Source organism: Panthera tigris, chromosome F2 (assembly GCF_018350195.1).
Source record: "Panthera tigris isolate Pti1 chromosome F2, P.tigris_Pti1_mat1.1, whole genome shotgun sequence".
Lineage (NCBI taxonomy): Eukaryota > Metazoa > Chordata > Mammalia > Carnivora > Felidae > Panthera > Panthera tigris.
In genome coordinates, this window is record NC_056676.1 from 74,169,137 (window position 1) to 74,310,911 (window position 141,775).

Consider the following 141,775-nt stretch of genomic DNA (forward strand, 5'->3'; position numbering starts at 1 on the left):
CTATCATGAGGATGGGTTGACACGGTAAACTGTAACTCAGATAACTCAAATACCCATAAAGGCCTCCTTGCCCTTTGGAAGGAGGATAAGAGCTCTGAAAAATGCAGCCCAGATTCAGGCACTTCCCTGCTGGAAATCCCCCGGGGGCTCCTGGCGCCCACTTAGAGCTGAGATCAAGCTCCCTCGCGGGCCCTGCAGGGAATGTGGGGTCTGCGGTCTCGCCACCCTCACCCCGGGTCGTCCACACTGGCCGCCCCAGCTCCTTGAATGCACCGACCTGGCCACCCTTTCGGGGACTTGTCCTTGATTTCCTTTCTGTGCCGGGCACGTGTCCCCAGCGGCGTGGACCGCCGGGCACCTGTCGCCCTTTAGATCCTAGCTCAGGTGCCATCTCTTCAGACAGGCCTGACTTGCCCGCACGGTGTGAACGGTTCCCCGCTTACCCCGGCCGCTGTCACCATACCTTGTTTTTTTCCTTCGTCCCCTTTGTCACACTCCTCCTCCCGGGCACCCAGGCCACCACACCTCCCCACTTCCTTGCCGCGAGGTGTGGCCACGGGACCGTGCCCTTGGCAATGGCACCTGGGCAGGAGTGCTGTGCTCTGTTTCCAGCGCTGGTGTATGAAACTCTTCTGCACGGGCCTCCATGCGCCCCTCCCCCCCGTCCCTGGCTGTGGGGCCGGCAAGTCCCAGCAGATGGGAGGCGTGTCACACGATACTGAAGCCTGCACCCCAAACCAGGGAAGACCGGATAACCCCCCACACTAATCCCTCTGCGCGCGAGACACGAGTTTCTATCGCGGGAGGTGCTGAGGTTTGGGGGTCGTTGGCCGACGCGGACATTCTTATTTTGTGTTTTATTTATTCGCTTTTTAATTTTACTTGTATTTACCTGTTCACTGCCCATCTCGCTAAAAGGTCCCCTCCGTGCGGCAGAGCCGAGCTGTCTTGTCCCTGCTGCTGCCTCAGCTCCAACCACGGTCTCTGACACACCGCAGGTGCATGACCCAAGCTTGTTGGGCAAAAGAACAGATGAGCGAATGAGTGAATACAATCGGCCTGACTCCCCAAAGCCCACCCCAAGTTTTTAGCAAATTCCCGGCGACTCGGGCTCAAGGGCTCAGAGTTACTGGCAAGTCACTGTCCTTGCTGCTGGGTCAGGAAGTCTGAGAGCCTTCATTCCATCTTCTTAGCATCGCGACACGTCCCCCGTGGAGCCCCTTCCCTTTCTGTGTGCACACGAACGAGCGCGCACAGGCACACGCCGGCCCAGGCCCTGGGTGGGCCCGGGGTACTTGACTGAGGCGCGTGGGAGGCAGAGGACGGGGACGTGACCCCGCAGCAATGCCTACAGCTTGCAAAGGAAGTCAGCGACCCGGTTGAAATTTCTAGGGCCTCCCCGTCGACTCCTTCACCAAAGTCTCCCCACTCCCGTCTTTCACTTCCATTTCCGGCCACACGTTGTTCTAAACGCACGTTTGTTTCCCGGTTTCTTTTCCCCCCTTCCTCCTCTTCTCTCCCTCCTTGTGGCGGATGGCGCTTTTTTCCATGGTTGACGAGCTCTCCCATTGTGCCTGCTCTTCTGTTATGTGACCTGACCACCTTCCCTTCCACCGGAGCCGTCCGTCTCCGCCTCCCGACCGTGGGCAGTCCCGTCCCCCAGACAGGGCAAGGAGGGAGGGGTCCTTATCTCTGAGACCAGGTCAGTCTGGTCCGAGACCAGCTTCTGCCCGGCCCACCGGGACACTGGCTTTTGGACCCCTGCGCTTCGTGCAAGAAGTCCTCTTCCCTTCGTGGAGAAGCCCAGACCGCACGGAATGGCCGTGATGGATGACGCTCTGGTCAGCGGCCCCAGCTGAGGCCACATCGGCCACCAAACTGGCAGGCACAGATGGCTTTCGACGTTTCCAGCTACCTCACGGGGAGACAGTCGTGCCACTGGGTCGTCCCAGACACCGTGGAGCAGACACAAGCCAGCCTTCCCTGTGCTCCGTGCCAATCCCCGGCAGAATTTCTGGGCGTCATAAAATTGGGGCTTTCCTTTACCAGAGAGCTCTGCCCTCCAGTCCTCCGGCAACTGGGACAGCTCTGCCCTCTGCTCCCTCTGCGGCAAAAAAAGATTCCCCTCCTTTTCTTAAGCCCGGCACAGGCCGTTTCTTTTGTTGGTTTCCTTTGCCCTCCGGGTCCCCGATTCCACCCCCGAGTGGCTCGTTAAGGTATTTTCCTAAACGGAACTTCTCTTTGAGAGGTGTTCTGATGCCAGCGATTAAGAGAGCAAAGTGTTTTATCTCTGCCAAGGGCTCTGGTGCTTGGCACTTAGGTCTGCTCAATTAACGTTCGTTTCCAATTCTGTGTTCCTTTTTGAACTCCCGGGGAGCTGGAAGGTGAATAAAAGGCTGGGGTAACGGGGTCGCTCTCGGATTCCAGGAACACGCATTTGGCTCACGCTGGCCTCGGCATCTGATCCGGCCACAAAAGAGCCCTTATCGGGAAGTTTCACAGAGACAATTAATACGGAGAGTCAGGTGCGATGGTGTCTGAGGAATTGAGAGGACTCACGTGTGGAGCCACCAGATGCAACGCAGGAAGGCTAGTCCGATGTGCGTTTCAGATACATAAGGATTTTCTTTTTTTTTCCACGTAAGTATGTTCCCTGCATATCTGGGGATACTTCCCCTTAAAATATGACATGTCGTCTGGCTGAAATGAAAGTTCAACGGGACTTCCTGGTTTTTTTTAATTGACTAATCCTGGCAAACTCTACTCCTGAGGCTCTTGGAGGCATCGTGGAGCTTTGCAACACAGACAGCATCTCTCCCTGGGCTGGGGGATGAGGGAGGAGGGGCTGACACCGGCGGGGGTGGGGGGCGAGGGGCTGAGGCTGCTCCCTGGGGCTCGCACCCTGTCAGGGACTGTCTCGCTGGGGCTGGGACCAGGGAAGGGATGAGGCCACCTCAAAGACGCTGCCCGAAGCAGAGGGAGGAACCCCATAGCTCCCTCCCTCCTCCTGCTCTCTCTCCCCCCCAGCCAGGGCCTCCCACCCGTGGGCCAGTGGGCCTGGAAAATGTAGTTTGCGAGAGCCAGTCCTCTGGGACAGAGTAGACGAGGGTAAAGTGTCCGCACTATACATTTCACCATACTTACCAAAAATATATTCAAGGGACGCCTGGGTGGCTCAGCCGGTTAAGTGTCCGACCCTCGATTTCGGCTCAGGTCATGATCTCACTGTTTTGTGGGTTCGAGCCCCACCTCAGGCTCTGCACTGACAGCCTGGAGCCCGATTGGGATTCTCTCTCTCTCCCTCTCTCTCTGCCCTTCCCCTGCTCTCTCTCTCTCTCTGTCTCTCAAAAAGAAATAAATAAACCTATATATATTCGACCTCTTCAACCGTTTCTTGATCCCTCGCAATGTTTGTGGAACTGTGTTAAGCAATTCAGAGGCATCATGTCATCCAATCCTTAACCAAACTGTGGGGAAGGCACGATTCTTGTCCACGTTTTGCAGATGAGGACATTGAACCTCCGAGAGATTAAGAAATATGCCCAAATGCCGCACAGGAAGTATGTGTCAGGGTCAGGTCTTTGCTACATCAGCAGGAGGTGCTCCGGCCCTCTGGGCAGGTAGGGAGAAGGGCGGAGGTCAGAGAACCAGGGGCGACATCGGTTCATCCAGACCACTGGGTCCGGAAGGGGTGCCAGGTTGATCTACACCCACATGCTTTTGCTGATGCCTGTTACCTGAAATGCCTTCTCATTCTTGCTCTTCCTAAAGGCATCACATCTTTCCTTCCGATACCCCCCACACACATGTTGGCAGCCACGCGTGGTAGAAAGCAGCAGAACATAAGAGTTAAGAGCTGGAACCCTGTAACCAGACGGCCGATTCAGATCCTGGCTCTGGCATTTATTAGCTCTGTGACTTAGGGCAAGTTCCTGAAACTCTCTTATCCATCTTACCCTTCATTTATAAAACGGGGCGGAGGATGATGAAGATGATGGTGGTGCTGCTGCTGATGATGGTGATGTCTACAGTACGGTTGTGTGGATTGTTCACTGCTCCAGACCGCTTCTATATGTAACGGGCCAGGAGCAGCCCTGCCTGCCCATGGATGTGAAGGGCCAGTGAGTTCGTCCACGTGAAGCCCTGGTTCAGTGCCTGGCCCACACTCTGCACCCGAGAAATGCAAGCTGTTATTATATACATCACAGAACCAGCCCAAAGCAGGGCAGTGTGCTAAGTGCTCAGGGTACAAAGTTACAAGTCTCTGTGTACCGAGCGACGGGGAGGTGAGAGGGGCAGGGAACCACACCATTTCACCAAGTTGTCCTGAGCGCTGATCAAGGTACTGTCATTAGCCCAGCGGGGACAGGAGACAGCAGGGACCGGGACTGAGGAGGAGTGGGTCTTACGGAGAACACAGGAAAGGCGTGTGAGGGGAAAAAGCAAGTGGGGATGACGGTGAGATGAGGGGGGGATAGGAGGGCATGGGGCAGAGGGAAAGAGAGAAGAAGGGGCAATTCGAGACACAAAAGGCTGGAGAGGTTGGCAAGAGGCCAATACCCTGGGTCTCACTGGCAACTCGGGCTGCCTTCCCTGGCAGGAAAGATCTTCAGGAGGTCACTGGTACAGAACTGACGTCAGAGCTATCACAGTGGCAGGGGCGGGGGGTGGAGGGAACGCACTGCAGAGGACCGACCTCCTTAGAGGGAACCCTGTCTTAGTCCAGAGACGAGATCCCCTTTGTTACCCCCAGGTAACAAAGACTTCCTGAGCACCCAGACCTATGGGGCTCCTTCTCCGGGGTCAGTTTTGCATTTGAACAGAGACCTTCCAAGCCTAGACAGCAATGCCGTCGGTGGTGGAGCCTTGGATAAGTCACCGCACCTTCCTAAACACGGAGCTGGTGGCCTCAGCTCCCAGCTCTAGGCGAGAGCTGTGAACAGCAGAGAGGACCGTGGGCACTGACGCTGGAGGAGGAAGGCAGAATCGGGCAAATACCACAGTATTTCTGGGCACACCTGAACCTTAGCACGAAGTGGCCTCTGTTCTAGGCTGATCCTCCTCCCCTCCAGGCTCATCCCTCCACCTGACCTCTCCAACACTCTGTGGACCTGAGTCTTTGGCCTTGGGAGGGTCCATCCCTCCATCCCACCCGAGGCCACAGGCTCGGAGTCTCGGAGAGGATCACTGCGGGAAAAGCCTTTGGGGATCAGGTCATCCAAGCTTCTTATGTTATAGATGAGAAAAATGGGGTCGGAGAAGGGCCAGGGGGTCCTGTGGTTCTCCACCGAGTCGGGAATGGTGGGGAGCCTGCTCTCTGACCTTCAGACCGAGGCCCCTTTCCTTCCCATTCTGCCTCAACATTTCCGTTCACCCGGCTGTCCATCCAACCAGCATTTTTTTTTTTTTTTTTTGAGAGAGTGTGCACGAGCCAGGCAGGGGCAGAGAGAAAGGGGGACAGAGGATCTGAAGCGGGCTCTGTGTCGACAGCAGTAAGCCCGATGTGGGGCTCGAACTCGGGAAACGCAAGATCATGACCAGAGCCGGAGTCCGACGCTCCACGGACTGAGCCACCCAGGTGCACCCCATCCCGCATTTTTTAAAGCGATGCCTTTTCCTCACTCGGCCCACACGATCGAGCACCGGCTCACTGCCAGGCACCGCACTGGGCACGAGAGCTCACACGTGTCTGATTGAGAGCTCCCTGGGGAGCGAGGTAGACAGAGAGGCAAAGAAAGAATTCTGGTAGGATAAGCGTGGTGGCGGTCCTGGGGCTCTAGAAGCCTGATGAGGCATAGGATGGGGAGTGCGAGGAGGGAAGGGTCGATTCATCCTCCAGCCAAGGCCGAGAGGGCAGCAGCTGACTGACTTCCCAGGGGCCCAGAAGCCTGCTCCCTACCAGTCTGGCCAGCAGCACAAAAGCAGGAGAGGAGGCAATCCGTGTGGCCGGGCCAAGGAACCCAGAAAAGCCAGAGGTTGATGGGAGGGGCGGGGGGCTGGGACTAGGTTTCCCAGGGGGTCCAGCCCGTGGAAGAATGTGACCAGAGGCATCACCTGGCCAGCCCCCTGACCTCTGGCCATGGGCCCAGCGATGCAGACACTGGCCCCTGGGTTCTCTCCGAAGCAGGACAGTCAAGGAATCAGCTTCTGATCTTTCCACTGCTGCTAAGACCCCAGAGACTTGGGGCAAACGTTTTATTCACTCTGAGCCCTGGTTTCCACATCCATAAAAAGGGGTTCTTCTTCACATGTATTTACCCTCTTATAGGTAGAGAGACGCCTAGGTCGTTTCTACCTATTGGCTCTTGTGAATAGTGCCGCTGGGAACATTCACGTCCATGTGTTGGAATGCCTATTTTCGGTTATTGGGGGGCACATCCCTACGAGTAGGATTACTGGGTCATACGGTGATTCCGTGTAACTTTTTGGGAAGCCACCAAGCCGTGTGGCACAGCGGGCGTACCATTTTGCATTCACACCAGCGGGGGCACCCGGAGTCTGATTTCTCCACGTCCTTGCCAGCGCGTGTCGCACTCTGACTTTTTGGTTCACGGCCATCCTGCCGGGTGTGCAGTCAGAATCTCATCAGAGTGACGCCTAACGATGTTGAGCACGTTTTCACGAGGGCCTTGTCCGTTTGTGTATCTTCTTTGGAGAAATATCCGTTCAAATCCTTTGACCGTTTTTAGACGGATAATTGGGTTGCTTGCCTTTTTGTTGTTGAGTTGTGGGAATTCTTTATATATTCTGGAAATTATCAGGTAGGCGATTTGGAAATAATTTCTCCCAGTCTGTAGGTTTTTAAAATGAATTTATTTTAATACTAGTTAGAAATAATTTTTTTAAAAAGTGTCATGTGGGGCGCCTGGGTGGCTCAGTCGGTTAAGCGTCCGACTTCGGCTCAGGTCATGATCTCACGGTCCGTGAGTTTGAGCCCCGTGTTGGGCTCTGTGCTGACAGCTCGGAGCCTGGAGCCTGCTTCGGATTCTGTGTCTCCCTCTCTCTCTGACCCTCCCCCATTCATGCTCTGTCTCTCTCTGTCTCAAAAATAAACATTAAAAAAAAATTAAAAAAAAATTAAAAATAAAAAAATAAAAAAGTGTCACGTATAGATAGATTTAGTATCACCCCATCTGCCCTTCTCCTTCCCTCCTCCTTTTTTCCTCCTTCTATTTCTTCCTTCCTCCTCCTCCTCCTCCTTCTTCTCTTTCTTTCTTTCTTTCTTTCTTTCTTTTCTTTTGGACATTAACTATATTCTAGAAACTCTGCTAAGAAGTTTTCACACATTTCAATGTGGAAATTAATGGTTGCAAAATAACAAGCCAGTAAAACGTAAAAATAGATCATCCTCTGTGATGGCAACTCTGTTAAAATACACCTGCAAGGATGAGGGAGGGAGAGGAAGAACAAGTTACTGGGTTCTTTCTTTCTTTCTTGTTCCCTTCCTGCCTTCATTTCTTTCTTTCTTCCCCCTCCCCCTCCCTCCTCCTTCTCCTCCTCCTTCTCTTCCCCTTCCCCTTCTTCTTCTTCTTCTTCTTCTTCTTCTTCTTCTTCTTCTCTCCCTCCCCCCCTACCCCAACCTCCACAGAGAAAGAGAAATGACTTTATATTTCAGTAAGAGATTCCATTCATAACTTTCAGGAGTTTTCAACTCCTTGGGGATGCCTGGGTGGCTCACAGAGGAGCACTGCAAACCGTCCCTTTGTGGAATAACGGAGCCGGGCATCCTCAGGGTGATCCGTGTCTCGCACCCACTCGGGGGACCCTGAGGCCTGGGAGTGCCTAGAAGCCTGGCCGAGTCTTGGCCGTGACAAAGCCTGAGCAATGGAAACTCGGGCCTTACCATTACCCATCCGTTCCATTCAAACCTCTCCGATCCCTCACACGCGCATCGTGCTCCCGGACCAGGCTTTCCGCTCACTTCTGGGAATGCAGGATGGTCTCGGTCACGAGGGGCTCAGTGTCCAACTGGGGAGACGCCCCCCCCCCAGCCCTTCCCCCAGCCCTGCCAGCAGCGGGACGGTGTGCAGAGCTGGGGAGTGCAGAGCTCCCCATCCTGAGTCCCGGCCCTGTCTGTCTCTGACTCACTGCTGTCCTGTCTCAGCCATCAGCTCGGGTCTGCTCCCCTGTTCCTGGCCGGGTGCTGCTGAACGAGAGCAAGGGTGTGGGGCACTTTGTAAAGTGCGCATGTGACGTAAATATGCGTCCAACCGCCACACCAAGTGTTCTTCTGGAGGGGGCACTTTGGGCTTCCCCGCTTGCTCTGGGCTGCACCCTTCAGTGCCCTCTGTTTTCCTGAGAATAAAGCCCAATCCCCCCCCCCAAATTCGCAAGAGACCTGGACCCCGCTGCTCTGACCCCCGTCTCTCGTTCCTGCCTCCCTGCCTCGGTGTCACGGAGCATCTGCCGCTTCGTGATTGTGCCACACCCTGTCTCGCCTCTGGGCCTTTGCACGTGCTCGTCCCTCTGCCTGGCATGCTCTCCCAGCGTTGCTTGGGTGACCATCCTTACCCCTCACGGCTCAGCCTCTTCCTCCAGGAAGTCTCCCTTGATCTCCCTAGACACGCTCAGGCCCTGTGCTCCACGGAACCCTGACTTCCTGTAGCCACGTGTCACGGTGTCTTCCCATGGCTGGTTTGACCACCTCCACTGGAAACACAAGACGGTTACATCAGGACAGCAAAGGGATGACCGCCCGCCCACGGCTGTCATGGTGATTTACACTCAACGAACGTGGACGAATGAATCAATATGGTCCGTACCCCCAGGCTGTCCTGGGGCCTCTGTATCCGCGGCCCAGACCCACGGTCATCAGCCCCAAGGAGGCTGCAGCCTACACATGGGTGTGTGTGTGTTTTCTCATGTGCTTTTCAACTGCTTGCTGTCTGGCTCCCAACCAAACCCAGTGTTGACAGGAATCCTGCCGAAGGCGGGTCCGTTGCGCCCTCTGGTGGCCACCATTGCTAGGTGGCCGGGCCAGCACTCCTGGCGGGTCAGAAGGGGAGCCTTTGGACAGCTTGGGCTTTCCCAGGGCAGGACCCGCTCTACCACCTGGGACCAGCCCCTGGGGGCTCATCACCAAAGTGCTTCAGTCTAGAACAAAGCTGACAGTCCCCTGGTCCCATACTCTTGTGGGGAACGGAGGTGTTTAATTCTCAGCCAGGACTCGTGAGCTCAGTACCTTGCTTTTAAAGTCCTGGGTGCACCCCTTCCTTGCTGGCAAGTTTCCTCACCTCCCGGAGACTGTCTCCTCATTAAATTCTCCTCTCCTGGGGGGATTGTGCTTCTTGGCAGAATTGCCGCAGGATTCAATGAAATTCATGTAGGCAAAGCACTTAGCCCATGTTGACAGGGTGCAGAAGGGAACCATGGTCATTATTAAGAATCTCCCACCTCTCCTGGTGTTGCCGCTGTCTGGTTACCTGCCTGTCCCCACTGGACGGAGGTCTTCGGGTGGCAGAGACCTCATCTTGCCCCAGCCCCAGCCCCCAGTGGCCCTAGGTGAGTACTTATCAAACGAAATGCACAAAAACCTAAAGTGTGTTAGTTGCCCCCACAATCCCACGAGGCAGACAAGTCTGGAATCCTCATTGCCACATCACAAAGAAGCTCCACGTCTGGATCCGGGTCTTGGACCCTTGGGGCCTGTGGGGGTCTATGATCCAACCAAGCCTTCTTCTTGGGGGACCTCCGGGGGGGGAGGGGAGAGACCTTCCAGCAATCTACAGATCTACACCACACAGAGCTCCCTGTTCCGGTTAAAGTTTCAGGAAAGCCAGTTCAAATGTTATAAAACACGGAGGGGAAGGAGTTCTCGGAAGTCATGGGTACCCACAGGAAGGCGCCCTGGACATCTGCGGCTCTGCAGACACCCTCGGGGCGTCCAGGCCTCCGAGGCGATAGTTTTCTCAATAGGTACGCACCCCTTCTGGAAGCCTTGAGAAAAGATGTTCTGGGCCGACAGCCATCGCAACCCCTGGCTTCGGTCTTCCGCACTCCAGGAAGTGTGCCAGCCACACACGGGGAGTGCCCTGGCCCCGCGAAGAGGCAGGCTCGCTGCCCTGACGTGTGAGGCATGCCTGAGGGTCCTGAGGACCCTGCTACCCTCCCAGACTATGGTCACTTTCCTCTCGCTCCCAGCAGCAGCGTCTGGGGTGAGCGCTGCGTCCCTATGGGTCCACGTGGATGTTTCTGGACTTCACCCTCCCCCCCCCCATTGTCCCCAAACTTTTTTTTTTCTGCACCTGCCCTGCGGTTACCAGCACTGTCCCTTTTCCTGGCACCTGCCACCTTGCTGCCTACTTTCCTTCATTCCTGGCGGACTTTACAGTAAGTGTGTTTCTGCCCAGTTTGTGCCCTTATCCCGCAGACCCTAGTGTCCCTGTTTACACACAGCACCTGCCCTCCTGGGCCCTGGACGTCTGCTCTCTCCCGACTTCCCCTTTCCGCCTTCCGGCCCGCCATCACTAGACCTGCTCCATCTCAAAGGCCTTTCCGACAGCTCGTGCCACATTTCTCCCTGAAGTCATCTTGTTCCCGGCCTTGGGGACACCTCACAGCCTCGGGGAGCCGTGGCCTCTCTGCTCGTTCTAGCTCCCTTGTCCTGTTCCTCCCGAGACCGTCCCCACTCACCTCCTGTGGTTTCTCATCCAGACCCACAGCCTCCCTGGTCTATAACCTGGCAAGGTCCAAGTCTCCGTGTCCAAGCGGCAGGGGTCTCGGGGCCGCAGTCCCACCGTGGCGCGGTGAGGCCTGAGCTAACAGAGAGACTGATCCGGGAACCTGGTGCTACTCGTACTCTGTGGTCAGGCTGAATCGGAGGACGTGGCTTAGAACCGCAGCAAAAACTCCAGCTGTCTTTTGCCCATCTCCTCCCCAGACGCGGCCTCCTGCCGGTGGCCAGTCTGGAGTGAGCCCCGTGGAGGCCCGGAGATGGGGAGACATCGGGGGAGGGCGCACTTCCCAGAGCCGAGCAGGACGGTGGCTTCCTGAGCTGCCTTGCGGTTTTTACCTCATCATGCCCCACCCCCCCACCCCGCCCATGACCTGCTCTAAACCTCATCACCTCCCAAAGGCCCCCCTCCAAGCAGCATCACCCTGGGGGTCAGGACTTCAACACAAGAATGTAGGGGACACCACCCGGTCCATAGCAGTGGGTTGGGGTTGAGTACGGCCAGGGTCTGAATTATTCCGTGTGCTTACGGGACGTCAGGTGGGGCAGGCGGCCAGCGTCTCTGAGAAGCAGGTTACCTGGGATTCAGCCATCCTGTGAGGACCCAATGTTTCAGCTGAGGACGATCAGAAGGGCTTCACCTTGTTCTATGGGGCTCCAGGGCTTGGGCAGGTCTGGGAGGGGGAGCGCTTAGAGGGAGGGGAGCGACAGGGGCACGTGAATCTGTCAGCATCGTCCCACAGATGGAGATCGTGAAGTGGGGTGACAGAACCCGGGCCCCGGGGATGCCTCTACTTGGCAGGTGTTGTTGCATCGGTGAACGAAGCAGAAGCAGAAACAGAGGCGGGTCCTTCCCAGCAGGTGCAGAGGGACCCTTGAATCACTGGGGGACATTTCCTCACCGGGCCCCTGCAGCAAAGGTGCCCTGGACCTCCCATGACCTGGACGTCACTTGGTTCTGAATACACAGAACATTTCCTTTTGTGACACGACCTGTAGTAAATCCTGGTGTAAGTAAAGCAGCTGCCTGAGGCATGGTGAGGACAGCTGAGGGGGTCCCCCGTGGGCCGGGCACCAGAGGAAGCGGGGACACCCTCCACCTTGCTGGGTGACGCTGTGTCTCACAGGACAGGCACACTTCCTAGGCACTTCCTCACGGACACGGGGGCAAAATGACTTTTGAGGCAGACTTGTCTCCCCAAACACCGCGGGACATCGACAGTAACGAAAAAAGGAAGAATTTTAAAAAGGGAGTGGCAGGTGTGGAAAACGTGATTGTTGAGGTGGGGTTCATCTCTTCTCAATCAGTGCATGTATTTCAAAGTCCTCATGTTTTAGGGGCGCCTGGGTGGCTCGGTCGGTGAAGCGTCCGACTTCGGCTCAGGTCATGATCTCGCGGTCCGTGGGTTCGAGCCCCGCGTCGGGCTCTGTGCTGACAGCTCAGAGCCTGGAGCCTGTTTCAGATTCTGTGTCTCCCTCTTTCTCTGACCCTCCCCTGTTCATGCTCTCTGTCTCAAAAATAAATAAATGTTAAAAAAAAAAATTAAAAAAAAAAAAGTCCTCATGTTTTAAAATCAGAAGCAGGTAGAATGTTTCTTCCCAGGAACTTCTTTTTGGTTCCAGGAGCTCTTTGCTGAGCAGCCGAGCGTGTGATTGGGGCCGCGTGAGGGGTGTGTCTGGGGGACCTTCCCAGGGTTCCCAACACCCAATCCTGGAAGACCTACATTTGTGGGATTTGTGGGGGGTGCACAGCACTGGGCCTGGAGGGCTCTGGCTCTTGTCCTCTGTGTCTGGGCAGGTGCCAGAGGGTCCTGAAGAAACGTTTTCAGGTCCTCAGGGCTCCCCGTGGAGGGTCCTAGCTAATTCCTACCCCTTCCTAGGCTTTGCCCGTGGGCCTGGGACTGGGTGGATGAGCACCCACCCGGCTGAGCGTGTCGCCGCCTGGTGGCCCCTTTCCCACATTGCAGCTATAATGGGAGCTCGCCCAGGCGGGAACTTGGGGGAGGCCGGGTCTCAGTGGAGGGAGTGGTCCGCATGTTAACAATACCTGAGAGGGGGGCCCTGATGGGGTGAAGGTAGCCAAGTGATGGGAACAAGGAAAGGGAATGTTAAGAGTTGAAGAAACCACTTGGAAAGAAAGCAGCACAAAAGCCCCCGGCAGGGGCAGGGCAGGAGAGGGGGCAGAAGAAATCGGACTGGGTGCCCCAGGGGGCCTCACGGTTTTGCTGGCATCTCCTTCTCTCCTCACGACTTTAAGTTTTTTTTTTTTAACGTTTATTTATTTTTGAGACAGAGAGAGACAGAGCATGAACGGGGGAGGGGCAGAGAGAGAAGGAGACAACAGAATCGGAAACAGGCTCCAGGCTCTGAGCGGTCGGCACAGAGCCCGACGCGGGGCTCAAACTCATGGACCGCGAGATCACGACCTGAGCCGAAGTCGGACGCTTAACCGACCCAGCCACCCAGGAGCCCCGTCTCCTCACGACTTTAATAACAGCTGACATCTACAGGAGGCTCCCTGGGCACTAGATTCTCTTCTTAGCCTGTGGTGTGCATTCACTCATTTAATTCTCAAGCGTGTTTCTAGGGTAGGTACCCCCTCACCCAGACTTTATCCACAAGGAGGTCGGGCACAGAGAGGTTCAGGGACATGCTCAAACTCGCACAGCTAAGTAGGAACACAGGCAGCCCGACTCCAGGACACCTGTGTTCCTCTCTGTCCCCTCCTGCCTCTGAGGGCTGCTTTCCGAAGTTCACCACAAACTTCCCAAAGAACTTTGGGAAGACGTCCCTAGCGTCCCAGCCTGGGAGACGTCCCCTGGGGAGGCAGCAGAGTGACAGGGAGCCCCGGACCTTCAGAGGGAACGCTTGCTTTGAACCCCACCCCTGCCCTCGTCTGGCTTTAACTCTGCACCTGTTTGCAAACATGGAAACCCGGGAACCACGCACCAGCTCCGCAGGACCGCTTTGAGAAGTCAAGTTCATGCCCAGCAGGCCGTTGTGAGAGCCGACACGAATTGGGGACTCTCACCATTTACACAAATTTTACATTATAGAACCCCACGACTGGATTTCTGGACTATTCACAAAGTCAGAGACTTGTGCCGACTTTGGATCAAACTTGGGATTCATCCACGGATGTACCCGTTTATTGGGAAGAGATGAACCCTACCTCGCCCACCCCGGGCCCCGGCCAAGGCTAGCTCATTCAGCGACTGCCTGAAGCGGCCGACGCAGATCTCCTCGGGCGGGCCTCCTGAGTGATTTTTATTCTTGACCTCACACCCCTCCTGACGGCTGGCATGGTCAGGTCCATTTGGCGGATGGGGCAGCGGAGGGTAAGAGAGGTGAGGTGGTTCGCCATAGTCACACAGCCGTGAGAGTCGCGGTGGCATTTGAGAGGCCAACGCTCTGCTTCCTGAACCTCTGGGCACTTGGTAGGGACGGACGCAGAGCCAGGAGACCCTCAGCTGGTGAGCCACTGAGCAGAACCCCTGACCGGAAGCTGTGGGGTGAGGGGCAACATGAAGGCATGCCCCGCCCCCGCCCAGAAACACCACACACACACCCAAACGATAAAATAATTTTTTTTTTTTTGATTCACTTTGATTTGGATCATTGGAAATGTCCAACAATAAATAAAACAGAGCAAAGGCTGAGGAAGGCGGACTCTGGCTAACTTCATTCCAAATGCATCCAGATTAGCGCTCGGCTACAAAACAAACACGAGGCGAGAGGGAAAAGAAAGCAAATTTTACAACAACGACGAGGAACCAAACGAGACCGCAAGGAGCGGAAAGCGCTCGGGAACCTTTGGCTTGGACGTGAGTTCAGCGACGTGCTGACGCGGCTGGGGAGGGCGCTCGCCTCCCGGGGTGGGGGGTGGGGCGAGGTGGCAGGTCAGAGCTGGCGTCGGGGTCACGGCCATCCGCAGGTGGACACAAATGGGAGTTCTGCCCAATGAGGGCGGCTGAGCCAGGGGGTCAAGTTCAACACCAGTGCAGGTCTCTGACGGGCTGAGAGGGAAAGTGGGGGGTGGGGGGGTGGGCTGGACGCTTGTGGGAAGCACATTGCCGCTCGTCTAATGAGCAAGGAAGCTGCTAGTGCCCGGATGCCAGCATACTGTGAATGCCACCTTGGGGGGGGGGTCTCTGCCCCTCCTGCCACAGCACCTTCTCCTCTCTGTGCCCCAGAGGCGGAGGTTCTTCAGGACGAGAAAGTGGAAAGCTGACTCCGTCTCCCAGACCACATGGCCTGTGGGAATGTCTGCTTCCAACCAGATGTCCGTGATGGACACAGTGATAACCCCGAGCTCTGGGGGGCAGTGGGGGGGTGGCGCAGGGGCAGCTGCTGGCTCCTGATGGCACGTGGCCAGCGGCCGGCCATCTGTCGCTGGACAGCGGCCACTCGGGGCTTGTCCTTCCCTGGAGGAAGCATTTCTGGTGCTCCCCATGTGGGGGACGGTGAGCTCTTTTCCGTTTCCCGTTTTTGCGTTCGGGCTGCCTTGACAGGAACACTTAAAGCAGAGGTCACGGCTCCAAATACTCTCTGTGACTCTACTCCACTCTTGACCCAGAGGCCCAGCCCTTCTTGCCCCCAGCACTTACAAGAATCACCTTCCCCACCTTCTTGTCTGGCTTCCCTATTTTAAGTCCTGTTTTCTTGTATCTGGCTTCTCCCACTGAGCACAGCCCGTGGGGTTTGCCCGACAACACCCGCTGAAGCCAGAGTCTCAAAAGGCATGGGTTTAAGAACTTTCTTTTCTGCTCGATGGCTCTGGGGGCCAGACGCTACAAACCTGCCCTGCTTTGTGCCCTGACGGGGGGAGGGGGTAAGGGCAGGGGCTCCAGGGGGGCCTGTGGAAGCAGGTGCTGGTTTTGCAGGAGGTGACTCCAGCTCAAGAAAATCAGCGTCCTGGCTCACTGGGGGTTGGAAAGAGTGCCGAGATCTCCCTTCCTCCTCAGCCCCGATCTTTCTGGCTTTAGGCTCAGCACTGATGACTGCGGGCGGGGACACCTCTGCTCCATGCCTGGGGCCCGGGGCTGGCCTCCCAGGAGCCCTGTGCCTGGAGACCTGGCAGAGCCCTGGGCTGGGAGTCCAACAGTGAGCGGGGTGGACACTTGAGAGCCTCCTCTGGCTGGGGGTTTCTCGTTATCCCGCCCACAGCATGCTCAATGCTCTGTGGGAAACAGTCTTGCCCAATTCTCAGCCATCCTTACCCCGGGTAGAGACGCTAACTGGCTTAAGCCAATCGGCGCATTCGATCCCAGTCCCAGTGATTGGAGCGTATTGGGTTTAGACCCCTTCACCAAGCCAATGAACACAAACGTGTGCTGGGGCACTGGGAGGAGCAAGGTTTCTCCCCCACTGGGGGGAAGGAGGCAAAGGCAGACACCAGGGCTTGCCAGGGCCACCATGGGCAGCCTGGGGACGAGCCAGGTGGGGAGAAGGCAGAGGCCCACCCCCCCCATCACAGTTCTCTGAGATGCTGGATGGAACACAGCTGGGAAAGCCCACCTCAGGATGTTTTAAACAGAGAGCCGACGATTTCCTGGTTTTGCTCAAAATGGTTGACTCGTGCCATCACGATTGTTGGTTCACTTTTGCAAGTCGCTTCCCTTCCCCGGGTCCTGCTTTTCTGATCTGTTAAATGGGAAGGCAGGCGGGCTTGAACGGGCCTAGCGGGAGGGCGAGACGGCCAGGACCGGGCAGCCGGGCCGGACAGCCTGCGCCTCCTCCCCACGGGGACCTGTTCTGACTCAGCAACGCCCAGGAGCCGACTGCGCGCCCTGAACCTGTCACCCCTGTATGGACCCAGGAAGAGCTCGGGAGTCCACCCTGCTCCCTGTCTCAGTGGCCACGGTTCTCAAGGGCTGTCCCTGGGCTCAATTGGCCAATCGACAGATGCATGCTCTAGTCTCTGAGCGTGGACGATCAAGATGTTGACCTCACAGTGACTGATGAGCCTTCACCGGTCACGAGAGTCTCATGCTTTGGAGGACTTTAAAACGGGCACACGTCGTTTGTGTGTTGGTTTGTTTTTTGTGTGTGTTTTTTTTTTTTTTATACATCACATTCTGCATTCTGAATTTCTGAGAATGTAACAAAGGCTAAAGAATCTCTCCCCGTGACGATGCTCATATGCACAGGCTTCGGGGGCAGACTAATGCGGCATGCCATCTGGGGACCCCTGGGAACTGCCCAACACCACCTGCGGCCCCGGAGCTGACAACATGCCTCCCTCCCTGTTTGTAGAGGGAGAGGCTGCAGCCGGGAGAACGGGGCTTGCCAGAGAGCCGAGAGAGCGCAGGAGACAGGCCCCGTGGCTTCCCAGACTGGCATGCCTCACGCTCCCCCAGGAAGCTGTCACGCCTCCTCAAGGTGGCATGGCCTGTTAGCAAATGCTCTCAACAGGAAAAACGGTTTTTCTGATTAAGGGTCAGTAACTAGAGCCAACAATCACTGTCCTTCTATACGTGTGACCCCACTCCCCACCCGGCCCCAAGGGAGTCCCGCTGGGTTTTGGAGATTCTTAGCCCGAGACCGAATCCAATCCACAATGACGAGGAAGGAAGGCGGGGCCGAAGGGAAGGAGGTACGGAGCACCCCACAAAGCTGCCCACCTGAAACCCTGGGATCTGCCCACCGGCAAGCCCCCAAGCCCTAGATGCACCCCACCCCGAGTCTGAAGCTCCCCAAGAACCTAGATTCAAGCTCCCCCACTCCCCGGCTGCCAGGCGAAGCAAGAACAAGCTCAATTAAACCGTCAGGACCAGCCACAGAGCCACAAAGTGCACACGACGTCAGCGGAGTTAAAAGAATAAATCAATAAATAATCAGGAAGGCTGAAGAGGAAAGATCAGAGCAGCCCGGGAGGGAGAGAATGAGGTATGTCTTCTCCCGCTCTGAAACTCATGTTCCTGGGATGGCCCTGCAGCCCTCAGGACACCGTGCAGGTGGCCAGCAGGGACGTGGCCCAGAACGTGGGTTTCCTGGGGAAAGTGCCGGCTGGTGGAGGTTATACGCGTGGCCTTGGAAGGTCATGGGCGCCACATCCAGCGGTCTGTGAATGTAAGCAAGAATGATGTTCCACGGCTGACGCGCCTCTGGACAGCACTGCCCGTCATCCTAGCTCTGCTCCAACTCAGGCGCTGCCTCAGGAAACTAGAAAAGATGCCCCGAGCCACAGGGCAAGGGGGCGGCATTGCTGGGGGTCCCCTCTCCCGAGTCAAGGCTTTTGCCTTGTTTCGGCCAATGCGCGTATTTCTCCCCAGACACAAAGGCACGCGGAAGTGGTCAGATCTGCTCTCAGCCACGGTTACAGCCACAAAGATCCATCGCTCAAGGGACATCGGCTTGGGAAGAAGACATCTGCCGGGGCCTGAAACACTCTGCCACGTGTCTGTGAAGACCTTCGGGGCGGGGAGCCTCTCCGGCCACCATAAATGAGCTTTGGGACGACAGCGGGGTGGTGGGGGGCGGGGGGTTGTCGAGCCAAGTGAGGGAGGGGCCGGGCATCGTGCAAAGAAAGGCGCGATCTTGCCCCTAGTGTCCACATGGTCCAACACGGCTCTGTCCTGAGGTCTTCCCTGGGTCCCCGGGCAGAGGAAAAGTCTCTGCCCATCCGTCCCGGAAAACTGTCCTTTCCTTTAGAACACAGAGTCCCAAGTATCTGCCCCCTCCCCAGAAGCCAAAGGGACCTCGGTGTTTGGAGACTGGACCCTCCCCCGCATCTCCCCACCTCCCTCCAGCTCCAGGACAGCAGTGAGGGGCCCTCTCCATCTAAGACCAGTCCTGAGACTTCCTTCGCAGACCCGGCGGGGCTCGGGGACCTTGCTGAGCAGACGCTGCCCAATGTTGGCTCGCGGGAGACCGCGAGGGGCACCTGAACGCCCCCACCCCCGAGGCTGGCCCTCAAAGCTCCCAGGACAGAACGGCCCCAGCGAGAGGCTGGGGCTGGACACAGAGAGGCGTGCCTCAGTTCTCCTTTGCAGCGTCATCTCCCCTTGAATATCCGGATTTTATTGATGGACGCCAAGGTGGCCGTCACGTTGGACTCAAAGTCTCCATCGTGCACCCCGGTCTTGCGAAAAGCCCCCGCCGATGGGTTGTTCTCCCAGTAGTGATGCCAGTTCCCCTTGCTGTCTGCCCCGAAGCCGTACAAGTCTACCTGCGGGGGCAAAGCAAAGGTCAGAACCAGACGGCAGGGCCACAGGTAGAACCTCTAAGAAGAGGAGCCTGCAGGCATCCCCTGAGTCTGTAGGCAATGCTTCCCCAGACTCCTAGAAACCCTTCTCCGTAGAACCCGTCCGGTTCCTTACTGGAACTCCCAGGGGCTCAGGGAAGCAAAAGCGAGTTCCGTAAAAGTCAAGTGTAACGCCAGAAGGCACGACGGGAGGCCAGCGCGTGGGTGGCCCCGAGGGTGCCGGCGCAGGACAGCCTCTTCTCAGAGGGAGGCTCCTGGGACTGGGCAGGGGGAGTGGAGTTGCCAGCAGGGCTCCCAGCTCTGCCTCGTGGAGCCAGAGAGCGCCAAACCGCTATTCTGAGCCTCGCGTCCCTCATCCGGAAAATGGGCCAAGAAGAATGACCGCGTTGAGGCAGGTGGTAGGTGCTGAACTCTTTCTTCCCTGAGGCTAATATCCATGCGGTTCAGGAGCCCTCACTGGCCAGTGGCCAGGGGGGCCTTTCCCACACGTGACCAGCGTTTACTGAGCACTCACTCTGTGCCAAGCACTGCGATAAATACATCAGAGTTCATCACCGGGGCCACCTGGGTGGGTGCTGGGGAAATCAGGGACTCAGGAGTCAGGTCTCAGACCTTGGAGCCTGTGACTTACCACAAGCACCAGTGAGGACGGGGGCTAACGTCAGGGCTCCCGTAGCACAGAGGACAGCAGGGCCAAGGACGCAAGGGATCTGAGATGGGAGGTGACACTTGAATTGGGTCTCGGGGGAGGCGTTGAAGATGTCCAGGAAGGAACATGCCCTCCAGGGAGAGGAAATGCTATCTGGGCTGCGGCAGCGGGGAGGGCAGATTCGGGGGGTGGGGCCCCACCGGGGGCAGGAGACACCTCGGTGGCCAGCTGGCCAGCACAGCTTTCTTGTGAAGGCCAGCAGGGCCACAGCGGCCCCGGGGCAGGAGGGAAGAGAAGGGAGTAGCATTTCTGAGGCAGCCAGGTGGAGGTGAGGATGAGAGGTGGCTTCTGGGAGAGACAGCCCAGGCTTCTGGCGACAGTGCGGGTGCACGGGGAGGGTGGTGACAGAACAGCCCCTCCCCCCTCCCTGGATGTCCCCCAGGATCCAGGTGGGGCAGGGGCGGGGATGGCTGCATGTGACCTCTGATTGCCCCGCCTGACGCAGGGCCAGGGAGGAAGAAGGGTGTAGGTGTTGTGGCCCCCCTGCTCCTCTCCCCGGGGTGGCAGTGAGCACCCCAAATCAGCATGGCTTGGCGGACGGTCAGGCAGACCCACGAAGGAAAACACAACGCGCACTTGGCAAGATCACTGGTTCTCAGTGTCGGTGAAGAGCGGAAGCCCTGGGTGCCTGGTTTCCACCTTCAGAAATTCTGGCGAACACGGGCCCGGGGTGGTCCGGGTGCTGGGATTTAGCTCTGGGGACGATCCTAAGAGCGGCCGGGATCGAGACCCCAGCTCTCCCCCGTTACGACCTGCTCCGTTATTCTGCCCCCAGATCCGAGCCTCCACCCGCCAGCTGTGACTCGGCCTCCGGAGCCTGCACAGAGCGAGCCGGCACCCTTGCCCCTGCCGACGTTCTCGGGAACGCCCAGAGCGTAGAGATAAGGAACCGGAGCTTCTGGGAGGAGAGCTACGTCGGGGCCCGGGTGAGGCCGGGGGGTCAGCCTGACTGCAGATGCACCCCCGGGCGCTCAGAGAAACGCGGAATGAGGGGCTCCCCCCCGGGGGGGGGGCGGCCTGGCAGGCACGGGGGGCGGGTGTACCTCATCGCAGATGTGCAGTGAGAAGATGACGGACAGAATGCCGGTGGACGGGTATCGCCCGTGGCCCTGCAGCCAGTTGTCAAAGACGTATTTGATGAAGGCCGGATGGTATATCAGGATCTGCGGGGAGACGACAGGGCCCCCCGTGAGCGCCTGCGGGATGCCCCACACGGTCGTGGCCCTGGGGGACAGGGCAGCGAACAGAGCCGGCAGCCCTGCCCTCGTGGGCCTTCCCTCCGAGTGGGAAGGACCGGCGGTGGCCTAACCGTGGAGGCAGACAGTGCTAGATAGAACACAGCTATGGAGCCGCGGAGAGAAATGAAGCAGAAAGGCAATAAAGTACGGGGGTGGGGGTGGGGAGAAGGCTGGCTGAGAAAAGGACTTCCGGCAACATTCACATCGGGCCAGGGAGGTTCCAGGGAACAGCGTGTGGTGGGGACAGGGACGCCTCTGTCACAGGGCAGGAAAACACAGGCGCTGAGCCGCCCACCCGTCGAATGATCTCTGTGCCACGACATGGCCCCACGCGCTAGCTTTCCCTCTCCTCGTGTTATAGATGAGGAAACCGCGCTCAGAGGGCCTAGGTGATGTGCCCGGTGTCACACAGCCAGGGTGGCCAAGCTGGGAGGTGCCTGGTATCAGACCTGCCCTTGACTCCACCCCCACGGCTGCTTCGAGGACAGCGAAGGGGGCGTCTCAGGCGGTAGAGGGAATGCATGTCCAGGAAGCCTAAGGCCAGCCCCCACGAATGGACTGGAACAGAGGACCGTGCAGGTCTCTGGTCATCACTCAGCCAGGCCTCAAGGGACTGCCATCTCTGGGAGGCTTTCCCATGTACCCACTGGGCCCACATAGGGCTCCCCCCGTTCCCTGGGTGACGCACCCATGCAAATGGCAGGTGCTGGAGGCCCGGGGCCAGCCATACCACAAACTGGCTGTGTGTTCCTGAGCAAGTTACTCGACCTCTCTGATCTTGACCTCACCATCTGAAGAGGACAGCATATGCAAAGGACCAGTGGGGTGGACACTTCACTTCTTCCATCCTTCCGCCCTTTGCCCAAGTCTCGGCCAACCCCCATACCAGGGGCCCCCGGGGGACGACGGAGCTATGGAGGCAGGAGGGGAGGTCTGGCTTTCAGAAGCTCACGCCATACAGCGCTGGGTCTCAAAGAGCAGCCAGCATCAGCATCCCTGGAGGGCTGGTAAAAGCCCGGATGGCTGCCCCCTCCCCTCCTCTTAGAGTGTCTCATTCAGCAGGTCTGGGGTGGGTCTGAGTCTCTGCATCTGTGACAGGATCCCAGTGACGCCGCTGGTCCGGGACCCCCACTCGGGGACACTTTCCCGGTGTTTGTGGAGCAGGGGAGCTGAGTGGGGGCTACGGCCTCCGCGGGCACGGGGGGCCCAAGGGCTCTCTGCGGCCAGGCGCCGGCAGAGGGGGGAGGTGGTGCTTTCCAGCCTGTACAGCTCCTTCGAAAGGAGCCTGAGCTCAGAGGACAAGGGGCCGAGTTCGACTCACCTTATTCTTTTTCACTTTGATCTTCGCGGGGACAGGGACGTAGGTGCTGCAAGGGGAGAAAGAGCGGTTAATGCGGGGGCGGGGGGGGGGGCAGGCTGCCTGCACGCAGCTCTGGCTGGGGGACACTGGAGAGGGAGGGAGGGATGCGGCCTCCCTGCCACAGCCCCGTCGCCCTGCAGCAGTGGCCCTCTGTAGACACCAGAGGGCGCTCGTGGCTAATTCAGGAACTTTCTTTCAAACCGCCGCCTTTCCCCCAGAAAGGTGGGGGGAGGGGGGCGACTTTCTCCAAGTCCCCACACCACGGAGCGCGGCAGAGGCCAGAGCGCACGTTGCCACTGCTAGGGCGCTGGCCGATGAGCTCCACGAACGCCCCCTTTCCATCTGCAAGGTTACGTGTGCCCCAAGGTGAAGGTGTAAACGCCCGGCCACCCGGCCTCACGTTCCATCTAAGGGGGACAGGGTGGGAGGGCAGCCGAGCCCAGGCCTGGCCCACTCGCTCCTCCCCTGCTTGAGCCCGCCTCCCTCAGGGCCCTCCTGGGAGGGCGGCCCCTGGCATCCTGCACCCCAATCCGTCAGGCTTGCTGGCTGGTCCTCAGACAAGGAGGCTTCTGGCCGTGAGGACAGTGAAGCCACTTCCTTTCAGGAAGAGGGAGGGAGCTAGGAACCCGAGCCTGGCTCTCAAGCTAGGAAGGCATGCTCAGGGCGGGCCTCTGAGCCCTCTTGGGGGGGGGAGGGGGAGGGGGGCAAAGGGGAGGGGAGGGAGGGGAGGGAGGGGAGGGGCCTCTCCACCCCAGCCCCCAGGGGACTCACTGAGAGATGGTGCCCGTGGTGGTGGCACTGACCACCCACTCCAGGTCGGTGGTCTTGAAGGGGACCAGGACCATGCTGACGTTCTCCCCCAGCTCCCTGAAGCTCTCGGGGTACACCAGATGGTGCGTGGTCTTGCTCCCGACGTCGGCCTCAAAGCCCGCTGTGGGGGCCTTGTTCATCCTGGGGGACAAGGGACAGAAGGTCGCGCGTCGCATCCCACGGGCACGGGTCAGCCTTAGCTCCACAAGCCTGTGATGTCACCTCTGGTGCCTCACCCTCCGTGGCTGGGCCCCAGCTTCCTGAGCTGGAAAAGGGACTCAAGTCGTTAAGACGCAGCGCAAAAGCTTGCGTTGTTCGTTTTCTCTCCGTTTCTTTTACGACCTCACGCGAGCCTGACCATCGTCTCTGCTGATGACCTAGGAAGCACAGGGCACCACCCTGGCCCCTCAAGGCACCTCGTTAACACCTTAATGGTAATGCCAACCAGGCCTGGGAGGCGTCCTGAGGCCCTATTTTCCGGTGGAAGAAACCCGAGGGCAAAGAATTTGTCTCAGGACACACAGCTTCCGGGTGGCAGGCTCCAAGTCAGGTTTGTCTGACCCGCTCCCCCTCACCACGAATATTCCTGCTGCACGCCGGGCACACTGAGGCTCCCAGAAGCCAGGCGAGGGGTCTAAGGGCATAAACGCGGAGACCACGGAAACGGGAGACTGTTCTAGAAGGCCCCTGGGGAGCAGCAGCCCCCTGCTGCCTGTCCTCGCGCTGAGGCGCTCGTGACCCCGGGGGCCGAGCGCACAGTGTGGTGGAGATTATGACAAGAAACCCAGGATACGGGTCTTCCTGGAGGATCTGTTTTTACTCGGTGACGGGGAAACGAATTTACATTAAAGACATGCGGTTTTACTACGGCCTCGACTGCAAAACGGGACTGAGTTTTCAAGATTAAACGGGAGTCTTCAAATGAATCTTGCCCTCTCGCCAGGCGTCTCCGTGCCAAGCTCCCGGCCCCGCTGGCTTCCTCCCGCGAGTCGTTTCCCATCTGGGTCCAGAGAGGCGCTGCTCGTCCGCTTCCCTCCCACGATGCACGGCTGGGGAAACTGAGGCCCTCGGGGGGCGGGGGGGGGCCTGGGGTCCGCGGGGGAGCCCGGCCATGCCAGGACTGGGGTGTCTCGACCTCCTGACCCTGGGCCGAGGCGCCTCTAGCAGCTAAGGGGACGGGCGCTCACCTCAGCACGAAGTCGTGGCCGTCTATCTGAGGCCCGTACCAGGACTCCCTCAGGTTCCCGGAGTTGCCCACCACGGCACAGCGCCGGCAGCCCCCCGACTTCTTCTCCAGCAGGGGGTCCACGTTCCCAGGCACCACCTGGAACAGCTCCTTGATGGTATCGTTCAGGTTATTGGGTTGCTTCTCCCGCTGGAGCCTCTGCGGGCCGAGGACGGAAGGAGACAGGTCAGCCCAGCTGTGCTGCCTCTGGCCGCTGCTCAGCCAGCCGGCTGCTGGGCCCCCAGCGCCCCACGTGTGCTCGCTGGGCCCCGAGCCCCTCCCCGCTGTGCTCACTGGGCCCCAAGCTGCCCTCTGTGCTCACTGGGCCCCGAGCTCCCCCCTGTGCTCACTGGGCCCCTAGCTCCCCCCTGTGCTCACTGGGCCCAGAGCTCCCCCGCTGTGCTCACTGGGCCCCAAGCCCCTCCCCGTTGTGCTCACTGGGCCCCAAGCTGCCCCCTGTGCTCACTGGGCCCCTACCTCCCCCCTGTGCTCACTGGGCCCCGAGCTCCTCCCTGTGCTTACTGGGCCCAGAGCTCCCCCGCTGTGCTCACTGGGCCCCAAGCTGCCCCCTGTGCTCACTGGGCCCCAAGCCCCTCCCCGCTGTGCTCACTGGGCCCCAAGCCCCTCCCCGCTGTGCTCACTGGGCCCCAAACCCCTCCCCGCTGTGCTCACTGGGCCCGGAGCCCCTTCCCTCTGTGCTCACTGGGCCCCTAGCTCCCCCCTGTGCTCACTGGGTCCCTCCCTGGCACCTTCCTTTTTGCTGGGCACCTGGAGACTGAGGAGGCTCAGACAGCTCTCTCCGGAAGCCCAGGAACCCCTCAGGGAGGTGGGAAAGATCATTCACTCATATTCCGCAAATGTTTATTGAGCACCTACTGTGTGCGAGCTACTCTGCCAGCCACTGAGGCATCGAGACCCGGTAATATGAGAAAGCCACACGAGAGAAAGGTCAGGTGACCCTCCGTGCCCACCACCCCCGCCTCTGCTCCCTTCCTCCTCCTGACCACCCCCCACCCCCCACCCCCCAGGGACCCCTGGGCTCCAGCAAGACGGAGAAACTAGCCCTTTGCTGGATTCGTCAAGGCCTCCGATGTCTGCCTGGCAAATCGCTTTCACCCTTTAAGACCAAGCTCGAGACTTCTGACTTCCTCACTCCTGGTAGAACCTGGAGACATTTCCTAAGGAGCATCCCATCGAACTCTGTCACCATGTTGCTGTGTATATATCACAGCACACTGGAACGTAGGTGAGAAGGATGTTCTGGGGCCCGGCCTGGTGGAACCACATGTCCCAAATCCAAGCCAGGATTTGAACCCAGGCTTTTAAATTTTTTTTTTTAATGTTTATTTATTTTTGAGACAGAGAGAGACAGAGCATGAATGGGGGAGGGTCAGAGAGAGGGAGACACAGAATCTGAAACGGGCTCCAGGCTCTGAGCTGTCAGCACAGAGCCCGATGCAGGGCTCGAACTCATGGACCGTGAGATCATGACCTGAGCCGAAGTCGGACGCTTAACCGACTGAGCCACCCAGGCGCCCCTGAACCCAGGCTTTTAGAAACCGAACGTAAAGTCTCTCCCAACACGGTCCCTGTCTCAGACCCTTGGAACCTAGACCTCGGGAAAGCCCAGCCCCTGGGCTTGGGGGAGGTGGCTGCGGGGTGAGTCCCACCAGCCTCTCCCGGCTCCAGGCCCGGGGCAGTGACTGGGAAAGAAAGGAGAGGTTAGAGATTGCTTTGGCCGTTGTCCAGGACATTAGTGACGGGGCACATAGGGAGACCCAGAGGCACGCAGGCCCCCACCGCCCTGTGACGGAAGGAATCAGATCTCCAAAGGAGAGGCCCATCGGTAAGCCCGGATGGCTCCTTTAGTTAAAACCCCCAGCCCGTCCTCCGCACCTGCCATGGGCGATAAGACCGGGACCGCTCAGCACACACACCCCCTAGGAGGGTTATAATACATAAAACACAGAGAAAGAAAATAGCAACCGTTGGTGAGGATATGGAGAAACTGGAACCCACATACGCCTTTGGTGGGGAATGCAAAATGGGGTGGCCACCGCGCATAACAAACACAGAACTACCACGTAAGTCGGCAATCCCATCCCAACGCACGTCCTCAAAAGAACAGAGAGCAGGGTCACGAACAGACACCCTGCTGTTCGCAGCAGCATGATTCACAGCGGCTGTAAAGCGGACGCAAGCCGAATGTCCACTGACAGGTGAACGGATAGGGCAGGTGTGGAACATCACTCGGGTCATAAAAAAGAAGGAAATTTTGATAGACGCTACAGCATGGGGGGGCCTTGGAAACCCATGCTTGGTGAAGTAAGCCGGACACAAGAAGACAAATACTGAGGGGTCAGATCCATAGCGACAGAAGGCAGAATGGTGGTTGCCCAGGGCCGGGGGAGGAAGAAGAGGAGTTAGGGTTTAACAGATGCAGGGTTTGGGGGACACGGTGAAAAAATGCTGGCTATAGGTGGTGGTGAGGGTTACACAACAGTGGGAATGTGCTTAAAGCCACTGAATTGTACGCTTACCTTATGGTTAAGGTAGTAAATACTGTTAGGTACATTTTAACACAGAAAAACAGAATAATCTCCAGGTTAAACACCTGCTTCTGATAAGATCTCCCGGGAAGCTCCCGAATCAAGGAGCCCGACTCAGTAGGGCTGGGCTGGGCCCAAGAACCTGCATTTCCAACCGCTCCCGGGCAATGCTGGGACAGGCAGAGGGCCCCAGCCAAGCTCTCCTTCAGGAGCCTCCATAAACGGCCCCACCCAGGAAGGGCCCCTTTGCGCCCAAGCACTGCGAAGACACGCTCAGGACCAGTGTCCTCACATTGTGTCATTACCTCGGGGGAGTCTGACACAGTCTGTGGGATTCAGGGGTGACGTGGCATTCTTCAATCCAGCGCTCAGCAGTATTTACTGAGCACCTAGTATATCACCTGTGTGCGTGCTTTGCCTCGGAGGCCCCGGGGCTTGAAGCCGGCAGGGGACGTGACTCGGGAGCATAGCACAGTATCCTCTTGAGCCCGGCTATTACTGACTTACTCATCATTCATGACTCATTGCAGGAAAAAAAAAAAAAAGTAAGTTCATTTTAAAAGGAACTCTCACATCCCCACCACAAAGGGACAGCAAGGATTACTTGGCAGGAAAAGAAGGAGAAGAAGGAGAAGGAGGAGGAGGAGGAGGAGGAGGAGGAGGAGGAGGAGGAGGAGAAGAAGAAGAAGAAGAAGAAGAAGAAGAAGAAGAAGAAGAAGAAGAAGAAGAAAGTAATTGCAGAAAACAATGAAAACAAAATAACGTTATTTCATTTTGGCTCATCGGTTGCTTGCCCGGGCAAGATGCCCACCCTCCGTTAGAAGGAAAGCCGGCAGGTGTTGAGGTGTAGAAGGAAACATCGGGTCAGGCTCAAGTCCTCTCGACTGCAGACCCAGCGAGAGAATGACAGCGGACTCTTCCTCGATCTGAGATGCGCGATTCTGGAACCCTCGCGTCTGACGCCCTCGCATCACCTAGCATCACGCCGCTGGCCACGCACAGGCGGCACATGGCCCCATGTCAGCAATTCGGGGTCCGCTGCAGGGCTTTCCTGGCAGCGCTGGAGACCCCGAGGCCCCGAGAGGGGAAGGGGCCAGGCCCTTGGGCGCGTCAGCTGCACAGCCGGGAAGAACTTGGGGGAGGAAAGCCGGGCTGTGTTTCTGCAGGTTAGAATCCGAAATCACCCACCCGCCAGCTGGGTCAGTCGGGGCAGGGCACTCAGTGCTGCGTCCCTGCCCCTGTCCTCCTTGGGAAGGAACAGTCTGTCGCGTTTCCCTGCCTTTTGTAGGTAACAGGAAGGGCGCTGCCAGGTGCTGACTTGTGCATCGGAGAGAATGTTGCATTCAAAGTTCACCCTCCCCTTCTCGCTCGTCCTGAGGAGTTTCCCAGTATCCTTGTCTGCATCCAGTCCGTGCTCCGGAGGCACCTGCCAACTGTGGACGGGGAACCTCGAGAACGCGTGCGACTCAGGGCGGGGCCGGGAAGCAGAGGCCAAGTCCGGGATGCCTCTGCGAGGGGCGGGCGCTGTCCGCAGCGAGGGAGGGCCCGGCACGCCGTCTCCACTGCGGGACCCACCTCGGCGGGCTGGGACAGGGAGGCGCACATCCTGGGCACACTCACGCTCGGAGTGCAGTCTGGGAGAGCCTCCCTCACTGCACATGCCCTTGCACGTGATCCCACGGGGATCTTGGGGGCGTGAACCACAGCACAGACAGCCCAGCCTGGAGGCGTGATGTCTGGCCTTCTGTGCCCCCTGTCGCAAGCCCCCGTGTGTGCTGCAAAGAGGTACCCTCTCCTCCCATCCCTCCTTCCTTCTCCGTCCAGTGAACCCTGCTCCTCCTTCCTGGTCCAGCCTGCCGGGCGGCACCTGGGAGGCCTCCCACAATCCCCCACGATATTGGTCCTGGCCCTTATGCATGTGCTGGGAACCTCGGGTCCCATCATGTGCTCGAGGCCGTGTGGCGTGGGCAGGTTAGAGCAGGGACTTTTGCCGGACTTTGAAAGCCCATCATAGGTGGGGGCATGCATTGGTTTTTTGTTTTTTTCTTAAGTTTGTGTATTTATTTATTTATTTATTTATTTATTTATTTATTTATTTATTCAGAGGGAGAGGCAGAGAGAGAGCAAGCGAGACAAAGAATCCCAAGCAGGTTCTGCACCTGACGCAGAGCCTGAACTCTTGAACTGCAAGATCGCGACCTGAACCGCGAAACCAAGAGTCAGAAAGCTTAACCGACCGAGCCACCCAGGCGCCCCCCACACATTCTGTGTCTCCTCTTACACGCCGGGCCCTGCGCTGAGAACTTCATAGGCGTTTTCTCATTTATTTCCCATAACCGTCCTACGAGAAAGGTGATACGAGGCACCCATTTTACAGATGAGAAAACTGAGGTGCGGTGAGGTGGAGTGGGTTCCCCAGGGCCCCCCAAGATATGAGTACCCGGGCCTGGCTCCAGGGTTTAGGCACTAGAATGTGATCCCCCTGTGCCCCTCACCAGTGAGGTGAGCCTCACCAGTGAGAAACGGAGGTAAGATGACCTCCCGGGCTGTGGTGAAGTCGGGGGGGCTGGAGGGCAGTGCCTGGAAAGCTTGGCCACAGTGGCGCTGGGCATTGGATGGGGCCTGCGATTATCAAGTGCACTGAGCACAATGATCGGGGCAGAAAAGACGTCTCCTGTGGTTGGGGCAGGACCCCGGGCCCCACGGAGCGGGAGGGCCCAACTCCCTGTGGCCCGTCTCAGGAGTGGAAATGTGGCCGGGACACGGGGTGCCTGGGGCAGAGGCGGGAGGAGAAGGTCACCGGGCGGGCAGATGGGGGGCGGGCACCAAGCCCGAGGGGGACCCTGTGCGATTGCCCCGGTCTTCCTGCTCCCGTCGGGGCTACATCTGCCTTGTGTTTTTCACCTGCCGGGAGGCCCCTGAGGCCCACGGGGACCCTGAAGCTCAGAGACACAGGACCCCACATTTCTGGCCTCAGAGTCCCCCCGGCTCCGCTGGTCGGCCCCGGGCCCCGACATCACATCCTCCGCACTTTCCCAAAACCCCGGGGAAGGAGGGACGAAGGGTCTGTGGGCCCGGCTCCCCCACTGGTGGCTGAGTGGCCTCGCCTGGCTGGGTGCTCCCTGGGTACGGACCGAGCTGGAACTCCAGCCGTCGGCTCCACGCCGGGCTCCGAGGGGTCTGGGACGCGGCGAGTGTGGGAGTCACACGGTGTGAGCCACCTTCCGCTGGCTCCCTGCCAGCCGAGCGCCCCGCAGCTGGGCTCACGACATTTTAAAGGCGGGGGCTCTGTGGTTGGAGCCCTGGGTCTGGATCCACAGGGACGTTTTGCCCCGGCTGTCTGGGGGCCCACAAGCCCAGCCCTGACGCGTCTTGGAATCCCTAAGCTGCTTTTGATTGCAAATATTCCGGGCCTCCACCCACAGAACAGGGGTGCCTGTCAGACGTGGTGTCCCGCTTCTTCGCGCCAGACATGTGGCCCGCATCCTGGCAAGGAACCCGGAAGCTCTAACGCCCGGCTCGTTGCTATCGATTTCTGTTCACCGGGGCTCCCTCTTCCCAGGGCCCATCTCTTCCAAGTGGCCACCAGGGGCTGAGCTGCAGAAAAAGAAGGGCTGTAGATAAGAGCTGGGGGTGGGGACGTGGGAGGACAATTTGATAAAATGCTAACAGTCTCAAAAAAATGTTCAGCCTTGATAAGCGCTGGGGGTGGGGGGGGGGACGGAAAGCAAATTCATTACTACTTGCCCATTCAGCCATCAAAAAAAAAATAAATAAATAAATAGAAATGTTAGCAGCTAGGGGCGCCTGGGTGGCTCAGTCGGTTGGGCGTCCGACTCCGGCTCAGGTCATGATCTCACGGTCCGTGAGTTCGAGCCCCGCGTCGGGCTCTGTGCTGACAGCTCGGAGCCTGGAGCCTGCTTCGGATTCTGTGTCTCCCTCTCTCTCTGACCCTCTCCCATTCATGCTCTGTCTCTCTCTGTCTCAAAAATAAATAAACGTTAAAAAAAATTTTTTTAAAAGAAATGTTAGCAGCTGATGTTTGCCGTGTCGTAGAGAACGGGGCAAGGCGGCCGGCATAACCTCAGTCTGAGACTCGGCAAGATGAAGAGGTTCACTCAAAAGCACTCTTGGTAAGACCTAGGACGTCAGGAGCAAAACCCAGGGACCGTGATGCTACGCCCTGATTTCTAAGTCTAGAAGGCACAGAGCATGTTCTGTGAAGATACCTAGGGTATAGCGAGAAACTGATGTGCTTTTCTTACACCTTTTTGTACATTCTGGGCTCGGCCCAGCCTGCGAATTTTAGAAACTGCCCTCCCGGAGGGCGTTAGGGAAGGAGGTCGATGAATACCGTCCTGGCTGTCCACTCTAGAAGTTCCCCGCCAGGGTCATCTGGTAACATCCGGAGACATTTTGGTTCTCACAGCTGGGGGACGGGTGAGGCCGGCATTTAGTGGATAGAGACCAGGGATACTTGTGGCAAACGTCTTACGATGTGCACGACAGTCCCAGAAACAAAGAGGTATCCAGGCCCAAGTGTCACGAGTGTGAGGGCGAAACCCTGCCTGGCCAAGCTTTGGTCCACTGCCTCCTTTAGCAGACTCTGGAATCTTCGAGGGGGTGTAGACCCTGCCTGCTCTGTTCTGTCACCTCCCCGGAACGCACCCGAGGACCTGCACACTGACGTGATCAACACAGCTCAGTGAGTGAACCAAGGCTCGGCCCAGGCATTCCGATTCACTTCTTCTGAGTCATTTCAGCCTCTTCGCAGCTGTCCAAATGGACCACAAGCTCCCGGAGTGCAAGAGGTGCTTAAAGAGGGGCGCCTGGGTGGCTCAGTCGGTTGAGCATCTGATTTTGGCTCAGGTCATGATCTCACAGCTTGTGAGCTCGAGCCCCATGTCGGGCTTTATGCTGTCAGCACAGACCCTGCTTCGGATCCTCTGTCTCCCTCTCTCTCTGCTTCTCCCCTGCCCCATGCGCTCTCTCCCAAAAATAGACAAAAAACGAAAAAAAAAAAAAAAAGAAAGAAGAAAGAAAAAAAAAGAGTTGCTGAAAGGGAAAGTTGGCTTCTTACAGGAAGCCCCCCCTGGTTTTCTCAGCCTTCACTCAACTCCACTTTGTAACATGATACATGAAGGCCTTCATGAGCTAAGGTCAATGGCCTCGTGGCTCACACCCCACCCCCCCATCGCATTCGGATTTTAGCCAGGACGCTCTACGCCTCCAGCAACCACACCAGTCTTTCTCACGCCTCTAGGCCGATGCACCAAGCGGTCCCTCTGCCTGGAGAGCCCTTCCTCCATTCCCCACCCGGACAACCTCTCTGAATCTTTTATGATGAGCGTGGCCACGGTCTCCTCCGACAGCCCCAGACCCAGGGTGGGGTTTGACGCCCCTCCTCTGCACCTGCGCATCTCCTGCGTTCCCTCCCAAGTACCGCTCTACCGCCCTGGCGTGCGGCTGTCCGTCTCCTCCCTCGCCACCCCTGCAACCCAAGAAAGGGAAGACTTTTCCATCTCCATATGCTGGCGCTTGGCATACAGGAAGTGCCCAAGGAATCTCCAAGGGAGGAATTATTTCTTACTCCCTTTCAATCCACTTTGGGGCTCAACACCCGGAATAACCTTTCAGACCACTAGACCGGATCGCGGACGCCCCTGGCTAAGATCCACGGAGGCTCCCTGGTGCACACAGAACAAACCCGACGCCTCACCGTGGTGCCACCCACCTCTAGGCCAGCACACCCAGCGGGCGCCACCCCAGGGCCCCTGTGCTCGCTGCCGCCGTGACTCCGGCACGTTCTCCAGACCCTTCCGTGGCCGGCGCCTCCTCTACCTCTGGGGCTTAGCTCAAGTCCTGCCTCCTCAGAGACCTCCCCCGACAGCCCCATGACGGAGCCCCCTGGCCCCTGGCTTCTCTCACAAACCTCCTCTGGTCTTCCTCAGGGCACTTCCCCCTGAGCTTGGCTTCTCCGTTTCGGATCTGTCTCTCTCGGCCAGAACAGAGTTCCAGGAGAGTAGGGACCGTGTCTCTTTTTTGCATCTCGATATCTAGCGGGAGGAGCGGTGGCCCTGCACAAACGTTATGACCACGTCCCAACTCCCGAACTTGAGAAGGGGCCCTTGTGGAAAAGGGTCATGAACGAGCATCCTGGATTTAGAGGCCCTGAACCGAGTAACAGGTGGCCTTAGAGAGAAAGGCAGAGAGAGAGAGACCAGAGACCCAGAGAGACCCAGAGGGGAGGGTCGCGTGAAGACGGCGGCTGAGCCTGGCGTGATGTGTCTGCTGTTTTAAACCACCCAGTTGGGGGCAGTCGTCTACGCAGACACAGGAAGCGAACGCAGAACGCTCTGCTCTGATCTACGCGTCGCGGGTCCCCGACCAATAGTTGTTGGGTGAATGAATGAGAGCCTGGCGGGGGCCCCCCAGGGCCCAGCCCCCGCCCAGTCCGGACCCACACCCAGTCCCCGGCTCTCACCAGCCACCAGCTGTAGGTGTCCTCCTCCAGGAGCGCGTTCTGGGCCGTGAGCAGCGGCTGCATGGACCGGTTGAACCTCTCGTCGAACCAGGACGAGACCCTCTGCTGCCCGACGCAGCGGGCGCACGTGCAGGGCCTGTGCGCGTACTTCATGAACTTCTTGAAGTTCTCGGACAGCTCGACGACCATCTGCTTGGGGAACCAGGTGGTGGCCACCGTGGTGTGGGAGTAGTTCAGGAAGAAGGAGGTGAGGAAGATGAAGAGGACGAGGAGGGTAAGCACTTTGAGAGTCCTTTTCCTCACGGTCACCATTTCTGCTCTGTCCGGAAGGACGCCTCCCAGGGACGGGCTGGAGGAAATCACGCCCGGGAGCGGAGAGACACGGAAGAAAATTCCCAGAGACGGAGGCTCGATCACAAGGCAAGGCGGGGACTCCCAGGGGCACCGCGGCTGACTTCGCTCCCGCGGGCCAGTGGCCACCCCAGTGTGCCGGACATCACCCTGTGACGGCCGGCGGCTAAGGGACCACTCGGGGTGAGGTTGATTCCCCTTGCATATAATCTGTCTTTCCAGGAGATAAGCAGGCGGCTTGGTCAGCAGTCCTTAAACAGCCAATAGTGTCTCTCGAAGCTTTAATCAAACTTAATAATATGATTTCCGTTCCCATCCAAAGGGGTTGAGGGGCAATTAATCTTTGCGACAGATGCAGGGACTCTCGGAGGGGGTGGGGTGGTGAGGACCTCAAAGGAAGGGTCACGGTGCAGGAGAGAGGGAAGCTGTCTTTGCCACCGTCCTCCGGAAGGGATGATGTGTGCTGATACTTAATTACAACCCGGTTTTTCCCACGCTGTCACCATTAAGCAGCCTGCTTGACGAAGGCACTGAGGGCCGTCTGTCACCTGCACGGAAAAGGAGGAAGAAAACAGGGTGAAATCTCATTAGCTTGTTTTAAAAACCCATCTCTCTCTCCTCACCTCCTCCAGGATGAGCTCCGTGATCTCCCACTCTGTTGTCAAGCCAACGAGATGGGAGGCTACGGACGATTTACTCCCCGTCTTGAGCCTCGGGGTGTGCCTGTGGTTAACGGGATGTTGGCGTCTATTCTGCCAGGTTGCTAAGGGACACAGAAGTTGCCCCCCGCCCCATCTCTCCTGCAGCCAGAGCCTTGTACATGTAAGCGTTCAACCGAAGTTTGTGAAATGAGTCAACGATGCATGAACAGCGCCAGGCACCCAGAGACTGCTACGTACGTGCTCCTTTCTCGCTCCTTCACTCTCCTTTGGATTCTGAATTCAACAACAATTCTATGCTTCCCCGCACCCCGGCATGCACCCTCTGCCGGTCAGCCTCAGCCCTGTGAAGCAGGCTTCCGATGGCCCAGGTTCAAGTTCTCGTTTACCAGCCCTGTGGTCTTGGGAAGTCCGTCAGTCTTCCCGGCCCTCAGTTTCCTCTTCTGTGAAATGGGAAAACAACACCTCCACTCAGAAGTGGTTAGAAAGGTAACGTAAAATGCGACACGCTGAGCTTCTGGGTTCTGTCAGGTGATCGTTCAGCTCTCCTTTTCCTCTTTCCACGCATGACTGAATGAGGATTCGTGGATGATCCACCAAAACCCGGACACGATGGTCGATCATTCCTGCGTACCTATCTCGTCCAAGAGTCCCCAAAGTGTACTGCCAGACAAACAGGGGTTCCCCGTTTTGTCCTCAGAATAAACAGGCTCAAAGAGACCACATGGCCCTCCCCACATCATGGGGAAAAGAGGAAGCAGGTCCTGAATCCAAATCCACACCCCTCTGATTCCACACGCGGGGAGGGGAGTTCCAGGATCAAGGACTCTGCTCGGGAAGCGATATACTATCTGGCAACTGGTCTTCGGCTGGAAGGGTGCACCGAAAGGGGGAGCAGATCTCATCAAAGGAAGCCAACAGGGACTCCTCGGATATGCACAGCACAAGTCCCCGGACGTCCCTGACCTTATGGCGGTCACACCTCTTCACGTGAGCATACTGACTCTGGTCTTTGCTTAGAATGTGTCCCCTGCCCCAGCCCCAATCTCCGTTGGGTCAATTTGTCCCCATCCTCAATGTGTAGATGCCACAGGTACATTTTTTTTCTAGGAAAGTAACGGTTGGAGGGCTATTGATTACTATAGAAAAAAGGGGGGGGGCAAAAATCAGATTAAATCCATAGCGCATTCCTGGAGACATCCAGGGCTCCAATGTGCTACCGCCCTCTACGACCTTCCTGCTCTTCAGCCCAGCGGGCAAGGGGACATCTTGATTTGCCCAGTGTACCACTTCTCACTGTTCAAAACAGCCCCACTTGTCCTGGTGACCTATGGGTGTCCAGAGTTGTCCCTTCTGGCCATCCCCCCCCCCCCCGCCGGTTCTTCCAGGAAGAAGCAGCTCTGTCACTTGAGTTAGATTAACCTGCTTACCGTCAAGGGCGGGCTCGGATTTAACTTGGCTGGCAGGGGATTCCCGGCCCTCTCGGTCCAGGGATGGATGGGTATGTGTGCTAAGTCCTCCAGTCAGACTGAAACCCCCTGACTTGTAGGAGGCGAAGAAACATGATCTTGCTCTGGCTGTTTGATTTTTGGACATAAAAGTCAAGGTCGTGCTGGCCGGTTTAATGGCTCAAGTGGACGAAGCGAGGGCTGAGCAGGACCGGGGCAAGTGGTGCTGAACCTGGTCCAGCCTTACCTGCAGTCCACCCTCCGCCTTAACATCTGCGTGACATGAGACAGGTAACAAAGCCCCTTTATTTTGTAAAGCAGATTGCTTCTAACTTGAAGCAGTGCGACTGATCCACAGGTCAGAGCTGTCCCTGCCTTTGGGCTCCTGCCCAGGCTGACCCCACTGTGCGGAAAGACCATCCCGCCCTGCTTGACTCCTACTCATTCTTCGGGGAGCAGCTGGTGCTGACTCCTGGAAGAAGGCCTGCCTCCTCCTGGCAGGAGCAGACTCCTCTCTGGCTTCCACAGCATCTGGCTCCACTCCGGGTGTACTGTTTACTCATCTGTCTCCTCCCTGGGCCGGGAGCTCCACGAGGACGGGAACTCAGTCTCACTCACTGATGGGTCCCTGTCACCTGGCACACACACACGGCACAAAAGGAACGCCAAAGCAGATGCCGGGAAAGACAAGGGCCAACCATCCAGAGGGGAGAGCTGGGCAGAAAAGCACAGATGGAGAATCAGAAGACGCTGATTCTCAACCAGGCTGTACCGCCCGTTTGCTGTGTGGCCGTGGACAAGTCACCTGCCCTCTCTGAACCGTTTCTTCAACTGGAAAATGGGGCTGGTATCACAGATTCTTTCCACTTTGCTGGGCTGTCACCCAGTCAAGGCTTGTCCGGTCATCTGATCCACGCACTGCATATTTTCTAGGGCTCTGCGATGCTCCAGGCTCTGGGATAGGTGGTTGGGACACATCAAGAAAGAGTCTAAGGTGGGAGGTTCCCAGGCAGATGCAAGGCCCTGGTGCCTTTGGGAGAAAGGAGGCTGGTCCACCTGGATCGATGTGGAGGAGAGGAACAGGCATGTGTGAGGGTGGGGTGGGGAGCACGGGGCTGTGGAAGCCACTAGAAAGGCTAAGTTTGCTCAGAGTGACATGGGGACCCGCCGACACCAAGGGCAGAAACAAAGTCACTCAAATAGAGGACTGTTGGCCCGCACAGATCAAATCAAGTTCTGAATGAGCCGTCAGGGTCCCTACAAGGGCATGGCTCCATGGGACAGATATTCATGCTCTGAGCTGATGCTGGGCTGGAGTGAGGGGGGGAACAGAGGGCAAGGCTGGGCTGCAGAAGCAGGGGAACCACAACACCCTCCTCCCGTCCGCTCAGCACATCCCGGTAGCCGCATCTCCGAGGCCAGAGCGCTCGCCCAGATCCCATCCCAGCAGAGACCTTCTGTGCCAGCATCAGTGAGTGCTTTCCAAAGCCCTCGCGTGCACGGCAATGGAAAAGCGAGAACACCCTTCCACCCCTTCCCCGGCCCCGGGGAAGAAACAAGGAAAGCGTGACTGCCCTGTACTCCAGTAAGTGATGCAGCCTGTGACACATGGGCGAAAGCCAGCCCTGCTCCCGGGAGCGGAACCCGGACCAAGATGCCACGGGCCTGAGACCTCTGCGCGCGTGTGGCGAGGGAGGCCGGCCACACCTCCCCCGGGGACACGGCCCCCTGGCCCGCCTGCAGAGTGACGGGCACCTCTCAGCCACGTGCTGGAGGACAATCCCGCTCCCTTTAGTCGCACTTGGCAGATACCACGTCTCTTCCGAATTGGACCGCGGCATCCCTGTGCCTCGCCAGCCTATCGGTGCTGTTTCCCAACAGTGTTCGCTCACGTCGCATCTCTGCGTGACATTTTGGCCATCCTCGCGATATTTCAACCTTTTTCACTATTAGATTTGTTAAGATGGCCCGTGATCAGTGATTACGGCGGGCTGAAAGCTCAAATGATGGTTAGCACTTTTTAACAGAAAAGGATTTCTACGTTAAGGTATGCACCTTGATTTTTTAAGGCACAATGCTACTGCACACATAACAGACTCCCCCAGTGGAAGTATAACTTCTGTACGCACCAGAAAACTCATTTGACTCACTTTGTTACAATATCCGCTGGATCGCGCTGAACTGAACTCTCGAGATCCCCACGGTATGCCTGTACTGGAGGAGGCACGGAGAACGTGTTTGTGACAGTCTAAAGGGGTCACTGGCACAATGGTGACACACGTTAGCACCTTTTCAAGGATCAGGAAAGTCACGATTTCCCTCAAGAGGGTGCTGAGCAAGGATAAACCTCTCTGGCAACAGGGAGAGGCTGGCGATGACCAGCCACTGACAGATGAGCTGTTTTAAATACTTGGAAAGCCTGGTGAATGAACCGCACGGGTTTCTGTTCCGTTCACGCCTGCCGCGGTGCACAGATCCCCCAAGGCTGGGATGCCCCCGGCTCTCCGCAAAGCCCCCGCAGGAGAGTTGCCATTGAAATGACCAAGGGGGGCGAGTCGATGGGTGGGTACATCAGCACGTCGCGTGAAGAAGCGCAGTGCTGCCCTCCGTGTGGACCCCCCTCCGTGTGGATCCCCACACAACCGGGCCAAATGGATAATCATGCTTATTTTCCTGACATGGGAAACTGAGGCTCAGAGAAGGCAAGCGAGTCGTCTAAGGTCACACAGAGAGATGGTGGCAGAGCCAGCACTCCGCCCCCGCCTTCTGCTGCCCCTTCTAGATCTTTCTCTACAGCCACAGCTACTCCTCTATTTCATCAACACCTGCTCTCATCTTCGTTACTCCCTTTCTTGTCATTTCTTTGGGCTTGAAATCTGTTGTCTTTCCAATTTCTTAAGACACATACTACCTTGCCATGCCCTCTCCCTCTGCATCTACTGTCTTTGAATTAGGTATTGCATTCATTTCAGTTATTGTACTTTTCAGTTCTAGAATTTCCATCTGAGCCAAACTTTTATGGGTTCTTGTTTTCTTCAGGTGAGATCCCCCCTCTTGTCTATCGTCCTGCAATTATTCACCACAGTTATTTTAAAGACCATCATGTCTGTCCCTTGTGACATTTGGAGAACATGTGGGTCTACTGCTATTGTCTATTTTCTCTCTTTATTTCTCTTCCATCATTTGGTTCTGTCTCCCGGCATGCCTGGTAACTGTGCATACCGTACGTGCCAAAAGCACAGAGGCCCTGGAACAGGCTGTCCTTATTCGGAGAGGAACGTGAGCAGGGACTTTGTTCCAGTTGGTGACTGGGATGAGTGGGGCCACGCTCTAGTTTTCACAGTGACTGGTCATTTCTGGTTTGCCCTCACTCAGAGGCCCTTCTCAAAGGATAGCGGGGATGTCTACCGAGGCCCCTCCTCCTTGCCTGCTCTCACCTCCGATTTCTGTCTCCCCTGCACTGTGAGGTTATCAAAAGCAGGGTCCAGCCTTTTAACCTCTCGGCTGCTGTTTTCGGCTTGGTTTCTCGGGGTCTGGTCCCGTGCAACTAAAATACTGGTAAATGCCTTGGAAGGAATAAAAGGTGCAGGACAATCCCTCTTTTCTCTCTGGTTCCTTCTGCTCTAGGTTCTTGGTCACTTAGGGTTGGGCTGACCTGGTGGTCCCGAGTTCCATTTTTAATTTAATTAGTTTTACCCCCAGCCTTGTGAGACGGCCCAACACGGAGCTGTTTGTCTCTGCTTGTCTCTGCAGCCTCCTACGAGCCAGCACGTCCCTCAGGCAGGAAGGCCGCAGGATGTAAGACTCAAGCCCTTCTTGTCCCTTCTCTCTCGATCTTCCTCTTTCAAGTCCCGGCTGCCTCAGCTGCTCTCTTAACACCTTCAAAGAGCTGGATTTCTTTTTTTTTTATTTTTTAAAAATGTTCATTTATATTTGGCGGGGGGGGGGGGGGGCACAGAATCCGAAGCAGGCTCCAGGCTCCGAGCTGTCAGCTCAGAACCCGATGCGGGGCTCAAACTCACGAGCTGTGAGATCACGACCTGAGCCGAAGTCGGACGCTTAACCGACTGAGCCACTCAGGTGCCCCTCAAAGAGCTGGACTTCTGTCTCATCCGGCTTTGATAGTCCTCGGTGGGAGAAATGGTCTACAAGCTTCCTCCACGTGGAGGCCACAGTCTTTCCTCTGCTTCTCTGATGCCTGGGGCCTGGCACAGCTTCCTGGGTGCATCAGGTGCTTGGCAAACCTGGAGGAGGGGGTGGGGCCCAAAGACGCCCCAGGGGTGCCACACAGATTGCACCGCCTCCTACCAGCGGGGTGGGCAGATGGACAGGTGGAGGGCCACGGCTGCCCCTCTCGTCTGCCACCCCCTTCCCCAGCTCCGTCTGCTTTCACTTGGCCTCCGCACACACAGCAGCTTCAGGATGCACCGCGAGGGGGACTTCCCAGCTCAACCCATCCCGAGAGCATGACGAGCGGCTACGGGGACTTAGTGCCCACGAGGCTTTGGGTCATTGGAAACTGGCTCCCACTAACGTCCTGGCCTTTGGGGGTCCCGGCGGCTTCGCCTGGGGGCCCAGGGTGGCATGAAACAGGAACGAGCTGGTGAAGGGTCCCATCACTTCTAGCAAAGAAGATCCCTTCTCCCCTGAACCGCTACCCAGCCCCGGCCTGTTCACTGGACTCTCGGAATCCACCTCGTCTGGTTCTGTGAGGCACCTGCTAGTGAGTCACGGTCAACAGCTGTCGGAAGAACGACACAGACGGACCCGGGTTCGAATCCCGATTCCTTCCATTCCTGCTCGTGTGCTCTTGAGATTTCCTCCTATTCCTGGTCGTGTGCTCATGGGAAAGGCACTTCATTGCTCTGATACTGATTTCTGGACCCAGGAAGCGGGACTAATAGTGCCCACACAGGAGGGCTATGATAGATTTAAAAGGACACGCACAGAAGCGACCAGCCGGTCTCGCACAGAGGCGGTGCATGATAAACATCAATTCTCTGCCCTCCCTAAGGTTCAGGCCTTCATTTATTAAAAAAAAAAAAAAATCCGACAGAACCCCTGGCTTGCCCTCCTGGCAGGCTTATTTAAAAGAACAAATGAAATCGGGCATGAACAACCCCGGGGGCATCATGAAAATGATGCTTCCAGCTTGCTGCATTCGTGACGCCCATTCCTTAAAGGGCTGCTCCCTATTCTACTGGCCACGACCCCCGAGGACCTGCAGGGAAGGGGTCCCAAAGCCACGAAGGGGCTAGCAGCCGGCAAAGTATATGGAGTCCACACAGCCCCAATTCTCTGTGCAAAGGTTAATCTGTAGAGCATCAACCTTGTCCACACGTGAGGGCATCCTGCTGTTTGCACGGCCCGCTAGGCTGGGTCCAGTCCACTGGAGTGAGGACTCTTTCCTCCCTCCTCAGTGTCGCCCCCAGGGCCTGAAAGTTTGGGAACCACATTTCCCAGCTTCCCCTGCCTGTAGGGTTCGGGATGCGGTTGAGATTCGGGCCAGTAGTAGTTGGACGGGCAAAAGGGAGGCAGGACCATCCTCCTTCCCACAGGGATGGGTGCTGCTTTGCGGTCTGAACCTTGGGCCCAGAACCACCTGCCTCCCTCACTTCCGGCCTGCAGATTTTGCCTGACTTCCTGTAGTTTCCTGGCCTCTGGACCTCGGCCCGGAGGAGTAGGGCCAAAATACCCAAGGACTGTGCTCCTGTCACCTTTCCAACAACTTTGTAAGCACCAGATCCCGCGAATCCAACCCGCCTGCTTAAAACTTCTGTCTGTCTTCCCCTATAGCGTGGGGATAAGCATGGAACCTACCTCTCAGGGCTGGACCGAGAAAAACAGGAGTCAATGCAGGTCAATGGCTTAGAGCGGCACCCAAGCACATCCCGAGTGCTCTCTGGACTTTAGGGTTTATTCCTTCAGTGGGTTCCGTTTTCTTGCACGGACTACACCCCACTTACATCTCTGCCCCACTTCTTCTGACAGAGGTAGAGGCTGAGCTCGCAGAGGGGAAATGACTCGTCCAATGACACAGGGCAATGGCACCAGCGCTCAGAGGAGAGCCAGGCCCCAGATTCCCAGACGTGCCTGGTTCCGGAGACAGAAGTGCTCTGTTCATGCAGCTGCGCTGGCGAAAGGAGCTCGGAAGGCGTTGCGGGCTGAGCCCAAGCAGGGAAAGAGCCAGCAGAGGCCCAGGTGGTCCGGCTGCTGCAACCAGGGGCGAGGCCCTGCAGGAAAATCCGAACCTGAGCCCCTGGGATGGTGACCCCAGGGACATTACGTGGGCTGCCTGAGCTTCCAATCTGCCGTCTGTAAATGGGGGTTAAAATCCAGCCCTGCCTCTGAGGTGGTTTAACAGGAAGGAGGCGTTCTCTCTGCCGGACCCTATTCTAAGCAGGACAGCAGGTCAAACTGCCCGAGCCCACGACACTCCTGCTGCCGGGATGGGGTATCATCTCCATCTTTCCGAGGTGGGAACAGAGGCTCGCAGCAGTCAGGTCACCTGCCCCAGACCGTCCACTGGCGGGTGGTGAAGGGGCAGGCAGAGCCCGGCGGGTGGCGCCCAGGGGTCTGCCCTGCCCTGAGCCTGGTGCGGGGGGTGCAGGAGAGGGTGAGAGGCCCCGCCGGGCAGGGGTGAGAGAGAGACCTCCCTGCTTGTTTGGTTCTCGCCCTGGGGGGCTCGCTCCAGCTCCTCTCCACCCACTCTGAGTCACCCACAAAGCTGGCAGCTGTATCCCCACAGCCCGGCCGGGCCTGGATTGGCCCCAAGCCTCTCCCCTCCCCTGGGGCAGGAAGGACCGACCAGCCAAGCTACAACCATTCCCTGCACAAACTATCAGCCGGGAGGAACCGGGCCACGACGAGCGGAGGCCTGAGTGGTGGCCCCGGGCACGCAGAGGCAGATGGGGGTCATGACAGGCTCCCCGACACGCAGGGTAGGGTGTGGCTATTTCTCTCTTTGCGGAGTAAAAACCAGGCCCGATGAACCCGGCCAGCAACTGTGCTCACCTTGAGGCCTCTCTCCCCCCTCTGGGCTTCCCAGAGGACAGAGGACAACGGAGACGGCCCCCCCACTCTGGGGCAGGAGCCCTGCAGTCCGGCAGTGACACTGAGTCACCTCAGGACTTCAGGCGAGTCCACATCCTTGGGCTTCAGTGCCTCGTCTGTACGACGGGACAATGATGCAGCCCCTGCACACCCCAGACTCAGTGAAGAGAGAGAAAAAAATAACGCACACGAGGTTAGCGTGGACAGCCACTTCCCAAAGGGACGGGTCGCCCCCACGTTATGAAAACGTTACCCAGAACGCTGAATATGTACCAGGGATCAGAATCGGTGCTAAGGGTTTAAGGACATAGAAAGCGTCCAGAATGATCCTGACCCTCGGTAAATGCCAGTCCTTACCAACATTAACATCAGGGAGATTTCACCCCGCCCTGGTGTCATCACACGTTTGAGAAACCAAACAAGCATGCCTTGTGGGGGGAGGGGTGGGGTTCAGATGGAGGGAGCGCCCTATGCGGAGCGAACGCCTCACTCCGATTTGCACCCCGCCACCTGCCGTGCAGATCCCGTCTCCCCCTAGGATTCTCTCATGCAACAATGACTGGGCACAGGCCATGTGGCCGCAGCTCTGTGACGTGCCGGTCAAACCAACGGTTCGGGAAAGCCAATGACCTTCATCCTCGCCCTCCTGGAACTTAACATTACAGAGTGGGGCGGAGGCTGCCATTACCAAGGAATCACCCAGGGAACTGTGAAAAGGGGTGGTGGTTCAACTCTGTGCGTCCGCTCAGCTAGGCCATGGCGCCCAGTTGCTCGGTCAAAACACGAGCCTCGGCGTCGCTGGGAGGGCGGTTTAGAGACGTGGCCACCATCTATCATCAATTTGACTTTAAATAAAGAAGATCAGCCTCCAAAATGTGGTGGGCCTCATCTAATCAGTTGAAGGCCTTCAGTGCAAAAACGGAGGCTTCCCGGAGAAGGAATTTTGTCTCAAAGCTGTGCCAGGGAGAGGCGCCTGGGTGGCTCAGTCAGTTGAGCATGCGGCTCTTGAGTTTTGGCTCAGGTCACGATCCCAGGGTCGTGGGACTGAGCCCTGCATAGGAGCTCAGCGCAGAGCGTGCTTGAGACTCTCTCTCTCTCTCCCTCTGCCCTTCTCCCCCACTCTTGCTCTAGACAAACAGACACACAAACAAATAAAGGAAGCCTGAGGCTTCCATGACAGATGGGTAACTAGGTAGAGAAGACAAGAGCCTCCGGACTGGGGAAGCTGCAGGTGCGAAAGGTGTCTCGGGGAGAGCAGCTGAGTCTGAAGGAACTGAAAGACAGAAGGCCACGCAGAACAGAAACCCAGAGAGCAAGATGCAAAACGGAGCTGGAGGGCGGGCGTGGGCCGGGCCCAAGGGCTGGGGTGACATCCCGGGAGTCGCAGGAAGCCCCTGCAGGGTGTGACACAGTGAGGCTTCCAGACCAGGCTCAGGGAGGTCAAGGCTTGCCTACGTCCTGCTGCAAGGAGGCCAAATCGGGGCTGACAGAACGGCCATCCCCTCTTGGCCCTGCAGGCCAGGGAGCACAGAACGTGTGCACCCGGGCCTTCTGGGGGTTCAGGCGCAGAGCTGGGCATCCGGGCTTTCCCTCCAGATGTTTCTTCCACCTTCCCCACGTGCTTTGCGCCCGGGGGGCGGGCCTTAGGGTCCGCATCTATGGGCTCCCACTCGGGCTGGCTTCCTGTGGGTTTGGCCCACGGGAACGAACACAGGCAGGAGACTGGAGGGACAGGGGGCAGAGATTCGGGGCTCCGGCCCCTCCGTGCGTCCACCAGCTCTGTCTTGGGATCTCGGCAACATCTCCGTCCTTAACCTCTCACCCCCTCAGCCCTAGAGCTGGAAACTCCCCACTGTTTCCATCCCTGGGGACAGCACCGCCCTGCGGTCCCTCTACCCCAGACCACATCCTTATTTAAATAACCCTTCCCTCAAGCCGCCCTCTGTGGCCCACGTGTAGTGCACTGCATCCTGCTGGCAGGAGCAGCCCCCCACCCCCACCCCGGCCGGTCCTGTACCAACAGCCCCAGGAGGTGCCCCACGGGCGGCCCTGCCCCCCACTTCTAGAAACAGCCCTGGCAACCTCAGAGGATTCGCGTGAAGGGCTGGTTGGGGCCAGCTGGATGCCCAGAGCCTTGGCAACCCTCCTACCTTGGGTAGCTGATCTTTCTGGAACCTTCCCAACCCCGTTCCCACTGCTGCCCAGGAACTCACCCATTGGGAGGTCTTCCGTGGAGATGGCCTATGGCCAGGACAGAGCCAGAGCCCCCTGGGCTCCCCTCAGTCTGCAGGCTCCCCACATTCCAGGTCCCACTAGGGGGCGCTCTAACACACCCAGGGCCCCAGCCGGCTCCCCAGCACTGCCTCCTCCAGGAAAATGCGGCTGCTGCAGGCCAGCCACAGGGCCAGGCCCCTCCAGCCCCAGACTGTTCTAGGTGGTGACTGCAGCTTGCCCCCCGCCCATTCCGGAGCCCTTCGCCACCGGTTCACCTGCCTCTCCCATCCGCCGGCCCCCCGACTTGTGTCACACCCCAACATCAAGGTCTCGGAGAGAATCCTCATTGTTTTGCCGTGGCCCCCGGGGGTGTCTCCTCCGTATCTCGGGATTGGCTTGGCTGCCTCCCCATCTTATCCACGCACAGTCGGCCCGGCCCGCAGCGTCGATATCTGACACGTTTTCCTGCTGGACCCCTGGCAATGTGCCCAGCGGCTCTCTGGGGGCAGGTACCCTCCACTCCGCTTTGCAGGGGTGGGGGTAGTTAGGCTCTGAGATGCTAAGCTTTCCCAAGGCTGCACGGCTTCTTAGGGAAGCCAGGGTGTGAGAGAGGCAGTTCCAGGCCCTTTGGGGAAGGTACGACTATCAATACCATTTTACAGACGGGACAGCTGAGGCCCTCGGCCTTAAGATACTGTCTCAAGGTCACAGGGCTAGGAAGGGCGGGGCTGACGCCCGAGGCCTCTCTTCTCTTCAGTGCTGCTCTGCCCAGCCTCTCACGGGGCCTCTTACCTGTGGGGACACCTGTACTTTACTGCCCACACCAGGGGGCCTGTCTCTCTTCACCTCCAGACGGTGAGGCCAGACTGGGATCCCGCACGTGGCAGTTCATACGTGTAACTCTCTGCTCCGCACACCCAAGGGCCCCGGTGACTCAGAAGTGCTGGGCTGATGACAACCAGAGAAGGAAGGGAGGCTCCATGGAGGAGGTGACCGTGGAGACCGAGGAGGGTGGAGAGGGTGGGGTCCCAAAAAAGTGCACGGCGGCGGGAGCGGCGGCGGTGGTGATGATGGGGGCATCTCACGCAGTTACGGAAATCAGGGTGCCCTTCTGAGTGGCTGTGGTGGGCAGGCGGGGTGGGGGAGGAAGTCTTTTGGAATGTGGTCTTGAGATAAAGGCATTGGGAGCCACTGATGGTTGGTGAGCAGCACACAGCAGTGATGCGACTGGCATACGGAAACGAGACTGGATGGGGTGCACACGGCGTCCCCTGGAGACTGAAGACGAGCCCTGTCTCTATCTTGGTGGCTTCGGAAGCTCATCTCCTTTGGGGCCTGAGTCTCCCCGCTCCTTCCCGCGCTGACTCGACGGTTCGCCCGGGTCCCCCACACCCAGGCGGTGCTGACAGGTCGAGAGAGCCCCCTTCTTGCGGTTGGAAATCCTCCTCTCCTTACCCTGGTACCTCTTGCCTGCTCCTTCGCTGGGGGTGGGGGCGGCTGGAGGGGAAAACACAGATTCCTTGGAGCACAAACAGTGGTTCAGAATGGGACGTTTGGAGACGTGCCCATGAGAAACACGATTAAGCGGGATTAGGGTCAGACGAGAAGGAGTGGATATATTTTCATATTTTCAGCCGCACAAAAGGAATGCAAATCCGCAAATCTTCTTATGTGTGTAGACTGAGCCGTGCTCAATTCAGAGTCTGAAGACAGCCACACAACTGCAGCCACATGCAACGTGCAGAGCATGTAACACGGTTGGGGCTGCACGCCGAGGCTCACGCCTGCCCCCAGAAAGAAAGAGATCTCCCCGATCTAGGTGGTGCAGAAGTCCCGACAAAGGAAAGACTATTCGGGACTCTGAGACCCCCGCCCCGGCCCCGCCTCGGAGGTCTGTCGCTGGTTCTAAAGGGCTCCTGGGTACCTGACAGGTGGAGTCCTGGCGGGTTTGGCGGGAAGGTTTAGACAGCTGATAGGTAGGTAGCTTGAAGAGATAACGTTCCTCCCAGGCTCCGACTTCCAAGAAGAGATTTGTTTAACTCTTACTGTGCAGGGGCATCGCGAAGGCTCCTGAAGGAGTTGAGGTGACGATCTCCAGTGACATCCAGAATGGGGATTCAGACTACAGGATAAACCCAGCGGCCAGTATGGCGAGAGGAGCCCAGCACCCACTGGGGTTCGGAGATGGGCAGGAGCCCTAGGCAAGCACGAGCCAGACGCCTCATCCTGCGGCACCTATGGGCCACACGGGCGCACACAGGCCAGGGGACCTACTCGGGGCCACTCGCGTGGCCAACAGTGGGTGGAGCCAGAGACCTCAGGTCTAGATGCTTTGGGAAGCAGCTCCAAAGCCTGATTAGCCGTGCGACCTCGGACAAGCCACTTGGCCACGCTCAGCCATACCCTGCCCTCGTGCGCAGAACCAAAACAGCAACAGCACATGCCTCACGGCTTCTCAGGGAGCGGCACGGGACGGTGAGGGGACGGCGGCCCCCACGGGGGCCGTTAGCCCATGTGATCGCTGCTCTGTATTGACCCTCTAGAGAGCAGTCACCAACTTGGTGCCAAGGACAGCTCGACAAGCTGGTCTCAGAGTTCTTTTCCTGTTAACTCACTGAATCCGTTCAGATGTCCATTTTGCGGATGAGAAAACGGAGGACCAGGGAGGTTAAGCCGCTTGGCCCAGAGTCGTACATTTCAGAAACGTGAAGCCCAAAGGCGACCCAAGCAAGCACAGCCACAAACCCGGAGCTTTTCGAGCTACGTATCTGCCCTTCAGGTGACAGAGCCCATCACCTCCCCTGAGCGTGCGTCCACACAGGCGGGGGGACTGTCTCCACTCCACCCTACTCCCCCTGACCCCCCACAAGGTGCACACAGCTGCCACTCACCCTCTATCCGTGGAGGAGGCAGGCAGGGCAGGAGAGAGGGGACGAGCGAGCCTCGCTGACCCACAGGACAGAGAACGCCCTTGCGGCCGGGGTGCCAAGTGGGCATTCGACCCTGGGAGTCCCCCGCCCACCCCCCATCTGTGTCTCTGCGGAGTCCTGGGGGCGGGAGACTGCACGGCTCGTCCCCGGCTGCCCGTCAAAGGGCTTCCCACTCAGGGAACACAGCACCTTTGCCAGCACTTTCTTGTTCTGCCCAATTTGCTTTCAAACAGGTGTCCTTTCATCTCTTCCAGGGCAGCGGTGAGAGACGGGACTTTGAAAGGGCGGGCGGCCATCCCGGGGTCTCAGAGAGACCAAGGCTGGACAGGGGGGGCCCCGGCACGATTCTGGGCGTAGCGGAACATACACAGCACAGGGCAGGAATGGCGACCCAAGTGCCAGCCCTCAGACTCTGCCAGCTGGGCGACCTCGGGAAGCCTTCCTTGCCTTGGTGTGTCTGGAGAGGGGCTGTCCCACAGGCTTCCGTTCATACTTGTCTTTGGCCTTCTGGGGTCCTGACCCTTTACACCTTCTCCTTCCCAGTCCCAGTGAGTGACCAACACCATCCTTTACTGGGGAAGACACTCCCGGGTGGATTTTGCATCTGTGTGTGTGTGTGTGTGTGTGTGTGTGTGTTGTGGACCACAGCTTCATAGCAAACATTTCTATGATCCATAGAGAAAAGGAATAACCATCGAAAACCTGGAAAGAGGAGCTATCAGGGTGGGTTTGCGTCCTCTTTGCTGTGTATTGGCATGTTATGGTTTCAAACCCACCTCCTTATGATTTCAGCAAAGCTCTTTTGACCTCAGGGTGGGTTGCCTTCCACCGAGAGAGCCGTGTCAGGACGCTGTCATTCACATCTGCTGGCCGTAAGCACGCGGGAGCTCACGCAGTGCCCAAGTTGCTGGGGGCTTGGCGATAAAAACATAATGGAGCAGCGGCTATGACATGATGGGCATTTAAACTTCAAATACCAAAGGGACGCCTGGGTGGCTCAGTCGGTCAAGCATCCGACTTCGGCTCAGGTCATGATCTCGCGGTTCATGAATTCGAGCCCCGAGTCAGGCTCTGTGCTGACAGCTCGGAGCCCGGAGCCTGCTTCGGATTCCGTGTCTCCCTCTCTCTCTGCCCCTCCCCGGCTCGCGCTCTGTCTCTCTGTCTCTTAAAAATAAACATTAAAAAAAAAGAAGTATTAAACGTTAAATATCAAGAATTGCGAGGACTCACTGAGTGTTTGGCCCGGGCGAGGCTCCTCTTTGCTGACCTAAGGAACTCTCCGGAAATCTTGAGACACTTGCTCCTGCCTTGGCCGGGCCATTCCCAGTTGGCAGTGGCATTAACCCGGCAGCCGTCTCAGGAGGAGAAGGGACATCTGTTTCTGCCTTGGTGAGGCTTCTCCTCGTGGGCAGGGGTGTGAGCCACAGAGCTGTCCCTGGGCCACTACGGAGCAGCCCCTGGACCAGCCGTCCCTGGACCTTCGGAGGAGCCCACCTCGCCTGTCAACACCGGTGCCCTCACCGCGAGCTACGTGCCCCGGCATCGAGGGACCCAAGCCGACAGCTGGTGTTTGGAAGGCCTGACTCCACAGACAACCAGCTCCTAGCAAGGTGCACCTCAACTGAATTTGGACTCTATTCCTCCTGTCGCCCCTGTGCCTGGAACAACAGTGTAATTCATCACTGGTTTGGAGTATGTTATTTCTTTAATGGCTTATTAAGAGACATCATCCTCTATCCTACTGGCTTGTGAAATATTACTATTATAAATTATAACTCCCTCAGTGAAGCTGTGTTAAATTATTGGCAGAGACAGTCTCAGTCTCTGAGCAGAACTTGCCTCGAATACAATATTCTTGCTAATGCAGATAATAAGCACATGGTCTTTAGGTTCAACTTCTATTTACGAGGCTCTCACAACGTGCCCGGCTGCTAATCTTCTCCCTCTTTTCCAGATAGGTAGCCAGGCCTGGCGAGATAAGGGACTTCTGGTCAGCTTTGGCCTGGACCCGGCCCCAAGAACCTTCACTCCCTCCTGTTTTGGGAGCTCAGCCTCTGTGAGCATTGACTGAGCTATCATCCTGCCCCCAAATTCAGAAGGGGAAACTCTGAGCCCGGGCTCTGGGCAGAAGAGGTGTGAGATCTCTCCCATTCATAACAGGCCCTCGTCCACACCCAGGAGCCTCGCGGCGCCTGCCGCGATCCAAGCAACGGTAACAGGCTAGCTGCTCAGTTAACGGGCGGCGATAAAAAGCAAACCCCGGACCGAACATGCTCTCCTGCTCCCCCGTGCCCCTCGACGCCTGTGAGATCCTCCTAGAACTGGTCCTTGCCTACTTTCCGACCCCACTCTCCACGCCTTCCCTTTGCCCACTGTGCTCCCCAGCCCCGTGCCCCCTTGCAAGATGACAAGCCCAGGACCCGTGCACCGCCTGTGCGCCCTGCCCGGATGCTCCTCCCACAGACAGGACCCACCCACCACTTAACTCAGGATGCTGGGTCCCATGTCAGCTCGTCAGAGAGACTCTCTCTGAACCTTCTGCACGCCTGAATCACACCGTCTACCACCCTCTGCACCTGGCCCCCCTCTGTTTTCCAACGTTACATGCTTATGGATAGCTGAAAAGGTTCTCCATGCAATTAGGGTCCTTGAGCTCAGACTCCGTTTTGTTCCCCGTCATGTTCCTACAACGGCGATCTTACATCATCTTGAACAATCACCTGAAAGGTAGGTATTATCCCATTTTACAGATGATAAAACTGAGGCTGAAAGACACTGAACAATTGCAATTTGCACACTCTCACAGTTAGTAGGTGTTAGACCTCGGGATCAAATCCAGACTTTTTCTGTGCCAACCTATTGTCAAGAGACAGTCCTCCAAGGGTCTCGTGCATTCCCACACGTCTTACTGGGTGGGCTCAGAATGCAAAGCCCTGACCAGTCCTTTATCTGGATTGTTTTTCAGGGTTATGTTTGCAGCAGCCAATTGCACGACCTGAGGTAGTCTGGGACCAAAAGAGGGCTTGCTTACCGTTTGCTACAAAATCCTGAACTTTATAATCAGTAAAATGCCCTTGTTAAGTGCCTCGTTGCCCACGAGCAACTTTCTGGCCACTTCCCTTCCCCCCAAATTCACGTGAGACAAGGATGTGTTGGAAGGAAGGAACCAAAAGAAAATTCATTTGACTGAAGAAGGCTAAGCCAATGAATTCGGCGCAGGCATTGTGGAAAACAGATAACACTGACAGGCGAAAGTTGCTCAAATGTTTACATCTTTGTGACCTTCAGAGTCAGCTCAGCCATGAAGTGTCTGGAGTTCGACCGAACGAGGAAAGTGGTCAGGCTGAGCCCGAATGGTCACTGAGAGCACAGACCGTGTCTCATTTACTTCTGTATCTCTGGCACTGTACCCGTATGGGGGCCTGTTTCACGGGCAGATGGACAGAGGGATGACGCCGAACGATAACAGCCTTGCTGGTCGACTCCCACACTGACTGCTCGTCGGGGAGGAAGCAGGAAGGGCTGGGCTCTCTTACATACAGGAGTTTTTATTTTTATTTTTAAGTTTATTCAATTATCTAGAGGGAGAGAGAGCGAGCGAGCGTGGGGGAGGCGCAGAGAGGGAAAGGGAGAGGGAAAATCCCAAGCAGGCTCCGGACTGTCAACATACAGCACAAGGTGGGACTCGATCCCACAAACTGTAAGACCATGATCTGAGCTGAAATCGAGAGTCAGATGCTTAACCGACTGAGCCACCCAGGCGCCCCCACACGGGGGCTTGTTAAGCGTTCCTTCTGGGAAACTTTCAAGGAGTTCACAGGCCAGTAACCAGGCAGAACTGCTGTCTGATTATTCTTTTTCCAGCTGAATGAGCTTCAGTTAATGGAACACTTTAATAAGTCCTTCTGGGTCCCAGGGAAAGAGAGACGTTCCTCTGCTCCTAGAAATGAATTTCTGGTTCCACGGCCACAGGCCCCACACCAGAGAGAGGCGAGGACTGCTTGAGGCTCTTATCTGAATGCCCGAGGCAGGATCACCGAGGTCGTGCCCCCTACACTGGGCATCCCTCTGCTGAGAGTTCCAGGCTCACAAAATCAAAAGGGAGCTGCTGGAAGGCTCTGTCCCGATGCCTGACTGCCGCCTGCCTCGGAGGCAAAGGCTTGTGGCATTTCAGGATCACAGAGGAACGGAGGGAGGACCCTACCTCTCTGCTTCCTTTTCCAGGTAGGGAAAGCAAGGCTCAGGGACGTGACTTGTCCGAGGCTGTATAGGCGTCTGTGGTGGCAGCAAGACTTGAACTCGTGGTCCCTAACTCTCCAAACATGTCCCTTCCAGCACACCCCGCCCGTGAGCTGCTTCAGCAGGTGCCAGACAGGTGTCAATACCAACCAAGACAGAGGAAGAAGGGACCTCCAGGCGGGACGGGACGCTGCCCAAGATCACAGCCTGCTGATGGCCGTGCCGGGCCACAGGTGTGTCTGCTTCTGCCCCACCCCGCCCCCCCATACCGAATATGAAGCTACTTCAAATGTCAACCAAGAATGAACTGTACAAAATGGGTTAAGGAATCAGATGAGTCGTTTCCTATTAGATATACACTTTTCTTCTGCTCCACTCAATTCTGTTTGATTTCTTTTCTTTTTCTTGTCTTTTTCCTTCTCTCTTTTTTTTTTTTTGCTACATAGCCATGACCCCCTACCTCACCCCTGCAGACACTTGGAGGTGACAGATGGAGGAAACAACAGAGACTAGTAGCTGTGTTGGTGGGAGAGTGGGGAGGCAAACACACAGAGGGTCGAAGAGTGCTCTGCTACAACAGTCACATTCCCTGCCCCAGGGCCTTTGCACCTGCCACCCTTCCTGCCCCGCCTAGAAAATTCTTAGCCTGGAATCCACACAGCCTGCTCTCTGGCTGCATTCATGGTTCTGCCCACATGCCCTCCTTGGAGGGGCCTTCCCTGATCCCCCTAAAGTCACATCGCTGTCAGTGCTCCCTTCCTCAGCTACATTTCCCTTTGCAGACTCAGTCACAAAATGACACTTCACTGTACACGGTATTCCTTCTCTATTTGTCTCTCTTCCCCCACTAGGGGGGGCAGGGACCTCACCTGTGTCCTTTACTGCTGTGTCCCCCATACTGAGAACAGCGGTGGGCCCTCAATATGTGTGGGCCGCACACAGGATGCAAAGTGCTCAGAGCTCAGCGAGCAGAGGTCCCTTTGGGTTTGTGTAGAGTGGGAGGTGGTGGGGGAGGGGGAGTTCTGGGTCATTTCTGGGCCTCAGTGTCCTCATATGGAAAATGGGATGGTGACAGTGACATCCTCAAGGCAGGGTGGCCCACGGATGGCCCAGGGCAAGTTTCCCCCTCCGTCCTGAGCTCTGTTGGCCCCGGACCGAGCAGACCAGTCACCTTCGGGGACGGGAGGCAGAGCTCCGCCTACAGACTTCCTCTGGCTTTTGCAAAAACAATAAAGCCAAAAATACTACAAAACCGCACTCTACATCTGTGCAGGCACCGAGAGCTGTGGCGAGCAAGTGTGCATCCTGCCTCTTGGGGTCCTCTGTGGCGAGGCAGGATGTGGGGCTCACAGGATGGGAGGGGCACCCGGCCCTACCACGGGGCCCACGGGTCTGGTTCCCAGAGAGCCCGCGGCCTCAGAGTGACTTCCATGGAATACTGGGATGTCAGACGGAGGGGGGCTCATTCCCCCCGGGAGTGTGTGTGACTCTGGATTTGTCCCAACCAGGGTACCCATGGAGGGTGGGGCTGTTTTCATCAAGTATCACCCCTTTCTCAGTCAGTCCCCTGCCCTGATGGGCTTTTCCTTGTCAACTCAGGAGCATAAGCGGCTGCATGAGCGTCATCAAAGACTCATTGCCGCTCTGGCCAGAAAACACAAGGACCCCACTGTACGGATGGACAAATTGAGGCCCAGTGAAGGTAAAGGACTTGGCAAAGTCCACCCAGTGCAACGTGGCGGAACCAGACCTAGAACCAGCTTTCCGGACTTCTGGACGAGGACGTTAGTGAGGTCGTGGTTTCCGGATTTTATTTAAACTAGAATCTTACCCGGGCGGAAACTAGCTACTGAAACAGATTTTCCAGTTGAGGGGTGGGCAGGGCCCAGCCCGGACGCTGGGGCCTCCCCACCACCCCGAAGACGGCTTGAAAACCAACATCACACCCACCTCTACCCCTACTCTAGAGTTTTCTCTGAGGACTTAGGAGACCAAATCAGGCGGTTCATCTGCGGTCACGTTACTAAGTGGGGCTTGTTCATTCTCAAAGATTTTTCAGAAGCAGGTTCTAGGAAACCTTCTGAAAACAAGAGAGTGGGCCTCAAGGATGAGGAAACGGAGACGGGCACTCTTGGTGACAGGAGAGGGGGGGAGCGTGAGAAGTAGCAGGACCGGGAAACGGAGATGGTCAGAATCACACTGAGGGTGCAGAAAAGGCTGGCGGAGGTTAGCCCTTGGCAAGACACCTGCTTGGGTGTGGGATGAGGGCACTGGGGGCCTGGGCTGGTGTCAGCCCTGTGCTGGACCCCTCCTCCGCCACCTGTCCTGCCCTCCCTCCCACCGCGAAGTCAAGGATCGTACTTTCTGAATCACAAAGATACCTCCACGGTCAAAATGGTCTATAGGTACAGTCTGCACATGAAATGTAAGACATGCTTTATGACGGGGCACAGAATGCATTTCTCATGCTGCACGCGTTGGTGACTTGGGGCATTTAAACGTAGCAAAAAGGGGAAGCCCTTGGCTAAGCAGAACTTTCCAGGGATTCGATGAGCGTCCGGTTCCCTGAACACTGCCCCACCGCGCGGGATTAGAAAGGATCCCCTTCAAAATATCCTGTATGTCTGGAGGGCCTACTGTGCTCGGTAGGAGGCACCGGGAGAGTTACGACACTTAACCGGGTCACAGGTCTCCCACCCTTGGCTGCCGGGGGACAACCATTTCAACGCAGTTTAAGACAGAGAAAGCAAGCAATTAACAGCACAGGCTCTGGAGTCACAGAGAGCTGGGCTCAAGTTCCAGCCACTCACCAGCTGTGCGATCTCGGGGGGAGTGCCTCAACCTCTCTGAGCCTCGGCTTCTTCATCTGAAAAACAGAAAAAAAAAAAGTACTCAGACTTACCGCAGGGAGAAGGCGGGAAGATCTCTCCAGACTGTGCCAGCAACAAGCTAAGCTCACACACCCAGAGTAAATAGGAAGTGCTATTCTGATGGCAGAGCCCTGTCAGGCCCACTGGTGGCAAAAGAGAAGAGTCACCAGCAGAGCGCGGGGTCAGAGCCAGGAGCACTGAGTGGGGAGGCTCTGTGCTTCAACATGTAAACGAAAGCTGTGTACTGTGCGATCTCTGAGGCCACTTCCTGCCCTAGATCGGAGACCAGGGGCCGGGGTGTGCCTAATTTGGAGATGTCCTGTGCACCCGGCAGGGTCAGCCACTCCACACACCCTGTGCAACCTCACGGTTGCACGCACAGTCCCCGAGGCAGCTCCGGCCTCCCGTCGGACCTGGGAGGAAACTGAGGCTCAGACACGCGGAGTGGCTTGGTGGGGCCACAGGAGCGGGGAGGGGCGGCGCAGGGCTGGAAGCTATTGTTCCCCCATGACGGGAAGAGAGAGGCCCGTGCAGGTAGCACCTGCAGCCGGGCTGGTGGCAAGTCCCGGCTCACGTGGGGGGCCGGGGGAGGAGGGTCTGACTCTGGAATGTTCTAACTGGCAGGAATCAGACAGCTGGGCATTTTGTAAAGGGAGAGGTTACTTGAATCTGAGACTCAGGAAGTATTATTGTTGTTTGGGCTTTTTTTCCTAAGTGCTGGGGGGCGGGGGGAGGGAGGCTCCCCAAACAGTAATAAGGACAGATGAAAATCCCGCCCCAGCTCTCCCCATGGTATTAATAATAAGCCCTCAGCTTGCAGTAGCTTCAGCCACTCGCTATCGCGGCTCTCGTCACCTGTGAGGCATGCAAAATGCTTTCCCTCTGGGAGTGGGGATGAAGAGAACTTTCTATAGCATTCCAATTTTAGTACGTGTGCCTGCCAAGGCAAGCAAGAAAAGAACTTTCGGCATAGTCAAGACCACCTGGGCTTGTTTCTCTCCCTCTCACCCGAACGCACCTGCGCCCGTGGATCTGAGCTCACTGACCTCTGCAGGTCAACAATGGATGACCCAGAGGCCCATGGATGTTGATATTACAGAGCGGCCGCTCCAGCCAGTGGGAGTCAGTGCCCAGGATGGGCTGGCCTGCCTCTGTCTGACTCTCCATGGAAACAACATGAAAGGAGAAATTTTTAGAAAGTATACAATAGTTTAATTCGAAGTAATTACTTTCCAGAATAAGCAGCGTGTGTTGTTTGCACCCTTTTTCCTGCCACAGGTCGGGGAGCATTGGGCGGGGGGACATAGTCGTGCATAACTAACACTGGATGAGCTTCAAGGCCATCAGGGCAGCGGCTAGCTGTGTATCTTTCAGTGAGTCACTTTTCCACCATGCCTCAGTTTCCTGATCTGTAAAGTAGGGAGAATGACAGCATCTAGCTCCCGGCTTGCTTAAAAGATTAAGAAGGCCAACATATATGAAGTGTTTAAACTATGCCTGGCATATAGCAAGTCCTCTCTATGGGAAAAGCTGCCATCATCATAATCACCATCACCACCACCACCACCATCACCATCGCCATCATCACCACCATCAATATCATCTCCATCATCATCGTCATATCTTCATCATCACCTTCACCATCACCATCATCATATCTTCATCACCATCATATCAACAGCAGTGGCATCACCATTATATCTTTATTATTATATCATTACCATCATCATACCATCATTACCACCATCACCTCCATCAACATCACCATCACCATCTCCATCACCATCAACATCACCATCATCACCACCACCATCTCCATCAACATCATCACCACTATCACCTCCATCAACATCACCATCACCATCTCCATCAACATCATCATCACCATCACCATCACCATCATTACCACCATCACCTCCATCAACATCACCATCACCATCTCCATCAACATCATCATCAACATCAACATCATCACCATCAACATCATCATCACCATCACCATCACCATCTCCATCAACATCACCATCTCCATCAACATCATCATCATCAACAACATCACCATCAACATCATCATCACCATCACCATCTCCATCACCATCAACATCACCATCATCACCACCACCATCTCCATCAACATCATCACCACTATCACCTCCATCACCATCATCATCTCCATCAACATCATCATCAACATCAACATCATCACCATCAACATCATCATCACCATCACCACCTCCATCAACATCATCATCAACATCAACATCATCATCACCATCAACATCACCATCTCCATCAACATCACCATGTCCATCAACATCATCATCATCAACAACATCACCATCAACATCATCATCACCATCATCATCTCCATCAACATCATCATCAACATCAACATCATCACCATCAACATCATCATCACCATCACCACCTCCATCAACATCATCATCACCATCAACATCACCATCTCCATCAACATCATCATCACCATCATCACCACCATCACCTTCATCAACATCATCACCACTATCACCTCCATCAACATCACCATCACCATCTCCATCTCCATCAACATCATCATCATCATCAACATCATCACCATCAACATCAACATCTCCATCAACATCATCATCACCATCAACATCATCATCACCATCATCACCACCATCACCTCCAACAACATCATCACCACTATCACCTCCATCAACGTCATCATCACCATCTCCATCAACAACATCATCACCGTCTCCATCAACATCATCACCATCAGCATCATCATCGCCAACACTATCACCATCATCATCATCACTGCTCTCATCTCCATCACCATTCACCGTCACCATCTACTCTGGGCCAGATGTGACACATCTTATGGGAAGTGTCATTGATCCCGTTTCCCAGATGAGGAAATTGAGCCTGCGGGAGTCAACACGCACAGACTTATTCATTGTGCCAATAATTAATTAGCAGTGAGCTGGGAGGAGGCACATGGCACCATCTGCCCCAACACTGCTGAGCTGAGCTGAGCCACATCAAGCAGAGAACTTGGAAAGGCAGGCTGTCCCCATGTCCTTTGATGATTTTCTCCTTAGCTGGTGGATCCCCCTGCTAAACACATAGCCTCAGACACATCCCTCCCTAAGCAAGGCCACATATGTATTAGGCATAAGAGACGAACACAGAGTTTGGAGTGTTGTCACTGAATCCCAAGAGGAGACTCTGAGCCTGGTGGTTCTATGAATGGCTACTCAAGACAAATACCCAAACTCAAACGAGACCCAGAAACTTCCCTGGACACAAAGCCGTGCGAGTGAGTTCTTCTGATGCCCATCCACATCCAGCCCTGTTGTGCAGGGTCATTATGGTGCTTTCTTGGTGGGGGACAGTATCTGTGGCAGGGGGCTTGGAGAATTACTGCCGCTTGGGAGTTTACAACAGCATCTTTGTAAAAAGAATCTCTCAGAGTCAATTCCGGTTCTGAACATTGCCCAATTACCTTAGTGTAGGCACCAAAGGCCACAAGAAAATGAAAATCTACTGAGATTTTGCTGGCGAGAACTTGGGCCATTTTCTTATTTTTTGTTTGTTTGTTTAAATTCCAGTAGAGTTAGCATACAGCGTTGTGTTGGTTCCAGGCATACAATACAGCGATTCAACAGTCCCATATATTACCCAGCATGGCATTATCTACAGTAGCTAAGTTATGGAGGCAGCCTTAATATCCATCAACAGATGAACGGGTAAAGAAGACATGGTGTATCTATGCAATGGAATACTATTCGGCCATAAAAAAGGAGTGAAGTCTTGCCATTTGCGAAACATCCGTCTTGATGTGGTAGATCCCGGTTGGCATAAGACAAGGACGTGCCTCAAGCCACAGCAGGTGAGCAACACCCAGGGTTCCCCCAAACCTGGGGGGCTCCCATTAACTGCTTCCTGCTTCACCGCAGGATGACAAAAAATGTCTTCTCTGAGCACCTAGTTTGTGCCAGGGAATTGGGACAGGTGACAAGGACATAAAGAAGAATGGAATGAGGAGTCATCATGGCAGAGAAATGCCCCATCAGTACAGTTCGGGCCAAGCGAAAACCAAGCACGAATAGCAACCCGGCTCCTATTCAGCGCTTCCTTGTGAAGCCCTACCCGCCCCCTCACCCCCCACCCCTGCCAACGGGGCTGTTATTTGGAGACAAGGCCTATAGGGAGGTAATTAAGGGGAGAGGCGGTCATACGATTGGGGCCCTAGTGCCACAGACCAGCATCCTTGTAAGAAAAAGAAGAGACTAGGGGCGCCTGGGTGGCTCCGTCGGTTAAGCGTCCGACTTCGGCTCAGGTCATGATCTCGCGGTCCGTGAGTTCGAGCCCCATGTCGGGATCTGTGCTGACAGCTTAGAGACTGGAGCCTGTTTCAGATTCTGTGTCTCCCTTCCTCTCTGACCCTCCCCCGTTCATGCTCTGTCTCTCCCTGTCTCAAAAATGAATAAACGTTAAAAAATTAAAAAAAAAAAGAAAGAAAGAAAAAGAAGAGACCCTGAAATGCACTCACAGTGCACACGTAAAGAAAGACCAGCAAGGACACAGCAGAAAGATGGCCGTCTACAAGCTGGGAAGAGAAGTCTCACGAGACACCACCTTTGACGGCAACTCGATCTTGGACTTCTAGACCAAGTGAGAAAGAGAAAATAAGTTTTCGTTGTTTACGACACCCAGCTGTAGAACTCTGTTATGGCAGCCCCAGGAGACTCACGCAGGGCTGTAATTGTCATGCTCATCTTACAGATGAGGAAGCTGGGGCATGAGGAGGAGAAGTACCTTCCGGAAGGCCACCCAGCTACTAAACGGTAGAGCCAGGGGTCAGACCTACGCGTCTGGCTGCAGAGCCCAGCAGTTTATGGCCAACTGCGTTACACAAATATGTATTTCCTGCCTCCTTGGTCCCTACTTTCACTGTGAGAAGACTATACCTCCCCCCTGCTTTGATGTTCGGTTTGGTCAGCTCTCTTGCTTTGGCCACTGGGATGTCAACAGATAGGAAGTGTGCCATCTCTTGGCAGAAGGCTTAAGTTTGATTATGCGGGGGCACCTGGGTGGCACAGTTGGTTGAGCGTCGGTGTTGAAAGTCACTGAGATTTAGGGATTGTTTGTTATGCAGCAAAGCTGACACATGTAGGGCTCGGTCTGCAATTATTCTATCTGCAACCAACCAACATCCAATGTGTAAGAATGGAGTAGGAGCTCAGGAGATCCGACTTCCAGCACAGGCTCTGCCATTCGCCAGCTCTTTGGCATTCACTTCCCTGCGCCTCGGTTTCCTCAGTGGCAAAATGGGGATAATAATAGTACCTACATCCTGAGGTTGACGCAAAGAGTCTGCGAGAGAGGATATCAAGTCCTCATCGTAGTGCCTGACCTAGGAAGGGCTCACTATGGCTGTCAAGTAGGATGCGTGTGATGTGTTAAAGCTAAAGAAACACGGCTGGGTTCAGATCAAGTGCACCTCTTTCAGTGTATCCTTATGGCTAGCGCCCCCTTGGCCAGCCAGCGTGGAGGTCTACGTTCTACCAGAGGACGCCCAGAGCCCGGTCCTCCTCAGGGAGGCAGCAGGAGGTTGGATAAGGAAGGAGCAGGGAGGCCCTTGGGTCTTGTGAAGGGGAAGCTGGGCTCTCTCCCAGGCCCAGAGTTGTTGGTGAAGCATGGGTTGGAAAGAAGGGTAGAAAGGTACCTTGAAGGGCTGGCTCCTTTTCTCTCACTCCAGTCCCACGTCACAGATGAGAAACTAAGGCCCAGAAAGGGGAGTGTCTTCCCCAAGGTCATACAGCTGGTTTGCATCAGAACTTGGACCAGAACCTTGGTCTCCTGAGAGCAGCTCAGGCATCATTCCACCGCCTCCTGCTCATTTAGGAAGAAATGAGACTCATTCCTCATGCCGGCTTGGAAGGCAAATGTCAAGTGTCTCTATCCTCGTGGGTGGATTTACCAAAACTCAACACTGATTCAACAAGCTTTCCTTTGAGTCACTTCAAAACACCCCCTTCTCTTTCTGGGAAAGTCAGTCCTGTTCACAGATCCCGGATCCTGGAACAGGTGGTGAGGCTGTCAGCTGTGAATACATGGCAGGCCATACAACAGGAGTCGGTGGTTGCTAGAGTTGTTCTTTTGAGGGTCCCTGTTCATTGGTCTGTGTTCCCCCAAGCCTCGCAATAGGCAATAGACAACTGCCTGTCAAGAGCATGGGACCGGCCGCTCTATGTTAGAGAAGACACAGACTGTGCTGGGCAGGGAGGGCTTCAGGGAGGAGGCAGCCCTGGCCTCGGATCTAGAGAGATGGGAAGAATGTGACAAGGCACAAGAGGAAAGGAATTCCAGAGTCCTGTAGGGTCAAGTTTTGAAAGGGAGCAAGGAGAACAAAGGTTTCACGTTTTTGCTTTTGTTTTTGTTTTTGTTTTTGTTTTGCGGGGGGCGGGGGGCGGGGGGGAGGGGGGGAGGGCAGAGCTGACAATGAGTAAGAGTAGAAGAGTCCGTAATTGGAATTTTCAGGGAGGACAACTCAAGTGAGCTTCCGTTGATTCGTCTGAAAAATGGGGAAACTGAGGCCTACGGCACAGGCTCCTGGAGGGTAGCAAATGATGGAACACACGTGGAGTATCTCAGCGTAGTCACACAGGTGGCACCCCCAACAGAGCAGCTCCTGTTGAGAGACAGTCCCTCATGGTCTCTTGTGCATCTATGTCTCTTAGAAGCAGAATTACTGGCAGCTTCTGTTCTGGGCTAGCTTTTCAAGGATGTGTAGGGAATGGAAGGTGGGGGGGGGTGTCTGTCTGGAGCAGTATCATCATGTCCCCCCCCCCCCAGGGGAAAAGTTGGGGAGGTTTGCTCGCAGCCCGTTCTAAAAGATCATGGTTCCTCATCCGCGAAGCAAAGCCAGGGGAAATGAGGCCAACATGAAGCTCAGGCTGCGGGCTGTGCTGTGAGTAACAAAGTCCTTTGTCTCTGATCCAGGAAACTCATGTCTTCCGCCGGCATCTGGCATCCAGCTAAGGTCTTAGCTAGCAAGCAGAGTAACGCCTCCGGATCTCCTCAGTTCTTTACAGGCACTGGCCACACGTGGCTACATCTCCTTAAAACTAAATGAAATGTAAAATTTAGCTCCTCAGTTGTATTAGCCAAATATCCAGGATGCAACGGCCCCATGTGGTGGGTGGCTACTGGACTGGACAGTACAGATCTGGACCATTTCCATCGCCGGGAAAGTTCACTTGGCAGGCCCTGGTCTAGTAGCTGAGAGCACAGGGTTTGGGGTTCAATCCCTGATTCTACTACTTACTGGCCAGGAGCATTTGAGCAAGTTACTTCACCTCGTTGGGCCCCTCTTCCTCATCTGTAAGGCCAGAGAAACAGGGCTGAGTTCACGGATTCTCGCAAGGATTTCACAAGATAACCCGTACAAAGTATACGCAGCCTGGGCCTACGGTGAGGGCTCCCTAACCAAGAGCTAACGTTTTCAGGTAGTGAGCGAATGCCAGTTCCCCCCCCTCACACCACAGTTGAGGGTGGTGGCAGGCAACATGAGGGAGGCGACGGAATAGGTGGGAAGGTGGCAAAACCCAGAGGGGCCTGGGAAGCCAGGCCAAGGCCTTGCCTTACGCCAAAGGCGAGTGGGAGCCTTAGAAGATTGTAGACAGACGGATGCCTCTTCTGCCCCAACCCAAGCTCACGGAGGCAGCACAGAGAGAAGAGAGATCACAGGCTCTGGCCCAGAAGAGGGAGGTGACATTCTGCACCGCTAGCTGCAAGGCCTCGGGCCAGATGTTTTACCTCAAGAGCCAGGGCTTAGGCCGTGCAGACACCGGCATCATAAGACCCACGTCGCAGGGTTATCGAGAGAGTTAAGTGAGACGAGCCGTGCAAAGCTCCCGGTTTCTGGCACACAGTAGGGACACGAGGAAAAGAAAATCTTCTTCTCTGGGCTGGCCTAGAGGACAAGCAGGAAACCTGAGTGGCACCGAGGGGCAGGAGCTGGTAACCAAGAGATGCTGGGCTTTCCTTAGGTTGCAGATTACTCCCAGTGACCTCCGGAGTCCCTTCAGCCGGAAAGGCAGGTTTCAGGTTTTCATTTCTCAGCCAGGGTCGGGCTACTTGGACGGCTCTGTGTCCCCATAGAGCAGATGGTCTTGGCACCAGCCTGAATGGCCATTCCCCCCTCAGCTGCTGTGACCGTTGGCTCAGGGGGATCAGCCCGGTTGGACGGGAGCTGCCCTCCCTGGGAGGCGACCACACCCTGGTCCCCTTCCCCCCGGGCAGCCCCCCGACAATGACGGAGGTGCCCGGGGTTACAGGATGCTGGCATCCTTTGGCTCAGTGTGGAACCAACCCTATTGTGGGCGTGCTTTGTGCTCAGGGGTCCCATGGAGTCGGCTAAGGGTTGACTACAGCTGGAGGCCCAGCCCTTCTCAGCTTCTCTCCCCCACCCTGCTCTGTCCTGTCCCCCTCACCGCCCCCCCTTCTCCTGGAGCACCTCCTGGGTAATCCACACACACAGCCGAACGCCTGCCTCAGGCTCTGCTGGGAGGGAACTGAGATCCCTGCATAAAGCTGGCCTGAGCCACAACCGTCAGTAAGAGGAAGCTGCACGAGTGAAACGTTTTCAAGTTCAGAGAACTCTGCAAGAGCGAGGGATCTCTTCGGCAACCACCCGGTCCAAACCCTTGGCTTCATAATGAGCAACCAGACGCCCTCGGTCATTTAGCGAAGACTCATCGGGGCCCAGAATGTGCCAGGCTCTGTTCCGGATCACATCAAACAGCAGGCCACAGCGAACACCACCAGGGCCCCCAGGCCAACGCCACCTTTCACGCCGGATTATTTCGACAAGTGCCAGCTCCACCTCCCACACGGCTTCTCTGGGCTTTCATGTGAAGGCGCCCATCAGACACGAGGCCGATAAATATTTCATTGTCCTTCCGTCTCATCCCACATCAAATGAAACGCGGCTGCGGGAGGCGTGGGGGAAGATCTGCTCAACTCGGAGACGAGTTGAGGCAAGAGGGTGGGTTTTCGAAGGGGCTCGCTGCTCTCTGAAGCGGGTTCTGCCGCTTGCCTGCCAGCCAGCCTGAAACCAGTACTGAAAGCCTCGGGAGCCTCAGTCTCTTCGTCCGGAAAATGGGCACGTCGGTAGCCATGACACAGAGGAGTGAAGGCGGCTCGCAGACTCGGCACGCTGGGCACGGGTATCTGGTCTCATCACCACCGACAGTGTGTGTGCTTGGGCTGGGGTGGGGGGGCGGTTCTCCTCTGCCCAGGGTGGGGGGCGGGATGGAGCAGGAGTCGGAGGGGGCCAGCCCCCAGTTCTTTCTTCCGAAGTCCTCACACTGTGCAATTCTCCGTAACAGCCACTGACTCTTCCACTAGGAATCTAAGTGATCGGTCACAGCGGACAGAGGGCAGAGGAGCGAAACCCTCGCCACTCTCCCTCTTTGAGTCTCCAGCGTTCTTACCCAGTGCCCGAATTAAATCCCTTCGATGTACTTGCACATTTTGGCAGTACATACTCATCTCAGGGGTTTTGAAAAGAGCAGCAAACACCTTCTGAAAGTTCTCATCAAGCCGAGGCCCGCGAAGGATGGAGAGGCAAGGTTATCCGGGTTTGGGGCTTTCATTAGCGGTGTAAGGGGAGGGAGACGTGCAGGGAACCTCTAAGTCCCTGGGGAAATAGTGAAAAAGAATATAATGGAAACACAGAAGGGCGACTGTGAACACCTACTAGGTACCTAGCAGGTAACGTTTACCAACGACTCACATGTGCACAGTTTCAAACGCTTTATGTGGATTAAGCCATTTCATCTTCCAAACAACCTAGTATTAGGGGCCTCGTGTCACTTCCTCTTTGGGCAGGCACAGAGAGGTGAAGTCACTCGTCCAAGGTCACATGGCCAGTAGATGGCAATGTCAGTACCTGAATCCAGATTGCCAGGCTCCGGGGCTGGCGCTGATGGTGACACAGGACTTGAAAGTCATCTCCCTTCCCCTGGGCTACAGACCACAGACCTTGTTACATGTAATCACGCCTTTTTTTTTTTTTTAGCTTTAAAAAAATGTTTATTTATTTTGAGAGAGAGGGAGATGGAGCGTGAGTAGGGGAGGGGCAGAGAGAGAGAGAGAGAGAGAGAGAATCCCAAACAGGCTCTGGACCATCAGCACAGAGCCCAAGGCAGAGCTCAGTCTCACGAACCGTGAGATCATGACCCGAGCCGAAATCAAGAGACTGACGCTTAACCGACTGAGCCACCGGGGCACCCCGATCACTTGTATTCTTAAGGAGCATCCGTCAAGGTGCAGCAAAGGGTCTCTCTGTGAGCACACTTGGAGACTCAAACCCAAGCGTCCTGTCCTCAGGGTGCCCTGAGGCCACCCAAGCCAAGGGTGGGCAGGGGAGGGAAGCTGGGAGGGAAGGAGGAGGAAAGCCACTGGACGCCGCAAATCCGGACAAGCAAATGCATCTCTCCACTGGCCCTTTGCAGAACCTGCTGGGGCTTTTGAGTTTTTAATTAAAATTTTTGACAGGCAAGCTGTCTCCTGCAGGCAGCGCTGACTAGAAGAACCCCTGCAAGAAAGAATCCGAAGACAAGTCTAGAGCAGTCTCCTCTGGCGTGGCGTAAAACCCACGTGTGATTCCTTAACATCAGGCTGACAACTCAGTCCGTAGGAGGGTCCAGATCTGGGGGGGAGGAGAGGGAGCAAAGGGGACTCGTCGCTTCCGGGGAAGTTGGGGACCCTCGCTTGGTGTCCCATTGGGGCTACCCAGGACTAACTGGCTGAATGGACAGGAGTGTCCCCTGAGAACACACTTGAAAGTCAAGGTCGGTGGTGAGAACAAAGGTCAGAGAGGAGGGCACAGGGCACACAGGGCACAGGAAACCCCTCGAGAGCCATCCTCCACTCTGGCCCACCCTGCTCGCGTCTCGATGCCTCTGGCCTTGACCCCGCCCTGTGCCTCGTCTATAGCGGGGGCCTCCCTCCCTTCCCCCGGGGACTTGTGATGTCCAACGTGCAGATTCGGGCCAGGACGTCCAGGATGCCTTGTCTTGAACCAACTGCCAGAATGAATCACTCATGGGGCATTTTGCTCTTACCACTTGTGAGTACTTTTTTCTTCTTCTAGTTTTCCCCCTTCACTTAACCTTGAAGCGGGGAAGTTCTCTGTTCCGCATAAATTTCCGTATTTACACAAAGGAAAAGATGGAGCATATTAGAAATGGAAACTTCCGTAAGGCAGCAGTTGGTGAACTACAGCCTGGCCCTCTATTCGTGTAAATAAAGTTTTATCGGGACACAGTCGTGCACGTCTATTTCCATATTGCGTGTGATGGCTCTTGTGCTACAATGACAGGTAAGGAGCAGTGACCGAACAGCTATGGCTCTCAAAGCCTAGAGTATTTACTGCCTGGCCCTTGAAAGAAAAAGCTGTCTATGGGATTAAATGCCCTGAACAACAGAGAAAAATAAAGGCAAACCAGGAAACATATTTGTGGCACCTGGCTGATCGTAATATATAAAGAGCTCTTACAAACTAAGAACACACACACACACACAGACATACACACGCCTATTTTTTAAAGTGGGGAAAGGACGAGAAAGGCACAACAGCTCAGGAGAAATGCAAGTGACCTGTCAGCTACAAAGAGTAGCGAGCTCTAGTGCACGAACAATCAAAGTGATACAAATAACAGAGAGATGTCATTTCTTATGGTATTGGAATCGCAGGACTCAAGAACAAACAACACGCCTGACCAAGCCCTAGTTCATTCGTCGTGTGACCCCCTCCTGCTCCCGGGCAACAGGGAATGTGTGTGTTTCGTTGTGGTTTCGGGGGTCACCGACTAGCTCAGGGCGCCCCCCAGAGCCACATCCGCCGGCCCTCTATTGTGACCCCCGCAGGGCGCACAGGGCGGACGTGTGCTGTGGAAGAGAAGCGAATGGCCAGGGGTCAAGAAAGGAGGGACCACCTGTGGCTGCCCTTCTTCCTTCTAACAGCTGCCCAGTCTCCTTCTAGGGGGGGTCCCTGCCTTCCCCCCTGTGCCGGCTCCGTGGGACCGGAACCACACTGCCTTCTCACGGCAGGAGTGGAGGGATCCCGGGAGCCTCCTCAGACTCCTGGATTCTCAGGCAGTGAGATTCTGTCCTGCGGCAGGGACCTCTGAGCAAATGAATGAGGCTGGAAGGAATGGCGGGGGGCGGGGGGCCGTGTGGTCCTGCGATCTCAGGGCACAGGTGGACACACAGGGTCCAGACATGACACGGGTCTGTCTTGCTAAGACCCTCAAGGTCCGCCGGGTTCCTGGCCTTGCCAGTTCGGGGCTGTGGGCCTTGTCTTCAGTCCAAGCCCTACTCACACTTCACAGACCAGAGGATCCACCCCGCTTCCTCGATGTCTTTGGGGTGAGCCTTCTCCCCAGCCCTACTGTGTTTTCTCCATTTTCTGGACCTCTCTGTTCTCCTGCCCAGGCCTCAGTAGAAAGCTGTGCCTCAGAGGGTGGTGAGGAGCTTACCTTCCTGTGAGATGCCAGCCAGCTGGATCCTCCCTCCAGAGACCTCCCCTTGTTCCTGACCGTCCATGGGCCACCTCTTTCTGCTTCTTACACGTTCTCCCCTGATCTCTCTGTTCCAGTCCTGCCAACTCATATCTGCTCTTGAAGTCCCTAAGTTCATTCCTGCCTCAGGGCCTTTGCACCTGCCGGATGCTCTGACTCCTCCCTAGCATTCCCACCCCAGCTCAAAAGGAATTTGAGGCCGAAAATAACTTACGTTTCTCTAGCATTTTCTTTGGCAATCGGGATCCATCGGCTGGACTACACTCTCACAATAAATCGCTCTGGGACGTCAGCAGGGCAACAATTATTAAAATGGCCAGCCAGTGTCACAGTCGGGACACGGTGAGCTAGAACTGGCTCATTACTCTCATAACTGCAAGCCCAGCTTCATTCTCCTAGGCCATGGGGCTGGCCGCAGAGGAGAATAAACACCTCCCACTCCGTCCGAAACTTCACATCTGAGGATGCCAGTTCAGGGAAAGGACATGTCCTTCGATCAGACTCCAGGCACTTGGTTGGAGAGACGCTTCAGGAGAGACCAGAGATGTTCTCTGCACTCTCGGGGTTGAGTCCATTAGCTCAGCAAGCCTACAAACTACCCACAAACTGCCCTCCGCTCGGGGCAGCGGTGGTACCTTACCGTTACTGCTCACTGGCGGGCCAGCCGCTGACCACTGACTGGCCCCCGCTCAGAACGTGCCCCGTGCCAAGCTCCGGCCCAAGTTTTTTTTGCCAACTCCGTTCCAGGATCGTCCGCACAGTGGCTGGACAGGCCCCTGCAGGCTCAGAAGGCCCAGACCTACTCCAGACTCTGCCATCACAAAGCTGTGTGACTTAGAGAAAGTCCCCTTGCTTCTCTGGGCTTCAATGCCTGCCCAGGGGAAAGGGTGGTGGGCATCAGTGTGGTGGGCAACATGCCAGCACTAAGCTGCAAAGGACCGTGCTTTACGTCCCTCGGGGTCACCACTCGAGGGGACCTTTGGCAAGTTCCCGAATTCTGAGCCTCAGTTTCCCAATCTGTCAAAGCTTGTGTTAAATCACAGGGCATGGAAAGTGCTGCCTCCTGGCATGTTTTGTCTGTGCCTTACAGCAATCGACAAGACGTTGAATGAGCTGTCACTTATTTTTTAAGTTTACTTATTTATTGTGGGGGCGGGAAGGAGCAGGGAGAGTGGGAGAGAGAGAATCCCAAGCAGGCTCCGCACAGCCAGCACAGAGCCCGACACGGGGCTCAAGCCCACATCCCATACAGGGAGATCACGACCTGAGCTGAAGTCGATTCGGACGCTCGACAAACTAAGCCACTCGGGTGCCCCTGAATTAGGTGTAACTTTAAAACAAAATTTTTTAATGTTTATTTTTGAGAGAGAGAGAGAGAGAGAGACAGAGAGAGAGACAGAGCGCAAGCAGGGGAGGAGCAGAGACAGAGGGAGATACAGAATCCGAAGCAGGCTCCAGGCTCTGAGCTGTCGGCACAGAGCCGGACGCGGGGCTCGAACGCACAAACCGCGAGATCATGACCCGAGCCAAAGTCGGACGCTCAACCAACTGAGCCACCCAGGCGCCCCTCGCTATAACTTTTAAAAATCAGAAAACTGTCCCTAAAAATCTGGACCTCTGGCTTCCTCGGCAAGAGGACAAAAGATCCAGGATGCTGGCACTCCCGTTTCCCCGGGGCTAAGCAGTGGCCATCTCCTTTGGTCAGAACCTGGTCAGTGTGCCAGTTTGCCACAGACCCCACTACTCCCTACCGCTTACCCGGGCCTCTTTATCCGTCGGTATTATCCACGTGGCCCCTGTGCACCTGGGAGACCGTGCCCCCCGGGACCGGAGGTTCCAAAGGCCTCCTCGGCTCCTGCTTTCCATGACTTTCCTGATATTCACACGCCACCAGATGCCGCCCCACCAGCCCCCCGGGGAAGCGAGTGGAGGACTGCCAGCTTGAGGCTGGGTCCTCCGGGGCTGCCTCTCGCGGCCCTGTGAAGGGAGAGGCCCTTGCCTTTGCCGGGACTCCGGTCCCCCGGTCAGTGGAAAGATGATAGTCCTTGAAATGCACCGGGCAGCCTTCGGGCCACGCAGAGCTCCCGCCACGGCCTCTATAATTACCTGCAGTGTGTAATAAAGCCCCATTGGGAAACCTTAGGAAGGAAGGCTTTTTCCCGGGTAATTTTCTGATCATAGAATTTCAGGGTCGGAAGGGACTTTAAAACGGCATCTAGACCAACCCGTCATTACTGTCTTGCTGTTTGCCCGGCACTGTCGGGAGCTGAAAATATGACAGCAGCCCCACCCTGGAGTCCTGTCAAGCGGCGGAGGCCAGTCGCGTCAACAGGTAATGACAACGCAGGGTCACCAGGACTCTGATACCCAACAGCTACCAGGTACCCGGCTGTACGAGGTGCTAAACACCGCGTGCGAATAATATCTCCGACTTCTCAAAAAAAAAAAAAAAAAAAAAACTCTCCCAGGAGGTGCTGTTCGTAACACTTGGTTTGCAAGGCAGGACTCCGAGGCTCAGAGAGGCTAAGGCCCTCGGTGCAGGTTGCACAGCCTGTGTAATGTTAGCACAGACCTTGATCCCAGCGGGGTGAGAGCCCCGAACTGGGTTTGTAAACATGATCTCATCCTGCTTTTCTGGAAGCGTGAGGGGCAGAGAGAGGGGGAGGCCGGAGACCAGAGCCTGCGGAAGGGGCAAGTGTCTATCTTTACTTTGAAGGACAGGCAGAAGAGAGAGTGATCCTGGGGGCCGTGGGGTTGGTGAGGGGCCGGGTCGAGGGCAAGGCAGGGGCAGAAGTCAGGGTCCCCGCTAGCGATCCAAGAAATGCAAACGCAGACAGGACGAGGCAGCACTCGATGCCTCTGAGCCTGGCAAAAAATTAGCAGGCGCTGTGATGCCGAGCATCTCTGGTGCGTGCAGACACAGAGCCTCATGCCCAGTGGAGGGGAGGGTGGGTGGGTCGGCCATTCTAGGGACCACCCACAGTCCTGGGGCAAGTCTCACATAGGCGCGCTCTCTGCCCCAGGAATTGCACTCCAGGGTGGGATTAGAGAGCTAGCCAAAGTATGGAGGAAACCATTAAGCACATTCCAGAATGTTCTCACATGTGTCACAGGGAGAAAACTTCTGGCTCATAGAAAAAACAAAAATGAGGAAACTGTTTTTTTGTGATAACGTCAAGGTGTCAGGAGTCAGGAAACACACGGGACGATGACAGAAACAGCTCGTCGGGCGACCTGGGGCGTGTCCGGGATTGGAGGCCGGGCACATATTTAAGATTCCAAGAAGTGCGGGCGCCTGGGTGGCTCAGTCGGTTCAGCACCCAACTTCTGTCCAGGTTATGACCTCACGGTTCAGGAGTGTGAGCCCCGCGTCGGGCTCCGTGCTGACGGTTCGGAGCCCGGAGCCTGCTTCGGATTCTCTCTCTCTCTCAAAAATAAATACACATTGAAAAAACAGAATCCAGTAAATGAATGTGGTCAAGTATGGTTGCTTCGGGACCTCTGAGAAGGTCTTTATACTCTCCCCCACTCACCGTTGACTCATTCAGTACCTGGGTACTGAGCACCTGCTGCGTGCCACGTAATGTAACGTTCCCTGCGGTGGGACCACAGCAGGGAAGGCTTGTGCACGAAGCAGCTTAGATCCCAGGTGCTCCGGAGAATCAGCAAAGAAGGAAAGGCATTGTGGGTCAGAAGTGCAGAGGCCGGTGGCGAGGACGGAAGACAGGGGCCCCGCAAGGAGCACGCACCATGGGGGTGGGTGTGCTGGGCACGTTCTATGCTGGGCTCCGCCTTGCTGGGGGCAAACCTATTCCAGCATCACAGAACCTTCTGTGCACAGACACTTCTGCCTTCCGAGTGCTGCTAGTCATTCCAGCTTTAAGGAACTTAACCTGGATCATCACAGCTCCTAGAGCCTCTTCGAGAAAAGGGGTTGAGCCTGGCCCACCGGGTACCTTCCCCGGCAGTAGGAAGCGCATGGGTTCTGAACCCCCTTCCGGGGCAACGCGAGCCCCCTGCAGAGGCGGCTGTGTTCCCGTTAGCTCTGCCAGACGTCAGCCTTCTGTCTGTGACAAAAGGCCATTCGTGTGGGGCATCAGAGGCCCCAAAAGCGTTCTTGCTTCCACTCTGTAATTCCCCTCCAGGAAATGGCTTGATGTGCACAAGTCTGTGCCCAAGAGGCTTATCCCCGTGTTATTTTTTTTTAAAAAAATGTTAATGCTTATTCATTTTTGAGAGACAGAGAGAGACAGAGCATGAGCGGCGAAGGGGCAGAGAGAGAGAGAGACACAGAATCCGAAGCAGGCTCCAGGCTCCGAGTTGTCGGCACAGAGCCCGACGCGGGGCTCGAACTTACGAACCGTGAGATCGTGACCTGAGCCGAAGTCGGATGCTTAACGGACTGAGCCACCCAGGCGCCCCACCAGGTTATTTTTAATAGCAAAATGCCAGAGAGTGCCAATGTGCTCCACATTAAAGAAACTATTAAGGGCAACCTCATATGTTCAAATACCCATCATATGATGGAAAAGTCTGCATCATTAATAACGTTCAAGAAGAATTCAAAATAACACAGGAAAACATCTGCCATGCTGTTAAATTGGAAAAAATAAACAAACAAAAGAAAGGGTATCAGAATCAGAATTATAGTCTCAACAATACAGGAGCCAAAAATACAGGGAAAGGAAATACAATGCTAACGTAGGTACTTTCTGGAAAGAGGGCTCCATGAGTTATCTGCCCCCTTCCCTACCCTCGGGGCCATTACATTTTTCCCTATTTTCAGGATTTTCTTCCGTAGTCATGGCTACTTTAATAAGAGTACCAAAAACAAAACAAAACAAAATAAAACAAACCCTAAAAAATAATGGCACCTTTAAAACCTTCTCTAGCAGCCCAATGCTGGGCTGGAGTCTCCCCAGAACCTTGACCTAGAGCTCTCCCAAGGGCTCGATTTAACAAGAAAGCCTCCCAGGGATTTGGGATTTCATTTCCAGAGGCTTAGGCCCAAAGCGAAGAAGGAAAACTAGGAAGCAATAAAGAACGCCGGCAAGGGACAGAAGGTAATGGGCGTGTGACAATGCAGACCCAGCAAAATATTTTAAAATTAAAAAAGAATAAAAATAACACAAATGGCTCCCGGGAATGAGGGCACGGGGAGACTGTCCCCGACTCCCACGCTCCCCAGGGCTCCGTTCAGCCTCACACCGCCCAGCTGAAAAGCCTGTGGATTAGCGGCACTAATCACTCAGTGCTCATCACTGAGGCATGCAGACAGGTCCCTCCTGGAGTCTGAAAGCTCTGACACAGGCTCACTGTGGCTGGATCTCCTTATACCCTCCCTGTGGGAATGTATCACATCACGTACGGTATGTCATAGCCGAAGGTCTGGCTCAGAGAGGTCGTCCCACTTGCATGAGGCCACACAGCTGGTCGGGGGACAGAGCAGTAAATGGGACTCACGCCTTCCGACCTGAAGCGTTCTACCCCACAGCACAGCTGACCCCGGATCCAAGCACCGGCATCCACAAGCCTGGGTTCAAGTCCTCGCCAGGAAGGCATTCAATGGCCACGCACCTTGCTGGGCGGCCCCTGCTAGGAAACCAGGCTTCGTGTGCGAACCGGAGGTCCCCGGGTTCCAGCGTGGACACTGCTGGGAAATGAGCGTTACAGCAAAGAGACCAAGAGACCAGGAGGACGGCACTCAGGAGAGCTGGCTCTGCTTCGAGACTTGGCAGAATGTTTCCACGCTGCTTTCTGGCCAAATAGAACCGGTTTCTGGCCAACTGTGCTCAGTGCCCGTCTGATTCCAAACAGATGGGTCTGTGCTGTGCCCCCCCTGCTCCATGGTCTCTCCCCCTCCCGTCTTCCCCCCTTCTCCCCCCGATTCTGGGGCCTTCTGCTTCCGGCCAGACTAAAGGGGGGCTGCACAGAGCGGGAGGATGGTGGGGCACAGCCCTTCCTTGGTTCCTCCTAACACCACAGAGGAGGAGCCTGGAATCTAGCCCTGCGTTAGCCAAAAGACTAACAGAGCCCGTCCCCCAGGCACGCCTCTGTCATAGCACGCGTCGGGTCACAACAACCCATACCTGTGCAAGACTGTTTCTCCCCACACACCAAGAGGCAGCAAGGCCTGGTGGGTGAGCGCGTGGAGACAGGGCCAAGTCGCCGGAATCTGAATCTGACTCTGGCAAATCTTTGCCGGGACCCCTGGGCAAGGATCTCAGCATCTCTGTGCCCTTTCCCTCCTCTAAAGCAGGGATGGGGATGCTGAAACTGACATCTGCCTCCAAGCCACATCTGGAGGGGCCAAGAGTTCGCGCAGAGCACTTAGAAGAGACGGACCATCGACCGATATCCGCACGGCCAGACCCCCTCCCTGCTCCGTGTCAAATGCACAGTCTACTCTCGGGGGATTCCCGGGACCTCCCGAAGGCCTGCGGTGGGGCCAGCGCTGTCCCCAGGTAAGGCATCGCTGACCACTCAAAAAAATACCTCTCTTGAATGAGAGTTGAACACGTTTTATTCATCCCAATTTTTCAGATGCAAATCTGAAGCACAGAGAGCTTAAGAACTTGTCCAAGGTCGCCCAGCCTGGAAGTGGCACAGCCGGGACGCAAACCCCGGGCCTGGGCTCCTGAGCTGACAGCTCTGTCCAGCCCTGGAGTCCCCTGGACACCAGACACCCCCACCAGTGCTGTTCACTCTGCCATCATTCATTCCCCAGCCAGCACCCAGGGTCCGGGTTCCTGTAGATTGTTCTAGAAGACTTGGTTGATGAAGACGTTAAGCCTCCCCACATCCAGAGCCAGCAAATCCCTGTGGAGGTCTCATTAAAGGGTCTGTCTAAGCATATAGTTGGCTTCAACCAGCTAATGTCTTCCTTTCTATTTTATTTACTTTTAATTTTTTTAACATTGATTTATTACTCAGACACAGAGAGAGACAGAGCATGAGCAGGGGAGGGGCAGAGAGAGGGGGAGACACAGAATCCGAAGCGGGTTCCAGGCTCCGAGCCGTCAGCACAGAGCCCGACGCGGGGCTCGAACCCACGAACCGCGAGATCACAGCCTGAGCCGGGGTCAGACTCTCAGCCGACTGAGCCACCCGGGCGCCCCTAATGTCTTTCTTTTTACCCAGACATCCGTCTCCAGAGAAAAAGGCATCCACTGAGGGGCCAGGAGCCTAATCGCTGTGGATTCCTGATATATAATTCCACGTCAGAGAGAAACGGAGAGAATACTGGGACTTCCGGGCACAGAGAAACCACTGTAAAAGCCTGCGATGACAGGGCAAGAACAAAAAAGGGAGCTGCCGTGGCGTCCGGGGTGGAAACAGCCCGGCGTGGTTTCCTGGACTTGCAGCACTGCCCAGGATGAGGTCAGAGGTCAGAGGTCAGAGTGGTTACTCACAGGCGGTCGTGGGCTGAAGTTTGGCAGCTGAATGCCGTGGGCAGGCTGTGCCGCAGTTCCCCGGTGCGGACGGGCTGAAGAAGCTTCGGGAATAAGTGAGGAAGCGGAGACAGGAGGCCACATCTCCCGGGAACAGAGGCGCGGTGATGGGGTCGGGGGGGCGGGGACACTGGGACACATCACCACGCTCAGTTCTCAGAGCACCTCGGCCAACGTGGGCCATGCAGCCCCCGGTGCAAGATGAGAACACAAAAGGTCAGAGAGGCCAGCTGACTTGCCCAAGCCCACCTGAGTACTGATTCTTGAACCCAGATCCGGCTGATCCCAGGCCCGGGACACGCATCCTGGCCAACTCAGGTGTGTGTTTGCACTGTCAGCCCCAGGAGAAGAGGGCGGCTTCTTAGCAAAGGATGCGGTGAGAGGTTGTTTTACTCTAGGGGGAGGGAGGCACCTTGGCTCTGTTGACTTACAGGTCAAAAGCCAAAGAAGGGGTTTGGACTTGTGCATAAAGCACCGGATTAGAAATCGAATCACCCAGCTTTAAATCTTGCCTCTACTACAAATGCTGTGTGATCGTGGGCAGATCGCTTCAGTTCTCTGTGCAGTGGTGTCGGAGGCTGGAGAGGCAGCTTGTTTGATCCATGTGGTTCCCTCTGCCCCTGGATGATGGGAGCTCGGGCAAGTTACTTTTCCGTGACTCGGTCTGCCCCGAATAAAATCCTCATTTTATTGATACTACCCAGGGCATAGGCTGGTATGACGATTAAATGAGATAGTGTGGCGGGGGGGCACATGAGGCTCTGCCTCAGTGTACGTGGGGACTCAAGGCCCACGCAGAGCCCGGGACAACCGCGGTGCAGGAAGGAAACAGCTCGCCCGCTGGTGGGTCTCACAGCTCAGTGCCTCCTTTCCAGGGACTAACAGCACATAGGAAGCTCTACCTGCCCGAACCCCCATCTCAGCTCTGCGGATAGGTCAATCCAGGGGGGCCCTGGTCAAGGCTGGACAGACCTGTGGGTTTGCCCACTGGCTTCCAGAAGAAAGGCATTCCCAGATGTCAGGGTCAAGAGGGCTGAGTAGAATCCTCCTAAGGCGACCTCCAGAGGACTGTGCCCATCCCCACCCGGAGCTCAATAAAATCATTCCAGAAATGGTGCCCCTGGAGGAGGGGATTTAGTTGAGTGCCCGGGGCGGGGGGGGGGTGGGGAGGGGGCGGCTTAGACGCCTGGAAGGAAGGCACGGGCCTAGCCCAGAGGACTAGACTCAGTACCTGTGACACAGTCATCCCCTTGCTCACCGACCCACTCGCGTATCCCAGCTGCCTGCCCTGTGCCAAGCACCGTGCTGGTCACTGAGGGTGCAAAGCTCCGTTCAACCCAACGTGCATTCCCAAAGAGCCCAGATCCAGCGGTGAGGGTGGGGGGGGGGACACAAAAATCCGCATACGGTGCATCATACAGGCTAATCCAGCTGTTTCCCTCTACAGCCTAGATGGAGTCGAGACCGAGGGTCAGTAAACCACAATCCCCGGGTCAAGCCTGGCTTCTGTTTTTGTAAATGAAGTCTTACTGGAACACAAGGATACCCCCCTTCACCTTACGCATTGCCTGTGGCTGCTTTTGCTCTGCGATGGCAGAATCTGAACAGTCACACCAGAGACCATCTGGCCCACAAAGCCGAAAATATTTACTATCTGGCCCTTTAAAGATCAAATCTGCTGCCCCTGCAAGCGTGGGGCTGCATGAATCCTTCTGGCGCATTAGCCCCTCAGTCCACCATGATAAGAGGACGGTGTGCCACTGGGAACAGAGGGGCAGGGGCCAGCACTAAAGCAGATGGGGCACCAGTGAGTTTTCCAGGGATGGCAGGAGCTGGGCAGATACACTTGCTGGGTGAAGAAATGGCAGGGGGCGGTGGGGGGCTCTTGGCAGAGGAACAGCTCACGTGAGGACACATGGACCCTGCAGGTGCTGAGCTGGACGTACATACGGGGCAGGTGGAGGGGGCAACAGGTGTTCGGGAACCAGGCACCAAAGCCTCTGGGGCAGACCCTGAGCAGCCAGTCCCCATCCTGACGGACCAGAGCAGGCAGTGAAGGACTTCCCGGCTCTCCAGCCGCAGGGCAGGCAACACACATGGAGTGCAGGCCACCCTTTCAGACGTGGACCCCGTCCTGCCCCGTAGAATTTAGCATCTCGCAGGGGAATCCGACAGCCAAATGCCAGGCAGCACGGGCTGAGGGCCCGGGAGGGGTCCGGGGAGAACGCGAGCGGGGTTCTGAAGCAGCTCCATTTGAAGACAGGATGAGAAGGGTCCCAGGGGACCCTAGCGGGTCCAATGTTAGGGGGTCGATGGTGGTGCTCCTCAACAGAGGCAGGAGGTCATGAAATTCAGGACCACTTGGCAGGCAAACAACTGAAAGACCCAGCTGATGGGAAGACCAACGGGCAGGCAGATTAACTTGCGTCTGAAGTTGGGGGACAGGAGGCTAGAGGCCCGCGTGGGATGTCACGGGCGCCCAGAGGAGGGGTCCGGGCCCCGAGATGGGTACAGGAGTGGTTTCCCAGAGGAGGCAAGGTTGTGATCTGAATAGCTTAGGGAATTAGCCATAGGAGGTCACTGCGGTCCATTGAGAAGCACGGTGTCACAGTTGGAGATGTTGGTCACCCGAAGGCCAGGGAGGCCACTACGACGGGCCTTCCCGCTTCCTCCCTGACCATCTGCCAGCCCCTCACTCGCTCTGCAGGGGCTCCCCAGGGTGTCTGCCACTCAGATTCCCCAGGTATGCTCCTGCCCCCTTAGGGTTTGACGATGGCTGTTCCCCCATGGGGACACATGGTGTCCCATGGTGCCACATGGACAAGGCTCTCCCCTCCTCCAAGCCTCTGGAGCGTGGCCAGCCCCAGCCACCCTCTACCGGCAGTGTTCTGATGACTCCCTCTGAGCACTTCTCACCGTCCTGCAAACATGAGACTCCATTTCCCAACTTTGGAGTTTTATCAGAAGTCCCCTCCGCCACAAGGGATTGCTTGTTGACGGAGGCATTCCCAGCTCTCTGAAGCCCACCTGGCACGGGGAAGCATTCGGCGGATACTTGTTAATTGAATTAATGAATGAGCCAGAGTGGGGAGCAGCAATCTGCACAGAAGCAGGTGGAAAAGGCTTCAGGGCGAAACCTCCCTGATGCCTTCACACAGGTGCAATGCAATGGGGACAGAATCCAAGCCAACCTTTTATCTTGTCACTTTTTTGAACCTACGCACATATTTCCAAAGGCTAATGGGATGCATATGCCTTTGTAAGGCTCACACCGTGAACTTCCAGAGAAAAGTATTTTGGGACAAGGCTCCCAGCATGCGAGGCGCCCCCGACCGAGCACGGTGCTATCCATCAGGTACAGGCGGGGGGTTCAGGAAATCCCTGGGCCGGGAACTTCAGGCTCTTGCTTTGATTTCTGTCTTGCCCAGTGGCCAGATGTTTTCAATTGGGCGGCCAAATGAAGACGGTTGCATCACCAGCAAACAGACGAAGAGAAAAGGAGGTGTACAGTCAGAAGTCGTCACCGAGCCCTCACTCTGGTCTCCAGGCAAGCAAAGCAGAGGGGAGCAGCAGTCTGGCGGCCTTAGGGCTGCACAGCTGACCTCTCATCTGGGTCCTGCCCTTACGGTTCTGCTCCGTGGGGCGCTCCCTGTGCACAACCATGGCTGTGCCCAAAGGGTCCCTCACCCCAGTAAGGGGACAGAAATACCGCCTTAAGAAATGGCTGTGTTTAAAATTCTGATTCTTAGAAATGATGTGAAATGCGTGACTTTGGGGGCGCTCGGGTGGCTTGGTCAGTTAAGTGTCGGACTTCGGCTCAGGTCACGATCTCACACTTTGTGAGTTCGAGCCCCGTATCACGCTCTGTGCTGACAGCTCAGGGCCTGGAACCGGCTTCGGATTCTGTGTCTTCCTCTCTCTCTGCCCCTCCCCCACTTGGGCTCTGTCTCTCTCTCTCAAAAATAAATCAACACTAAAGAAAAATTTGAAGCGTGTGACTTTTGTTGTAGTATCTTTAAAAATACTTTATTGGCTTCAGTATGTATATGATACGTGTTATATATAGTATACACACAAATGTATGCATGTTCATGTACAGTATATACATATATACACACATATAGCATGTATATGTATACGTGCACCAAGTTATATAGCACACGAAGCGTTTACTATGTGCCTGGCACTGCTTAATTTCCATATCAATCCTATGAAATGGGTCCTATTGTCCCATTTTATAGAGGATGGAAGTGAGGCACAGAAAAGTCAATTATCTTCTCTAAAGTCACTCAGCTGGTTCCAAGTGGACCTGGGATGTGAGAGCCCCCGTCCCATGGCAGCCTGCTTGAAAAGCTATACTCTTAACCTCTGCACCCACACTTCTCATATTATGTTCCCGGGACTGCTGGGGGTCACCAAGGCCCTTCCAGGGAGTTCATGATGCCAAACCATTTTCATAATAATATTAAGATGTCATTTCCTTTTCCCTCTCTCACAAAGGTACAGGGGAGTTTCCCAGAGGTGAGTGACAGGGATTTTACCGCAGATCAAATGCAGAAGCAGAGAGGAGAACCCAGCTGCTTTCGTTTAAGACACTGAAGAGATTTGTAAACCATACCAGTCTTCTCACTACTTTTCTGTTTTGGAAAGTAGTTGTTTTTCATATTTGTGCCACCATGCGATTAATTTATTATTGTTATTTTTATTTTCTCTATGTATTTTTCTTTCTTAGAGAGAGAGAGAGAGAGAGAGAGAGAGAGAGAGAGAGAGAGATGGAGCGCAAGCAGGGGAGGGGCAGAGAGAGAGGTAGCCAGAATCCGAAGCAGGCTCCAGGCTCTGAGCTGTCAGCACAGAGCCTGACGCGGGGCCCAAACTCATGTACCATGAGATCATGACCTGAGCTGAAGTCGGATGCTTCACCCACAGAGCGACCCAGGTGCCCCTACTATTGTTATTTTTAAATGAAGGAATACATATGAAAAGCACAGCTCAATTTTAATAACCAACCTGGAACATATTAACAGACATCGGCCATGTTGGGACGCCTGGGTGGCTCAATCGGTTAAGTGTCCGACTCTTGATCTTGGCTCAGGTCTCGATCTCATGGTTCACGGAATCGAGCCCCGCATGGGGCTTCCGTGCTGCCAGCTCAGGGCCTGCTTGGGATTCTCTCCCTCTCTCTCTGCCCCTCCCCTGCTTGTGCGCTCTCTCAAAATAAATAAATAAAGACTTAAAAAAAAACAAACAGATATAAGCCACGTAAACAAATGCTCTTTGGGACCATCAGTAGTGTTTAAGGAGTCCTTAATGAAAAGGAGTCTGAACACAGGCAGTTTATGAACCATGCCACGCTGCCCCACGCCAGCATCCCGCAGGGTCCTGGGGAGGCTGCACTTGGCAGTTGGGACAGGCCGACCCTTCCTACCCGTGAAGGACTGTCCGTGCAGGATGTAGAGCACCCCGGGCCCCTACGTGCAAAATTCCCGAAGGCTCCCCAGATGCTGTGACAGCCAATATGCCTCTTCCTGCTGTGGGTGGGTTCCCGTGCGTTCTTTGTCTTTCTTGACTATTTTTATTTCAGAGGGATGACTTTGGAGCCAGAGCTCTCTGGATTCCCAGGGGATTCTGGAATTCCGCCCCCCCCCCCCCCCCCCCCCCCGGTTTCCACAGTATGTGGGCATTCTGTGCCCCTCCCAGGCCAATGGCACTCTGAGCTTCAAGACCTGTGGAACCTTCAAACCCCGGAGTTCCACAAATGTCCTGAAGCCCACGGTGCCCAGAAACCAGAGCAAAGGGTTTGCAGATGTCGCAGGCGCCCAGAATGTCAGGATCTCTGTTTGTGCAGCAGAAATACATTTCTCCCTGTGAATTACCGACACCCCAGTTTTACAGATGAACCAGGCACCTCACAAGCTCCAGTCCCACCTGCACATGGCCCAGAGTGCCCTCCCTTCCCCCATCATGGGGCACACTGCTCCCAAGAAAGGAGGGGCCGCAGGACCCCCTCTCTCTCCTACCAGAAGCAGGTTTCTCTGTCTGGACTTCCTGTCTCCTCATTTGCATCTCCTCCCCTCCCCCCTTCCTCCGGGACCTGGAAGCAGAGCCCAGCTGAAAGGAGACTCCCTTGCCAACCCCAGACCCCATTCTACTTGCCTCCAGGCCCTGGTTTTCCCTAGCCCCAGCAGGGATGGGCTTTCAGCTCTTGTCCCCCAGTCTGCCTTCCTCTCTTTGTTCCAAAACAAAGTCACAGCTGGTAACAGGTGGCAAAAACATTTTCAGGATCTTTGTCCTGGGAACTTATCTGAAGAGCATAGTTCAAATGAAGGAAAATGCTAAAAGCATAAAGATGCTCACCGAAATATTATTTATAACCATGATGATGATAATGATATATTACATATATTATATATATATATATATACACACACATATATACATATATTATATGCATGTATTCTACAGAAATATGCAGTAACAGAAATGCTTGGGGCACCTGGGTGGCTTCCTCGGTGAAACGTCCGAATCTTGATTTCGGCGCAGGTCATGATCTCACGGTTCTTGAGATCAGCACGGAGCCTGCTTGGGATTCTGCCCCCCTCTGCCTCTCCCCCACTTGCACTCAGGTGCGCGCTCTCTCTAAATATAGATAAATAAACATTAAAACAAAAGAAATGGTTAAGCCATACCGTACTACCACTTGATGAAACACTACACAACCACACAATGCGCCAATTGTTCGTGTCAACTCCAGAAGCGCCCCCTGAGAGACCCCCAACCCCATCCAATTACTGACGACGCAACAGGGAAGGACAGGGCCCCTGCCCTCGAGGAGGTTCCAGTTAAGTGACTGCACCTCTGCTGTGCTTTGGAAGTGCAGAGATTCCATTCTATTCACCCAACAGAATGAACGCGTCCATCCCTCCTGCCCCAAAGCCTCCCCTTCCTTCTCTTTTCCTGATGGCCAATCTCCCAACACAGAGGACATTTTCAGTGCCCGTGAGGAAGTGCCTACGTGAAGACTGCTGAGCAACACGGTGGCACAGCCCTGGGACTTACACGGTCCGCAAGACGGTGCCTGCCAAATAGATTTCGGACGGGCTGGCTTTGGTCCCTTCCCACGTCCTTCTTCTTCCTCCCCATTACGCAGATCAGAAAGTACACTTGGCTATTGCGGCAGGTGTGTTTGCTTAACTTAACCTGAGGCATGTACATCTATAATCAGCAGCTCTTCGGGCTGGCACACAGGCTGAGCTGTAGGCAGCACGGAGATAGCGGCTAATCCCAAAGTTAAAGGACCACTGAGCCCCCAGATGTGGGATCCCTCACTTCCAGGACTCCAAAAGCTGGAAGCAGAAGTCACAAGAAGTGTGGAGGGCTGGTTGATCCCCGGGGGGTATTGAAGAAGAGAGAAATAATCCCCAAGGGCACCCAAGCCTGTGAGTAGCCCAGAGGGTGGTCACCTAGCTGTACCACATGTTTTGCAAACCGGCAGCGCCCGGCACAAGTGGTCACCTGTGCCTGCCTTCACGTATCCATTCTCGGCCCTGCAGACACAGAGACGTGCCCGGCACGGGTGGGTTTTCAGTTAAGTCCCCGTGAAGAGCGAATCACAGTCCTGTTTCCCAAGGAGCTGCCAATCTAACGGGGAAAACACGCACAGGCCATGCATGGCAGGCAGTGTGGTCAAGACACATACAGGGGTATTCCTGGGGACCCAGGGGGAGGATGTGGGACAGGCTAGGGGGAAGGATTTCCAGAAGGGGTGACCCTTGAGTTCTGAAGAGGGAGGATTTAAACAAGAAGGTACAAAGAGGGGGCGCCTGGGTGGCTCCGTCAATCAAGCATCCCACTTCGGCTCAGGTCACGATCTCACAGTCTGTGAGTTTGAGCCCCGCGTCAGGCTCTCTATGCTGCCAGTTCAGAGCCTGGAGCCTGCTTCGGATTCTGTTATCTCCCTCTCTCCCTCTCTCTCTCTCTCTGCCCCTCGCCCATTCACACTCTGTCTCTGTCTCGCAAAAAAAAAAAAAAAATGAATAAACGTTAAAAAAAATTTTTAAAAAAAGAAGGTACAAAGAGAAGGAAGGGTGTTCTAGGTGGAGAGATGTGCATATGCAAACCGAGAGTTCCAAGTCCTGGAGGCTGCATGGAGAGTGAATTTATTTAGGATAAACATAGAATATATCTGTGTCTGCATACGTGTATCTATAGCCATAGCCCCATCTGTGTCTACTATCTGTAGTTCAAGTACCTGACAACTGGCTTTTTCGATTGTGATGGCACCTGTTGTTAAGCTTTGATTGCCTAAACGCTTTAAAGACATCTGTCTCAAAGAAATGCAAGGCCAGCTACAAAACCTAAACAAGAGGCCGCCCCACCCATCAAGTTCCGCTTTTAGAAAGCACATTGGTGCCTATGTAACTGAAGGCTCGAGCGACCCCACTTTTCCCCTCCCGTGCCCTAATTCCTGCTTCTACGTTTTAAACTCATCAATACGGGCGCCTGGGTGGCTCAGTCGGTTAAGTGTCCCACCTCGGCTCAGGTCACGACCTCATGATCCGTGAGTTCGAGCCCCGTGTCGGGCTCTGTGCTGACAGCTCAGAGCCTGGAGCCCGTTTCAGATTCTGTGTCTCCCTCTCTCTCTGCCCCTCCCCTGTTCATGCTCTGTCTTTCTCTGTCTCAAAAATAAATAAAATTAAAATAAATAAATAAATAAATAAATAAATAAATAAACTCATCAATAAAGAGGAAAGCTGCACAAACGTAGCGCCCCACCCTCAACCGCAATAAAGGCAGAACTCCTTCTCTGTCCCTCTCTCTCCTGGTGACCTTGCCGTGTGGCCCCAGGCAGTGCTGTGTACCCTCAAGCATTGGTAAATAATAAACCCTATTGTTTCCCAAGGTTTCCCCATAGTTGCTGCTGAGAGGTATTTGCAACCCTAACCCTAACGAGGGCCGCCCCGCCACAACACTGACTCTGGTCAGGGGCAATGTCCCTGGGGGCTCACTAGGAGCAGCAGGGCCCAGGGGAGCGCCCCAGGCAGTCTGAAGGCTGAGAATGACACAGAAGGGTACTTGACACACAGCACCGGCAGTTAGGACCGCTGTGTGTCCAGAAGGGTCCTAAGCGTTTTTACATATATTAACGTATTTAATGCTCACACAGCACCCTATGAGGCTCGCATCACTGACATCTTCTGCGTCCATTCTGCAGATGAGGAAATGCAGATCAAGACAGGTTAAGTGGCCTGCCCAACACGGTACAAGTTAAGTGTGACTTAGACTTAGACTATCTGTCTTAACAGTCTACACTCGTGGGCGCCTGGGTGGCTCGGCAGGCCGAGCGTCCGACTTGGGCTCAGGTCATGATGTCAGGGTTCGTGAGTTCGAGCCCCGCGTCGGGCTCTGTGCGGACAGCTCGGAGCCGGGAGCCTGCTTCGGATTCTGTGTCCGCCTCTCTCTCTGCCCCTCCCCTGCTTGTACTCTGTCTCTCTCAAAAATAAATCAACATTGAAAAAAAAAACCATTCTAATACTCTGAATAGTATTCTTAAAATTACTCTGTGGTTCACAGAAGGTGGGGTGGGGCAGTGATAAGGCCAGGGTCCCAGGTGGGGCCTGGGTCATGGTGAGCTGTGTCCTGCTGTGGAATGTGGACTCTGTCCCAGGGCCATTAGGGACGTGGACACTGAAAAGAGGGAGGACATGACTGAATGCCCTTTAGGAACAAAGGTTATTGGTAAATGCCCAACTGTTTACCATCCGGGCACGAGTGGAATAAACATCAGTCATTTGAGGCCAACTCAATCTGGGGGCTTGGCTTCCAGAATCACATAGAAAACTTCCACGCATCTGGTGGCCCCCCTTCTTGTGGCACGAGTACTATCAAGGCCACGGGGCCTGGCCGCAGTGGTTACCCCAGAACGTCCACCCTCCCGTGGAAGAAATTCTGCTACAGCCTCACGGCTCACCCGCGGCCCCCCGCTCTGGCTCAGCTATGAATAACCACAGACGTGAGGGGTCAGCACTGGTCACGGGCCAGGCACCGCGCCCCGCTTTGTGCACACCCTCTTACCCCGATAGGCAGGTGGGTGCTCCACTGTCTTCCTTACAAACGGGCATCCAGGTCACAGAGCCGGAGACAGACAGACGGAGGAGGCGCCAGGCCCAGTCCACCCTGAGATCTATTCCAGTGAACCCTCAGAGCTTTCGTATCCCTGTGGGGTCCACCTCGCCTGCCGGGCGGGACCAGCCGCATCTTCTCAAGGGAACGACAAGGCTCAGCAGGTTAAGGGCCCGCGGCTGGCAGGTGCGGGGTCACAGCGAGCTTGGGGTGAGGCTTGTGGCTTGTTGCTTCCCCCCTTCCAGCCTGGCCGTCGACCAGAACTGGATCTTTGAGCACCCAGGGAGGCCCCTGCGCTGCTGCAACTGCCCCGGTCTCAGCTGTGGGTGCCTGACCTTTCTAGAAGATACTAATGATGCCTGCAAAGTGCGCCTCCCTCAACAACTGTAAGGAGTGTGCGCTCCCAGGGCCAGAGGGTGTGTGGGTCCCCCGCTCCGTTTTACAAACGAGGTAACAGGTGCAGGGAGACACTGGTTCCAAGGGCACCAGGACCAGTGAGGGATCTATGGGGGCTGCGGGAAGATACGCCGTGCAAGGTGCTGGGAACAAGTGCGAGCAGAGGGAGAGCGCAGAAGCCTGCCCTGTAAGCGGCGTGAGAGCAGAAACCAGGTCTCAGCTCCTTACCGCTGCGTCTCCAGTGTCGGGCACTCAGAAACTACCTGCGAATGAGCCTGTCCAGGAAGGGCGGGGGGTGGTGGGGGGGAAGCTGAGAGGGAGTTTCAAGCACTGTTAACACGCAGTTAACGTCTACTCTCGTTTTCTCTGTGTTCCACCTCCGCACCTGCAATCAAGCCCTGTGATGTGTCTGTCGCCAAAGCTCCTTGTGTGGATCAATCCACAACCCACGAGTTCTGGGACCGTACTTTGGCCCCTTCTCCTAACCTTGGCCACTCGGCCTGTCTCTGATGCGCTGCTATAAAGGAATCAGGCAGCGAGGATCATGGATGGACGGGCACCACAGCAAGCGGACTGGGCTCCAGAGGCCGACCACGTGGCTTGAAAGCCCAGCTCCCGCACCTGCTGACAGCTGTGCATCCGCGGTTAAGTTACCTAGCCACTCTGTGCCTCGGTCTGGTCCCTTCTCTGGTGAAACAGAGCAGGGAGCCCCCAGGGTGGCTGTGGGGGGTTAAATGTGTCAATGCACAGGGCTCTTAGGAGAGCACGTGACCCGCAGTCAGACCTTCTGGCAAACAGTCTGTCAGCACTTATACTCGCGAAGTTCAGGTGATTCCTTAGAAAACAGTCCTGGAAGTGGGATCATAAGGTAGACAGATCCCTTGTAGACGGCAGGGAAATTGCCTTTGAAAGTCTAAGAAGAGAAAGGTCTGCAGCCCTAACGGATTAGCCCAAGAACAGGCGCTTGGGGGACCTAAGGAGCCAGCCTTTCTGCCGAGCTCTGTTCAGCCTCCTGCTGTAAGGCACCCCCTGTGCTCCGGGTACCCCGGGAGAGAGAGCGCTCTCACCCACGCCGCAGGAGGTCCTGGCCCCGGGAAGCTTAAGCCCCAGCCCCCGGCAGCACCCCACTTAGCTGGGGCTTGTCTTTCACTTGAAACTCATAATTCGTATCGTTATTTCTCAAAGAGAACTCCCAAATTCTTTTAGCTTCAGGCCTCCCCACACTCGGAACTGAAAGTGCGCACACTCTTGACTTGTTCATTTGTCTGCTTCTCCCATGAAAGTATTAATATCTCAAGGGACAGAGCTCTTGTCTTCCCCTTTTGTCCTCCTTCCCCACCCGTCACCCCGGCTGGGTGCTTGGCATAGTGCCAGGGACCCAGAGCTTCTGCTGCATGAATGAATGAATGAATGAATGCATGCATGCATGAACGAACGAACGCATGGATGAGAAGGAAGGAAAAACACAGCCTGAACCGAAACCTCTCTGCTAATTCTACTCACTCCGCTAGGACGCCCTCCTTAAAATCGTCGGGTACAAGGTGCTGGCCAGTCTTCAGATGCTCAAAGCCGGGGCCCCCGGGTCTCCTCTCTTCCAGGGGAACAGCCCCTGTTCCCCAACCCTTGTTCTTCTCTTAAAGGTTATCAGCAATAGAAATTCCATCTGGGTCTCACTGCTGTCCGTATCTCTGACCACCAACACTGCCTCTTATCTAGTGAGGCTGCCTTCGCCTCCAGTCCGCCTCTGGGCCCGCTGATAACATTTATGTTTTTGGAGGAAATGCTTGAGTCCTGAGGGATAATGCCCACTTACATGGCTCTTCGAGCCTGAAAAGATATACTGGAGCAAACGGGCCTGGCTTTCCAGAGCGAATGCCAGGGAGGAGTCCCCGTGGGTCCTCTGATCGGGGGCCTCCTCACCTTCACTGTTGTGCTCTCCTCTGGGCGGTGTCACTGGGTTCCACCGACAGCTCCTCCTGGACCAGCATCCTACACCCGTCCCCACCTGTCCCCCGGCCCTGCCGCCCGCATGGTTAGGTGCCTGCTTACTGCCAGTCCCTTCCTCTTCCCCACTCTCTGCCAGGACGTGAGCTCCCTTTGTCTGCCCAGGACAGTGCCCGGCACATAGAAAGAGCTCAGGAATCGTCGTTAACTCACACGCTATTCACAATAGCATTCGTCAAATTCACAACCTACCATCGTCCTGCTGGGAGCTAGGGATACAAAAGCCTCTGAGCTTAAGCAACTGGGCCAGGAATACCCCCACTGCAAGACAGGAAATGCCCTCTCCCCCGGAGACGCCGGCTTCCGCCTTCACACCCTCAACCTGATCAAGGTCTTTGCAAGCCCAGGAGAGCAGCCACACAACACCCCTCCCCCCACGAAAACGCTCGTGCGCACATACACACAGTCCCCCACGGCTGCACGCTCCTGCGCCCCATGTGCATCTCTGCACACCCTGTTGTGTGTTTCGCGACTCCATCAGGGACGCCGCCTGTAAACATTTCCTGGGGAGTGAAGGAAGTGACCACCACCGTGCTGTCGCCTTCCTGCTGCTCTGGGTGTCAGCGGTCTTGGATCCACGGGGACGAACACTTGCCCCGCCTTTGGCTCGGCTTTTCATCCGAGGCAGCGGGGTCTCCCCAGGCCATCTGGTCCAGTGCCAACAGGCAAACAGGCACCCGCTGTAAACTTGCCACATTTAGCAGCCGTGTCGCTTTGCGTAAGTTAATTCTCCTTTCTCGTTTCCTCATCCGTACTTGGGCCACTGGGCTGTTATGAGCGGTCACGGTAAGGGAAGAGTTTGGAACAGGGCCTGATCCATAGCTTAATAAATGGGATGGTCTGTGGTATTGGCACTGGGCCTGGGTGACTGTTCAGCGTCAGGAAGACAGATGTGGGTATCAAGAACGTTGTAGCCAGCATCTCCCGTGTGCGCTCGTGGTGTTTTTAATACATCAGTTGATTTAGAAACGATCTCGATGATGTACCTATGTATGGATATTCACATACATATGACGTACACGGGTGTATATACAGATGTGTATACACATGTCTATAAATACGGATGTGTGTATATGTATGACAAATGTATATGTATACACGTGCACACACACACACACACACACACACACACACTGCCCATTTCTCAGCTCTGTCTGCTCAGAGGGCCTAGAGGCAATGCCACCTCAGTAGCAATGGACACATCTTGTGACCAGAGGATATTTCTAGATGCCATTCTCCACCGAAAGGATCCAAGGCTCCTTGACCAACTGCTGATTCCATCCTTAACCAACTGATAAAGCCAACAATGCAGGAATGGGACAGCCCAGCATCAGCCTTCCAATGTGAGGCATTCAGGACACCCTGTGGGATGCCTGTGGGATGCCTGGCAAAAGCATAAAATCTAAATCGGATCACGAGGGAGCATCAAACACTGAGGGAGAGTCCGAAAAATAATTGGCTTGAACATGTCAAAAATGTCACGAAATGTAAGGCTAAGGAAGTTTTCCAAGAAGGGCACATACCAAATGGGCTTCCTTTTGCTATGAAGGACCTCGCAGAGGGCAACTGCTGAAATCTGAATAAGGTCTAAGGATCAGATAACAGTAGCAAATCAATGTTAAGTTTCTGCTTTAGTTGTATCGTCATTGTAAGAATTTTCTCATTTTAGGAAAAAATGGAGAGAGGAAAGGATAGAACAAAAATAATAAAATGTTAACACTTAAGGAATCCGAGTGAATGGTCCCCGGGAATTTTTGGGGGCTGTTTTTTGCAACTTATCTGTAAATTTGCAATTATATCAAGACAAAATAATTGAAAAAAAAATCAATTGAAAAGAATACCCTGGGTTCACATACTGAGAAAAAGTGAATATAGTGCTTAGCACAATAATCTGAAGCTCTTATAATATCATTGTTACCAGAACAGTGTACCCAGCACATAATAAGCTGAAAATGGATAGATGGTATTATCACTGTCAATATCATCACCATCACCCCTGTTATCCCTGATGTGCTTGATACTAACTACACAAAACTCAATACCTTTTCTTACTGTGACTTCTAATTACTTCATATCTGCATTCAACTCCATCGTCTGAAGGTCCATTATGGAAACACCCGTTTCAGGTGCTTCCAGCCCTCACCTGCAACGGTGCTGAGTTTGAAGACCAACCAAGAGAAGAGAGGTAGGGCCCATTCAGATCTACACGTACGGACACATATCAATTCAATCCTTTTGCCATCGTCCGAATCTCTGCTTTGTTCTTGCTAGTTCCTGGGCAACCCAAGGTCGACTAAGTCCAGCTCCTAAAGACACAACCTAGGGCCTTTGCCTATAGACCTCCTGGATACCTAGAGTTTCTTCTCTGTTCCCTCTTCAGACCCATCCATAAGAACTGGGCATCTCACTGACTGGGCCTCTTATTCTGCACTGCACTGCCTTATTCGATAAGAGGAACCTCCTATTATACCCCAGTCCTGACCCATCCAAGATGGCGGGACTATTGCCAAGTCCAAGCTTCTCCCCAAGGGTCTTCTGTGCTCAGACCATTTCTGGGATGTGATAAGGTCCCAATCATCATTAATGTGTGTAACACGTTCTTTAAAAGTAAACCCACAGTCCTTTCCCTATCATCTTTTGTCCCCATCACTCCTCATTCTCTCAAGACTCACAGAAATCATACCTTTAGCTCATTTTCCTCCTTTTTTCGTTTCTCACCTCCCTTGCCCCTATCTTCAGCCTATGGAGACACTATGGCCATTGCTTCTTCCCCTTTTCAGGAGACCCCATACTGTGTCTGACCTTCCTACGACCATAGAAAGGCTCCTATTTGTATCGACTTATTTGTATATATAAAACCGATAAATCCTAAGGTCCAAGCGGCTTAGTTTTTACATGGAATTATATACAGCAACCACAGGTTGGCTGTCCAAAGAAATTTTAAAAGCAATTCCATGTTTATAGACAGGCAGGTAGACACAGATATAGATGTCCTCACCAATAATCATATAGAACAGCCACATACGCACAAATACATGCACCAACCTTCCTTCTTCCACAGTGGTTGCCATGATATCCAAGCTGAGTTAAACACTGGCAGATCGAAGAGAGACAGCCCAGGGCAGGGCGATCAAAGTTTCCCCAAGCCCGCCTTCCTCACTGATGGAAGCGTTCTCACTGTGCACGGTCCAAAATGGTAGCCGTGGGTCACATGTGGTGACATGTGGCACTTGAAATGTGGTGAGTGTTGAGTGAGGGCTGAATTTTTAATTTTGTTTAATTTTAATGAATGAACATTTAAATAGCTGTATATGGAGTGGCTACCTGCGGACAGCTTAACTCTAGTCCAGGGCCTGGCAGGCTTTTTCCATTAAGGACCAGACCAAATATTTCAGGCTCTCAGGCCACACAGCCTCTGTCACCACTGCTGTTGTGCTGTGACAGCAACCACAGACATACTTGAACAGAGGAGTGTGGCTGGGTACCAATAAAACTTTATTTATAAAAAATGGCCAGGCCAGTTTTGTCCTGTGGGTCATAGTTGTTTGCTGATGCTCGCTCCAGCACAGCATCATTCCAGACCTTCTTTGAGATGGCAGGCATTGGTCATACGAGGCTGTTCCCAATCCGGTTTTTAAGTACTTGCTTAATGAAAACACAGAAGGCTTTCCTTTCAAGAAAAAGAGGTCACTTGACATCCTAACGGTCCTACATTTTTCCCTTTAGGAGAAAGCCTTCCCTCTTAACGGAATGTCCCCAGGGAGGGCAGGCCAAATTATAAAGAGATCAAGACAAGACATCTCTCCTCCGCGACTCAAGATTATTCTACGGAAGAAACCAGAAAAGACAATACCTCTCACTCGTGCAAGGGGAAGAGGGCAGTCATTTACCTAAGTATGCCCAGGGACTGTCCACTTCCGGTCCTGGCCACAAAGCTCAAAACGTTTGCTCGCCACAGCCCCTGGCGATGATAGTCACTTCTGGCATTTCCAGGTCAGAAAGGTGGAGTCTGAAAACGGTCCCAACTGGAAGGGAAGAGGAAGAGGAGAAAAGTTGAAGTCACTTTTGACATTTTGCTCATTCGTGGTCTTTTGAAAATGACTCAGGACGATTAAAAGGCATTCGCCCAATGCCCCACACACCCACCCAGTGATTTATGCGTCAAGTATTTTTTTTGAAAGAAACACCTATCCCGTTCAGTGCACACAGCCAAGCACCAGAGACAGAAAGGTGAGTAAACCATAGTTCACGCCTTTAAGAAGCTCAGGCTGGTGGAGAGGACAGAAAAATAAATAAGCATCTCATGGCAACACGATACAAGGACGTGAATGATATTTGGCAGAGCGAAGGGAGAAGTGACCAGCCCAGTAGGAGGCCAGATGGATCGTTTTAGCTGCTCCTTGCTCAAGTGAAACGCCTTTTGGCAAAAAGAAAAGGGTTGGGGAAAGGGTCTCTGAGGAAGACGAGAAAAGAAAAATGTATGTGAGATCAGGGCTAGGATGCACCAGGGAGGCCGGGTGGGAGATGGTTTGGGAAGGCCTCACCCTTGAGTAAGAACAGAGACCCTCAGTTGAGTTCTTACTGTGCCCCAAGCACTGAGAGATGTACCGACCACACGTTGTCTCACGAAATCCCTGGGGTGGTCTCCAGGATCATTCCCATTCAATGGATGGGCAGCTGGAGCTGGGAGAGCTCCTGTGAGCAACCCTGAGCAAGATGACAAAGGCAGTGAGGGGTAGAGAGCGGCCCCCAAGGGGACACCCCCATTCTGTCTGGTTCTACTGTCCTCATCTTAGCCGCCAGGACAGGTGCGTACGGTAACGGCCCCTCCCATTTTCTCCGGCCATTGTGTACGCACGCTCCTTTGCAGAGTGGTTTTGCTCCCTCTCCCCACGTGAACTGAGGTCCACTTCTCCACCCTCTGAATCCGAACTTGGCCATGTAACTTGCTTTAGCCAGTGAGCCAATAACAAAAGACAAAAAGCTTCAAAGGCGCTTGTGCCCAAAACTTCCCCTTCCTCGCTGCTAGGAATCACTCTGGGGCCACACTGGCCCCTGAGCTGGTCCCCTGGAGGAGGACAAACACCATGGGAGAGGCTCCAGGCATCCCAGCCAGCCCGGCTGCCCCGCCCAGTGTGTGGACCACCCCACTGAGTCCCAGCCAAGCTGCCGGGACCACAAGGAGCGTCCAATCAACCCACAGATTCAGGAGAGATAACAAGTGTTTGCTGTTTAAGGCACTAAGGTTTGGAGCTGCCTGTTAGGCAGGGAAAGCTCACCGATGCAATCACCAAGTAAGCTTTACGCTGCCGGCAATGGTGATAAAACACGATCAACTTGCAACTTAGAAAGACAGGTCAATGGGGGATGGGCATTGAGGAGGGCACTTGTTGGGATGAACACTGGGGTTGCTATATGTGAGAGATCAATCACTGAACTCTACTCCTGAAGTCACTATTACACTATATGTTAACTAACTTGGGTTTCATTTTTTTTTTCTTTTAATCCTCACGATAATAAAACGAAAGATCGGCCTGTGTGGGTGATTGCCCAGAGAGGAGGAGGGCCAGAACTAAGGCAGGGCTGTGGGATAAAGGAGATATGGGAGGTTCAAGGAGCTATTTTAGATGTAAGGTCAACAGGATTTAGTTACAGACCGACCCACGATTTGTCTAAAGGCGCCTGGTGTTGACAATAAATAGATTCTATTTGGAGCTCGCTGAGGGGGCGGGATGTGGCCACAGACGACACGCGAAGTGGCCTGAGCCACAGCAGTTGGGGCTCAGTGTCACAGCAAATGCAAGCACCCGGGATGGAACTTTCTTTTCAGCCCCTGTTGTCTGAAAGAAGAATTAAGGTGAGCTGCTCACCGCCCCAGCCTCCTGGCTGGACCTGCCTTTCCCACCTCCTCTGATGCCTTTCCCTGCTCTTGGCGGCCCCCGGAGGGATCCGTGTAAATTGCAACCCCGACCTTCCTCCCTCCCATCACCAGCTGGCACCGTCCTCTTTCCCTCTGTGCTGTCCACACACTCTTTAGATTTCAGTATCGACGGCCTTTCCCAGGGACAGCTTTGCCGGCCGCCTCGACAAGGCCGGTCCCCGCCACTGCCCAGAATTCCCTGTGCTCCCAAACAGCATGCGCCACTGGCCTGATAACTCCCTGGGGTCACAGGTGTGCCCGTGCTACATGTCACTCCGCCACCACCACCTGGCACGCGGCTTACCGCGTGGGACAAAGTCAGTTCCTGTTTCCTGAGTGAGAGAACGAACAGAAACATTCACGTGTCACCCGTCCGAGATGTTTTCTTTAACGTACTCCTTTCCACACTCCAAGCTGGGTTAGCCACCTTGCCGTCGGGCACCCGCGGCTTGCTGTGCTTACCTTCATTCATTTGCGCAGGATTCCTGGCCCCGACCTGGCAAGCTTGCAACTGCGGGGCTTTTCCAAACTACAGCTGTCCCCCAGGTGTCGCCCACCTTCCGTGGCCTCCGTTTCTCAGCTCCTGGCGCACAACTGGGGCGCTAAGCGCGCAGAGAAGGTAACTACCCCACTCTGCACCTGCTGGTCCTAGGGAGCAGCCTAGCTATTATGCACGGAGATTCTCCTGGCCTTTGCTTGTCAACACGCGCCCCGAAAACCTCTTCCGAGGTGGTTCTCTTGCCGCGGCACCCTGCCCTCCTGCATCTCCCTACGTTCCACGTGCTTCCCTACCCTTCCACGTGCTTCCCTACCCTTCCTCTCCCGGGCCTTCGCCCTTTCATTTCTATCCATCCAACTGGTAGCCGCTCCCGGCCCAGGCCCTCAGACGCCAACTGCTGGGTTTAAACCAGGAGATCTGGAAGCAAGAAACACGTCCACCAACTCTATCTGCTACGTGGGAGATGAGGGCCCATAAGTCATTCCTCCTTTACCCCTAACAGAGCATCACCATCGGCGAGCCCCCTGACGTTCTTTTTGACGTTCCTTCCCATCATGCAATAGAACACGATACATCTTGTCAGGGGGTTTTGTTCTCTGATTTTGTTTCTTTGGGGAGCAGGGGAGGGGGCTGGAGGCAAAACTCTGCATCACCCCTGGAGGAGTGCGGCCAGTTCGCTTAATAAATCACGGCTTTCTCCTCCACGTGAGAAGTGATGATCCGGATAACCGTGAACACTGGACCCGGCTGAGTAATATTGCTGCCCTTTGAAGGTACAGGAGTCTGTTCCCAGAGGCCGGTGGCCATGTCATACTCCAAAATAATCTGCCTTACTGCCGGAGGTGCCGACAGACCAGGAGAGGCCGGTCAAGCCAGGCTGCGTGACTGTAGACAAACGGCCTTTCTCTGAGCCTTAGTTTGCTCCTTAGTAAATCGGAGACCGCACCTGCTTCCACTACTTTGCAAGGCTCTACTGCGAAACAAGCGGATAAAAACCAACGTGAAATCACTTTAACAACAACGGCAATGAAGTAAAACTCGCAGTAGTGAGAGCCTCCGAGACCACTTGTGATGGCTCACGGGCACTTTCCCAAACTAAGCCCTTTGTTCTCCAACGCTCTGCTAATCTTCACAAGGATGTCATGTGAACTATTTTTGCATCATTTTGCGGATGAGTACCTGGCGGCTTGAAGAGGCTAAGCAACTCGTTCAAGGTCGCAGTCAAGACTGGAGGCCGAGTAATAAGCCAATTCCTACCCTGCCTAGCACGGCGTAGTTCACGACGGCGCTCACTGAGCCTCGGGTGCGCCCGTCGAGCTCGCTGCTCGGCCCTGGCAGGGACCACAGCACACTCTTGGGTTCTGCCAGTGAGGAGCCCACCCAGTGGGGAGGGGTGCGGGCACACAGCCGGCAGCCGCGCCACCCTGCACCCCAGGGGGGAGCCTGTCAGTGCACAAGTGGGTGGTTTCTTAATCCGAGTTCCTGTCCGGAACACGATGATCACGACCGTGGAGAGTGAGATGACCACAGAGACGGGCAGATCTGTCTGCCACGGGGACGGGTGACCCAGATGTAGGCAGGTGCAGGGACGGATCAGAAGCTGGGCAGTGAGATGACCCAGAAACGCCTGGAGTAGGAGCCGGGTACCCAGAGCAGGGCTGCTGGCCAGCTGGGAGCAGGGTGCAGGGCAGGGGAGCCACGGGTGCCTGGGCCGGCTCCAGGGTAGAGGAGTTGAGCGGCCCCTTCCTGAGGCAGCCGTGTCTGCCCTCTCGAGGCCCAGGGGCTGAGGAAGCCGGCCCCGGCCTGGCGGGCTGGCAGGAAGGGCACTGTACCCGGCAGGAAGTACACACGCTTGTCCTGGGAGGGCTGTCCTCTCATGCGTCCCCTCCCCCTCTGACAGGGCTTCAGCTGGGGGCGGTTTCTCCGACCGAGTGGATTTCTGAATTCGGAGGCCAGGCGCTGGTCTGGCAGCTTCGGGGAGACGTTATGATTACCGACAGCGAATGGATGGATGTGGACGACGAGGCCAGCAGCGGGCTAAGCAGCCTGTGCGCATGATTTCATTCGGTCTGCACAGCAGTCCTCTGGTGGCCGGGGGCAGGCTGACCCCCATTTCAAAGATGTGGAAACTGACGCTCTGAGGTCGTTTGCCCAAGGCCGCAGGTTAGGCAAGGGGCAGAGGTGCAATTCAAAGTCAGGGTCACCTCGTACACAGACCCGTCTCCTCGCCTTCTGGCCCAGCTGGGCTCTAGAAGGTCGTCTCCCCACCTCACACCCCACAGATGTGTAAGTTGGGGGGGGTGCTGGGGCGGCTCACTGGCCTGCACCTCCGCTCTGGGCTCCCTAACATCATCGGTGGCTCCCAGCTCTGCAGCGGCTTCAGCTTCTGGTTCCCAGCACCGAATGCAGTCTGTTCTCCAAGCCCAGAGAAATAAAGACGTGGGAACTTCTCACCCGAGGCAAACACCCCAAACACGGCTGGCCGTCACCCCCGCGAGCACCTGGCCGCTCCCTCCCATCCGCCGCGAGCCTCTGTTGGTTTTCCAACAACGCAGGTCTGGCTACGCCTCTTTCTAGAAGCAGGTAAAGAAACCTCGGTCGTACCTCACTATGAAAAACTGAAGGTTGCTCAGAACCCCCAAACCGCAACCTTGCCATTTTCCTCTCTTACAACCCGCTTCCTCCAAGCACACGAAGGGAGGGGGGTGCCCTGCTTCCGTCTCAGGGTTCCTCCATGAAGTCCCCTGGGCCCTGGCTCTCTCCACCCTCACTGCCACTGTCACCAGATCCCACCGTCTTCCAGCTTGAAGACTGTCTGTTCTCTGGGGCTTTCCCCCATGCCCCCTCCTCTCTTGTTCTGTTGAGCCCAACTCCCAGCCAGGAAGATGGGTGGTGCGGCCACAGAGCACCAGTGGGAAGACTGAGGCTCGGACATGGAAGTCACCTGCCCCAGTCTCAGAGATGACAAACAGTGTCCCCCACACTCTGCCCCGGAGCCCGTGTTCTCCTGGCCCTCGCCGCCCCCTCCGGCCCCAGGCCTTTCCGGAGGTGTCCCCTCGGCCTTCCTCTCTGGGGAACCTGAATTCGCCTTCAGAGCAGGGAGACCGACGCTGGAGGCCTAGCAGCCTCCTCTGGGCCTCCCGGCTTCTCTGTACTGCCCAGAATCGCGCTCAGATCTAGGAGGGATTGTGAAATAAGATGCCTGTGTCTGTTTTCCAGGCAATCGCAGCCTAATTAGGGAGGCACAACTATGTACTTTTGAACAACAGTTTGCGGACGAGGGGAAAGAAGGAGGGGGGGGGAGGGAGGAGGGAGAAAGAAAAAGGGAAGGAAGTGAAGAAAGCAAAGTTGTGCTGACCATGGAAACCTTGAGCCAGAGGACAGGGCTGGCGTCACTCAGAGTCTGTCCGAGCTGAATGTGACCTGGAGTGCCACCATTAACCGTCCTATTTATAGCCCTTTGAAATGTGGCTTGGTGAAGTGGGGGGGAGGGGGGGGGCTTTGTTCTTTTGGCCTCTTATCTGATTCTTCAGAACAAAAGGAAGGGAAGGGAGGTGGGGGGCAGGTTGGCAGGGGTGTGTGAGTGCGGGTGGTCAGACCAGACACACTGGACCCAGGGAACATCTGCCACGTGGGTGTGTCACAGCAGGATCTGGTGACGCGAGATGGGGGGGGGGTGTGTAACAGCTCCCCCCAACCCCGCTCGACTCAACCTGGGGGACCTCAGGCCCAACGGCCAACTTTAATGAACCTCAGCTTTCCCAACTGTCAAAACACTGATAACTATAATGACCGCAGAGCCCTGGTTAGAACGTTAAATGAGCCCGAAATGTCCAGAACGCGGTATTTCCTGAGCAGAAACTCCGGAGGGATAAAAGGGCAGACGGCCGCCAGAATCCACAAAATGCAACCCAGCCTTGCTCAGAGGGAGGTCTACAGGAGCCTGGGGGCAGGGGTGGTCTGGGAGGCTGCGGTGTAAGCACTGTGCCAACAGAGCAGCAGAGAGGGCTTGGTGCAGGGGGTCACGTAGGAGACCCGGCCGCTGGGGTCCCTGGCTGCTGGCCTGGGGAGGACAAGGGAGGCTCGCTCTCTAGGACACCCCGAGCTTCCCAAGTCGGGCAGAAACCCAGCGGTAAAGGCAGGACTTGGCAGCTGTGAACTGCGGGCTGGCTTCTCGCCCCGGCTTTGCCCGCTAACGGGCTGAGGAATCACACAGGTTGGCCCTCTGTCTGCTTAGCTGTAAAGTAGGGGGCAGGGAATATCTAAAATGTCACGTCAAAGTCTTAGGTGCCTCCAGGGTCCAGTGCCACCCCCAAGCTTCATAAGCCCAGACCACTTCTCAGCCTTAAATTCGGACAGCCCCAGAGCTGCACCCTATCACCTCCTCCAGGAAGCCCTCCACGGCTGGAAGGTCTGTGTGGCAAAGAGCTTCCTAATCCACAGAGGTGACCAGAGAGCAAAGGGTCACTGCGTGGGGCACGGATCTCGCCTATCGCTAGCGGTGTTCAAGCAGACGCAGAACCACCACAGGGGAGAGTGGAAGGGAGGAAACAATTCCCGGGACACCGTGCAAGGGGTTTCTACGCTTGAACAGGGATCATGACGACCAAAGCACACACTTAGCAAGCACTTGGAGTGGGCACTCTGCAGGGCACCGTTCTAAACACTAAGTGCCAACTCATTTAGTGCTCGTTTAGTACCTACTGGGAGGTGGGTACTATTACCCATATTTTATCGATGAGGAATGGAGGCACAGAGAGGTTAGGCAACTCGCTCAAGGTCACACAGCTAAGACGCGGCAGAGCCAGTATTTTTATTGAGCGAATCAATGAATGACTCAGTAGATGAATAATTGAAATCTTGGAATAGGGGAAGGTTAAACAAGGGCACTGCTAAGCCTCTTTGCAAATGCTGGCATTTTACAGCTCCTTCTTGTTTCATGCTCTATAAACGTGCACCGTCTGTAATGTGTTATCATTCGATCTACTCAAACACACCTTCCTCCCTCCCCACCCCCCTGGCTCCGGATCCCGTCACAGCTTCTGACACTGTGGCTCCTGCTCAGAGAAAAGGAGAAACCTCCTTTACTTCACCCCAGGGCAGATTCCCAACGATGCGGAGATATTCTGCTGTTCAAAGCTGTGTCCGGGGCCAGTAAATTTTTTCACCTTCTTCGGACGTTTGGCCTGGTAGAGACATCAGTTTAGTTCTTATGATCCTAGAGTTCACAGATCGTTTTTGCTTAGTTCAGTTTGTTCCCTGTCATAGGTAGAGACAGAAAAACTAGCAGGAGACAGAAAAACTACGTCGGAACCAATTCTTCAAACCACTCTGAAAGGCGTGATTTTCATTGGAAATTTCTGGTAGGTGGGGGAGCACGACCTCGCTGGCTTCTAATCTCCCTTTTTCATTTTACTTTCCTTTTTTTGCCGGAAGACTGAGGTCCCAAAACTAAGATTTTGCTTTAGCAACAACCGGGAATACCCCCCACAAGGACATTCTTGTTTGTGGCCACTGGTACGTTTCCCAAGCAAAGGTCTTTATTCATCAGACTCTCCACCAGGTGGTAGGATTAACGGTGTTTTCGAGGCAGGAGAACAACAGCAGACCTTTCTCTCCATTGTGAAGATGTTATTAAAAGGGAATTTTCCAGTGTTGCAACAGCAACTTCTACTAATCATTTTACTTGGAGCAGGTCGCTCAAAGACACCTGCCTGGGGAGCTGGGTGGGTCTGCATGCCTGGTGACAAGCTTCATATTAAGCCTTCCTGCTGCTCACAGCCCTGTCTCCGACCCCCCCCCCCCCGCCCCGGGCTCCCAGACCTTCCTCAATCCCCAGGCACCATGGGGATCTCAGAATTCGATGTATGAGTACAACCCAAAGGAAGGGTGCTTGCCATCAGTAACACAGGGTCCGACACGGAGGCAGAAAAATCCGGCAAGTCTATCAAGGTTAGCTCAATAAACCCATCCAGCCGGCACCAAATGGTGAAGCAGGGAAAAAGCCTTGGAGCCCCACCCGTCGGGACACAGCGTGCAGAGGACAATCAGGACCGCCCTCCCGCCAAAGAAGAGGCTACAGAACCTGGGTCCCTTTGCCGTGGCCGTTGGGTGGGATGGCACGCAGCCTGGGTGGGCTTGGGGACAGATGTCCAGTGCGATGTGTTCTATATCTGCACCTCTGAGGGAGTCTATTTCTACCCTTGCCGGCCCCCCGATGTAGAGACACCAGATGATCCTGGGAATTACACAACATGAGGCCTGAGATCTCGGGCTTCGGGCAGAAACGGAGCAGTTAGGAATTGCCACTTTTCTAGCTGTGGGACTTCGGGCAAGCGGCTTCACTTCGCTGAGCCTCAGTTTCCACATCTGTAAAACGGGAGTAGGGGGGAAATACAAGCAGTGACCTTACGGGGCTGCTATAAAGACTAGGAAAGCAGTATCAAAGGAAGGGTCAAGTCGCTGACCAGGTCACCCGACTCGTCTGTACCATTCAAGGTGGGAGGGGCGGGGGTGGGGGCTGTGAGCGATGGGCTGAGTCAGATGAGTGAGGGGGCAGCCAGGCCACTGTCTGGTGCTGTTGTGTGTCGGAGGCGTGGGCTTATGCCTTCCCAGGAGCGACCCACTTTGCACGTCGGTAACTGCGGGCACATGGGAGATCTGCCTGCAGAGACCGTGTGACCTTGGGTAAGTCACTTCCTCTGCAACCTGGGCAGGACCCTAATCCCAGGGAAGCAGCTAGAGGAACTGCAATGGAGCCCAAATAAGGTCAGGGCTGCAGATGCCCATGGCTGTGAACGCAGAGGTCAGGGGTTTCAAGAGGTATTTCAGCTCCCACACCGCTAGCAACTCTCTTTGCCCGTTACCGCAATAGCACAATGAAGAAAGGGAGGGGGAACGAGGCCCCGCAGCACCGGGCCAAGCGATTCGAGGGATTTATTTTGGGCTCCAGTCTAGTCTTCCAAGGAAAGAGGTTTTCTTTTCTTCTTTCCTTTTCTTTTCTTTCCACTGAGCCTTTTATTTCTGAAAAGGTAAATGCCCAATTAAATGGATTTTCGTCTTTCATGTGGAGTTGTTGTAGGCTTTTTGAGCATGAAACAATATTTTGGAGTCATTCCACCCTCTCAGTTAGAGAAGAAGCTGGGTTTGCTTTGGGTTTTTTTTCTTTTTTTTTTTTTTTTTTGGTTGGGTTTTTCTCAAGAGCCCTCTGCTAAGTAAATATTCATGAAGGGAATTTTTAGCCACTCTGGTCTGTTAGTTCAATGTGGACTCAAACGGATTTTTTTTTTTTTAATGTAGCAAAATCTATCACAATGATATCCATTTGGGTTTGATTTCTTTTTTGAAGGTCGCTGGTGGAATTAAAAAAAAAAAAAGATTTTTTTTTTTTTTTTTTTTTGCATACCCAAATGCGGACCTACCAAAAGTCATTAGCAATCTCTTTTTTAATTCCACCAAATAATTTGGAACGAATGTCCTTTCCTGCTCACCTCTGAATGACTGAGGCTGTTTAACTTGTTATTTTTTATTCTCTTAAGGGCTCCAGAATCAGACTTGGTTAGAGAACTTCTACATATTTCACAGGAGAAAAAAATATGTACACACATACACATACGCAGAGTCAGAAGAACATCCCCGGATGTTTTTGGAAGGAAAAAACTTTTTTTTTTTTTAATTTTTTTTTAATGTTTATTTATTTTTGAGACAGAGAGAGACAGAGCATGAATGGGGGAGGGTCAGAGAGAGGGAGACACAGAATTTGAAACAGGCTCCAGGCTCTGAGCTGTCAGCACAGAGCCCGACGCGGGGCTCGAACTCACGGACCACGAGATCATGACCTGAGCCCAAGTCGGCCACTTAACCGACTGAGCCACCCAGGTGCCCCGAAGGAAAAAACTTTTAAGATAAAAACATGCAAAGAGTATTATCTGAATATCACATAGGCTAAAAGGACAGGAGGAATCACCACCAACCCCAAAACCACACGTCTGAACCCTGACCCTTGTGCACAAAAGCCAACATTTGTTGAGCGACTCTTTGATTTTTCACATCAACTCTACGGAGTATCATCCCCATGACAGAAGAGGAAACTGAGACCCAGACAAGGTAAGTAACATGATCCTTGAGAAATAAGTGATAAGCCTCAGACCAAAACCTTAATTCTGAGGCTACTCTGCTTCTTTCAAAGATGCTACTGAAGTCCCAAAGGTCTTCATAACAATATCTTGCACTTTAAAAAAAAAAAAGTTTATTTATTCTTGAGAGAGAGAGAAAGAGAACAGGAAACAGAGAGAAGGAGACAGAGAATCTGAAGCGGGGTCTGGGACACGGGGCTCGCACTCACGAACCTTGGGATCGTGATAAGCCGAAGTCGGGTGCTTAACCCACTTAAGCCACCCAGGTGCCCCAATGGTATCTTACGCTTGATTCTTTTATCTTACTAGGGGAATAGAGAACAAGGGTTAAAAGTCCGGCTTCCCCCAGAGGTAGGGCCTGGAGTAAGGGAGTCTCCCTCCTGCCTCCGGCTTCTGTCCTTTGGGAATCCTGTGACCACCCCCCACCCCTGGCTGCTGCAGAATCAAATGAGAAGGCAAGTGAGTGCCAGATCACCCTCCAGGGGCGGTCCTGCTCCTGAGAGGCCCCAGTAAGGAACTCTCTGGGCTCTGGCTGCTGGCTGGGCTCAGCTCCTGGTGCCCCAAGGATTGTGGAAGGCAGGCAGGACTCAGCAAGAGAGCAGTGTTATCTCCCAGGCTCTTCCCTGCCAGGTTGAGGAGAGAGGCTTTCTTCAGAGGCTTCTAGCAGCTCCTATGCCACACTCCCAGGGCCCCTCACCCATCCCTCCGTCTGCCTCTTGGGGGGCGAGGGGGGTGGGTAGGAGATGGTGGGGGGGGGACGGTAACTGGGCTCAGGTAAACCCTCCACTCAGTTTGTGGGTGCGTGTTTGCTACTGGGACCCAGAATCCTTCTCTGTTCAAAATACCTGCCGCTGTACTGGGCACACCCCTAAGTGCTTTACTAAAAAGCAGATGTTACTCTATTTATTATCAATAAGGCAAGCTCACGGCCTCCTGCTGGGGGCACCTCCCAATTGTCCCACGCAGGGTGGGAATTCTAGACGGCCATCTACCAGTCGAGGAAACGGGAGACTCCAAGAGGTTCGGTGATGGACCTAAGTCCTCGGCCAGGAACCCGGTGGTACGGGATAAGGACCAGGAGCTAGGAGTCCTGAATCCGAGGCCAGGGGTTGCCCTGCCTGGATCCACTTGACTCTGTAAGAAACATCCTGACACCAAAGTCCTGTCTCTAACACTCGTCCCAGCGTGAACCCCGACAGACCGAGTCCACGTGGCGTGTGTTCAACTTGACGCAGGTCGCACCTGTCGCTGAGCCTGTCAGGCCACGCAGGAAGGGCTCAGGGCACGGCGCACCCCCACCCGTGCACTTCCCCACCGCCCTCCCCCCACCCCACCCCATATTCCAGCTCCTGGTAATTCCCCATGCCAAGCCCTAGGGATAAAAAAACTTTCAAAGTTTTGTTTTTTGTTTTTGTTTTTTTTTTCCACAACCCACAGGAATGAGAAAAGCACGCTGTACCTGTAACCTCATCGTTTGGCCTTGCTTCTTCCAGTGGGGGCTATTAACAAACTGTTTAACATCAACACCGGCCTCGTACGTCAAGTGTTTTTCCATGAGCTTTCCAGAACTTTCCGCCTTCAGTCAACTCCTTTATTTCCCAAGTGCTCTGTTTGAATCCGGTGCCTCCAGAAAGCAGCACCTCCTGTGCTCACCCGCCCGCACAGGCTCTTAGCTGGGGCATCAGGCACTCTTCCGTGCAGGATCGTTAACCCTCACCGTGCGTCCTGAGATAACCCACCTGCACTTGAACCCTAGCCCCCGAGGTGCAGGGCCTGCCTCAGCTCACACAATTAGATGTGGTCATGTGCCTGAAAACCTGGGCACTGTCCCCCACCTGCCTGCCATGCCTTTTAAAACCCCCTCTCTCGACGCAGCCATGTAATTCTGCCATCAAGTTTAAGGACAAGGACGAAAAATAAAGCACAGAATTGTATTTTCTTGAAGCGAAAGCAAAGCAGCTACTTTCTATTTGACAGGCCATCACTGCAGCGCCCGTAACCCTTGGAAGATCTCAATTCAGGGACCTGCGTTCTGGCTGCGCGGCAATGATGAATCCCACCCAAGCAAACCAGAAATCGACACCTACTGCAGGAACGGGGCCACATCACTGAAGCCCTGAAATCCCAGTTCCCTCACCTCTGCAGAACCACGCAGAACAGACCTACATCCGGCCTGTTATTTTATTTTACTTCACTTTTCTTGGGCTCACTAGCCGCACACCATGTTAATTAGATACCAGTTCTAGGCAGGCAAGAAACTACCTTCGCTCTCCTGCGTCGTGACTTCCCTGGTTATTCGGGCTTTGGATCCCCAGTGAATTCTTCCCTGTGGGTCCCGCAAGGCACAGGAATCCACTCCCTTCTCCGTCCCAGCCCTCCCTCGGCACATGCGTGCTCCCACCCCGTGCAAACCATACTGCGACAAACTCTTCAAGTGCACCCGTGCGCCTCCCCGCCACGCGGTGACCTCTGGGGGGATGGTACCAAGGGTCGATCAGAGTTCTTACAACTCTCTATTTCCAGCATCTTGCATGGTGAGTAGAACACAGGTAAGTTCCTAATAAATGCTGGAACAACGGAAATAAAAACAATCCGCCCAACAAGACCCAAGAAACCGTCAAACCTCAGGCTTCCCAAGGAATGTTGGGTTTCCAAGAGGGAAACAAGGACTTCAGTGTAGGGAAAAGAATGAGGGTAGGGGGAAGGGAAAACACAGGGCACTCACCTATTTGGAGTTTATGAGACCAACTGGTGTTCTAGATCACCTCTGTCACTCAGGGTCCCCTGATTTCCCCTCTGGGCTTCAGTATTTTTGAATTAATATGAAAATATTGAACAAAATGACTTCTATGAACATTTTCAGCTCGAGTGGGAACCCTATTGGCCCTGGTGAAGTCACCAAGGTCCCTGTTTGCAATACACATCATCGGGGCTCCCCCAAAATGCCACCTCGGCTCTGCCCAGTTTCAGACCCCGGAGTCTGAAACTTCTGGGGCGTCTCTCAATGTCCGGTGCTGAGAATTGCTGACGAATGACTTCACCAAGCGGGCGTGGGCTCTGGAGTCTGGAGCACTCGCAGTGAGTAAGGAGGCGTCATTGCACGGGGTGGCCCTGTTGTCTGTGATGCCAGGAATGCCCGGAAAGTTCTGAGGACGGTGCTGGAGCAAAAAACAAGTAGGGCACAGGCTGTCTTCATGAAGAAAGCCTTTAACGGCCCCAAGGCCATGTCAGCAGAACTCCAAGCCTCTCATTTTGCAGAGAGTGAAACTGAGACCAGAGCCTGGAACAGACGGGTGCCAAATTACAAAGCAATTGCGCACTGGCTCCGGGACTTCCTCTGGGGCCCAAGGTTGGGGCTCCTGTGCCCAAATTAGAGAAGAGCGCTCTCAGAGCCTTGGGTCTGCAAGGGGGAAGCGAAGGTTACACGTGTGGTCCACAACTTAACAAAGGGCATGTAAGCCTTATTCTAGAATTCTCTGTGACCAGGCCAGCTCTTCCACGGGAGGGTGGTGCTTGTCCTTTGTGTATATAGGATTTATTGGGAAGCGGGATAAGGAGATCACTGGTGGATTTGTTTTACTTTACTTTGGTTGCTTTTCATGGTGTGGGAGGGAGCCTGGGGAGAGGGTTAAGGTCTAGATCCCGTAAGGCAAAGCCCTGTCCAAATATAACTCCTCTGAGTCAGCAGCTTGCCACACACAGCAAGGGACTCAAGCTAGGTGAGCTGACCAGGAGGTTCAAAGGCACCCCTTCCTGGGGGCGGAGGGTGCTGCTGAGAACTTGCCCCCAGGAGATATCCTGGCCTAGGGGTTGCTTGGTGCAGAGGGGAGACAGAGCCCCTCACATCCCTGAGGCTCCAGGATCTGCAAGGACCCCTCGCTGCCAGGCCCAAAGACGGACCCGCCCCACCATACCTAGGGGACCAAAGGCTCCAGACAGCCGATTCTGTGGAAGTCCCTGACGTCAGAGAGTTGCTGGTATGTCCAGCTGGGGGAATGCCTAGCCTGCCCCCAGAAAGGGAACACAGGCCTGAGGTCAGCAAGCGGGCTACTCAGAGCCACACTGAGCAGAATCCACACCCCCTAAAAAAAAAAAAAAAAAAAAAACAAAAAAAAACCCTCTGCCATTTCTTCTGGCAACACTTCCTGTTTTCTCCATCAGCCAAAGGCTCAAGAGGCCTCCGCAGGCCTGCCCACCCAGTGAGGTGAGGGGAAGATCCTGCTCCGGCCCAGGCCCTCGCCTTGTCCCGGTGGTAAAGTCTGGACTGGCAAAATGCAGGGACAGTACATTGCCAGGCTTGTGGAGGTGTTCAAAGGCAGAGGAAGGGGCCCCCTACTCATTCTGTTATTTATTTGTTCAGCAAAACTAAATATTTTGGAAGATGGGATTCCTCTCCCCGGACTTTGAGCCACCGTATGTGGATATGCATATGTAGTGTGAATGTGTGAATGTGTATATCCACACGTGCACACGTATTCGCACAATTTTATGTAACTCTGTGCAACACATTTGTAAAGTAATAGCGATGACCCCATTTTACAGATATGAAAACTGAGATTCTGGGAGTTCCAAGTCTCAGGCTCGAAGGTCAGAGACGGAGATGATGAAAGACCTGGGATCTACGGGGAGGGTGGGAGTGTGCTGGAATGGTGAACTCTGGTCGATCTTTCCAGCCAACTGCGGGATTTCAGAAAACAGCCAGGCCATGGCTTTGGGGGAAGGAAGAAGAGGTGCAGGAAGGTACCTCCAAGGAGCCCAGGCAAGGCGCCCTCACGGGCGCCCCTTCCCCACCTCGGACACAAGCAGCAGTCTCCGTAGCTGCCTGCAGGGGGCAGTGCGCCTTGCCTTTTGCGAACCGCCTGGGCGCCCTTACGCAGCTCCAGGGAAGGAACACCAGGCGGCTCCGCCCTCAGCTTCTAAACAGCCCAGTTTTGAACCCGGCGCGTAGTAGGTGCTCAAGGCACGCCTAGAGGCCGAAAGGCCTTGGTTAGGGGGATGAACGTAAATTCGGTGGTAGAAATGGGGAGGAGAAGGCGAGAAGGGGACATTCCGGCCCCTGCCAGCGCATTTCCATCTAGAGGCCTTTTCAAACAGCCTTAGTCCCTACTGTGTGTCAGGCGCGGTGGCTACCGCTCCTGGACAACCTCGTTCTCTGCTAATCTCCTTCTCCCCCCACTCCTCCACCCTCCCCCTCCCCCCAGCCAAACACACACGCTCAGCCTTAGCGGCGGTGGGCGCTCGCTGTCTCCCTAGGGGACATCTCGGCCCAAATCCGCGTGGCGAGGGGACCCGCGAGGGTGGTGAGCCAGAAGGAGCCAGGAGTCCCTAGCGGTGGGGCACGTGAGAGCCAGGCGGATGCCTGATGCGGCCCCTCGGCCAAGTGGTCGCTGCCCTCAGGGACGAAGCCGGTTCCCTCTGCGGGACACACAGAGCCCGTGAGACGCAGTGACCCGCCCAGCCCCCACCACTCGCGCACTTCTGGGCGCGCACGTGTCCGCCCGCCGAGCGCCCCCACCGAGCCCTGCGAGTGGCAGGCGCTGGCCGAGACCTTCGGGTAGCAGGCTGGAAGGACTCCGGGCTCCAGCCGCCGATCGGAACCCAGACGCTGCAGACGCCCGTCCCCAGAGACCGGGCCGCGGGGCACGTTGAAGGCAGCCCGGGCGCAGCCTCAACCCCCATCTCAAGTTCAGCCGCGCTTCCTCCCGCAAGGTCACGCTCAAACACACTCAGGCTCAGCGAAAAGGAGGAGCTCAAAGTTGCGCCACGGTCCGGATTCCGAATCTAGCCGTAGCCCCATTCGGGCGCTCCGCCCCAGGGTCACCGCTGCCCTGGCCCTGCGCTCTCCCAAACGGCGGCCCCTGCCCCGCGCAGGTCACACACCCACGAGACGCAGACAAGTTGCTAACTTTTGTCAGATTTTTTCGCTGCAGCTGCGGCGCCCAACGGGGTTGGGGCGGACTCCGGAGTTTCGAGTTGCCACCCGCGCCACCCCCGCCACGCTCCCCTGCGCCCACCCAATACCTCCCTGCCCACCACGCCACGTCCAGCTGCCGCGTCCCGGGCGCCAACTTCTCGGTCGTCTCCGGAGTAACGTGGGCCGGCGGCGTCCCCGGGGGCGACGGCCAACTCCCGGATGTGCTCCTGCTCGCAGCGGATTTGGACGCTCGATCCGTGCACTGTCCCGCCGCAGCTCGACCGGATCACCGGCGGCCTCCGCGGGCCCCCGCGCCCCTCGCTCCACTCGAAAGCCCCGGAGCCAGCCACCCCGAGGGGACTCATCCCACCGGCGGCCCCGCTGGCCGCTTCGCCCTCTGGCGGCCCGGACCAGGGAGATTCCAGCCTGGCGCCGGTGCAATGTCACTGGGGCCACCCCGGGGACCGCTGCCCCAGACCTGGCGCAGGCTCCCCGCTGAAGTCCCAGCAGCTCTTCCAATAACGGCAAAAGATCCCGGAGCTCCGGCCTCCTCCCGGACCTCCTCCCTCCCCCGAAGACCCCGGTGACGCCGTGGCTAAGGAAGGGGGGGGTCTCCCTACGCGTGTCTTCCCCTGGGCGCCCGGGGTCTACAGTCCCACTTCCACTGTCAAGCCCTCCTAGACCCCTCCCGACCACTTCTGTTCCCGGCTCCGGGCAACCGCCCCTCCACTTGGAGAACACACTCGAAACTGCCCCAACTCCGGCGGACGCAGCCCCCCGCTCACCCCGGCCGCGCTGGGCTCGGCGCGCTCACTCACCGCAGCCGGAGACACGCTGGAGTTTCCGCGGCTTTGGAGATGAGGGGCTCCGGGGAGACTAAAGGGGGGGTTGTCCCGAACACTGGCCCCCTTCCCGGCTCACATCGCGCCGTCCTCCTCTCCCTCCTCCTCCTCGCCCTCCCTGTCCTCCTCTTCCTCCTCCCTCTGGTCTTTGTCTTTGCAAAGTGTCGAAACTGTCTGGCATAGTGGAGCTCCGCCGGCGGAGGCTGGAGCCGGGGAAGCGGGGAGGCGGGGTGAGGACGGGAGCGGTCTCGGGAACACCTTCCCCCGGGTGTAACGGGAGGGGCCGGCGGGCGGCCGGGGAGGGGCCGCTTCCCTGGCCGGCCGGGGCCGGGAGCGGGGCGCGCCGGAGCGGGGCGGGCGCCTGGGCTGCGCGCGGCCCTCCCCTTCCTCCGCCCAGTGCCCGCCCCCCGGGCCCGCTCCCCCCCCTCCCCCCTCCTCCCGCGCCCCCTCCGCCCGCTCTGGGCTCGGCTTTCGGCTCGCTCGGGGCTTCCTGCGAGCTCCGGAGCCACGTGGACCGCAGCCGGCTCGGCGGAGGCCAGGCTGGGGAGACGCCGGAGGCGGCGCGGGGACCGGATCGCCGCCCCGGGAGGGCTCTGCGGGGACAGCTCCGCGACACTCCGCGCCGCCGCCGCCCACGGGCTGGAAAGACTAGGGAAGAATCGCCCGGAGACCCGTGGGGTCAGCCCCGGGGAGGAGGCGACGGGCGCCCGCCCAGAGGACGTGGCGGTGTCCTGAAGAGCCCAAGTCGGCCGCACCGTAGCACAGAAGGGGCCGGCCGACACCCTGTTGGTGACCGGGCAAAGCCATGGACTTCCTTTAAGGGCGCGGGACTCGAGGTGGGATTTAGGGAGGGGGAGGGGAGGAGCGCGGCGGGGCTGGGGCCCTGGTAAGGCCCGAGCCTGGGCCCCGTTCCGAGCCGCAGAGCGGCCACCGCGGCGCGGTCCCCGCCCCGGCTCGCCTGCCCGCCGCAGTTTTTTCCTCCCAGATGCGGAGGCTGCACCGCGGTCCAGGGCAGGGTGAGCGCCAGGCAGCGGGACGCCAGGCAGGGGCAGGTCCCACGGCGACCTGGGACTGGGGCTTCTGGGACCGGACCCCCTGGGGGACTCAGGTTTGTGGGGGTCTTGCCGTTTCTCCTTTATTAGGGAAGTGAGGCCAGTGGAGACTTCTTGCTCAGTGACGGACTTGACAGTCTTAGAGACTAAATGCTGGACGTCAGGTTTAAGAGGCATTAAAAACGTGTGATTGTACAGCTTTTATCCCCTTACAGGGATTTCGCCTCTTTTGTAACTTCTCTGAGCAATGCTCAGAGGACAGAGGCACAGCGTGGCCTAAGGGGCGCTTAATTCTTCTGGCTTCCATTTCTTCCCTTGGAGAGGTCAGCCTTTTGCAGTGGAGATAGCTCCCTAGCACGTCATTCATCAGAGTGTGCTTCAGACCAGGGGCTGGATGGGACTTAATGCTTCCAGTCTTGTCTTGCACCTACTGGATGTGTGATCATAGGCTGGTTACAGAATCTAAGCTTAGGTAGCCCTGTGCCTCAGTTTCTTCTTCTGTGAAAATGGGACTGATTGCTGTCTATCCCATAAGGTTGTTCTAATAAACGAGTGAATCCATCCATGTTGAACCGTTACAACTAAGCTTATCATATAGTAAGGACCCAGTGAAAGTTGGCTTTCATGGATGCTGGGCCCTCTGGCATGGGCCCCTACTCACAATGGGGGGGGGGGGAGGATGGGTAAAGGGTGGTCCAGGAGACTTTTCAGCCTTGGAGGAGGAAAAGGGAGCTATTCAGAGCATAGAGAAGTAGAAAAGGAGCAGGTTGAAAAACAGGAGGGGAGAGAGTGCGAAAATTCACCACTAGAAAATTAAAGAATTAGTAATTAAGACTGCACCATTTTATCCTAGGTGAATCTGGAAAGACGACCAGATTCAGACCAGCAAGTAAGTGGCCCCCAAACATCCAGCTGCTGGTTCTCCTTTGCAGCCAAGAACCAAAGACAGCTCTTAATTTCAGCCCTAGGTCCTTGGCAGTTCCCGCCGGTGACTCCACAGTAAAATGGAAATTCCTAATTAAGTGACTCTATGGTGAAGCATGCATAAATCACCACCTTATCTAGAAAAAGATTTCCATCAGCTGCACCTTTTCCCGGTCTCCGTCTCGGAGGGGTTAACCCGGCCAGGCTTTTTCTCGCCCGCCTCAGTTGTGTTGCAATGTTATTTCTTACCAGGTGACAGACAGGGCCTCTCCCCCTCTCGGGTTTGTCCTCTATTCCATGGAGGCAGCACTTGCGAGGCCCTCGGACCTTTCGGGGAGCCCACATCCTCCGGGGCTATGTGTCAGGGGTGTGTGTGAGGGCATTCCTCGTTGTCATCCCGAGTGTCTCCTAACATGCCCTGCCTAGTACAGCCGCCATAGTCATTACTGGGAGTGTCTGCACAGTGAGTCCCCCCAGGGAGCCCTGACATTGATTTAATGCTCACCCCCCTCCCGCCCCCGTGTGTTCAGAGCAACTGCAAAGCTCTCGGTAATAATGGTGAAGGAAATTGATTTCATCCTCTCCCCGCCCCCTTTCTTCACACATCAGAAAGGAGGGATCCTAATGGGCCCTGATGCTATCTGGGTGATTGGGCAGAAAAGGGCAGCCCGGCTTGTCAGCGGTGAGTTCAGAGCTGCTGGGCACGTGGCCGTTTGTTTTGGGCAGGGTTTTACTTACCACGGTTTTGGGGCCCCAACTTCCCTTAAGATAAAAAGAGGTAATAGGGGGTTGTACTGACAGAAGCCGGAAGGAGAGACACAGCCAGGCTTCCTGGCTCTGGCTCTGTCCCTCTTTCCCTCCCTCTGCTTTCTCTCCCTGCTCTTGGCCCCTCTCTGCTCTGTTCCATCCCTGCCCACGGTCTCCTTCTGCTAAGTCCTAGGGTCTGCCCTGAAATGTTCCTGGTGTCTGCGGCCCCAGCCCCTGTACAGCGGGGCAGCTGTCAAAACAGTCCTTCTTGTTTCACAGTTTCACTTTCCACTGTTCATCTATTCCGGATTTTAGTTTTTCCAGAAGAGGAATCTGACTGGCAGGCTTCACCGGGTCCTGGGTCAACAACCCAGCGGTGAATGGGCTGCCCAGGCAGCAAGTGCCCACCTGAAGAGTAAGCACGTGGAAGGAGAGCTACACGTTTTGCATTATGGGGACTGCAGGACGCATAACGCTTAAGCCCCCTTCCAGTTCTGAGAATCTTGGGGGCATTTGAGTCAGCAGAACTATTCCGCAGGATCACACGCTTTACACTATTCACACATGCTAGACCCAACATCCATGCTAAGGCAGCTCATTAATCTTGTCCAATCATGACTGCACTAATCTCTTTGCCAGAATTTGGCTCAGGAATACGTAGATTTAATCCCTGTTTGGATCAAGAAGACAAAGAAATATATTTGTGTTGAATTTGGCTCAGGAATACGTAGATTTAATCCCTGTTTGCATCAAGAAGACAAAGAAATATATTTGTGTTTTCTAGGAAAAGAGTCCTTAAGAGTAAGGCCTGGGAAGCTTCTCTTTATTTCCAACTGGACGTGAACACGAAGGTATTTTTAGCTCAAGTTTCTCTGGACGACATCTTGTACCCATGAGGGGAGACAAACTGAAGCTAAGTAGATCCAGAGCCCTGATCACACCGTACCTGAAGCCTACATCTAGACTTTCTGTTGTATTAGAACAAGTATTTTGTTTAAGCCACTTTAGGTCATGGTTCTGTTACTTGCTGCCAGATGCTTGAGAACCATACACAGCTACATGTAGCCAGGTTCCTTTCTCCCCCAAAGTCCCTTCACTGCCCCCAAGGCATTCCCAAGCTCAAAACCCTTAAATCTTCAATGGCTGCCATTATCTAAGGATGCCAATCCAAACTTCTGAGCCTAGAGATCCAGAGGTCTAATGCAAGGCCTGGGATGAGGGAACTCTGCTTCTTAGCACTGATCACTGTATCCTCAGAGCTTTTGCTGTTCTGGGCTGCAGGACCCTTAAAGAACCATCCTCCTACACATCGTAGACACTGGGTCCAGCCCTCCTGGATGCTACCATAACAAATTACCACGAGCCGGGGGCCCCACACAGCAGACATGTATTTTCTCACAGCTCAGGAGGCCAGAAGTGTGAAATCAAAGTTTCCGCTGGATTGGCTCCTTTTGGGAGGTCTGAGCGAGAATCTGGCCTGTGCCTTTCTCCCAGCTTCTGGTGGCTCCTGGCAATCTTCGGCCTTCCTTGGCTTGTAGATGATCCCTTCACATGGCTCTGTGTGTGTGTGTGTGTGTGTGTGTGTGTGTGTGCGCGCGCGCGCGCGCCTCCTCCTTTTGTAAGGACAGCAGTCACTGGATACTTGGGGCCCACTTTAATTCACCACATACTATGCTAAATGCTGGGGACGTGGAGGTGGGCACAACACGGTCCCCGCTCACCAGGAGCCCACAGTTTGGCAGGGGACTGACCATGCTTGGGATTTCACCACGTTGGGGCAGCGCTGTGACAGGCTGACAGGTGGGTGTCGTGAGGTCACTTAGAGGATGTTGGTTCACAAACCCGGGAGCATTTGGAGTGTAGTCTGAAACTGACCGCACGCACAGAAGACAGGGAGAGACCGAAGGGAGAGGCGGGTCACTCCACGTTGGTAAGTGGCAGGTTGAATAAGCAAGAGAACTTACTTACAAGCCTGATCTTGAGTGCCTCACGATGAATAGATACCTGAACCCACCTTCTAGAATCTTAAAAGTTTAGAGAGAGGCCTTTGTGAGGTTCGGTCATATACGCCGTCGAGGTGGTCTCCACAACACCTGTCCCTGAAGACGGCTCCCTCTGTGGGAACAGGGTGTGGGAGAGACTGCATGTACATTCCCAGGACAGGGGAGGGGGAGAAGGCCCTCCACTTCCCCGGGGTCAGCTCTCGGGTCAGCCGGCAGTCGCGTCTTCCTGATGACCTCCTCCACCGGAGGGCAGCTCCTGGGGGACAGGTGTCCTGGGATCTCAGGGAGAACTAGGTGAGAGCAGGGGGGTGGGTGCGGTGTGCAGGAGGCGTGAGCCCAGGAGCAGACTGTGGACCTCGCTCTGGATGCTGGCAGAGGCGCCGAGACTTCACACACCGGGCAGAGGCAACGGGGACGCGGTGACATTTGCATGCTGGCCAGACCACTCCCGCAGCCTCGGGAGGCCGGCGCTGGGGTGTCCAGACTGGAGGTCATGTTCGTTCCGGGAATCCGGCAGAGGCCAGGGGTCTGAGCTGAGGAAGGAGCAGAAGTGAGACATCTGGGCAGGCATCACCCATCTTTCATGGCGAGGCCGGCAGAAGCATGATAGGTTGACAGAAAAACCTTTGATCCCCGAAGGCCTCACAATGGGTTCAGGGTGGGTAACATCGTCCCTCAGGTCCCTTGTTTTGTGAGGGAGAACGTTTAACCATGCTCAGCCCGGTTTCTTGAAGGTACCATAGTGAGATTGTTTTTATTTAAAAAAAAAAAAGTGTCTAACGTTTGTTTATTTTTGAGAGCAAGCGAGACAGAGTGCAAGTGGGGGAGGGGCAGACGGAGAGGGAGACGCAGAATCCGAAGCGGGCTCCAGGTCCTGAGCTGTCAGCACAGAGCCGGACACGGGGCTCGAACTCACGGACCGTGAGATCATGACCTGAGCTGAAGTTGGACGCTTAACCGACTGAGCCACCCAGGCGCCCTGAGATTTATTTTTTATTATTATTTGTAACCCAACTGCAAAATAATTGACACTCAGTGGATGGTGACCGTCTCTAAACTACAGCACCTCGGACTGTAAGGAAGGAGAAAGGAACCGTTTTCACATGTCCCATTTTGGTTTTTTGCGGGACTTTTCATTTGCCACTGACTCTGGTTACCAACCCTGCGTAACACAACATCCACAAAACTAGAGGCATGAGACGGCCGTTCCTGCCTGCGTTTGATCTTGGGTTCTGGGGGTGAGGAATTTGGATGGAACCCCCCCCCCCCGCAGGGTGGGCTTATCTCTGCCCCACGTGTCTGGGAAGCTGAGAGTACCTTGAATGGCTGAGGCTGGAGTCCGGAGGCTTCTTCACTCGTGGGTCTGGGATCGGGGATGAGTTGACTTGAAGACGAAACTCAGTCCGCCAGAGCACCTCCACGTGGCCATAGAGGCTAGATGTTGAGACGGGGAGCATCCCAGGGGAACCGGGTAGAAGCCCTATGCCCTTTATGACCTCGCTTCCGAAGTAACATAGCCTCATCTTTGTGCTCTGTGCTCCCCGTCACGAGCCCGTGCAGACACAAGGGAGGGGATGGGGTGCAGGCGGTGGCAGGCTGCAGGCTGTAGTATGTTCGGGACTGGGTTGCAGGACTAGATTCACAGACAACGGGTGGTGGGGGGGACCTGGTGTGGATGAGGTCACCTGGGGATGCTGTAGAAAATGAAGAGGGACAAGGTCGGAGCCCTGAGGACGTGGTGATGGTCAATAAATGGTTATGGAATAAATCAATCTTTCAAGAACGTAACTATAGGTAACTCCCCCCCACCCCCCACCCCGCCCAAGTCAGCGGCTCTTCATTCTGGCCTCAAGCAGGAGAAGGATCATGGCTAAGTCTCCAGTTACCTCCTGGAGCCAGACAAGGAACCCGTAAGGGCCATTTCCCCAAGTTCACTGCCTACAAGGATGACTCCAGGAGGCTTATTCTAAGCTCAGATTCCCGGGTCCTACTCCCAGAGACTCGAAATTCACTTGCCTTGCGGTGGGGTCCAGGAATCGGCCTTTTGAAACAGCTTCCTTCCGTAATGGAGCTACAAGGACGCGTGGACAGCACCCCGCTCAGCCGCTCAACCATAAATTCCAAAGGGACCAGGGACAAAGTCCTCCTGATAGGATGTTCTGGCCCCGAGTCCCGGCTCTTGCGACTTTGCAGCCACCTGACTTTGGACAGTTTCCTTTTTCTGGCCTCAACTTTCTTGTCTGTAGGCTCAGGAGGTTGAGTTAGAGCGATGTTTTCAAACTGGGCTCTGTCATCCCTCAGGGGATTGCACCTTGGCTGCCCACCTCCATTAATCCATTTAGCAAATATTCATGGCACGGGTGGATACCGGGGATGTTACAGGATCAGTGATTAATTATCATGATGGACGTTCTTTCCAAAGAAGTGCAACAAGGGGTAAGAGGGAGCTCACAACGATGGCTTGCGTTGTGCGTGTCCTTCCGCTTGAATTGCCGTTTGGACAAACTGTTCCCGGGATTGAAACTGCTGGCTTAGATCATCTTAAGGGTCCTTGCGGCAGGAAACCTTTTGTTCTGTGATGTTTCTTCGATGATTTTACTTCTGAGCGACGTCAAAACAAGCAGAATGCAATTACTGGATGTGAAATCCGTCAGGGCCCCCCAGGTTAACCCTCTCGTTCTGGAAAAGAAACTTCAGGCTCTTTAGAAGGTTTTCTGACAGTGAAGAACCAGCACCTTAACCTGGGAAACTGAGTGAAAGGCAGACTGGGAAGCTGCAAAGCAGCCGTGCCTGCTTGTGGAGAAAACAGCAGGCGGGGCGGGGGCGGGGGGCTCTGGACCCACGAGCCTTCCAGTTTTTGTCTGCAGAATGGGCAGATGGTACCTGGCCCCCAGAGTTGTTTTAAGGAGACAGATTATATATGCAAAATTAGTAGCTCAGTGCCAGATACTTAGTAAGCATTCAATAAATGATGGCCATTATTAATTTAAGTATCTTTCTTATGCATATTATACTTGTCAACATTCCTGCAAATGTTTTATAGATGAGAATGGAAAAGTGCTCAGCACGGGAGCTGCCAAATATCAGGGTCCTGCCAGGCCAACTGCATCTCTGGGGGAAGAAAGCCCTGTAATTCCCTCTTCTTGAAACTACACGCCCATGGTGGCGGCCTTGAAATTCTGAGTGTCCCTCTGCCCCATGCCCTCCCCCCAGCGCTGCCCGCCCCCCCCCCCCGCCCCCACCAAAGGAGAGCAAGTTACTTTTCTCAGTAGAAAGCAAGCCAATGTCCAAATTTGGGATAGGTTTCCACATTGAGGTCGAATAAAGATGACAGCCATAAATGTTGCGGAGAAATTACAAAAAAGCCCTGAAATCATTCCTTTGTATTTCTTGTAGTTGAACGCCCTAACTTTCCTTGAGACCAAACATGAGTGCGTTTTTTATTCTCTCTCTGGCTGGATCCTTAAAACAGTACAGAGACTGAACACAGTTGGGAACACCTCTATCACTTAGTTTATGGGGTGCGACTCCACGGCTGAGCTGGGGGAAAACATGTAGCCACAGCTTTCTTATGTCTAAACTGAGGATAACGATAGACTTCACCCTCTAGGATAAATAGGGTGGTTGTTAGCCATGCACACAGTAAGTGCACAGTACGTTAACTATTGTTATTTTCGCGTCTATTGATTTACTCGGTATTTTGGTGCTCACTTACGTATTTTCAACTACAGACTCATAAAATATAAATTAACGTTAGCTTCTTGCATTTAACGATCTGCATTTAATGATTCTGGGGGCAGCCCAATCTACCGTGGCGTTGGGTTGGGAGCTATAGCCTCAGCTTTAAGAGATACGACACCTGCTACCGATTTGGAGCATCCATTTGGTAAAATCATGTAAATCACTTGGGGTGCCCTAGGACTGTGGTCTACAACCGGACACGGGAGAAGGCAGAATTCCATCAGGCAGTCAAATAGCTGACTGGTGGAGAATCCCCTCCAGGGGGGAAGGATCCAGAATTTCACCTACGCAAATCAGGCTGTAGTATCTAGCAGTTAGGATTAGGTTCGACAGCGGAAAACCCCCAATCACAGTGGCTTCACCGGGTAGAAGTTAGTTTTTCCCTTTCCTAAGTCCTGGCACACAAGGTTGGTGTAGCATTGTACAGGGTCAGGGACGCAGGCTCAGCCAGCTCGTTGCTTCACCGTAGAGCACACCATCCTCCCCAACTTGATTTCCTGGTCCAACCTGGCTGCCCCAGCTCCAGACATCAAATCTTTATTCCAGGCATCCAGAAGGAGATAAGAACATGCCCTTTCCCTTTACGTTCATTCTACAGATTGTCCCCAGGACTTCCACTTCTGTCTCCCAGCTGCCTAGCTGCAGGGGACACTGGTAAATGCAGTCCTTATATTGGGACACACACTGTGCGACACACGTATTCGGGGACAATTAGCAGTCTGAGCTGCCAGGTTAGAAGAGGTTAGATCATTCAACTTAGATCCAGGGGCAAGAGCGCAGAAACTCATCTCAGGTGCACAGTGTGGGCTTGGAGTTGCTTGTTGCCATAGCGACTAGAAAAGCCTGAACCTGCCAACTGTCGTGAAGAAAAAAAAAAAAATCGTCCTTGTCCCTCAGCCCCTGTGTTCTGGCCAGAAATCTCTGGTCGATAATTTCACAAGTTTAGGTCGGGACTTGCTTGTGATGTTAAAACAACTTGTTTCTTCTCCTGGTGCCGAACACTTCTGCCCTGGCAAAGTTCAGAATGTATTCTGCGGAGTGAAGAGAAAGGAAATCCCAGAAGTCAAGTCTGGGGGGAAAGCAGCATATGGTGGATATTCGAAGTATGTGGTATAATTAAAAAAAAGAAAAAGGTTTTGATGCATTAGAGTCAGATTAGTCTGATCATGCCAATTAAAATGTAACTGAGCAGTGAGGTAATTTAGACTTGTAAATTTTCATTGGAAAAGTTTTTTGTTTTTGTTTTTTTTTTAATTAGAAAGTGTGCCAAGTTTGACTGTTCGGAAGAATCCGAGAGTCTCACCCTTGGTTATAAGTTGAATTACTGCTTCACTAGATGTTTGAAATAGGCAGGCTTTTGTCACATCGGTTGAAGCAATGGAGAGGATTTAACGAATCCAGTTGTTATCTGGGCCCATTGTGTGAAGTTATTTAGGGTTCTTTAAACAAGAGACTCCTTGAAAGTAATTGTTAAAATATAGTCTATGTTAAAAGAGACTTAGAGGTTGAATTGAAAGATCTAAGGGAAAATGGGTTTTTTACTGATTTTCATATTAAAACATTTTTAAAAACTCAAATAGTTTTCAATTGTGCAAACGTTGTCTCGTAACAATAATAGAATAATAATAATAATCAAAACCTCAAAACACAACTTCCACTTTTTCCCATTTTTATTTATTTGTGTACAAAATAGAAGGGCTCTGGGGAGCCTGGGTGGCCCAGTCGGTTAAACCTCCGACTCTTCCTTTCAGCTCAGGTCACCATCTTACTACTTGTGGGTTCGAGTTCCACGTTGGGCTCTGTGCTGGCAATGTGGAGCCTGCTTGGGATTCTCTCTTTGCCCTTCCCCTGCTCACTCTCTCTCTCTCTCTCTCAAAAATAAATAAACTTAATTTTTTTAAAACTTTCTGGTATTTAAAAAAATTGTTGTTATGTTTTTATTTATTTTTGAGACAGAAGGAGACAGAGCATAAGCAGGGGAGAGGCAGAGAGAGAGGGAGACACAGCATCCGAAGCAGGCCCCAGGCTCCCAGCCGTCAGCACAGATTCTGACGCGGGGCTCGAACTCAAGAACCGCGAGATCATGACTGGAGCCAAAGTCGGCCGCTTAACCGACTGAGCCACCCAGGCGCCCCCTCTTTAAGAAAAATTTTAAACCCAAATCAAAGATGCCTCTGTCCAAAACTTCTGGGAAAGAAGTAGCCACGCGCAAACCAGGGCTGGGCACCTACCACGTGCAAGGTGCACGTGACCTGGGGATGGAGAGACACACGCGTGAGTTCTGATCCCAGCGTGTTCCTTTCCTTACCTAGACCCTGCGTCAGCGCGCGCCCACCAATCCACCCCTCACACCTCTGTCCCAGACCCCTGGGAGGCTGTCACCCTTTCAACCATGAGCCGTTGAGCACGTGGAAAGACGCCCATTCAAGCATCTGTTTCCAGGAAGGCATCCAGCCCTTCAGCCACATCTTGAACAGCCAAGCTTTGATCTCTACAGTCCCACTTTTTCCCTAGACCCCGACCGTACCTTGTGGTGGGGCTTCCAAACAACCCAAGTTTGCGTACTGACAGCTCACTTTGTCACCGTGCACAAGTCACTTAGCCTCTCTGAGCCTTCTCTTTCTCGTCGGCAAATACAGGGAACTCACCATAACGTCACAGACCTCTCGTGAGGCTTAATTACGGCATGATTTATATAAATCTGAAGACCATTTATATATAAGATCTTAAGACCTTCCCTGACCCACAACCGATGCTGGATTCACATTAGTGCCCGGGGTCTCTTTAGAAAATGGAGGGCCAGAACTGGCCAAGCCCTTTATTAATTCAAACCGTTCATTTTACTTTCTCTGTGGTTCAGAGAAACTCCCTGACTTCCTCACAGTCCTGCAGGCAAAGTCAAGGGAGAGTCGTTCATTGACTGGTATGTTTAATAAACGCGTAAATGATACTTACAACGTATCAGACGCTGCTCTAAGGTGGTTGACAAATATGGGTACTCTTTTTTTAAGTTTGTTTATTTATTTTGAGAAAGAGAGAGAGAGTTGGGGGGAGGGGTCAGGCTGAGAGAGAGAGAGAGAGAGAGAGAGAGAGAGAGAAAATCCCAAGAAGGCTCCACACTGTCAGCACAGAGCCCAACTTGGGGGTCAATCTCATGAACCATGAGATCATGACCTGAGCCGAAATCAAGAGTCAGACACTTGAGCCGCTGAGCCAGCCACCCAGGCACCCCATTGGCAAATATCAGTACTCTTAATATTTGCAGACCCCTGTGACGTCAGAATTATTTTCACCTGCAGTTTCCAGATGAGGAAACTGAAGGTTCGGAGGCTTGTAACTAACAAGAGAGGTGTGCAAACCCGGGCGGCCGGCTGCAAAGTCTGTGCAAGGAAGCACTGTGTCCGCTCCTGGAATGTGCATGATCCTTCTTTAACACCCGCCCACTGCCAAGGGCACCCCCTCTCCCCCTCTCTCTGTCACACTCTGCCTCCTCCTGCCTTTTAGCTATCCTAATTAATAATAATGAGAGCGAAATCACTTTCTCTTCGAATCCCACCGAGCAAAGGCTGAGGAAAAGCTTGCTCGTTATTACATTACTCTAGGAGAGAGATTCCCAAAGAAGCTGGAGAGAGAAAAGGGGAGGCGAGTTGGGAGGGAGTGGAACACAGTGGGGGGGTATGTGATGGGGAGGGGGGCACCACTTGGTATTGTTTTATCACCAGGACCGTCTCTAAGAGACTCAGAACTGCTGCACCAGCGAGCAGACTGGGGGGCGGGGGGGGGGGGAGGGGAGCGAGTTCACTGGCTTCCTTCCACTTCTCATCCATCGCAGGTCTGGCCTCATGGGTCATCCACTCACCAGCACTTCCTGGGCCAAGGATGCTGGTCATGCCCGGGCTCTAGGAATCCCACCTTGGAAACAGCAGAGACCCCAGGAGAAGCTTGTCATGGTGGGAGGGACTGAGCTGGCGTGGGAACGCGTGGAGGGTTCCAGGGTGTGGAGAGGGAGGCTCTGAGCAGCTGGGCTGTGTGCTGGGGTGGGGGGGGGGGAGGGTGTCCGCTACACCTGCCCAGCAGGTGTCGAATCCTCTTGACCGTCCAGATCCGGCCAGGACTTCCCCGTCTGTCGTATTTTCCTCATTCCTATTTATCCTTAAGCTAATTGTCTCTGTAATTTGGGGCAGATCTCTTAATTTCTATTGCTTTTCCATTTATTAAATGGGATATTATGAATATCAGATCAGCTAATGAACAGACAGGGCACGCATCCAAGATTACACAATGGCTGATGGTAGAGCAAAAAGAAATATCTAGCTTTTGCAGCGACGTCAGGGTGCTTTTCAAACAACACTGGAGAGGAAGAAACTTTTAACCATCTGGAAGCCAGCCACGGAGAAAAAGCCCCGTGCAGACTTCATGCGAGCCATCTGTAAATGGCTGACATCAGGGCCACACCGCTGGAAATGTAAACTCATGGAGGGACAAGAAAGTGAGTTCTCCTCATTCCCTGACTTCTGAGTGGTCAAAGAAGGTTTCGTGCTCAATTTATAAACAATGCCCCTGCCTCAAGATGGCATCCGTAGCTGACAAATACTTCCCTTCTTTACCCGATGGCGACACAGATCAACGAAGCATTGAAGGCATTTGATCATTTTGAAAAAGCACAAGATACAAATAATCAACATGTATTAAGCCACTCTTAGGTACCAGAAACCGTGCTAGGTGCCGCATCTCCAGTAGAATTGTGTGTAACATAACATAAATTATGCACTTCTGCCATTCAGGACACAGCTCAATGCAGGGTAACCTGTGCGGCTCCCTGGGTCCCTCCAGCAGCCCTGAGAGATGGGAACTGGTATGAAATGGACACTGGTTTTGTCTATTTCACAGACGAGAAAAACGAGGCTCAGGGAAGTTAAGTAACTCGCCCCATGTCACATAGGCCTGTGGCTGTACAGGTGATACCGTGCACTTCTCTCTCCTCGACGCTAGGTGATGCTCAGCTTGACCCGCATTTGGCCCCCCGGGGTCTGCCAAGCTGCCAAGCTGGGATCTTGCCTGGAAGATAAAGTGCAAACTCTGTGTGGAATGTTCTACCCAGCCGACCTCCCCACCCCTACTGACCCCTTCCCACCCTATGCCCTTCTGCTGGTGCCAGGGAAAATGCACTGCAAACCCGATCTGCTACATTCTAGTTCTCTGACCTTGAACGAGTTACCGTCACCTCTGGGCCTCTGTGTCCTTATCTGCAGGCTTAGGGGAAGAAACTCTTCCTTCACAAGGGTCTTAGGAGGGACGCTGCACATTGTGTGGGAAACGCTTCAATGCCAGGAACATAGACGAGTTTAGTTAATGCCCATTTTCTTCCCTTCCGCCTTCTGAACTTCTGAACTTCAGCTGAGATCAGTTTGCAACATGAACCAGGCTCCGCCCAGCAGATACCTCCTGTCCCTCCCTCACTTTGCAAGAGCCTGGGGAGGGAGCACGCTGTGTTATATTTATCAGAGTATGTGTCTCTCCTCCCACTGGGTTATGCGAGGGGGGAGCTTTTGGGTCCACCTGTCCCTAAGTGCCCTGGGCGCCGCTCAGGGTCTCGGACAAGTGCAGGGGCTTCGCGGATAAATGCCTGTTGCATAAACGAGGGAACAACTCAATCCTGTCATTTCGGGTGCATAGCAGGAGCGCAGGACTGACTTGGCAACTTGGGATTTGACTTGGTTAGACCTGTGTGTGCCTGTTTGGATCTCCAGGGGAACACAGCGGAGAGGGATTATCTTTTAGCCTTTCTGCGCGCTGCTCAATTCAGCCAGCATTTTCCCCTGCAATAAACACAGAAGTGGGGAAAAGGCAAAGAAAGACCCGCGGCTCGCGAAGAGCGCGCGGCTCTGCCCTCATTTCTGGGCTCATCATGCCGGTTCTTCCAAACCCCTGCACAAATTAGCCACTCGAGAGGCATTTTTTAATGAATACACATTTGTCTGTGTCCTTTGCCCAGACTCACAAGGCAGCAGAAAAAGGAGGCAGGCAGGCTCCAAGATCAAAGAAATCAAAGAAATTTCGGGTGCTTACCCTTCTACATTCTCCCTCCCCCTCCCCCCCCCTCTGTCTTATATAGATGTAAACACACAGGTACCCGCCCACACGCTGTATTTTCCAGATTTAAGAGGCAGCAATCTCAAGTAACTAGCATGGAAATAGTAGGCTTGCCCCTCCTTCCAGCTGGGGTTTAAAATAGTTTCATGACTGCTTGGCCCGGTCTGCAACGGAACATTTCCCACCACCAGGAGGGACCCGCCCAAGCTCCCCCGCCCCCCAGCATAGAGGCCTGCCAGCACAGGACAAGTGGGGCCCAGGAGGTCTCCAGACGGAGTCCACGCTGATGCACCTGCAGCCGGCCAGTTGTTCAGGTCATCAGCACACAAAGGCACCCGCTGCAATTAGTGTCACAGGCAGGCTAAGCAGGGCTGGGAGTGGAGGGGTGGGGGGGGCGGGGCAAGGGGCAGACAGGACAGGAGGTGGATTCGCCGCCTCCGTGGTGACCAAGGGTTTGCAGAGCATCGCGCCTAATCTGCGCTACCAACCCATTAATCATCCCTCAGGAGTAACGTGAGGGTGAAATCCGCCGAGGCCTCTGGAAGGCCCATGGCGGATAGACACAGAGAAGGAACGTTTGCCCTTATATAGGGCACGACTTCTGCAAAGTGCACCGACCTTCAGCGTAAAGCTCAGTGACCTTGTACACGCAGTGCATCTCCGTCCAGAAGGGGCCACACCCAGGCACATCCCGGTGTCCGCGTGCTTGATGTAAATATCTATTCCCTTGCCCCCAAAATACACTGCCCCCAGCTCGAAACTTACAGGGATTGAAAAAAGACCTTTGAAATGTAGCACTCTGTTGGAAAATAGATGTTGACTAGAAAATTGCCCCAATTTATTGCTGCTTTTGCCGCTATTTTTTTTCCCACCAGTTACCTACTGGGTATCATCATCAATAACATGATGACCATTTGTAAAAAATCTGAGAAACTCCTACCACAGGGAACTGTGTTTCCAAGGAGTTATGAAGACACGGGGCCATCCTGCAGCCCCGCCTTCGATGCCCGTCGGTCTAATTTCTGCATTTCGAGATATGCCCTCAGAGACTGCAGGCCTCAGAGGAAAGACTGCCAAACCCGAGGGTCAGTTCTGCTCCAGATTTTACCACCACCGAGTCACCTGGCCCGCCTCGAGCCTTGGGACCCCCGTCTGTAAAACCCCAGGAATGGTATTTGCTTTCCCTTTCTCTGTGCTTTAAAGGTAAAGATGGCTCTCTCTTCAAGACCACTCAGACCCGGGTCCCTCCAAATCCTCAGACACAGTTGGGACGTTGCTAGCTTACATGGAGTCTCTATGCAATTAGAGACTGATGGGTGAGTACAACCCCACCCCTCAGGGAAATGGGTGATCCCTTTTCGAGAAGGAAATTCCCACTTGATTTTGACAGGTCTAGTCTTGCCGCAGAGAACACATTTGGCCAGAAGAGGGTGATTTGGATTTCAGCCTCTGCTCATCTTTTTTTTTTGTGCAGTGCACAACCTATAGAACCGTATGTTCTGGCAGCCTAACAGGTCTCTCGTTGGTTGACCCAGACCTTTTGCACTCCTGGCTTAGCTGACTTCAGCCCTCCTTGCCAGGGCCTCAAGCCTGGATCTCCCCAACTCCTTCGGGCTGTTGAGTGGATCCTTGGCATTTGAGGATTTTCCTTTCTTGGTTTTGACTCTTGTCAAATCAATGCAGAAGGTTCACAGTAAAGAGATCGGTTTAGAGAAGCGGGGCGTTTAGTGCAGGAATAGCCGCTCTTTAGCTTTGTGATCCTGGTCTGACTGTTTAAGCTTTCCAAGCCCCCATTTGCTCATCAGTAAAACAGGACGATGATGGGTGTCTCACTGGGTCTGTTGACTGGGAAGATTAAGCAAGACCATCTGGGAAGGCCACTGGACACATAGGACACACTTGATAAGGCACATATTCCCAGGACTGTTCTCTGGTCCAGGTCAGCAAACTTTTCTCAAATTCTCTAAAAAAAAAAAAATGTTTTTTTAATGTTTATTTATTTTTGAGAGCGAGTCAGAGACAGAGAGACAGAGCAAGGGAGGAGCAGAGAGAGAGGGAGACCCAGAATCCGAAACAGGCTCCAGGCTCCGAGCTGTCAGCACAGAGCCCAATGTGGGGCTCGAACCCACGAACTGTGAGATCATGACCTGAGCCGAAGTCGGGCGCTTAACCGACTGAGCCACCCAGGCGCCTCGGTCAAATTCTTTTTTAAAATGCAAAATTTAGTCTTGGTCTGTGAGCCATAAAACATCGTCCATGGGTAGATTTGGCCCATGGGTCACTATTGCAATAAGACTATAAAGAAGTCATTTACCTTTTTTAAAAATTATCATTTTTTAATGTTTATTTGTTATTTATTTTTGAGAGAGAAAGAGAGAGAGCAAGAGAGAGAGAGAGCAATCACAAGTTGGGCGGGGGGGGGGGGTAGAGAGAGAGAAAGAGGCACAGAATCAGAAGCAGGATCCAGGGTCTGAACGGTCAGCAGAGTCTGATGCAGGGCTTGAACTCATGAACTGCAAGATCATTACCTGAGCTGAAGTCGGATGCTTAACCGACTGAGCCACCCAGGAGGCACCCCCACTTTTTTAAAATGTTTATTTATTTATTTATTTATTTATTTATTTTTAAATTTTTTTTTCAACGTTTTTTATTTATTTTTGGCAGAGAGAGACAGAGCATGAACGGGGGAGGGGCAGAGAGAGAGGGAGACACAGAATCGGAAACAGGCTCCAGGCTCCAAGCCATCAGCCCAGAGCCTGACGCGGGGCTCGAACTCACGGACCGCGAGATCGTGACCTGGCTGAAGTCGGACGCTTAACTGACTGCGCCACCCAGGCACCCCTGTTTATTTATTTTTGAGAGAGAGCACAAACAGGGGACGAGCAGAGAGAAAGGGGGACAGAGGATCCGAAGCGGGCCTCCACACTGTCAGCACAGAGCCCAATGTGGGCCTCGAACTCCTGAACCGTGAGATCATGACCTGAGCCAAAGCTGGACACTTAACCACCGAGCCGCCCAGGCACCCCTGCTTTTTAAGTTTTCAGTTAACCTTTCTTGAATTTTACACAGGAAAACATGATTGTGTATGTGGTTGTTTGTGTTTTAAATACTGGAAGATTCGTGACATTTGTCGGCTCTGTCCCTCGATGACTTACTCTAGACTCAAAATACAGCTCCCTTTTATTGAGTGTACATGACAGGCCTGGGATCCAGTATTCTACTTACATTTAATTTAACTCCTAGAAGTCGGATCATCCCCACTTTATGGATGAGGTCAGGGGAACTCAGAGGGGTAAGTAAATTTACCCAACGTCACCCAGCAAATATGAGGCAGAACAGGATCCTGTCTCAGTTCTGACTGACCCCAGAGCCCTGGGTTTTTAGTGCCGTTCTCTTCTGACCTCCACCTTCCCTCGTTGACTCCTTGGGTCCCATCCTGGGTCCTGAGCTGCCAGCTCTCCCCAGCCCCACCCCCACCATGGAGAGGGGAGGAAGATTCTGCTTAGTATTAGCTGCGTATGTTCTGAGCCGGGTGCCTCCTTTCTCCCAGCATTCTTTAAACGCAGTGAGGTTGGGAAAGAAGGTCTGGAAAGGACCACAGTCAAGTCCAGAAAAGCCGCAAAGAGCAGAAGGCAGTAAGGACTCAGCCAGTGCCGGATCCCATTAATTGCTTACTAGAGTATCGGGGCGGGACACAGCTCTGTTATCTCTGAGATGAGGGCAGGAGCCAAGGCCCCCGTGGGGCCACCAGAGACACGGAGGGAGACTCATCTGAGTCGTTGCGTAAGCGTCCGGTAAGTCAGAAATTCAAATAAACCAACGAAAGCAGAAACAAGAGGGGCGGTTTTACATAATCTATGTCAGAAATGGTAACGAGATAAATACATCACCAGAAATGCAATATTGATCTCATTGAGAGAGCGGAACATTTTGTCTTGCCAAAGGTTCTGAGGTCAGCCGTTGGCTGATAAAGCAGTTATAAGCTTTTCCGGCCGCATGATATTTTGAAAACTCTGGACCTGTCTGTGGCTGGACCAGGAGGCCGAGCCTAATTATGACAACTCGAGCTATTATCCTTATTTCTAATAGTAAAACTTCTTCTTGGAAGTCTGAAACGATAGCCCTAGACAGATGTTTCCCAAACTGTTATGTACAGACAGATCACCCAGGGGTCTGGTGAAAAACGCGGCTGCTCAGCCAGCGGGTCCGGGGCAGGGTCTGAGATGCCGCGTTTCTGACCGGCTCTCCGGGGGTGGCGATGCGGCCGGGCCTCTGGACTCTGGACCTCGCTCCAAGTAGCGAGGCTCTCTGCGCCACATCCCACGTGCACAGCTGGCCCTGACTTAAAGTGACCTCTAGGCTTCACGTAGGGTCACTCTGTGACTGTGTTCATAGCTGAGTCCCAACAGAAAGAGCCCCACGCTGGGGAGCAGGACGTGAGCGTCCAAATGTAGTCTGTTCCTTGTCTGTAACGGGCTCTTTGGCAAATTGTCTTGGCTCCCAGAGTCTCCGTTTCCTCACGTATGAAGGAGAAAAAAAATAAACATTCCACAGAAAGGCTGGAAGGAGTAAATGAGGTCACGTGTGTAAAGACACTCAGCACATGCATACATGTATCTGAGCCTGAAACTATTCTCACAGGCCAGCCCTCACTCCAAGTACCCTCAGGGTGCCCCCCGCCCGTAGCGCCCACGGTGGAGTGTGGGCTCCATGCTTGAGAGTTTGGAAAGCAGGTTTTTTTTTCTTTTCTTTTCTCTTTTCTTTTCTCTTTTCCTTCATTTTCTTTTCTTTTTTCTTTTTCTTTTCCTTTTCTTTCCTTTTCTTTTCTTTTCTATTTTCTTTTCTTTTCTCTTTTATTTTCTTTTTTTCTTTTCTTTTTTCTTTTTCTTTTCCTTTCTTTTCCTTTTATTTTCTTTTCTTTTCTTTCCTTTTCTTTTTCTTTTCTTTTCTCATTTCTTTTTTCTTTCTTTTTTCTTTTCTTCTTTTCTTTTCTTTCCTTTTCTTTTCTTTCCTTTTCTTTTCTTTTATATTTTCTTTTCTTTTTCTTTTCTTTCCTTTTCTTCTTTTCTTTACTTTCCCTTTCTTTTATTTTCTTTTCTTTTCTCTTTTCTTTTTCTTTTGTTTCCTTTTCTTTCCTTTTCTTTGTTTTCTTTTTTCTCTCCTCCCCTCTCCTCTCTGTTCTTTTCTTTCCTTCTTCCTTTCTTTCCTCCTTTCTTTCTCTCTCTCTTTCTTTCTTTCAAGTGTATTTATTTATTTTGAGGGGGAGAGCACACGAGCAGGGGAGGGACAGAGAATCCCAAGCAGGCTCCCCACTGTGAGAAATGAGATGACCCATTTTCAGAAATACCAAATAAAAGCTGTGCTGTCTAGTTAACAATACCTTTACAACCTGAATGGAAATATGTAAGACCCCACCCCCACCTCCCCCCCACCCCTCCCCCCCCCCACCAATGGAGTCCCAAACCCTTGGACACTTCGCTTCTTGGTTCTTCTTCCCCTTTCTGTTTCTCAGGCTGATTTTTGCAGGCTTTGCAATGAGCATCGGCCAAAGAACTGAAGTCTCTGTGTCACCACGAGAAATGTACATTTGTTCCAGTCAGACTGCTTTTTGCCTTATGTAAGCCTAGGTGACTTTTGGGTCAGGCTGTAACCTCTGTAGTACTCAGCCAATGAGAAATCGGGGGCGGGACCTCTGTAGTACTCAGCCAGTGAGGAACCAGGGGAGGGACTTACCGCTACAGTACTCAGCCAATGAGAAATCGGGGGAGGGACTTGCCTGCTAGAAGACAAATTGCCTGCTGTAACTGCCCAGGGTGAGCCTGTCCGTCAGACACCCACTCGCTCTTGCAAGATGTTGATTAAAGCCTCGCTTCGCTCTGCTCCGAGTCTCTGCGTCCCTCCTTTGATTGTGTCAGTGGGCGTATTTCTCACACCACTGACAGTGCTTAGCCCAGTTCGGGGCTCGAACTCACTAACCATGAGGTCATGACCCAAGCCTACATCAAGTCTCCCTGAGTTGGAGCCCCGTGTGGAGGTCAAAAGTTGGACACTTAAGTGACTGAGCCACCCAGGCACCCCTGGAAAAGCAACTTCTTTTCCAACATCTGTTCTCACTCTGGATGTCCCTCTCTCCCCTTCTTCCTCTCCTGCCCCTCCCCTCCCTTGCTGTCACCATCTCCCCAGTTGGTTGCCCCAGTTCCTTGCTCTGTTTGAAGGTCCCCTCGTGTTGGGGTGGGGCCTTTCCAAGCCCCTCTTGCGGCACAGGCCTTCAGGCAGCTACAACTAAGCCCCACGTGACCATTCTAGCTGTGCAGAGAGGAAGGAGACTACCACAGGGCCTCCACCCCTGACCCTGAACTGTCCTTCACAGGCCTCGCTCATTGGCGGCTTCCTACTGCCTCCTGACCTGGTTCATTTCACCAGAAGTGCAAGCATCTCTCACTGCCCCTGGGAAAGCTGCCAGCGTGCAGTGGGAGGGCCCTCGATGCCCTGCTAGAGGACCAGGGCTTCACATCACCCCTGGGGACGTTACAAGCACCAGCAACAAAAGAAAGCATTGAATGCACTTCTTCCAATGCAAAACTGCATGAAAGGACATGATCAACAAAGCCAAAAGACAACCCACAGAATGGGGCAAATATCTGCGAACCATCTATTTGATGAGGGTCTGGTATCCAAAAGAGAGAGAGGATTTTTGCAGCGTAACACATGAGAAAAGACAAACAGCACAATTAGAAAGTGGGCAAAGGATATGAATCGCTGTTTCTTTAAAAAGAAAAAAGGGTACACAAATGGTGAATGAGTACATGAACAGGTGCTCAGTGGCATCAGGTGTTTGGGAAATGCAATTAAAAATCCCAATGAAATACCACTTTACACCCATTAGGATGGTGATAAAAATTAAAAAAAAAAAAAAAGAAAGTGGCAAGTGTTGATATGCATATGGAGAAACCGGAACCCTTTGGACCTTGCTGGTGGAAATGCAAAAAGGTACACATGGGATTGGTACATGACCCAGCAATTCAGCTCTTAGGTAGAGGTTCAAAAGCCAGGATTCAAACCAATGCTTATACGTGAATATTTGTAGCAGCATTATGTTTTTTAAGTTTATTTATTTTTTGCACTCTCAGTGCAGAGCCGGACGCGGGGCTCGATCCCATGAACTGTGAGACCGTGACCCGAGCCGAAATCAAGAGTCGGAGGCTTCATCGACTGAGCCACCCAGGCGCCCCTGTAACAGCATTACCCACAATGACCAAAAGACGGACACAACTGGACCCGTGTCAGTAGATGAGCGGCTGAACAAATCGTGGCACGCGCACACAGCGGAGTATCGGTCGGCCACAGAGGGGTTCTGACACCTGTTACGACATGGATAAGTCTGGAAAACAACACGTGAAGTGAAAGTTTGATTCCACTTATATGAACTATCTACGAATGCAGGTGAATGCATTCGTAGGGAACCCAGATGGGAAGTTGCCAGGAATGGGGGGAGGAGGAAGTAAGGAGTAACTGTTGAATCGGTAAGAGATTTTAGTTTGTGTGGGAAAGATGTGTTGGAACCAGACAGAGGTGGTGAGGGCACAAGGTTGTGAATGCAGTAAACATCACTGAATTGTACATTTTAAACAACATCGTTACTTGTATAGTATGTGAATTTCACTTCTATGGAAAAAAAATGTATCAGAAAAACTAAAAGGTAGCAATAAATGTTCCTTTTTCACTAAAAACAAAACAAAACAAAACAAAACCACACACAAAAAGCCCTGAGTGTCTAACAGTGTGGCTCTGGGTAAGTCCCTTTGCTTCTCTGCGCCCGTATTCTCTCTCTATTCTGTAAAATGGGAAGGACATCCACCTCCCAAGGGAACTACTTTGAAATGCATCTAATATCGGATACCGTGCATTTTTTTTTAAGTAAGAAAATAAAAGAGGTCACATGCACATTTCATTTCCGTCGGAGGCCAACCCTATCTATGCTTCTCTTCATTTTCCTGTCTTGTAAACTCTGTCCTGCTCCCTATCTCATACAAAGCCACTTCGTCACTCTCTCCCTGACATTTGTTCTTTGAGTTCTCCCCAACGTGACATCTTAGCCTGTTATCCTAAATCCCCAGAAGGAGGAGACCATGCCCATATTTAACCCCTTCCAGCACCTCGGTGCCCGGCCCTGCCCCAACCAAGTGATAACCCCACCAGCGTCTATCGTGTGGTATTTCCAGTAGTAAGCTGGGTTCTAGGCTAAGCCTTTTATCCACGCGGTATCTTAGTAAATGCTTGCAACAATTCTGTGAGGTAATTATCGCCGTGCCCATTTTGCAGAGGGGAAGGAAGGCAGGTGGAAGAGGTGGGTGGCTTCTCCAAGGCCACCGAGCTGACCGGTGACAGCCTGGGATGTGTGTGAAGATCCGTTCCGATTAGCCCGGAATCCTCAGTCCCTAGATGACATCATAGGACTTTCAAAACACTTGCTGGGATGGGTTTGATTTGCTGCCCGACTGGGTGTGAGCTTTGAGAGCACGTTGGCAGGAAAGGAAGACGGTGAGGTGACGCGAAAAGGCATTCCCCTGACAGTCGAGAGACGTGTACCTTCGTCCAAGCTTTGCTATTTTTCTCCCCGGACCTCAGTTTTCCTGTCTGTTCAATGGGAGACCTGGATTGGCCCTTCAGTCACTGTAATGCTGTGAGTGCCCACAGGAGACTCATTATGGAAGAATGAGAGCTTCAAGCTGCCCTCGTTGCTCTCGGAGCGCCTCGTATTTTTGTCCCCCAAGGGAAAGCTGTAGAGAGTCGTTTCACTCCCTGAGAAGCGGCCCCACTTCCGTGAGGTCACCTCACTGGTTGTCAGACAAGACAAGGGGAAGCCCTGGCGTTCCCTGAGCACCTGCCCCTGTGGCACGTGAACTGCACGATAGTCCTGGGTGGCAGGAACTGTGCGTTCACGTGACAGGCGAGACAGCTGTGGCTCGGAGCGGGGCGGTGACTGTCCCAGCCTGACTTGTGAGAAGACCCAGCTTTGCCGGAATCCCAGACTCTACTTTTTACTCTGTGGCAGCTTGTGGTGGGGCGGGCTCAGCTCCACGGTGGTGCCGGGGGTGGGGAAGGGGCAGCATGCGGGGAAACGGTTCTAGAATGGATTGTCGGGGAGGATGGCGGCGGGGTGGGGGGGCTTTTGCCGGCCGGCTGTAACGACACCCCTCCTCCTCGGCTCCTCGCCGACTGCCCTCGGCTTTGACCAAGGGGACAGGGCCAGTCACTGCTCAGCGCACTGATATTTCGGCTGAGACACAAGCATATTTGCGGACAGAGCGATGTGAGCAGAGGGGGACGTGGGGCACCCAGGCAATCCCACCAGGAGAAGAGGAGGAGATCCAGAAGCCAGCTCGACCCCGCAGGGGCCGATACCCTGGCCCTACCCTGGACCAATTGGGCCTGAATCTGAGCACGGGCATCTTGGTCTACTCTCCACGTGTGAGTGTGCCATGCGGCTGAACTTTGAGAACCACTGGTTTCGTACCAGTTGACCTTCGCAGAGACCTTCCAAGGACAAGGTTTCTTCTTCTCGTTTTGAGAGGCCTGCCTGCGACAAGCACCAATGCTCTTGCCCTGTGGGGGCGGGTTAAGGGCATGATGAGGATGCTGGGAGGCACGGTGGCCAAGTGGCGGGAGAGGCGATTTGCCACCGGGGCAGGCATGGAGCTGGGCTCGGTCACAGTACGCAAGAGGTGGCCCCAGAGCTCCTGCTCGGACAGATGGGCGTCGTGCCAGCTGCAGACGAATGGAGAGGGTTGGAAGCTTCGCTTCTGCAGGATTCCCTCACTTCAGGGGCACCCGGGGGGCTCAGTCGGTTAAGCGTCCGACTTCGGCTCAGGTCATGATCTCACGGTTTGTGGGTTCGAGCCCCGCGTCGGGTTCCATGCTGACAGCTTGGAGCCTGGAGTCTGCTTCGGATTCTGTGTCTCCCTCTCTGTCTCTGCCCCTGTCCCACTCTCTCAAAAATAAAAATAAACATTAAATTTTTTTTGTAAAAAAAATCCTAGCTCCTGGATTTGCACTTGAGAATTGGTTAGAAGTACAAATTATTGGGCCCTGCCCCCAGAGCTACCGAATCACAATCCTGGGTCATGGGGTCTGCAGTCTGTGGTTTAACGGCCCTCCGCCTGCTCCCATGTGACAGCTAGGAGGCTAGGTCTTTGACCTGGGTCATGGGACATAAGCCCCCAGAGCATCGGCTTCCTTAATCGTACGATGCAACAGAGAATCCAGACTCCACAGGATGAAATAAAACCATGCACAAAAAGAGCCCGGAGAATTACCTGGAAAACAGTAACCACCACCACAACACATTTAGTATTTTTTGCCCTTTGCTACATGGTTAATCTAGATAATCTCATTTGACCCTCCCACCAGCCCTACGGTTTGCCTCATTTTACAGGCAAAGAAATGAGGGACCGAGGCCCAGGACGCCGCCTAAGGGCGATCCAGCTCTAGGGACCCCGTGCTGGACCCCTAACCCCCACCGCAGTCACTGGGGGGGCCACTGGAGAAAGTGAGACTGAGCCATAAGGACAACTGTGACAGGGTAAGGATATGGAGTCTCCCGGACCACCACCTCCCGGCTCCAGGTAGGACGGAGAAGGATGAAATAGAAACTTCTATTTGCGATGACTTCTATCCGATAGGCGACACTTTTATATGGAAGACGAGTGATGGAAGAAACTGAGAGAAGCAGGTTGGAGGTGGGGCTGAAGGTCTGGCTCATCTCCATCACTGCAAGAAAAAACGTGAAAGATTTATGTAAAAATGTATCAACGCTGTGCCCCGACAGGTGTCAGAGATGACAGGCCAACGAAAGCCTCCTAGGAGGGTGTGAACTGAACCAGAAGAGGCGACTGAGGCCTGAGGAGGAGCTGGGGTGGGGAGACAGGCAGACCTGGAAGCAGTGGGGGGCCTTTCCCCTCTGCCCCTTGCTGCTGTGTGACCCTGGGCCAGTGCCCTGGCCTCTCTGAGCATCACGGCCTCATCTCCACAGAGTGTGAAGCATTGTTCAGGTGTTTTCTCACTGAATTCTCACCAGCCCCACGGGCACTGCTAGCCTGGCTCAACCATCGTTGGGGTGTGTATCTGCCTGTGTGTGTGCACGTGTGTGTGCATGTAAGTGTGTGTGTGTGTGTGTGTGTGTGTGTGTTGCTTTTTGACTTGGCATACCTTTTAAAACCCACCAAACATGGCAATGATTGCTTCATGCCATGAAGTCCTTACTCAGCTCTGTTTGCCCTCGCCAGGGTCCCCACCCCTCCACGCTTCTCCCTGGGACCGTTTGCTTCTAACCCAAAGAACGGTCATTATCTGGTATTTCCTTCTCTTCTGGCTTCTCTGAAAAATTCCATTTTCATTTTTCAAAATCGATTTCTACTGCCCATGTAGAATTCTAGTTGGCGATTTCTTCTGGAATTTGAGGGTGTCATTCCATTGTCTTCTGGCTTGCATCATTTTTGTTGAAAGGTCAGCTGTAAGCCATACTGCGGTTCCTTTGAAAGAAATGTTTGTCCTTCGTTCCTTCCTTTCTTCCTTCCTTCTTTTCTTCCTTCCTTCCCTCCTTCCTTCCTCCCCCTCCTCCTTCCTTCCTTCCTTCCTTCCTTCCTTCCTTCCTTCCTTCCCTCCTACCTCTACCCTTCCTCCCTCTTTCCCTCCTTCCATTCTTCCCTTTTCCCTCCCTTCCTCCCGCCTTCCCACCTTTATCTCCTCTCTTTTCTCCCTTCTCTCTTTCTTTAAATAATAAAGTATCTACAAACACACAGAAAATGTATTCACCATAAGTATACATATGACGGAATGAACTCTCACATAGTGAGTGAACTTTCACATACCCGCAGAATCTGCAAACAGGCAAAGAAGCAGGTCATGGTCAGCTCTTCCGGAAGCTTTCCTGCCATATCACTTCCACTGACTACTCTCCACCAACGTCCCAACACCCACTTGCGATGTTTCTGGACTTTATATAGATGGAATCATGCATGCCCGTGCCTGCTCTCGTCTCCGGCTTCCTTTTCAACACGATGTTTGTGAGATTCCTCTGTGCTGTCATGTGTAGTCATAGAGGCTGTGCTCTCAGTGCCGTGTCATATCGCATGGGAGGAAAGTGCCACCATTCGGGTACTTATTCATTCTACCGTGGTTGGGATCCGGGTGACTCCCAGTGACGAACAGTGTTTCGATGAGTGTTCAAGCATGTGTCTGGGTAAACATATCCCGGAGTGGAGTTGCTCCATTAAGGGATAGGCCTGTATTCTACGTTTGTAGACGTTGCCAGGCCAAGAGCTCCAACCACTCTGTACCTCCTGACGATTAATAACTTTGTCTTTTACATTTTAGCCGCTCGAGGGGGCGTTACACCATGCTTTGAGCGCATTGTTGACACCCTTGATGAGCCGTTCAGGCCGCTGCAGACGAAACCAGAGAGGTAAGGATGCAAGCCACGGCAGGAAGGAGGCACCTAACAGTGATAGATCCTGAGGTCAGATAGAGCATTATTGTTTCCATTTTGCAGATGATGAAAGTGAGACCCAAAATGCCGAAGCGACTTACCCAAGGGCACACAGCCAGTAGAAGACAGGAATTGGATTTGCCCGAGATTTGTCTGACTCCTACACGCTCCCCCCGCCACAAACAAGCCAACAGACAGACAGGCGGGGCACTTTGCTATTCCCCCTCACTTCTGGGGTGCCTTGGTCCCTATTCATCCTGAACTCCCCTGCCTGCCTTTATGATCTTGGCTCTGGGCCTCGCTTCTCTGGGCAAAACTACCAGTGAAGGCGAGTGAGTAACCCGAATGTGGTTCTCTATTCGTTCTCATTCTGACTTGAAGATCCGCAGAGGGTGGCTCAGAAAGACGAGGTGACTCCTCTGGGCTCTTGCCGCTAAGGGGCGGCCAAGCAGACTCCTGGGCTAATAATCTTCCTGCCACCCACCTCACTGCCTCGGTGGCGTCCGGGACAGAGCTGACAGAAGGAGAAGATGCGTTTCTGTTTTGTTTTCGTGGCATGAAATCATGTTTGTGTTGTGCCGTAAAGTGAACAGTGTTTCCAAATGGTGTATGTGCATGCGTATGTGTATGTGCAGGAAAACACTCGTGCAGGCTCGCAGGAAGGGCTTTATCAAGGCCCCGGCCTGGAGGGCGATACCGTACGCATCGAAGAATGAAAGTTTGCCTTGTTCAGGAAATGCCTTGTTCAGGAAACCCCAATGCCTGGGATTCCTGGAATATGAGGAAATGCGTTTACAGTTTAGTCCTAGCTCCTGGGTATGACCCAGAAGCAGGGGCAGGAAGAGGCACCTCGCTTGCGAGGGGTCACATCTATTCACCGAACATTCACTGAGTGCCTGATGTTCGCCAGGCATTGAGCTGGGTGTGGGGGTAACGAAGCTACGCGAGACATGGTCCCGGTCTTCGCAGAGATTTCGAGAAACAGACACCAGTGTTTGTACCGACCGTTCTGTGTGACGGGGGTCTCTGACTGTACAAGCAAGGTGGAGACGCTGCGAGGACTGGGTCTTGCCTTTCCTGTCCCCACTGTGTCCCTTGCACCTGGTACAGTTGCAGGCACGTGGACGTGACATCGGGTGAGCGTGAGGGTGGGACTGATTTTACTCAAGAAATCACAGAGGTAGAGCTTAGCTAATATTAGAAGCTGGGTACCTGTGCCCTTGCTGGTTCGTTTTTCACTCATTCTTCATCTCCTCAGGTGTTAACTGAGCCATGAGCTCTTGTGATGGTCATGGTACAGGAGGAAGGGAGGATAAGTAGCAGTAGCAGCTAAACTGCCACGTCACTTGGAACATGCTCCACCAGGGTCAAAGTCGGCTCCAGAAGAGGAAGGGAGTGTGTGTCTTCCCGGAGAAGGTAGCGCTTGAAGTGACCTTGAAGGGCAAATGGAAGTCTCCAGAGGCTCGAAGGAGCTGGCGTGAGTATGTTAGCAAGAATCTGGGGCCATTACAATGGAGCTTTCCAAGTCGTCTACCACGAGGCTCCCGATCTTGGTAGAACTGACCATACATCACCGGGCAAGCGTGTGTACGAACGTACTTTACAGACTGTGAAGCACCCTGAACGACCCCCCAGGAGGCTAAGCAGCGTGATAGTAACTCGATTGTTGGTACATTTGGGCACCACAAGTCCACAGCAGGCGTTCGCTTTGGGTGGACACATTAACACCCTCGACACCACCGTTGTACAAAGACCTTTGGTGAACAATACTTCTGGCCAGTGCACTTGAGGGAGATGAGGCCTTAGAGCTTCCATAATCATTGGGTTTTGTAGTCATTGTTTTACTCACTTATTCATTCATTCATTCGTTCATTCGTAGCAATGGGTCTCTTCCTTCATAAGAACCTCATGTAGCCTTCATACGTAAACCAACCAACGTGGAATTATTCTGGTGGAAGGTAAAAGGGGGAACCTGGCCAGAAACCCACCCCACTTCCTCTACCTCGAGCCCCACTGCAGGATCCGTGGTGCTTCAGGACTTCCAAGGAACGCAATTGGAAAACTTCACCCGGAATGTAGAAAGTAAGATCCGAAGAGAGCAAGGACTTGTCTACGGGCTGAGCAAGATTCTTTCCGTGAAAGCACCCAGGAAACCCAGCCTCACAACAGGCAAGGATGGAAACCGTAGCCCAGAGAGGTTGACTGAGGCCCCATCCATTGCTAACTTCGGAGGGCAGACTTTCTCTGGACACTTGCTCCCTGACTGCCGTGCCAGCTTGGATACAATCGGTAGAAAGGGCACAGACGTGGGGAACAGAGCAATGAGCCTTTAACCCTGCTCCTGTTATGTAATAATCACACAATCTTGGGAGACACATATGCTTCTCTGGGGCTCAGTTCTCTCACCAATGAAATGGACGCATATTGAGAGGATTCAATAAAACAACGTATGTCAAGCACAGATCCCACGGCTGGCACCGTGCTGGTCTTTGCTAAAGTGGGTCTTTGCTAAATGCTATTTCTTTCTTCCTCTTGGCACCAAACTTTTTATTAGAGATATTTTCACTCGACCCTGCAGTTTTGGGCTTGTCAAAAATTAATTAGTCACAGGCATCCCTGCGGCCACAGAGCAGCATTCTTCTTTCTCAAATCATCAACCTTTAAAAAGAGTCACCCTTTTAAATGGACCCAAATGACCCTGGGGCTGCTATCCTTCTCTCCAGCCTCTGGATTCTGCGAGGGGAGGGTTTGAAATCACCCGGAACAAGAATAACGAGATGGGCCAGGAACAAACAGCAGAAAATCTTCCAAAAAACCCACTGCCCTCTTAGCTGGAACTGTGTTCTGGAAGGAAAACTGGGCCTGGAGAACAATATGCAGCTTTTTTAATGGTAAGGAAGTGGTCAAGCAGGAGTAGAAGGTTTTAGAAACTCTAAAGAGACTCTGGTTTAACAGCTTGGTTTTGTCCTGCTCGTGACCGACCCATCATTGAGAACTCTGAACCAGCCCCAGTCGGAACCTGGGGAGTCAGCGCTAATTAGAACCATGTTTTCCAGAGAAAACAGGGCTTGCCTGCTAAAGATACAGATCCTGGAGCCCCAGCCCGGAAGCCCTGGTGGAAAGGCCTGAGGACGTTTAGAAAAGCAGAGTGGACTTCGAAGTCACTGCTGCTGGGTGAGACAGGTGAGTAGGGAGGTATTGCCAGGGGGCGGGGACCCTGCCTGCAGTCCTCACTACAGGGCTCAGGGAGGCTCCCTGTGGGGTTACACCTTGGCCTTCAAGGAGGAGCTAGCGGGTGAAGGGTGATCAGGTGATGAGCGTGGACAGAGGGTTCTGAGAAGAGGAAGAACAAGGGTGGAGACAGGCAGCTCAGCACTGCCTTGTGCAGGGGGCCGTGGGGAGGTGGGGCTGGAGGTGGAGGGGGCGGCCAGATCATGGCGGCTCTTGGAAGCTCAGCTGACAGCCGGCCCTTTACTCTCTGTCTCTTGGGAGTTACCGGAGGGCTTTGGCAAGAGCATGATAGCGCCCGCCATCTACTTTGGAATCAGCATGACGGAGGTGGCGGAGAATGTGCTTACAGGGGCAAACCCGGGGCAGGGCAGTTGCTCAGGGGACATCAGAAAGAGCCCGACCTAAAGGAGGGGGAGCTGGATCCTCCCAGGGGCAGGGGGACTGGAACCATGGAGTTGGGCGAGAGTGGGGGATTGATTTCATTTGGGCAGAATGAGGGAGGTGTGGGGCAGGCCCTGGGGTCTCTGACTGCATGGCTGCAGGGAACGTGGGGCCATTCTACGGAGGCCAGAGAAGGCAGGAGCTGGGCCCTGGTGCTGTGTCCTCTCCGGTCCCCCAAATCCCTCTTGACTTGGATGCAAGCACTGAACCTAAATCCCAGAAGGTTGGCTTCACGTCTGTTGCCTGTTGGAAGGCAGAATAAATGGCATTCAGGGTCGCAGAGAATGTGATTCAGAGTTTTGCTAGAACTCTGGACTTACCAGCTCCTAAGATATCAGAGTTGACCTTCAGAGGCCATCTTCACGAAAGAACCAAGAAGGGAGTGTTCACGCGTTCAGACGTTGGGCCTGTGGGACTAGCCCCCAGAGTCACCTCTGTCACTGCATCCCTTGTGATGACGGGCTCACTATTTAATCTCCCCTCCTGGTTCCTTATCCGTAAAGTGGGGAGGCTGCCCCCCTGCCAGCAGGAAGGTCATGAAGATTAGGCAAGATGGGGGACATGACAGATTTAAGGCCATGGTGGGCTCCTCTGAGCTCAGAAAATATTTCTTCTTCTAATCAGTTATTGTGCTGATTAGATTTCCACCCCATCCCTTCTCACTGGGGAAACTGAGAGGGAAAAGGAAGTGGCTTTTTCAAAGCCAAACAGCCGCTCAGTGGAAGAGTGAGGTCCGAGTCTCAGGTCACGGGGCCCCTTTGGGTATCTTCCCCAACACCAGCTTCCTTCTTCCAGATCTCGGGGTCGAAAGGGCCCCAAAGAAGCCCAGTGGGCAGTGGCAAATCCTTGGGTGGCTTCTGGGATTTGCGCAGTTGAGTTTCTCCATGGCATTTCAGAGCAGTGAATAGAAGCCAACAACATTCACCACGGGCCTGACCAAGAGGCGGCCGAGGCCAGTGCCGAGTCTGGCTTTACAAGGCCCTTCTACAAACACGGCCGGTCACCAAAAGGGAAAGATAGGTTTAACTCCCTATCTTATTGACACAGTGATAATAGCCACTCCAATCAATATTCCCTCATTAGTCAACACATGTCAGCGGTTGGACTCAGATTCAGCCAGTTTAACCAGAGTTTCTTGAGCTCCTACTGCGAGTGGATGGAGTGCTGGGTGCTTTCCCATGTTCGCCCTCACTGAGGCCTCACTACCTCCATCCGGGTGGGGGGATGGCCATCTTACAGCCGAGGCAGCTGAGTCGCAGAATAGTTTTCAGAGTTGAGCGGACATGTGGTGTGGCCAGTGTGGCCAGGACGGGAAGGCGGGAGCTTTCGTGTCTGGTGTCCTTTTCCACTACAGTGGATGTGCCTTCACAACAGAATGGACTGGTCATTCAAGCTGTGTTGATTTTACCCCAACCCAGCCATCCTTTCCAACACAGTTCTTCTGTAGTCGTTGCCATGAGTGACCTGCACCCATTTAGTTGAATTGTGGTCAGGCTGGTTGCGCCCGGGAAGGCACAGGAATGTCGATGATCTCACTTCTTCCAGGACCGGTCAGGAATGGAAACAACACAGATCGGGGCAAAAACTCCCCCTTGCTGCATCTGAACCGTCAGGGATGTGCCAGTTGGGTTCTCTAGGAAGACAAGAGAGGACCAAGGCAAGATGACTCGGGGCATATTAGAATGAGCCATTAGTAGCTGTCAAGTCCTGTGGGGGCACAAAGTTCAGTGGATTGGGTGGGGCTGAGCTGGGTTCTGATCCCACTTCTGGCACCTCATAAGTGAGAGAGCTCTGACACCAGTGTTGGGTTCCTGACGCCCACGTCTTCACTTCCTCACCTGACAAAAGCTTTCAGGGACTGTGGCGAGGATTACAAACGGTGCCTCTGCTGGGTTCTAAACCATATTCACACTCAACTCTTAACCTCAGACACCAGGCACAGAGCTATGTGGTTGAAAACGTGGCTTCCCGACCCGGGCTGCTTGGAGTCAAGTCCGGGCAGCGACCTTGAAACACTGCCTTTGATCGAAGTCTCAGTGTCCTAACCAAAAGATAGGGGTAGTAATGGCCCTCGCTTCGTGGGTAATTCTGAGAATTAAATCTATGCAAACGCAGCTCAGCCTGAGAGCAGATGCCAAGAGACCTGGTGGAGGGAGGAGGTGCGGTACCGGGGGC

At 54.4% G+C, this 141,775-nt stretch overlaps 1 protein-coding gene across 6 annotated transcripts; it reads right to left on the bottom strand.

Moving 5' to 3' along the window:
• Positions 1–13,085: 13,085 nt before the first annotated feature.
• ST3GAL1 (ST3 beta-galactoside alpha-2,3-sialyltransferase 1) lies at positions 13,086–109,211 on the bottom strand. 6 transcript variants are annotated; one of them, XM_042973383.1, is made up of 10 exons: positions 108,858–109,211; positions 91,462–91,596; positions 54,958–55,013; positions 35,694–36,767; positions 33,254–34,152; positions 24,183–24,379; positions 22,957–23,136; positions 22,147–22,192; positions 20,631–20,750; positions 13,086–18,842 (listed from the first exon to the last, which is right to left on the bottom strand). In XM_042973383.1, the coding sequence occupies exons 5-10, from the start codon at positions 33,563–33,565 to the stop codon at positions 18,669–18,671; spliced, it is 1,029 nt and encodes a 342-aa protein (XP_042829317.1). In that variant the 5' UTR covers positions 33,566–34,152; positions 35,694–36,767; positions 54,958–55,013; positions 91,462–91,596; positions 108,858–109,211; the 3' UTR covers positions 13,086–18,668. The 6 variants fall into 6 exon arrangements, with proteins under 6 accessions (XP_042829317.1, XP_042829316.1, XP_042829318.1 ...); XM_042973382.1 differs by lacking the exon at positions 35,694–36,767; XM_042973384.1 differs by lacking the exons at positions 35,694–36,767; positions 91,462–91,596; positions 108,858–109,211 and adding an exon at positions 55,111–55,297.
• Positions 109,212–141,775: the final 32,564 nt, after the last annotated feature.

Bases quoted from the DNA above. Each gene is read 5' to 3' on its own strand.
- ST3GAL1 (XM_042973382.1), bottom strand. From the start codon at position 33,565: ATGGTGACCGTGAGGAAAAGGACTCTCAAAGTGCTTACCCTCCTCGTC. The intron at 24,380-33,253 runs GTGAGAGCCGGG...CTCGGCCCGCAG, and splicing joins ACACCTACAGCTGGTGGCTG to AGGCTCCAGCGGGAGAAGCA. The intron at 23,137-24,182 runs GTGAGCGCCCGT...CTTGTCCCCCAG, and splicing joins GGCCACGACTTCGTGCTGAG to GATGAACAAGGCCCCCACAG.